The sequence below is a fragment of the Salmo trutta genome, chromosome 3 (genome assembly GCF_901001165.1).
Source record: "Salmo trutta chromosome 3, fSalTru1.1, whole genome shotgun sequence".
NCBI classification, from domain to species: domain Eukaryota; kingdom Metazoa; phylum Chordata; class Actinopteri; order Salmoniformes; family Salmonidae; genus Salmo; species Salmo trutta.
This window is the reverse complement of record NC_042959.1, coordinates 56,099,260-56,221,155: the sequence shown is the minus strand read 5'-3', so window position 1 is coordinate 56,221,155 and position 121,896 is coordinate 56,099,260. Positions and strand designations below refer to the sequence as shown.

The following is a 121,896-nucleotide window of genomic DNA, read 5'->3' as shown; positions in this document are numbered from 1 at the left end:
GTGGTATTTTTGGTTCTGAGTTCGGACATATAAAGTTTGTTTGTTAAAACTACTAAACGCATACATTCAGTTGTTCGGGAACTCACTTCAAAGAGGGAGGCTCTCTCAGCTAGTGCTAGCACATCCACAGAACAAATACACAGCTGGAACGCCGGTGATTAGGTCTACATAATTCGAAAGATTGCTGGTGTTTTAGTTGGCGTATGCTTACTTCGATTTTGACTTTACACCGATTAAGATAAACAGAGTAAGGTTTTTACACGACTATTGCATAATCTGCCTACTGCCATAATCAGTTTAATCTAGAATTATGACTGTGCATGTAAACGTGTGTGTGTAACCTGATATACATGTTCAACCCCCGATATTTTATGAGAAAGATGCATGCGCTCAACAACTGGTACAATTTCTCTCAACATAGATTTTTGGACATGCTTTTAAATACAGATCCTCTGTGGTAGAATGATGTACAACTGTGCTAATTGCTTGATAAGAAAAATGTGTATTATAGATCCACTCCTCCTCTCTCGCATTCTCTCTCTCCTCCCTCCCGCTCCAGTGGAAACGAAAGCCTACCCCTGTGCCCGAGTAAGACGGCGCCACGAGATGAACACACACACTTTCATACAAACACATACACACTGTTCCAGCGTCAGGCAGTCAGTCTCTACTCGGACTGGCCAAGGCTGCCTCAGGCTATCCAGCGCAACACTGAAATAGACAGACAGAGTACAAGGAATACTGTCATGAAACCAGACATACACACACAAACAACAGGGGGTCACAAACACAGGGATCTACAACTGTGTGAGGACCCGGACACACCCTCAGACCAGACGAAGGGAGGAAGTGTGTGTACGCGTGTTTCTTTGACCTGTGGTTGTAGAGGACTTTCCTGGTGTGTGACGGCACACTACTTTTGTCATCTCGTTTTCTCTACCTGATGCGGTGGGATTTCCTGACCCTGGAGTTCACAACAGCTGACCCATGCAGGCCTAGAATCAGCTTCCCTGAGTTGGGGACCTGCAACAGAGCTAAATGTGCTGAGCAGTGCTGGTACTTTGCTAGCCTTTCCCTGGACTATTCTCAAATTCAGGCAAAAATGTAAACCTTCTCATGCTACAACTATGAAACAACAGGCACATTTTCAGCAGAGATAGGCTACTTTGTCTGACACAGCTGGAGGACTGTCATGGCTTAGCCTAAAATAATTGAATCGGGAAAGCCAACGTCAACTTTGTCCAGTCTGTTTTCTTTGGTAATAAAAGGTGGGAGCTAGTACTTCTCAAATGACTGACTGTGATTTCGGTTGATTTTCCAATTTTATTTGTTTCTGGTTTCTTTGGGCGCAACTAAAAGGAACAACTTTATTTACGTTTTTTTGGTCGATATCCCCCGTTTTCGAACCACGCGTTGCCTTTTCGCGGGTTTCGCTTGCCCATCAGTACCTCTGCCCAGACACAGCTCGAGCCTCCCAGCTGATATTTCACCTCAGTCACTGACAGTCACACATGCCAAGACGTCGGCATAAACCAGTTTGACATGGAGGGAGAAAACTCAATTTAAGGTAATTGTATTGTATTTAGGCAGATGTCAAATATGTTTTTGTAGCTGCAACAAATTTGAATCCATGTTAAATTATATCGGCTACAGCCAGACAGTGCACCACGTTTTCCAAAATGACTTTTGAGTGTAGGCTATGATGTGAGAACAAATATTTAGGCTTAATATAAGGCGAATAGCTTTACAAAACCAGGCATACCGTCCTTATAACGTTTTAAGGTTTTGTTATGTATACATTTAGAAGTTTTAAATATGTGTTATCTACTAGAAAAAGCCTTTATCTGATTTCAGACATCAGTTTATCATAACCCTATGCGCCCTATTACTCAATTGTTTTTGTTTTTGATAAAATACTTTATAAACAAGATGTAGCCTATAGCTTCAAATGAATCAAAGTAATTGCCCTCAGATTGAACACTGTTCTATCTAGCCTACATATATGTGAAAATGGCATGCAAGGCAACTTCGATTATTGCTAAATTGTTTAGGTATTTGGTGGTGTACCAGGCTTTGATGCTAAACAAATCTCAACGAGTGCAGTTTAACAGTTAAATCAATGCATATCCTGTCAGGTATAAGCTTAATGGTCTACCAGTTTGATAGAGGCAATTAACAACCATGTAATTGTCTAAGAAAGTTCACCTTCACTATAACTTACTAAAGGAAGCTGTGACAAGTATTTTGTCACATATGTTGACATAACTCCAGTCTGGTATAAGGGAGTCACCCTCTCACAGATGTTCTATAACATGGTAGTGCAAAGGCCACTCAAACGTGACATGAAGAAAAATAGTTTGAGGGAATTCAGTTGTGACGAAGCAAAACAGCTCTTTGAACAGAGTTGAACAGACATGAAGAGACTCCAAACTGAGCCTTTTGTGTGTGTGTGTGTACAAATATCTCCCTATGTCCCCCTCTTTAGCTCGACAGGATAAATAATTCACAAGGACATTATTCAGCAGCCTAGCAGGATGAGGATGGAGGGAGTGAAACTGTTGCTGGTTCTTCTTCTGCTGCTGGGTGCCTGTCTCCAGTGGGTCCAGTCTGGCAAGTCCTCCCGGCACCGTGATTCACACCGACGTCCCAGAGAGCACCGGGACCATCGGCAGCACGGGAACATCACGCTGGCCATCATCCTACCACAGAGAAACACTGCCTACCCCTGGGCCTGGCCCCGTGTGGGTCCGGCTCTGGACCGAGCCATCAACATCATCAACGCTGACCCAGCGCTCCTCCGTGGCCACCACCTGGGTTACGTGTTTGAGAACAGCGAGAACGAAGAAGGCATCTGCTCTGAGTCCATCGCCCCACTCATGGCTGTTGACCTCAAGTTCGCCCACGACCCCTGGGCTTTCATTGGGCCGGGCTGTGACTACACCTCCTCCCCAGTGGGCCTCTTCACCACCCACTGGGACATCCCCATGGTAACGGCGGGCGCCCCAGCCGTTGGCTTCAACGGCATCAACATGTACCCGTCCATCACCAACACGGGCCCCACGCACAAAAAGCTGGGCAAGTTCGGCCTCCATATCTGCAAGCACTTTGAGTGGAAGGAGCAGGTGCTGCTCATGTTCAGTGACAACAAGAAGGATGACCGGCCGTGCTACTTCGCTGTGGAGGGCCTCTACACAGAGCTGCACTTGAACAACATCACCTCGGTGGACCTGGTGTTTGAGGAGAACACTGGACCAGTCAACTACTCTGACCTGCTCCACAACATCAAGCAAGATGGCCGAGGTGAGTCCCCTATATTCACTACACTTTATTCACAGCTTTGTATTCTACATATTGTGAGAGCAAATTCGTTAATGTTCAGTGGGTTGGCACAGTGGAACTTATTTCATTATGGTTAGGCTTGTCAGCCTAAGAACAGCCTAAAAAGAACCTTCTTGGAGCATGTTATTTATTCAGCCGAAGCCCTCATGACATAGATTTCTTTGAATTTGTTGACACAGCTGTACAAAAATAGTTAAACTGTATGTGCTTGTTTTCACATTTACGATTGCATGTGTGTCTCACTTATTACCTATGATATTTGTTGTCTCCTGCCCTCTGAATGATTCGTAGCAGCATGGCTTGTTAAGCGTGGATATTAGCTTTTGATCGTTGCTGCAGGGCATGGATGCGCCAGCAGCCTGAGCAAGAATTATGAGCTCAATCGATGCTGTGCAGATCAGACAACTCACTGCTGCAAATGGCCTGTCCCCAGGACAGACAGAGATAATACGATCGGCGTCATTAGATGATACAGCAGTTTTATGGACCCCCTCAAATTTTGTCCATCGATTAAAAAATTATATATATAAATATATATATATTATTTTTTTATAAAAAAAAAAATACACTGTATTTTGGTTCAGTTTACCCTTCTGCTGCCTTTGAGGAAATGGGCACAGTGAGTACTGTACAAAGCAAATATAATTCATTGCTACTCCAATCTATCACTTTCTTTGCAAAGTCAAGTGAGTCAACAAATAGATAGATAAGCCTCTCGATTGGTTCCCTATGAGCTTCCCTCTCCCGTTCCCACAGTCTCCAGAGAAGACATTTATTAACAGAGGTCAAGAGCCCTGCGACCTCATAAGGGAGCTGCAGTCAACATATCAGATCTGTAGGTATTTCCTGCTAAACAGACTCCGTCATTGGGCTAATTACCCTGGCCCTTTTCTTTTTGTTGGTCTGCAGTTCATCATATTTAACCAGAGGTGAGCAAATTATGGACTTAGTCAAATTAGGGATTTGTTCAAACAACTGGTAATCCATGTCCTGGAACAAATATTAAATATGAGTATTTCTGTTCAACAAGAAAGTATGTGTGACTTAACATGTTTCTTTTTGTTTTCACACTGTGAACTTTGTTGTTTTGGTTACATGGATCCAAATGTGTACTTATGGAGCGCCAGAAGACTGTTGTCTGTGGCTTATTCCAATTCACAGTCAACAGGGTGTGATTGATTAGGGCTTTTAGTTAAGGTTGTCTGACTGAGATCTGGTAGAATGGCCACACTAATTTGAAAAAGGACATGGGACCAGAGCTGATTGTAAAAGCCATGCATTTTGATGGAGTGCAGTTGACCTGTGTGCAGACCTTATGAGTTGTTTTATGTATTTAGGTTAAAGGGGCAATCTGCAGTTGCTACATCCATGTTTGGACTTATAAATTAATTCTATGTACTCATTGATTCTTGAAGAATATCACTTAGAAATGCCTCATTTATAAGCAAAGTAAATATAAACTATATAGCCTCAAAACATGGTTAAATCTATTATTTTGATATCATGGATGGTCAGTCCTTGCATCCATAGCTCTGTCTATGAATTTGAGAGTGGTTACATTTCTCCAGCCCCATCCCTCAGCTTTTTACCGAAACAGGGACCGGAGATGACTTTATTGTTTTAACTAATGATTGCCACTTTAAAGTGTCTGTTTAGCATTAACAGTCAGGAAATGTTTAACCCAAAGACCTTCGTAGACATATGTTTTTATTGCTCATACACCTGCCTGGGAAAAATTCATCATAGGGGATGCAATGGTTCATTAGATTGGGACCGGTGTAAAATATAATTAATATCTGAGTAAAAAGGCCGTTTCCTGAATATAACCTCCGCCATGGCCCAGTTAGGAATCAAAATAAACTAAACTCCCACGGTATTTATCAGAAAATCTCCTATGCTTGAAACAGCCATTTGTACAACTCCATTTAGAAGAATACCCATGGAAGAGTTATAGTGGAAATATGACTGACTCGAAGAAGAAAAGACTAAGTCATAAAGTAGCAAGTGGAACATTTGGGTTAGCCTACACAGTATATGAGAGTACAAAAATACTTCCTGATTGTAACTCTGTTCTGTCAGAGAACACAATCAGCAGCTGATTTACATGTTGTTGTGAGTTTGTTTCAGAACAGCAGATGGTTTGAGAATCAGACAGACCTGCTTTATATTCAGATTTCATGCATTGCTTTTCTCCGCGTGTGGAAAATCTTTTCACAGCTCAGAAACAAGTAATACCACAACAACACCAACACTCATCTCACGCTATGGTTGGAGAGAGTGAGGGGCAGGAGTGCTCAATGTGCAAAAAAATTATAATAATGTGTGTGTGGTGCGAAAAGATAATGTAACAACCTCCCCAGCTCACCATAACACATAGACACACATCTGTCACACTCACCAGCAGTAATGTGACCTTTTCCTCAGCACTCATCAAGAGAGAGGAAGCCTTTCACAATATGTCCCCCCACCTCACCACCCCCTGCCGCCATCCCCAGGGACCAATAAATAAATACCCACACCATTATGATGAGGAAATGACGCCAGAGACGGTTTGTGTGCTGCAGGGACCTCAGTCTGTTGTTTGGGTGCATTCATTGTCTCACCAACTGTTGCTTTGCTCAATCGCCCCTTTTACTGAAAAATAACATGGCTTGGATTGTTTTGGACTGGTTTCATTGTTGCTTCAGGGGCCTTAACAATAATCCAGGAGAAAAAGACTGAAAGTGTGGTCTCATATCTCTTTGTGTGTGTCTACACCCAAAAATGAAAATGTCTTAGATTTTCCACAGACCTCAAAAGTTGTCTCCTGATGTGGTTTAAGCATTGTTGTGGTTTTAGAACAGGGATGGGCAACTGGCAGCCGCATTTGAAGGCGATCGAATCAACTCCCCCTCAAAAAAGTATATATTTTTTGGAACTCAGTCGAGGTCTCAATTTACTTGAGTTATAATACTAGAATATACAATGTGCAATTTCAAAATATGGTTGCAGATCAGCCGTTTTTCTCTTGTTTTGTCAGTCACTGGTAGTCAGTCAATTAGCCCATGTCAGCTAAAATGATTTTAGATTGCTAAATTAGTTTATCTGACAGCTATGGCTTGTTACGCATGGATGTGGGTGTGCAGAACCGTGAGCAACCTGCGGCCCCCATGATGAGTTCAGATTTTTGTGGCCCCCACCCCTATCAAAGTTGCCCATCCCTGACTTAGAACATCCAGTTTTGTTGTTTTTGTGTAATAAAAAAACTGATTTTGAGAGCAAGACCTAAAAATAGGGAAAACAAAACTGAGAAAAAGACATTTGGGAAAACTAAACAGAATTAGGCAAGAAATTAAACAGATTTTATAGGAACACTACAAATGCCCTTTAGCTGATTGAGCACTTTGACCCCCTGTTCCAGCTCCTTTCAAAATAGGATCCTTACCAACCCACCACTGCTGCACTGCAGGGAGCAGGATGGAGATTGCGGTGTATTGAATATTGATCAAGTTTAGGGGTTTAAATAACTCAACGTTGGTAACTCATCATATAACTTGTAGAAGAGTTAAGCCCAGTGGACTGGGTGGGTGTACATGGTGTGTGAAATTTAATAAGGGGCCATTTGCTGAATTGTCAACAACAACAACAACAGAAAATCAGCCATATGTTTCCCCCAAGAGTCCTTTCATGAGCACAGTATTTATCAGATGCAATAATTATAACCATAAATATAATAATTTATCATTATGTTTTTATGAGAGAATCTTATACAGAAAGGAAGAGTTGAGTATTGTGAAGGATTTCCTCCAGTCCACTGGTTATGCATATTTTATGAGTGGATTTGCACAGTCGATTGTACTTCTTGTCAATTATTTTGGTGTTAATTCCTTAAAATTAACCTATTAATGTTTTTTCCTGTCAGAAATTGTGTTTCTGGGAGTAACAAAGCTCTGTCTCTGTGATGGTAGTGTAACAGTGTTGCTTCCGTCCCTCTTCTTACCCCAACCTGGGCTCGAACCAGGGACCCTATGAACACATCGACAACTGTCACCCAGGAGGCATTGTTACCTATTGCTCCACAAAAGCAGTAGGCTCTTGCAGGGCAAGCGAAACAACTACTTCAAAGTTTCAGAGCGTGTGACGTCACTAATTGAACGCCATTTCACATAGGCTCCAATAGGAGTAGTTCTCCTCTGAGGAGGTTGGCCTGCATAGACTAATCGATAAATGAATGCTGTGTGTGGAAGGAGCACAGTTTATTTCAGGACAGCTCTGTTTGGTTAGCTGTTTTTAACATCTGGAGTAGTAATCTTCCCCACAGTGTGTGTGTGTGTGTGTTTGTGTGTGTGTCTGCCATCTTTATCAACCAACCCAATTGACTACGCTAAAAAAGAGCAACAGCCAAAAACATTTAGCAAAGTCTGAATTTTTTATCTACTTTGCTGAAATGGTTGGACAGAACACAACAATACATTTATCAATGTCGTAACCTTTTTGCACAATATCTGGTATTATGAAAGACCAGATTGGTTCTTGTTTAATTACACAAGCCATGGAATCATGTGAATGGGGTGTTTATCAACACAGTCCTGACCTGAATTTAAAGTTTCTGAGGTGACATAGAAAAAGTGTGAAAGTGACTTTTCATTTGGACTTTGATATTAGCAAATATATTTGAGCAAAAGTGAAATGTATGACTAAATGATGGACCCATGTGGACACAGCTCTCCCCTTGCCACCCACTCTCTGCCCCACCTCCATCTTGCCCTTCTCTTTGCTCTCCTCACCCCACCCTCACCTTGGTATGCTAATCAGTTATATTTTGGAACAGGCTGTTTTAATCAAGGACGGTGTAGCTCCGCAGGTGGTTCAGTATCAGTCCCATTCATCTTATTGATGAGAAACTCTATCTTCTGTCAAAGCCATACAGTAAAGATAATCACTTCCAAAGAAAGACGATCAAAGAAAGGCTGAGTTATTTTCCTTTTCACTACACACACCCACATGCCCAGGGATTACATAACTTCTATAGGTTAGTGAGAGTACAGTATGCCAGTAGAAAAACTATGCACTGCGTAACCGAAAGCAACGCATGGCTTGTTAATCATTAGTTGAGGAATTATACAGCACCCAATTACTTGACGAGATAGGAGCACTCAATTAATCCCAATGGGATTTCCTGTCTATAAAGAAATGTATTTTACGCTACTGCTACTCTCTGTTCATCATATATGCATAGTCACTTTAACCATATCTACATGTACATGTACATACTACCTCAATCAGCCTGACTAACCGGTGTCTGTATGTAGCCTCGCTACTTCTATAGCCTCGCTACTGTATATAGCCTGTCTTTTTACTGTTGTTTTATTTCTTTACCTACCTATTGTTCACCTAATACCTTTTTTGCACTATTGGTTAGAGCCTGTAAGTAAGCATTTCACTGTAAGGTCTACTACACCTGTTGTATTCAGCGCACGTGACAAATACATTTCGATTTGATTTGAAATGTCTATACACAGTTCCAAGAACATCACACTACCTGCGAAAGGGAGGGGGTGATTTTTCAATTAACTTTCATGGTGGCAGATCTTTGTAGAAAGTGTTGATGAGCGAGAGAGTTTTGGCAGTTGAGCTTGTTAACACAGTGTTAAGGGGGTTGTTGACATCACCCTTGCCTCGACATGACTCCTTCACCCCATAGCTTGGACTTCCCAAAAGGGGTGACGCAAGACCCTGGAGCTTCCATCTCTTCTAGCTCACCTTCTCCTGTTGCTATGGTTGCCGAGGCAGAAGGGGGCCATGCTGAACTTAATTACCCACAAGGCCTTGCCTTTCCCTTTCCCCCCCCTCTCAGCCCCGTCGGCCCCGTCCATCTGGCTTTAGTTAAAAATGTATGTTCTGGAATCCTGGAGAGGCAAGGAGAAGGAGGGGAGCCAGACATGTAGGCCTATAGTTTGCCTTAGAGCCTGGGGGAGATGGTAGTGGTGATGGTTGTGGTTGGTTTTAGATTTGTTGGTTTGCATGAATACACACAGATGAGTCAACACACACATTTAGTTATCTTGGTGAGTTTAGGCCTGCTGTTCATCACAGGTGGAGTCTGGAGTCCTGGGAGGGACGGAGGCCGCTTCTGCCGTAATGGTTCAGCTTTGAACACACTCCTATCCCAGTTTAACATCTAACAAAGCTTTTTATAGTTAGACATTGTATAATTGGATGTTTTCTGTATGATGTTGGATATTCACTCTTAGAAAAAAAGGTGCTATCTAGAACCTAAAAGGGTTCTTCTGTTGTCCCCATAGAATAACCCTTTGAAGAACCCTTTTGGTTCCAGGTAGAATTTTTTTGAAACCAGAAAGGTTTCTTTATGGAACCAAGAAAAGGTTATTCTACAGGGACAGCCAAATAACCCCTTTGGAACCCTTTTTTCTAAGTGTTTAGATAAGAGAGCACAGCTCTAAACTAGACACTGAATTATAGTTTAGTCATGGCTGGTAATTCCATACTGGGGACAAATCCACAGACTTCTCTACCACGTGTGGGGACAATTAGCTTCCAGGGCATCTAGCATGAACACACACTGACACACACACACACACACACACACACACACACACACACACACACACACACACACACACACACACACACACACACACACACACACACACACACACACACACACACACACACACACACACACCACACACACACACTGATACACACACTGATACACACACTGATACACACACATACACACAGTCTCTCTGAGTGCATCTCCTGCTGAGGAAAATCATGATGTCAGAACCTGATGTGTCATAAAAAATAACACAACCTTCAACATTTGTTCTTAGAGAGAGATAGCACAGGACTAAATTCAAAATACTCTTGTATCTCTCAATAAGAGCATTTTACATTTTGAAAGCTGACCCTGTTAAGACTGTTTTCCACAATTTTCAGCATTCACAATTCATGAAAATAGTGAACTGAGGAAATGTTCCCCCACAGACAGAAATGAGCAAAATCATTATAAAAACAAAAGTCTGTGGGACTCAATGTTTCGAGTATCTTTTATTCAAACCTCTGGTGTGGCCTCTTGTACGATCTCATCTTTGATCTGAAAGTCAGTTCCACCGTTGAATCGACCATATCTTTTCTCCCTGGGGTGTTTTCCAAGGCTTCCCAACCTGTTTGTGTTGCGCGTTTGTATCAGTATATATCCATCTAAAGCTTGTGAAATTGTCTTTTGAGTCATCAGATAAACAATACCATATTTCTGGTCAGATCACTGCAGGCCTAAGCTGCGATACAAGAGGCTTTTGCTGATCTCATCCCACCTTTCAATAAGGCCCTATTGGGTTTGTTTTGTGTGCTGTGGATATGATGGCAAATGAAGCAAAACAGAAATTCAGTATGAATGGGTTGATAGTAGCGACAGTCTAAGAGAAGTTTAGTATCTCAATAGTGTTCACTTATAGATATCCCACTGGGCACAAATGTTGTTCAAAGTATTTTGATTTACATTTGATTGGATTGTCAACTAACGAGAAATGAACCAAAATTTGAACCATGTCATTGGATTTGGGTGAAAAATTGGGTGAAAAAAAGACAAACATTCCCAAAATACTTTTAAGTTGTTTGTTGAAATGACATGAAAACAACGTTGTTTCAACCATTTTTTTCCCAGTGAGATGGTGACTGCATGGACACATAGAGGGGTCGTTTGGAGTGAAGTACGCAGTGACATACTGTTACATCATTCTCATTTAATTTGCCAGCTTCAGGTCCCCATACACTAGTCTTCTTGCTTTCATCCAAAGATCCCAATAGGTATGCCTAGCAGCAATGTTTCTAAGTAATATCCCGCATAACAATATTAATTGGGATTCACTTCCACTGTCTGCATATCGCAATTTGTAATTGTAATGCAACTAGATAATGTAATGTTTAATCAAGAACCATGGAAGTCTGCTGTCTCTGTCACTTGACTGAGGAATTGTCTGTGTGTTCAGGAGGAAGTAATTCAAAGACTTAATCAAGTGTCTTTGTTTCTCTGGAATGTTTTGGGAGATTACACTGACACAGAGGGATTGATTATGTTATCACTCACCAATTTAAAGGAAAGGAAGAAGTTGTGTGGTGTTTGTAGAGACAGAGTAAAGAGGGCTACAAAATTCAATGTGGCGAACATACATACGTGACTCGATAACAGCCAATTAATTTAGTCAATAAAACATTTTTAAAAGTTTGTAAATAAAAAATAATGGTCCATCAGCCTGTCGCTACTCTGCGGTTGTGGACTCTGAATTAAGTTAAGAAAAATAAATGAAGGTGGAGGGAGAGAAGGAAATAGAAAAAGTAAGAAATGTTTTAATTCCTTCCTTGCATCACCCTCCCTCTCCTTCTACAGCAATGTTTCTAACCTTGTGTGAAGGTAAGAAAATCAGACAGTATGGTGTGGTGACGTGTGACAGACATTCTATTTGCTATCTCCGCCTCACTCTTGCTCTCTCACCCAGTCGTCATGGTATCAGCTGGGCTGTCCACAGTGAAACCACTACATCATCAGCTCTTCTGAGGTTGGAAGTTCAAAGGAAGTGTCAGACCGCCTGAAGATGATAGTGGAAGTGTGTGTGACTGTGCACTTATCAGGCATGAAAGGTATGTCTCCTGACCCCAGGGCGACCCGGAAGATCCCTTTTAGTCTCCTTAGGTTTGTTGGTTTGGTTCCACTGCTCACTTCCTGACCAGGGCCATTAAACCCCGAAACAATAGAGCCGCCAGGACAGGAAGTGCGTGCTACTGGAATGCCATCACGTCCCTGGAGACTTCCTGTGCCACTCTTCCACGCCACATGGTGCCAGACCAGACCACAATAAACTAGATAAGACCCTAAATAGACCATAACACAATAACCCATCAGACTAGACCAGCCCAGAACACAATACACTATGACATTGACACTTTAGAATAGACTAGACTAGATCAGCCTAGACCTACCTGTACTAGAACAGGCCACACAGGATCACAGCAGCACAACCTGCTTATGGGGTATAGGGCTTAAAGGTTGTTTTTGGACCAGGCAAAACTAACACAATGGCGCACAGAGAATGCTGAACACGGTTTGACATCCACAAACACTTAACGTGTGCTGCCGTGGCAGTGCCAGGTACTTGGCAGCCTGCAGTAATTACCCAGGCTAATGAAGGGTCTGACCGAGGTAGTTAGCCTCTGGCTGGGAGCAGAGCTGATCATAGAGCTAATAGAGCCCTGTTTCAGATCACTGTCTCTGACACACCGCCACAGACACTACTATACCCCAGCACAATTAGCCTGCGGGCTAACATTGAGTGTCCCCCCTCCTTTCTCTCAATAGCCCTATTTACAGTACCTTCAGAAAGTATTCATACACCTTGATTTATTCCACATTTTGTTGTGTTAAAGCCTGAATTTATAATGGCTAAATATATTTTTTCTCTCACCAATCTACACACAATACCCCATAATGACAAAGTGAACACATTTTTTGAAATCTAAGCAAACTTATTGAAGATTAAATACAAAAATATCTAATTTACATATAATATCTGTCAAAATTTTGGACACACCTACTCATTCAAGGGGTTTTCTTTCTTTATACTATTTTCTACATTGTATAATAATAGTAAAGACATCAAAACTATAAAATAACACGTTTAGTAACCAAAAAAGTAAAAACAAAAATATTTATTTCTTCAAAGATTCTTCAAAGTAGCCACCCTTTGCCTTGATGACAGCTTTGCACACTCTTGGAATTCTCTCAACCAGCTTCATGAGGTAGTCACCTGGAATACATTTACATTAACAGATGTGCCTTGGTAAAAGTTAATTTGTGGAATTTCTTTCCTTAATGTGTTTGAGCCAATCAGTTGTGTTGTGACAAGATTGGGGTGGTATACAGAAGATAGCCCTATTTGGTAAAAGACTAAGTCCATATTATGGCAAGAACAGCTCAAATAGGCAAAGAGAAACGACAGTCCATCATTACTTTAAGACATGAAGGTCAGTCAATCCAGAAAATGTCAAGAGCTTTGAAAGTTTCTTCAAATGCAGTCGCAAAAACCATCAAGCGCTATGATAAAACTGGCTCTCATGAGGACTGCCACAGGAAAAGAAGACCCAGAGTTACCTCTGCTGCAGAGGATAAGTTCATTAGAGTTAACTGCACCTCAGATATTGCAGCCCAAATAAATGCTTAACAAAGTTCAAGTAACAGACACATCTCAACATCAAATCAAATGTATTTATATAGCCCTTCTTACATCAGCTGATATCTCAATGTGCTGTACAGAAACCCAGCCTAAAACCCCAAACAGCAAGCAATGCAGGTGTAGAAGCATCAACTGTTCAGAGAAGACTGCGTGAATCAGGCCTTCATGGTCAAATTGCTGCAAAGAAACCACTACTAAAGGACACCAATGATAAGAAGAGACTTGCTTGGGCGAAATCTGTCCTTTGGTCTGATGAGTGGAAATTTGAGATTTTTCGTTCCAACCGCCACTTTGTGAGACGCAGAGTAGGTGAACGGATTATCTCTGCATGTGTGGTTCCCACCGTGAAGCATGGAGGAGGAGGTGTGATGGTGTGGGGGTGCTTTGCTGGTGACACTGTCTGTGATTTATTTAGTATTCAAGGCACACTTAATCAGCATGTTTACCACAGCATTCTGCAGCGATACACCATCCCATCAGGTTTGCTCTTAGTGGGACTATCATTTCTTTTTCAACAGTACAATGACCCAACACATCTCCAGGCTGTGTAAGGGCTATTTGACCAAGAAGGAGAGTGATGGAGTGCTGCATCAGATGACCTGGCCTCTACAATCACCCGACCTCAACCCAATTGAGATGGTTTGGGATGAGTTGCAGAGTGAAGGAAAAGCAGCCAACAAGTGCTCAGCATATGTGGGAACTCCTTCAAGACTGTTGGAAAAGCATTCCAGGTGAAACTGGTTCAGAGAATGCCAAGAGTGTGCAAAGCTGTCATCAAGGCAAAGGATGGCTACTTTGAAGAATCTCAAATATAAATATTTGTTTAACCCTTTTTTGGTTACTACATGATTGCATGTGTTATTTCATAGTTTTGATGTCTTCATTATTATTATACGATGTAGAAAATAGTAAAAATATAGAAAACCCTTGAATGAGTAGGTGTGCCCAAACTTTGGACTGGTATTGTAAGTATTGACACCCCTGAGTCAATACTTTGTTGAAGTCTTTTTGGGTAAGTCTCTAAGAGCTTTGCATACCTGGATTTTTCTTGAATTTTTTTTCAAGCTCTGTCAAGTTGATTGTGATCTTTGCTAGACAGCCATTTTCTTGCCATAGATTTTCCAGACAATTTAAGTCAAATCTGTAACTAGGCCACTCAGGAACATTCAATGTCACCTTGGTAAGCAACTCCAGTGTAGATTTGGCCTTGTGTTTTAGGTTTTTGTCCTGCTGAAAGGTGAATTTGTCTCCCAGTGTCTGTTGGTAAGCATCCTGAACCAGTTTTCCTCTAGGATTTTACCTGTGCTTATAGCTGTATTCCGTTTCTTTTTATCCTTAAAAATACTCCCTAGTCCTTGCCGATGACAAGCATACCCATAACATGCTTGAAAATATGAATAGGTTTTCGTCCTCTGAGTTAGGAAGGACGCCTGTATCTTTGTAATGACTGGGTGTATTGATACACCATTCAAAGCCTAAATAATAACTTAACCATGCTCAAAGGGATGTTCAGCGTCTGTTTTTTTCTTCTACCAATCGGTGCCCTTCTTTGCGAGGCATTGAAAAACCTCCCTGGTCTTTGTGGTTTAATCTCTGCTTGAAATTCATTACTCGATTGAAGGACCGTACAATTATCTGTATGTGTGGGGTATAGAGATGGGGTAGTTAAATCGTGTTAACCACTATTGAACAGAGTTCATGCAACTTATTATGCGGTTTGTTATTTTGACACCTGACCTTATTTAGGCTTGCCATACTTATTGACTCAAGACATTTGTTTTTTACAAACAAAATTCTACTTTGACATTATGTAGATCAGTGACACAAAATCAAAATTTAATAAATGTTAAATTCAGGCTGTAACACAACAGAATTTGGATAAAGTAAAGGGGTGTGAATACTTTCTGATGGTTCTGTATCTCCACACCGCAGTAAAGGCCTGGGGACTCATTATTATTGGTATAATATGACTTCCATGGTACATAAACCAAAAGTTTTTTTTTATGATGCTTTACTTGATGGACTTTACAAGCATGAAGTGGGTGCGTCTTTGAAGAAAGTATGATTTGAAGTGCCTATTAGGTGTTGGTTTGTCTGTTTGTCTGTTTGTTTGTCTGTTTGTCTAGACGTCATGTGTACTGTTGCACATTTTGGGGAAATTTCAGAGGTGGAAACTTTCCGTTGGAATTAACGGGAATATATGGGAATTAACGGAAATATATGCAAATTAATATTAATACCATTTAAATGTAGATGTTTTTTGCATTGGATATATTTACCATATATGGAGAAAGAAACATAAACCTTTTACCTTATCATAAGTAGACATAATTGCAAATGATTAAATCCTTCCAATAGAAATAAAAAAAACTATTTAGTTACGAATTCAACTTAATTTAAATGAGTTGACTCTTCACATGGGATGATTTCACTGAACAACAAAAGGGAATATTGAATGATCCCCAATGAGCCATCGCATCTCCCAAAAACGTTTGGGAGATGCATCTGTAAAATGATAGTCTAGAAGCTAAAGCTTTGGCTGTCTTCCTCTCAGGCTTCCAAGTCTTCTCCCTGGACCTCCTTAATATCCACCTCTTGAACATAGGACTCTGAGGCCTCATCTTCACTGTCACTTTCCAACCTTGTTGAGGATGGCTCAAAAAGCCTCAAACTTGCCCGGATGGCCACCGATTTTTCAACCCTTGTATTGGTCAGCCTGTTGCGTACTTTGGTGTGTGTGTTCCCAAACAAGGACCAGTTGGGCTCTGAGGTGGCTGATGTTAGTGTGATTTGGAGGATGATGGAAGCAACAGGGGAAAGATCCTCAGATCCATGAAGTCCCTTCCACCAGGTGGCTGTTGAGATATGTTGGCACTACTGCCATATTGCATCTCCATCCCAAAGCCCTTGCTTGGAAGTCTACTTCGCCAGACTGCCAAGAACCTTGCCCTCATCCATGCCAAGGTAGCGAGACACGGTATTGATGACACCATGTTCTTGCCAGCATACTGGGGTCCAACATGTATGCTGCGGCGTGTATGGGCTTCAGGCAGAAGTCTTCACGCTTTTTGATGTATTTCAGAACTGCAGTTTCCTCTGCTTGGAGCAACAGTGAAGTGGGCAGGGCAGTACGAATTTCTTCTCTTACATCTGCAAGCAGAGTCTGAACATCAGACAGGATGGTGTTGTCTCCCTCAATCCGTGCAATGGCTACTGCTATAGGTTTCAGGAGTTTCAGGCTGCTTACCACTCTCTCCCAAAATACATCATCCAGGAGGATCCTCTTGATGGGGCTGTCCATACTGGCAGACTGTGATTTGGCCATTTCTTGGAGAGACTCCTTCCCCTCCAGGAGACTGTCAAACATGATGACAACACCACCCCAATGGGTGTTGCGGGGCAGCTTCAATGTGGTGCTCTTATTCTTTTCACTTTGCTTGGTGAGGTAGATTGCTGCTATAACTTGATGACCCTTCACATACCTAACCATTTCCTTGGCTCTCTTGTAGAGTGTATCCATTGTTTTCAGTACCATGGTGTCCTTGAGGAGCAGATTCAATGCATGAGCAGCACAGCCAATGGGTGTAATGTGAGGGTAGGACTCCTCCACTTTAGACCAAGCAGCCTTCATGTTCGCAGCATTGTTTGTCACCAGTGAAAATACCTTCTGTGGTCCAAGGTCATTGATGACTGCCTTCAGCTCATCTGCAATGTAGAGACCGGTGTGTCTGTTGTCCCTTGTGTCTGTGCTCTTGTAGAATACTGGTTGAGGGGTGGAGATTATGTAGTTAATTATTCCTTGCCCACGAACATTCGACCACCCATCAGAGATGATTGCAATACAGTCTGATTTGTCTATGATTTGCTTGACTTTCACTTGAACTCTGTTGAACTCGGCATCCAGCAAATTAGTAGATAAAGCATGTTTGGGTGGAGGGGTGTATGCTGGGCGAAGAACATTCAGAAATCTCTTCCAATACACATTGCCTGTGAGCATCAGAGGTGAACCAGTTGCATACACAGCTCGAGCAAGACATTCATCAGCATTTCTCTAAGTTCCTCAATTGAGTCAAACAAACTTCTGATTCCAGGAGGACCATGAGCTGTTGCTATCGATAAGGTGTCTGATTCATCATTTTCACCTCAAATAGAAGTAGAGGGACTTTTGTCAGAGGTTGCTTGTTGTGAGCGCTGAGGAAACGTTATGCACTTGACCAGATGATTCTGCATCTTTGTTGCATTCTTCACATATGATTTGGCACAGTATGTGCAAGTGTACACAGCTTTTCCTTCTACATTAGCTGCAGTGAAATGTCTCCATACATCAGATAGTGCCTGTGGCATTTTCTTGTAAAGATTAGAATTAAAAAAAACAAACATACAATTCCATGTACAGATAAATAGTTAAGCATTTAGATTAAAACAACTCCTTTGTAAGATAAATGTTTTAAAATGAAACATGTATGGAAACAGGTGAATTAACACTCTTCAGTTAGCAGGCTCAAGCAAGCTAAAACCCACATGGTAGCAAAAACTAACTAGCAGAAATTGTTAACAAGTTTGAAATGATTTAAACACACTTTGCTGTAGGCTATTTACTAGTTAACAAAAAATCATGTATGTCATATAAAATATATTCACCCCTCCCAGTATTGTAATCAAAACTTACCAGAAAGCATGTTGTCCTTGGCTCAGACAGTGGAGTGGTGTGGTGTGGGCTCAATAGCATCTCATTAGTGTGCAAGATCTTGAGAATCAGCTGTTCATGTGATGGAAGAGTGCACTGCACATGTGATGGAAGAATGCACTGTGCATGCAGAGGGTTGAAATTCTATTGAATTGGGTATAGTTTAACCAAAATATGCCACAAGACCTAGAATTGCCTTATGTGTATCCCACAAAAAAGATTCACTGTTATAAGCCAACTTTTTTGACGAGTTTAAGCAAAAATCCCAAAATTCTCATGGAAAATGTCCGGAAAACTTCCGGAAAGATTCTGACCCTTTGCAACCCTAGTCATGTGGCCAGTGGTTGTTGTGTAAGGAAAATAAATAGATGGTCGTCTATGCTCTCATTGTACTGGGTTGGTATACTGAGTCACCAAGGTGTAGTAGGGTCAATCCGATTAGGATATTGATCACTTATGCATTGTAAATGGGTGGTTGACACAATAAGCCCTTGGACTAAGCGGTGCACAACTCCTGGTTCCAAGGATTGCAATGTTTGCTGGTTTAAAATTCACTTATAAAACATTTATTCAGATGTTTGAAGCATTTAGTGTGTCATTTCTCATCGTACAGATGTAAGATCTTAATTTGATCACCCTGTTGCAGGAAATGTTAAACTTGTAGTGTATTTGAGCATTAAAAAGGCTTCTAAAGTTTGTAATTTCCACTTCCAAATTTCAGACTTGATTTTCCCTTACGAAAAATGTATCAACGACTACAGAAATGTCCATTAATTATTATCCACATAATAATTAACATTTCCTGTTGCTGCCGGATTATTTTCCTGCTGTAGGAGACTGGCTAAAATTAGCTAAAATCCTACATCTGTATGATGATAAGTGTGACTAGACTAACCAGAGTGACTAGGCTAATAAAGCATTTCAAATACAATTAGGAGATTCTTAACCTGATCTATTTATTTACTACATTGAAGACCTGTCACATTGTTACAGATGTAGGATCTTAATTTGTTTGCTACAGCAGGAAAATGACACTGCAGCAGGAGAATAACACTGCAGCAACAGGAAATGTGAATTATTATGTGTATTATAATTAATGGATTTTTTTGTAGGGTTTGATACATTTTATTTTAGGGCAAATCAACTCTGAAATTTTGAAGTGAAAATTACAGACTTTAGAAGCCTTTTTAAACCTTGAATACACTATAAGTTTTCTGCTGTGCAGGAAAATTCTCATCAACAAAAGAGTGATCAAGTTAAGATCCTACATCTATATGCTCTGTTTAAAGGATGGTTTTTAAGATGCTTGTTGAATACACTTGAAAGAAAATTGACATATTACCTTACTTGCTTTTGCTTCAGAATTGGTTGAATTGCTCATTAATTTACAATATTGTTCTTATTCCTACATGTATTAGACAGGTATATAATTTAAAGTCGGGACCTTGGTTGTTGTGTATTTTGCTCGAAAAAACTATATTTAACCATATGTGCAATAATTATCATTACACTCCCATTGTCTTTACCCTCTTCTTTTTATACCCCTTTTTTAACCCTCTCTCTCTCTGCCCCCGTAGTGGTGTTTGTGTGTTGCTCTCCGGACACGTTCAGGCAGCTGATGGTTCACTTCCGGCGGGCAGGCCTTCCTCAGGAGGAGTTTGTTTTCTTCTACATTGACATGTTTGGACGCAGCCTGGACTCCCAGAATGCTCAACCCTGGGCCAGAGGGGACCAAGACGACCTTGTCGCCAAGGAGGCCTTCAAGGTAAGCCTTGGATCAGAGGCATTTCATTCCTCATCTCATTCCCATCATTACCTTGGAAACAGTTATGTGCTGTATTCTACGCTGACTTACACAGCAGGCCCTGAAGCAATCATATTTTGATATCCCTATGTTTTCCCATGGCTGTCATTGGTGTTAAGTGTGCTGCCAGGCAGATGAGATAATAAATCTAATCTTGTTAATTTTCCATTCTCTCACTGTGAAGTACTTTAATTTTCTTCTCAATTCCCTAGTGAGTTACAGACTCTCCAGCGAGGGGGAGAGAGGCAACATAACTATATGTTTTGTGACATCCCGTCAGTGTGTTGATATCAGTCTTATCTCACAAAGCCTGAAAGAGCAAAACAAATGGGCCAGAGGTTTGAAAATGTAACTGATGCATGTTCTGTACATCAGTAGTGCACAACATACGGCCCTACTGGTGGGTCGTGGTCATATTTCTTAGGTTGATACGGATTTTAAGTGGGTTCTAATGGTCTGGGAACCAATGCCATAACCCATACGTATGAACACTTCTCTCACTGCTGTGTTTTTACAAGTTATCCTTCTCAGACCTTAGTTTTCTGCTTGAATGAGGTTGGGCCTGTATCTACACAGACTGTAGGAATGGGAGGGAGGAGATGAGATGATTTGATGAAAGTTATTGGGTGTTTTGGAGGATGTGTTCTGGATGACTGGTCGTATTGACAACATATAATAGAGCAACTAGGCTCTAATAACAGTTGCCTGTTTATAAAAGGGACAGGCCTGGGAAAGAGGAACATACTGTTAATTTCTACCACAGAAGTGGTGTTTCTCACACCTGTGGGTCATTCATTCATTAGCATAAATCATCATGTGGTATGATTCTGTATAATTCAGTGAAACCTTTGTCTTATGAATCACAATCGTTTTTTTTCTTTGTGTCTGTCTCAGAGTGTGAAAATCCTGACCTATAGAGAACCACAGAACCCTGAATATAAAGATTTTGTGAGGGACCTGAAGACAGATGCCAAGAGAATGTTCAACTTTACGGTGGAGGACTCACTGGTAAGGGGCTGCACTGTGTGTGTGTGTGTGTGTGTGTGTGTGTGTGTGTGTGTGTGTGTGTGTGTGTGTGTGTGTGTGTGTGTGTGTGTGTGGGACGTGTGTGGGGTGGTGGGGCTCTCTTAGAGAGAGAGAGAGGAGAGAGAATTGAGATCAAAAGGAGTATTTATAAAAGCAGACAGGACTTGATCTCAATGTGGCACAGACTTGAGGCAATATGAAGGGTGCTAATTATGCTAAGGCATGAAGACTACTACACAGAATAAAGCTCTGTATAATAATCTGTACACTGAGAGTACAAAACATTATGAACTTGACATAGGCTTACCTGGTGAATCTAGGTAAAAGCTATGATCCCTTATTGATGTCGCTTGTTAAATTCACTTCAATCACTGTAGATGAAGGGGAGGAGACAGTTTAAAGAAGGATTCTTAAGCCTTGAGACATGTATTGTGTATGTGTGCCATTCAGAGGATGAATGGGCAAGACAAAATATTTAAGTGCCTTTGAATGGGGTATGGTATTTGGTGCCATGCGCACCGGTTTGAGTGTGTCAAGAACTGCAACGTTGCTGGGTTTTTCACATTCAACAGTTTCCCGTGTGTATCAAGAAAGGTTCACCACCCAAAGGACATCCAGCCAACTTGACACAACTGTGGGGAGCATTGGAGTCAACATGGGCCAGCACCCCTGTGGAACGCTTTCGACACCTTGTAGAGTTCATGCCACACATTGATGCTGTTCTGAGGGCAAAAGGTGGTGCAACTCAATATTAGGAAGGTGTTCCTAATGTTTTCTACACTCAGTGTAGGGCTATCATATTTTAGAGAACATCTCATTATGAAACATTTGATTGAGCCACATCTGACAGGCAAGCAACACATACAAAGAACTATCAGTAGTACTAGTTCATTTAGCAGAAGTACTCATTTATTTAGCAGCAGTACTAGTTTATTTAGCAATAGTACTAGTTTTTTGGGGTTTGCACATCTGAGAGTGTGTTTGTGCGTAGAAAGTGAAGATGGAGAGGCTGCAATAAGTAGGCTTATACGTAATTGGCTTGCGTGCAATACTTGGACAATTGATTCAATTTATTTTTGAAGAAAAAGCTGATTTAGTTAGTGGAGCTTATCTTCTTATTATGTTCCCTACAAAGGTGCACAATGACGATATTCTACACACTTCTACAGCTGAATCACTGGTGTCTTGTTTAGGAGATGAGAGAGACACACGTATGCACACACACACACACACACACACACACACACACACACACACACACACACACACACACACACACACACACACACACACACACAGATTGGCACGATACATCCACCTATCCTCAATATGGCAGATTGACTCCATTCAAGTCCAACTTTCGTCTCTGACTCCGGATGGAGGTGTGTGTCCTTGCATGCATGTGTGGGCTTTCGCGTCAGTGACAACTTAGGAAGCAAAATAAAACAAAGAGCTTGACAGGCCACGTCATCTAACTGCCCTCCCCGTTCGACACACACAAATCCAGAATTGTACGTCAGGGCTTCTATTCCATCCCCGGGATGAAGGAAGGCTCGGCATTGGTCCTGGTTTCAGACAGGGCTGTCTGGCACCCCTCACAAGCCGATGAATCACTTGTAGCAGACAGCTAAGTGCAGTCAATGTGATAAAAAGACAGGTCTGACTCTGGAGGATGAGAGAGAGGCACAGAGCATGAGAGCGCTGCCCTGGTCTACCTGGTCCTCATTCACCCTGTCTGGACATTGTGTCTGTACATTTCCAATTAATGCAACTGAACTGAGTGAATTGTCTGAGTGGGTTATTGTCCTCATATTCCATTTTGTGATTGACGTGGACAGTTCTTTTGGTTTGGCGCCATTGTTTGAAGAGATGATGAGATAGAAGAGGAAATTGTTTCTCAGGCAGAATTGTGAAATTAATAAAGGGGTAGAAATAGGTACGGAGATGATAGGAAATATTTATCGTTGGAAGAAATAGAAAGTGGTATTAACTTGAAATATATCAAACACTGTAGAGAAGCTTGTAGAAGAGACAAGTAGTTAGCAGAAGAAGTTCTGCTCTTCATGGCAGTGGCACAAATATACAGTTGAAGTCGGAAGTTTACATACACCTTAGCCAAATACATTTAAACTCAGTTTTTCACAATTCCTGACATTAGTTAGGATCACCACTTTATTTAAAAAATGTGAAATGTCCGAATAATAGTAGAGAGAATGATTTATTTCAGCTTTTATTTCTTTCATCACATTCCCAGTGGGTCAGAAGTTTACATACATTCAATTAGTATTTGGTAGCATTGCCTTTAAATTGTTTAACTCGGGTCAAACATTTCGGGTAGCCTTCCATAAACTTCCCACAATAAGTTGGGTGAATTTTAGCCCATTAGTCCTGACAGAGCTGGTGTAACTGAGTCAAGTTTGTAGGCCTCCTTGCTCGCACACGCTTTTTCAGTTCTGCTCACAAATGTTCTATAGGATTGAGGTTAGGGCTTTGTGATGGCCACTCCAATACCTTGACTTTGTTGTCCTTAAGCCATTTTGCCACAACTTTGGAAGTATGCTTGCGGTCGTTATCCATTTGGAAGACCCATTTGCGACCAAGCTTTAACTTCCTGACTGATGTCTTGAGATGTTGCTTCAATATATCCACATCATTTTCCTACCTCATGATGCCATCTATTTTGTGAGGTGCACCAGTCCCTCCTGCAGCAAAGCACCCCCAAAACATGATGCTGCCACCCCCGTGCTTCACGGTTGGGATGGTGTTCTTCGGCTTGCAAGCATCCCCCTTTTTCCTCCAAACTTAACGATGGTCATTATGACCAAACAGTTCTATTTTTATTTTATCAGACCATAGGACATTTCTCCTAAAAGTACGATCTTTGTCCCCATGTGCAGTTGCAAATCGTAGTCTGGCTTTTTTATGAAAGTTTTGGAGCAGTGGCTTCTTCCTTGCTGAGCAGCCTTTTAGATTTTGTCGACATAGGACTCATTTTACTGTGGATATAGATACTTTTGTACCTGTGTCCTCCAGCATCTTCACAAGGTCCTTTGCTGTTGTTCTGGGATTGATTTGCACTTTTCGCACCAAAGTACGTTCATCTCTAGGAGACAGAACGCGTCTCCTTCCTGAGCTGTATGACGTCTGCGTGGTCCCATGGTGTTTATACTTGCGTACTATTGTTTGTACAAATGGACGTGGTACCTTCAGGCATTTTATTTGTGGAGGTCAGAAGCTTCTTATGCCATGACATCATTTTCTGGAATTTTCCAAGCTGTTTAAAGGCACAGTCAACTTAGTGTATGTAAACTTCTGACCCACTGGAATTGTGATACTGTGAATTAAAAGTGAAATAATCTGTCTGTAAACAATTGTTGGAAACATTACTTGGGTCATGCATAAAGTAGATGTCCTAACTGACTTGGCAAAACTATAGTTTGTTAACAAGAAATGTGTGGAGTGGTTGAAAAACGAGTTTGAATGACTCCAACCTAAGTGTATGTAAACTTCCAACTTCAACTGTAGCTAGACATACGCAGTAGCTTTCTAATTATAGAAAATAATATCTATTGGATGAGGGTAATAGGTGTACTATTAGTACATGTGTGGTATGGTTGATCTAAGCGATCTCATAAAAAAATAGGTGATGATAGATTTAATAACTTTTCTACAATATCCTTTTGCTTCCCTGCAGATGAACATAATCTCCGGAGGGTTCTACGACGGGCTGATGCTGTACACCCACGCCCTGAACGAGACCATGACCTCGCCAGAGGACAGACCTGTGGGGAAAACCGTAACCAGGAGGATGTGGAACCGCACCTACAATGGTCAGTCCACTCCTCGCACCTCAGTTTATAACCTGGATCTTTATTCCATTGAATCAGGGGTCCGAAAGGTTAAAAAAAAAAATTGGAACATGTGTAAAACATGTTTTCAGTCTAGCACTAGCTCGGTGCTCTGTCTCTGGTAACTACAGTGGTCTGCGTTTTGTCACAGAGACAATTTCAAATTGATTAATTCTGAGTTCTGGCTTACGATCTTTTGTCAGTTTCCACCTTTGAGGAGGTAGTTCTGTAACAACAACACATTCAATGTCTTCCTTGCAATTTCTCTGTAGATACATTTTTGAGTGATTTGTGGCAGAATGAGAGAGAACCAGCACGATATAACAATACTCCCCATTGACAGCGGGTCGACGGGACAGTTCACTGCTGACTGACGGGGTTGACGGGACAGTTCACTGCTGACTGACTGGGGTTGACGGGACAGTTCACTGCTGACTGACGGGTTGACGGGACAGTTCACTGCTGACTGACGGGGTTGACGGGACAGGTCACTGCTGACTGACGGGTTGACGGGACAGTTCACTATTACTGACGGGTTGACGGGACAGTTCACTGCTGACTGACTGGCCGATTAATTAGGGCCGATTTTGAGTTTTCATAACAATCGGCATTTTTAGACGCCGATTATAGCCGATCACATTGCATTCCACAAGGAGAATGCGTAGCATGCTGACCACCTGTTACGCGAGTGCAGCAATGAGCCAAAAACAATCAATCTTAACATAATCACTAGTTAACTACACATGGTTGATGATATTACTAGGTTAACTAGCTTGTCCTGCGTTGCATATAATCAATGCGGTGCCTGTTAATTTATCATCGAATCACAGCCTACTTCGCCAAACGGGGGATGATTTAACAAAAGCGCATTCACGAAAAAATCACAATCAATGCACGAATGTACCTAACCATAAACATCAATGCCTCTCTTAAAATCAATACACAGTATATTATTATATATGTCACGTTCTGACCAGTATGAGGGTTATTTTGTTAGTGTAGGCTGGTCAGGACGTGGCAGAGGGTATTTGGTTTATGTGGTTCGGGGTATGTGTATTATGTAGAGGGTAGTTGATTTATGTATTCCGGGGTTTTTGTCACTGCTCTATGTTAGTCTTTTTCTATGTTCTTTCTAGTTAGTCTGTTTCTATGTTTAGTTAATTGGGGTGTGGACTCTCAATTGAAGGCAGGTGTTGTCTAGTTGCCTTTGATTGGGAGTCCTATATATTAGGGTGTGTTTGTAAATTGTGGGAGGTTGTCTCTTGAATTGCTGTCGTTTGCCTTCAAGACTGTATTCGTCGTTTTGTTTATTTTGTATACGTGTTTGTTTGGTTTTCCATCTTTCGCCTATTAAAAGAAGATGAGTATACAACCCGCTGCGTTTTGGTCCTCCTTTCCAGACGACAACCGTTACAATTATTTTAAACCTGCATATTAAACCTGCATTTAAAACCTGCATTTAAACCAGAAATTCATGTTAGCAGGCAATATTAACTAGGGAAATTGTGTTACTTCTCTTGCGTTCATTGCACGCAGAGTCAGGGTGTATGCAACAGTTTGGGCCGCCTGGCTCATTGCAAACTAATTTGCCAGAATTTTACATAATTATGACATAACATTGAAGGTTGTGCAATGTAACAGCAATATTTAGACTTAGGGTTTCCACCCGTTCAATAAAATACGGAACGGTTCCGTATTTCACTGAAAGAATAAACGTTTTGTTTTCGAAAATATAGTGTCCGGATTTGACCATATTAATGACCAACGGCTCGTATTTCTGTATTTATTATATTATAATTAAGTCTATGATTTGATAGAGCAGTCTGACTGAGTGGTGGTAAGCGGCAGCAGGCCCGTCAGCATTCATTCAAACTTTACTGCGTTTGCCAGCAGCTCTTCGCTGTGCTTCCAGCATTGCGCTGTTTATGACTTCAAGCCTATCAACTCACGAGATTAGGCTGGCAATACTAAAGTGCCTATTGGAACATCCAATAGTCAAAGGTATATGAAATACAAATGGTATAGAGAGAAATAGTCGACCCGTCATAATTCCTATAATTCCTATAATAACTACAACCTAAAACTTCTTAACTGGGAATATTGAAGAACTGGGAATATTGAACCACCATTTCATATGTTCTCATGTTCTGAGCAAGGAACTTAAACGTTAGCTTTTTTTACATGGCACATATTGCACTTTTACTTTCTTCTCCAACACTGTGTTTGTGTATTATTTAAACCAAATTGAGCATGTTTCATTATTTATTTGAGACTAAATAGATTTTATTTATGTATTATATTAAGTTAAAATAAGTGTTCATTGTTCATTCAGTATTGTTGTAATTGTCATTATTACAAATATATATAAAATAAAATAAATACATTTAAAAAATAAAATTTAAAAAATCGGCCAATTAATCGGTATCGGCTGTTGGGTCCTCCAATAATCGGTATCGGCGTTGAAAAGTCATAATCGGTCGACCTCTAGTTGAAAGCACAGAATCATCTAAAATGTCATTGTATGCTGTAGCGTTAATATTTCCCTTCATGGCCTCCTGAGTGGCGCAGTGGTCTAAGGCACTGCATCGCACTGCATGTGCCACTAGAGCTTCTGGGTTTGAGTCCAGGGTCTGTCACAGCTGGCCGTGACCTGGAGACCAATGGGGCGGTGCACAATTGGCCTAGTGTCATCGGGTTACGGGAGGGTTTGGCCAGCAGGGCCTTCCCCGAAGGCACTGCTGCCCGGTCCCGTTCTGTGTGCTTGTGTGGTCTACCACTTTGCAGCTGAGTTGTTGTTACTCCTAGAAGTATCCACTTCACAATAACATCACTTACAGTTGACTGGGGCAGCTTTAGCAGGGAACAAATTTGACGAACTGACTTGTTGAAAAGGTGGCATCCTTTACAACATGTTAGTTCGTCAAATTTCTTCTTGTTGGAAAGGTGGAATCCTTTTCAACAAGTTAGTTGTCCTTGTCCCATCGCGCACTAGCGACTCCTGTGGCGGGCCGGGCGCAGTACATGCTGGTGCGGCTGGCTTTTGGGTTAAGTGGGCATTGTGTCAAGAAGCAGTGCGGCTTGGTTGGGTTGTGCCTCTCCCGAGTCCTAGACTGTAACTACCAATTGGATACCACGAAATTGGGGAGAAAACAGGGGGTAAAAAATAACAAAAAATATACAGATTTCCCTTCACTGGAACTAAGGGGCCTAGCCCGAACCATGTAAAGCAGCCCCAGACCATTATTCCTCCTCCACCAAACTTTACCATTGGCACTATGCATTGGGGCAGGTAGCATTCTCCTGGCATCCGCCAAACCTAGCTTCGTCCGTCAGACTGCCAGACGGTGAAGCGTGATTCATCACTGCAGAGAACGTGTTTCCATTGCTCCAGAGTCTAATGGTGACGAGCTTTACACCACTCCAGCTGACACTTGGCATTGCGCGTGTTGATCTTAAGCTTGTGTGTGGCTCTCGGCCATGGAAACCCATTTCATTAAGCTCCCAACGAACAGTTCTTGTGCTGACATTGCTTCCAGAAGCAGTTTGGAACTTGGTCGTGAGTGTTGCAACCAAGGACAGATGATTTTTACGCGCTACGCACTTCAGCACTCAACGGTCTCAATAACAACACTTACAGTTGACTGGGGCAGCTCTAGCAAGGAAGAAATTTGACGAACTGACTTGTTGGAAAGGTGGCATCCTATGACAGTGCCACGTTGAAAGTCACTGAGCTCTTCAGTAAGGCCATTCTACTGCCAATGTTTGTCTATGGAGATTGCATGGCAGTGTGCTCGATTTTATACAGCTGTCAGCAACGGGTGTGGCTGAAATAGCCGAATCCACTACTATTGTATATACAGTATAGTGTAGGTTTACACCAGTGGCGGTCGGTGATTTTAACATGAGGGCGGACGATTCTTTTTTTTAATGAGCATGGCCGTATTTCTATTACAGCACATTAGATGACTGTCATTCATATTCCATACAACCAGCTCAATGTAACATTGATAGGTTTAGGCTACTACATGATACTCAAATTTTCCCTATACCCATCATGAGGTTGCTACATCCTAGCCTATGAATGAAAGTTTACAACTTAGGCGCACAGGTCGAGAGAAATGTTTGTAATCAATGTGACAGACAATTTGCCTGTCTAGCTGATCTAGGGTGTAATCATTAGTCCAACAGTTGCAAACGAGAGTTTCTGTTGGACAAATTCAGGTATGTTTATTCCTGTTTCGTTCCATTTGCTTACGTTTAAGAAGCATTTCACAACAAAATCGGCAGAATGAAAATACTCCTGATCACCACAAACACAATTCACTTTCATAGCAGCCACATACATACAGCATGATCCCTTTGATTGTTGGATTATTTCTTATCGCATCTATACGCTCTCCTCCTCTAAGCTTTTCCCTTCGATTCTGGACTTCAATGCACAACACATCAGCTGTCTGTGACCAGGCGAAAAAACTTTTCCAAGTCAAACTTTCATATCATAACTACTAACCGCTACACACAGCCTACATCATTGTCACCATATTAGCTAACGTCAAGACAACATAGCTACTAGAACTAACGCCTTAGTAAACCCGCTACAATCATGCGGTACAGTGTACAGTTAGCAATACATTATTAAAACCAAAATCTTACCTTGACTTGGAAGAGTTCCAGTGTGGGATAGCCATAGCCATTTAGATAACATAGAATCCCTCTCTGAGCCGGGTGTTTGAGTAGGCTAAACTAGCTAGCTGCATTGGCTAAGTAAGTGAAAGGTAAACAAATAAGAAATATAGCTAGCTCTCTCGCTCTCTCTCTTGCTTCTCCTTCATTCTTTAAGAAATGAATTTGTTCAAAACAGTTCAACTATTGTCTTTCTCTCTCTTTGAGTCAACTACTCACCACTTTTTATACACAGCAGTGCTAGCTAACTGTAGCTTATACTTTCAGTACTAGATTCATTATCTGATCCTTTGATTGAGTGGACAACATGTCAGTTTATGCTGCAAGAGCTCTGATAGGTTGGACGACGTCCTCCAGAAGTTGTCAAAATTTCTGTGTAAGTCTATGTAAGCGGGTGAGAACCACCAGCCTCCTAGGTTTTGTATTGAAGTCAATGTACCCAGAGGACGGAACTAGTTGTCCTCCAGCTACACCATGGTGCTTGTCACACCAGCCTTCACTTTGGCTTGCCCTCTTGTCCAGCTCAGGCGTTCGGCGTCGCCGGCCTTCTAGCTGCTGCCGAACCGACTGCTGGCAAACGCCCTTCACTCATCAACCCCGGACTTGTCTCGTCATCATTACACACCTGGTTCCAATCACCAGTCTATCACTGTATATATACACCCTCTGCCATTTGTCTTTATCTTTCATTGTAAATGTTACTTGTTTTCCTGAGAGGAATCTCTCCTACTATTTCCTGAGTACTTTATATTTTTGTTTGAGAAGATATATTTTGAGCACAACAGTGTTTGGGTTTTGTCCCGCTTTGATCTATGGTGCTTAAATAAATTCAATAGTTCTAAACCTGCGACAGCCTCCTGTCTACTCTTCTCTACACCAATGACATTGCTACCCTACAGAGTGATGTTGAGGCTACTGTAGACCTTCATTGCAAAACAGTGTATTTTTATCAATTGTTTGGTGACATGTGAATATATTTTGTCTAAAAAGGATAGCTTTTTTAATGTTTCACTATTTTTATTTTCATGAAATTCACTGAGGAGCATGGCCCTCCCATTCCTCCTCTGAGGAGCCTCCACTGGTTTACACTGTAGATACCATTTATGTTAGTGTCACGCCCTGACCTTAGAGAGACGTTTTATTTCCTCTAGTTTGGTTAGGTCAGGGTGTGATGTGGGGTGGGCAATCTAGTTTTTGTATTTCTTTGTGTTTGGCAGAGTATGGTTACTAATCAGAGGCAGCTGTCTATTGTTGTCACTGATTGGGAATCATACTTAGGCAGCCCTTTTTCCCTCCTTCAGTTGTGGGATCTTGTTTTTGTACAGCTCTGTGTAAGCCTGCAGAACGTACGTTCGTTTTTCCTTTTCGTTATTTTGTTTAGTGTTCTGAGTAAATTAAAAGTAAACATGAGCACTTACCACGCTGCACCTTGATCTCCTCCTTATGACGATCGTTACAGAAGATCCCACCACAAAAAGACCAAGCAGCGTGGTCCGGAGCAGTGGACCTGGGAAGACATCCTGGACGGCAAGGGATCCTGGATGTGGGAGGAGATCCAGGCCGGATAGGATCGCCTCCCATGGGAACAGGTGGAGGCAGCGAGAGCAGAGCGTCGACGAGACTAGGAACTAGCACGGCAACGACGGAAGCATGAGAGGCAGCCGGGGGCACACGGCTAGATTGGCAGAGTCAGGGTGGAGACCTGAGCCAACTCCCCGTGCTTACCGTGGGGATCAGGTGAACAGCCAGGCACTGTGTTATGCTGTGATGCACACTATATCTCCAGTGCGCATTCATAGCCCGGTGTGCACTGCCTGCGCCCCGCATTTGCTGTGCTAGAGTGGGCGTTCAGCCAGGACGGATTGTGCCGGCTCAGTGCTCCTGGTCTCCAGTGCGCCACCTCGGTCCAGGATATCCTGCGCCAGCTCTACGCACTGTGTCGCCAGTATGCCTTCACAGCCCAGTTCATCCTGTGCCAGCGCACCGCACTTGCCGGGCTAAAGTAAGCATCCAGCCAGGATGGGTTGTACTAGCTTTACGCTCCAGACCTCCAGTGCGCCTCCATGGCTCAGTATATCCTGTGCCTGCTCTGCGCACCCGGCCTCCAGTGCGTCTCCCCAGTCCGGTGAGACCTGTTCCGGCTCCACGTAAGAAGCCTCCAGTGATGATCCATGGTCCGAAGCCTCCAGTGATGATCCATGGCCCAGAGCCTGTAGTGATAATCCATGGCACGAAGCCTCCAGTGATAATCCATGGCCCGGAGCCTCCAGTGATAATCCATGGCAAGAAGCCTGTAGGGATGATTCATGGCCCGGAGCCTGTAGGGATGATCCATGGTACGCAGCCTCCAGTGATAATCCATGGCCCGGAGCCTCCAGTGATGATCCATTGCACAAAGCCTCCAGCGATGATCCATGGCACGGAGCCTGCAGCGACGGTCCCCTGTCCGGAACCTCCTGAGACGGCCTACAGTCCGGAACCTCCTGAGACGGCCAGCAGTCCGGAACCTCCTGAGACGGCCAGCAGTCCGGAACCTCCTGAGACGGCCTGCAGTCCGGAACCTCCTGAGACGGCCTGCAGTCCGGAACCTCCTGAGACGGCCTGCAGTCCGGAACCTCCTGAGACGGCCTGCAGTCCGGAACCTCCTGAGACGGCCTGCAGTCCGGAACCTCCTGAGACGGTCTGCAGTCCGGAGTCTCCTGAGACGGTCTGCAGTCCGGAGTCTCCTGAGACGGTCTGCAGTCCGGAGTCTCCTGAGACGGTCTGCAGTCCGGAGTCTCCTGAGACGGTCTGCAGTCCGGAGTCTCCTGAGACGGTCTGCAGTCCAGAGTCTCCTGAGACGGTCTGCAGTCCAGAGTCTCCTGAGACGGTCTGCAGTCCAGAGTCTCCTGAGACGGTCTGCAGTCCAGAGTCTCCTGAGACGGTCTGCAGTCCAGAGTCTCCTGAGACGGTCTGCAGTCCAGAGTCTCCAGCGACGGTCTGCAGTCCAGAGTCTCCAGCGGCGGTCTGCAGTCCAGAGTCTCCAGCGGCGGTCTGCAGTCCAGAGTCTCCAGCGGCGGTCTGCAGTCCAGAGTCTCCAGCGGCGGTCTGCAGTCCAGAATCTCCAGCGGCGGTCTGCAGTCCAGAATCTCCAGCGGCGGTCTGCAGTCCAGAGTCTCCAGTGGCAGTCTGCAGTCCAGAGTCTCCGGCGATGATTCACGGTCCGGTTCCTCCGGCGACGATCCATGGTCCGGTTAAACAAAAGCGGAGGGATCAGCGGGCGGAGCGGGGGCTACGCCCCGAACCGGAGCCGCCACCAAGGATAGATGCCCACCCGGACCTTCCCCTATAGGTTCAGGTTTGCGGCCGGTAGTCCGCACCTTTGGGGGGGGGGGGGTACTGTCACACCCTGACCTTAGAGAGACATTTTATTTCCTCTAGTTTGGTTAGGTCAGGGTGTGATGTGGGGTGGGCAATCTAGTTTTTGTATTTCGTTGTGTTTGGCCGAGTATGGTTCCTAATCAGAGGCAGCTGTCTATCGTTGTCTCTGATTGGGAATCATACTTAGGCAGCCCTTTTTCCCTCCTTCAGTTGTGGGATCTTGTTTTTGTACAGCTCAGTGAAAGCCTGCAGAACGTGACGTTCGTTTTCCTTTGTTTGTTATTTTGTTTAGTGTTCTGAGTATAAATAAAATTGAATCATGAGCACTTACCACGCTGCACCTTGGTCTCCTCCTTGCGACAATCGTTATAGTTAGATGTTATAAGGTGGGAATAGGCTTTATAACTTTGGACATGTCCTTTGTGGGGAAGTTTTGCCAAAAACAGAAATCTCCTCAAAGCAGGGAAAATATTAAATGGAAAGGATCAATTAGCGGGCCATGGTTGTGTCATTTGGCCTTTTGAAGACAGGCAGATGTTTCCTCTCCATGTTTCTGCAAGATCTTAGAAAAGAAAGAAAGAGCATCAAAAAGAAACAAAAAATGCCAACATTGTTATTGAACAGCCTTCTTCATTTCAGCTGGCAGCCGGTTTGTAGTCAAGCCATGGTCTGTAGCGGAAGAAAATTCATCTTCACTTTCGACTTTGAGCAAACACATTCCCGGACACTGCAAATGAATGTGTCCCTCAAATCCATTCAAATTAATTTAATTGTGTCCAGTTCAGTAAAAAAAAAGTAATTTATCACCGAGTCCTTGGTATCTCTTAATGGAATGTCACTAGCTGAGTCAATCTGGTGACATCATTGTCTTTTAAAAGCAAATTAATCCATAAAAGAACATCTTTATGACCACAAAACATCAAATTATGTTTGACTTTTTCCCCCGTGTTATGCATTCTGGAGGAGGTAGTCCCCTTGCTGAACATTTCTAAATTAAATCATTTAATCACCCTTTTACTTTCTGCCAGTACCCCCTCCCCCCAAACACATACACCTCCCTGACTAAGCCATACGGTTACGTGTGTTTACCCAGACTTGTGGGTTTGCACTAGTGTTTGACATTACTAATGACCGATATAGAAGATGGTGGTCTCAAAGCTTGTAGCAGGATGTCCTCACCCCTTCTGTCCCAGTCCCAGTCCTTTGTGAGGGACCTGAAGACAGATGCCAAGTCCTAGCAACCTCTGTTTATTGGGACTTGAGGGGAATTTGAAGGGTTGGGCTGTTGATCGGATGTTTGTTTGGTTGGTCACAGAGTCCAGGGGTCAGAGAGTCAGATTATGTGTGAGGTCACAGGAGACAGTGAAAGGTGCTTGACACCAAGTCAAAGGTAACAGCAAGAACAAATACGTTGAATCATTGGAAGAGTACACATACTTGAGGAGGTGACATAAGTCATCAGGGACATCTCATCAGGTAAGTACCCAGGTTGTTTGCTCTGCACTCCTCTATCCTTCCCTCTTTCACCCTGCTTCCCCATTTCCCTTTTATTCCCTCCATCTGTCCTCCATTACTGACTGCCTGCTCCCTCTTTTTCCTTTAATCTCCTTGGCTGACCTCTCTTTACAAACGGCCATCCTTCTCTCCTCAATCACTATGAGTTGGACCAGAGCACAGAAACAACAGAGATGAACACTTCAGACAGACAGTGGGAGGGCAGAGCGGGCAGCAGCCAAGAACAGATGAAGTCTCCTCACACTGATTCTGTTAGCCCAACCGAACATAGGCATTGAAAGGCTGAAGGGTTTGTTTGGTTGCATGCGAGGTCAATGCTTCTTTTATTATTTTTGCCAACACCGGTGCATACTGAAGCGTAAGCTGTTTGGTAGCTTTAGTTCATTGTTATGCTTCCGATTCAGTGCTTTTTAGTTATATTCTGTGTTATGTTTTGTTAGAAAGTGAAATAGAAAGTGAAATTGGTCTAGTGAAATACAAAACCTTCATCTGAAACTTGACTTCAGCATTTAAACTACAGTTTATGACTCATGAGTAATTGTACGTTGTAAACTTGTGAAAGTGTGTGAAAATAATATTTCAGTGTCAGAGGTGGATGTCCTGCTGTGTACGCCAGCTTGTTAATGCCAGTCTCCCTATCTTTTCTATCAGTCATTGTCCTTACTCATCGTTATTCTTTCACACCTTCTCATCTCATTATTTCCTGGTCTAGCGCTCCTCTCCTCTGCTCTCAATCCTCTCCTCTGTGAACAGTTCTCTAATTCCATCCCACGGGATCTGCCTTCCTCTTTTTCCTTCCTCCTCACTTCACCAATCTGTCCATATTTTCTCTGTCTTATCAAGGTGTTCCTCCTCACTTCACTGCTCTGTCATATTTTTCCTGTCTCAACGTGTCTTATCCTCCTTAACTCTTATTTTACCCTCTTCTCCTCTCCTACATGACCTCTCTGTCTCCTCTAAACTCTCTGTCCTTTGCCATGGAAAGATCTCATTTCTCTTTTGGCTGTCATGTAACAAAAAGTCCCCCTGGAAAAAAAAGGAAATCCCCAAAATAGGAGAGTAATCTGATCAGGCGAAACCAGAGCTCCCGTGGCCGTGTCAGCAGGAGCCATCTCCCTCAATCTCCCTCTGACGCCAGCCTCCACCCTCCGCTCATCCCTCTATCTCTCTCTGTCCATCTGTCTCCACCTCCTTCTCTTTTCCCTTTCTCTCCCCACCATCCATCACTCATTGTCCTTTTTCTCTGCCTCTGTCTTCTGTGCAGTGGCCCTGGTCACTTAGGCAGCTGGTATTTCCAACGGTAGGTCTGGCCTGGGTCGAGCTGATAATGAGCTGTGTGAATCTGAAGCCTTGTCATCCGAGCCACAGTGGAGCACAGGGCTGGAGTGTAGAGTGCACTGTAGAAAGGAGACAGGCAGACAAGTGGGCAGAGGGGGATAGGAACAGAGAGAAAGAATGAAGCACTGTTGTGCTTGTGCCCTTTTGTTCATCATGTGTACTGAAACTCTACAGCTACATGGTACATGGTAGGCCCCATTGTCCCAGAAGTCTTTGGTATCTGGAGAACCTTGTCAAGGCTATTAGTGGGCAACGGAGTGCCTGTAAAAAGGATTGACAGAGACCCTACTGATCTTAGTCTAATAGCATTTAGCGATAGAGACCCTTTCATTTTTATTTTATTTTTATTTCACCTTTATTTAACCAGGTATGTTATTTGAGAACAAGTTCTCATTTACAACTGCAACCTGGCCAAGATAAAGCAAAGCAGTGTGACACAGACAACAACACAGAGTTACACATGGAGTAAACAATAAACAAGCCAATAACACAATAGACAAGTCAATGACACAGTAGGAAAAAAAAGAAAGTCTATATACAGTGTGTGCAAAAGGCATGAGGAGGTAGGCAATAAATAGGCCATAGGAGCGAATAATTACAATTTAGCAGATTAACACTGGAGTGATAAATGAGCATATGATGATATGCAAGTAGAAATACTGGTGTGCAAAAGAGCAGAAAAGTAAATAAAATAAAAACAGTATGGGGATGAGGTAGGTAGATTGGGTGGGCAATTTACAGATGGACTATGTACAGATGCGGCGATCGGTTAGCAGCTCAGGTAGCTGATGTTTAAAGTTGGTGAGGGAAATAAGTCTCCAACTTCAGCGATTTTTGCAATTCGTTCCAGTCACTGGCAGCAGAGAACTGGAAGGAAAGGCGGCCAAAAGAGGTGTTGGCTTTGGGGATGATCAGTGAGATATACCTGATGGAACGTGTGCTACGGGTGGGTGTTGTTATCGTGACCAGTGAACTGAGATGTCATTCATTCATAACTAGAGGTCTTGCTTATTTCTTTCTCTCTCGCTCTCTTTCTTTCTCTCCCTCCCATACTCCCTATCTCTCCATCAGAGGCTAAGGAAAAATCCCATGATGAGTCCAGATGAATAATGAATACTATACATTATTCATAAGTAAGTCCTAGAATAGTACATTTTTCCATCCTTAGTTACCTATATATTTCATGAAACAACTATGTTTATTTATTGACTGTTGTTGACTGATGTGATAAGGTTCAAGGTAATCAAAGTAAACACAGATTGCTGTACATTTTTGGACATGACAACAGGTGTGTGCCATCCTTAGTTAGTTAGGCAGGGGTTGTTACAGTTGAAGTTGGAAGTTTACATACACCATAGGCAAATACATTTAAACTCAGTTTTTCACAATTCCTGACATTTAATCCTAGTAAAAAATGCCTGTTTTAGGTCAGTTAGAATCACCACTTCATTTTAAGAATGTGAAATGTCTGAATAATAGTAGTAGCTTTTATTTATTTTATCACATTCCCAGTGTGTCAGAAGTTTACATACACTCAATTAGTATTTGTTAGCATTGCCTTTAAATTGTGTAACTTGGGTCAAACGTTTCGGGTAGCCTTCCACAAGCTTCCCACAATAAGTTGGTTGAATTTTGGCCCATTCGTCCTGACAGAGCTGGTGTAACTGAGTCAGGTTTGTAGGCCTCCTTGCTCGCACACGCGTTTTCAGTTCTGCCCACAAATTTTCTATAGGATTGAGGTCAGTGCTTTGTGATGGCCACTCCAATACCTTGACTTTGCTGTCCTTAAGCCATTTTGCCACTACTTTGGAAGACCCATTTGCAACCAAGCTTTAACTTCCTGACTTATGTAATGAGATGTTGCTTCAATAAATCCACATCATTTTCCTCCTTCATGATGCCATCTATTTTGTGAAGTGCACCAGACCCTCCGGCAGCAAAGCACCCCCACAACATGATGCTGCCACCCCCGTGCTTCACGGTTGGGATGGTGTTCTTCGGCTTGCAAGCCTCCCCCTTTTCCTCCAAACATAACGATGGTCATTATGGTCAAACAGTTCTAATTTTGTTTCATCAGATCAGAGGACATTTCTCCAAAAAGTACAATCTTTGTCCCCATGTGCAGTTGCAAATCGTAGTCTGGCTTTTTTATGTCGGTTTTGGAGCAGTGGCTTCTTCCTTGCTGAGCGGCCTTTCAGGTTATGTCGATATAGGACTCGTTTTACTGTGGATATAGATACATTTGTACCTGTTTCCTCCAGCCTCTTCACAAGGTTCTTTGCTGTTGTTCTGGGATTGATTTGCACTTTTCGCACCAAAGTACATTCATCTCTAGGAGACAAAACGTGTCTCCTTCCTGAGCTGTATGACGGCTGCATGGTCCCATGGTGTTTATACTTGCGGCCTATTGTTTGTACAGATGAACGTGGTACCTTCAGGCGTTTGGAAATTGCTCCCAAGGATGAACCAGACTTGTGGAGGTCTACAATTTTCTTTCTGAGGAATTGGCTGATTTCTTTTGATTTTCACATGATGTCAAGCAAAGAGGCACTGAGTTTGAAGGTAGGCTTTGAAATACATCCACAGGAACACCTCCAATTGACTCAAATTATGTCAATTAACCTATCAGACGCTTCTAAAGCCATGACATAATTTTCTGGAATTTTCCAAGCTGTTTAAAGCACAGTCAACTTAGTGTATGTAAACTTCTGACTGGAATTGTGATACAGTGAATTATAAGTGAAATAATCTGTTTGTAAACAATTGTTGGAAAAATTACTTGTGTCATGCATAAAGTAAATGTCCTAACCGACTTGCCAAAACTATAGTTTGTTAACAAGACATTTGTGGAGTGGTTGAAAAAGGAGTTTTAATGACTCCAACCTAATTGTATGTAAACTTCCGACTTAAACTGTATGTATGCAGAACACACTTTGATCCAGGAACATAAGTTGCAGGTGGTTTGCAGACTGGAAAACTATTTCACGTCTGCCTGGGTAGAAGAATGCCATAGTTATTTCTCACAGTTAATGCAATTATTTCAAGGAGAGGTGCTTGTGGGGAGGCGTTAAAAGCATTCCAAAAAATAATTATAATTAACCGATTAATTTTTCGACAAAAGTAATCACATTCTTCTCCAATGCAAGGCCAAAATTCCAAGCCTGTGTTTTCAGACATCAGACAACTAAGTAGAGTGAACATAAAACAGCCTGTAAGTTAACCTCCTGGTCTAGCTGATGTAGAGCTGCAATATCATATCACACTACAGTGAGTGTACAATAAGGTCAATATTTGCATATACTGTATGTGACAGGAGTGCTCCCACGTTTAGCAGCAGTGATAATAAATACTCAAAATATCACCTATTCCCATGTGTTCACTCTGTAGATAAGAACAAAGGCTGTTTATGTGGCTCTAATGGAGCTCTATCAGCAGCTGCTCTCATGGCTTCACAGCAGCTAAGGATTGTAATCACCTGGTTGGCACCATACATATCCATAAACTACACTGTGACTTGGTGGAAAATCAAATGGTGCAGTGACACTTCCACTGTGCACTTTGTTAACGGTTGTTGTTATTCATAAGAGTGCTCTGTGCTTTCTCCAGATTTAAAGTCAAAGTACTTTCCAGTTATGCCCTGAATTAGAGAAGTGTTTGATTGTAGGTTTCATTAATGTCTAGGAACGCGCTGCGACCACCTGCATTGTGTTGCTAGTCCTCCCTCTGTGTGCCCTTTTCAAATGCCTTGACAGTTGCCTTGTGCATTTATCGACCAGAAGCCTAAAAACCACAACATGCCACTAATATGGACTCACCTCTGGCTTTTTCATGGACATTTTCTTTCAGACACTTGACCTTTTTTTCTACCTTGTCAATATGTTTCTGGAATCTTTTGTTTGACTGCGAGATCTTGTTATATATCTTGTTATACCCCAACAAAAAGAGGACCAGACTAAAACGATGTGCATTATGCAGTCTTGGATGGAGGGAGTTGACACCTGATTTAGGAATAGGCAGCCCAGGAGCATGTGCCTGGTGACATCTCCCCCAGGTTAGCCGTCAGTACGGAACGGGTCATGCAATGTTTTTTCAATCAGATGTTAACTTCCTCCATCAGGGACACACTGCTGTGCAAATCAAACATACTTGGAAAGGCGCAGAGGGCAAACTGATTCCTGTTTTAGTTTAGGTAATTACAAGGATTTGAACAGTGAGGGGAATAAGATGAGATATACAGGATGTTTTACTGTTGTTGATGATATATGAATTTACATAATGTACCAAGATATATACAGTACATAAAGGGAGGCAGCCAGTATAGACCTTATACATAGAGAGAGGGAGGATGTCAAGATGGAAGGATCAGGTTACAGCTGCTTTTCTCTCTGGCTTCTGTTCCATTAACTAATGGGCCTGGATGGGTGAGAGAGATTCAGACACTTTAGGAGGACAGTGGAAGATGTATAGAACTTGCTTCTTCATTATTGAAAACCACATGTGTTGGCAATACAGCCTTCATCTGATATACTGTACTTCCAATACGCATCACTCATGACTTTACATCACTGCAGTCCATTTGAACTTTTTAAGAAAGCATACAGGTAGTTATAATTCCCCAACTAACACACTTGCTGTCAAGCTACTGCGCTGTACCGTAGCTCACAATGTGCCACCTTTCTCCACACGCTCTGAACGCCTGCTCTGATTGCTAGCACATTGTGCAAATGCCCCCCCCGGCTCTGTTCTTTGCAGCACAATTAAAGTCTGTCAGCACTACCAGACTAATACAGCTCTGGTGGACTGAGCCTCCATCACTGCAGCCCACTAAATTCAGCCCTCCTCCCACCATTTCCATTCAAGGTCTAAGAATTATTAACGAGTTATTAATAAAGAGTAAGACAGCAGTAAGAGGTTTGTGAGGCTAAGAAAAATGGATGGGTGGATGATGGATACATGGACGGACAGAGGGATGGTTAAAGGACCCTGGGACGAAACAGCTCCCTCTGCAACTGGATCCTAGAGTTCCTGACGGCCCGCCCCCAGGTGGTAAGGGTAGGTAACAACACATCCGCCATGCTGATCTTTGACACGGGGGCCCCTCAGGGATGCGTGCTCAGTCCCCTCCTGTACTCCCTGTTCACTCATGACTGCATGGCCAGGCACTCCAACACCATCATTAAGTTTGCTGATGACACAACAGTGATAGGCCTGATCACTGACAACGATGAGACAGCCTATAGGGAGGAGGTCAGAAACCTGAACATGTGGTGCAAGGACAACAACCTCTCCCTCAACATGATCAAGACAAAGGCTTCTAAACAGCTTTCACCCCTAAGCCATAAGACTCCTGAACAGCTAATCAAATGGCTACCCAGACTTTTTGCATAGCCACTTTAACAACCCTACCTGCATGTACATAATTATCTCAATTACCTCGACACCAGTGCCCCCGCACATTGACTCTGTACCGGTACCCCCTGTATATAGCCCCGCTATTGTTATTCACTGCTGCTCTTTAATTATTTGTTTTTCTTATCTTTTTTTTGTTAATTTTAATTTTTTAGGTATTTTCTTAAAACTGCATCGTTGGTTAAGGGCTTGTAAGTAAGCATTTCACTGTAAGATCTACACCTGTTGTATTCGGCGCATGTGACAAATACAATTTGATTTGATTTAAAGGCTACATTTTTTACTGTAAATGTGTCTCCATTATTTTATATACTTCCCATACCTAGTTTTCTTAACACAGACAGACCAGCCAGGGACCATCCCCCAAAGAAGTGCTACTCCCAATTCCTGGAAGTCGTGATGACATCACCCACATGACTCATTGGTCAATGTTAAGTGTATAATGTTCTATTAAATAGGTACTAAATCATCCCCTTACTTCCACACCTTACCCTTTGACAACCAAACACCATGCAGCCCCCCATGCAGACGCTGGCCAAATGTAATTTTCCCAGACCAACCACAAGGTTAATCATTCTCTAACCACTGCCCGCCTGTGTGTGTGTGAGTAGGGCAATAGCATCTGTGGGAAAGTGTGTGTTCTTGAGTATGTGCGTTTGTGCACACGTGCCTGCTACCCTATCTTCTGCATGTCCCTCTAGCCGATAATCCGTCCCATATCATAGCACATCTCTCAGGCCCTCTCTCCTCTGATTAGAGGGATGACGCCTGTATATTTCTTTATTACTAGGATAACCCCATTTGGATTGGACATTTCCATGCCAGTAATGGCATCGTCTGTCATGTAATTTCTCCCTATAGACACCTCTTTCCATTCACACTCAATATGGAATGGCTCTCAGGCTATTATCTGCACCTCCAAACCAACCCTGGGCTGTTGTCTTAGCCGGAAATGAAAGTAATGTTATACAAGATGGCCATCTACTAGATTTATTAGCAAGATAGCCCAGCTATATTACTGTGATTATGGATGAATACTTTTGGGTGGACCTAGGGTGTACCAACTTATACTGTTTGTGTTTGCATCTGTGTATCTCCAACACCATCATTTGAAGGGAAATTGTTGTCATGATCAATGTTTGTTTTGATAGTTATGGCTGTTTATTTTTTACATTTGAGATGTTGTTATGGGTGTTCTAACTTGCACAATGGTTGAGATCTTTTTACGGTGTCAGCTAATAGGGACAACCTCAAATGTAAATCTGCTCTCGTTTCGTAACGACAGTAATAATTTGTAGTAATAACTGTTACCTGCTGAGTGCTTTGATGATTATTTTCATCCCTGAACTGGATATTAGTGTAAGATAACATTAATTTGGTCCCTTTAAATATTGTCTGACTCCTCTACCTCCCTTTGGCTCCTCTCTCCTTCTGGTCCTCTCAACAGGTGTAACAGGCCTGGTGCAGATAGATGAGAATGGGGACAGAGAGACAGACTTTGCTCTCTGGGACATGACTGACACCAACACCAGTGTTTTCCAGGTACTGAACACACACACATCTCTCTCTCTCTCTCTCTCTCTCTCTCTCTCTCTCTCTCTCTCTCACACACACACACTAAGGCTCCTCATCTCTCGTACACTAAGGTTCCTCATCTCTTTCATTCTGCCAGTGCTCATGAAGCTGCCTGCCTGTGTACACAGTCTCTGTGTGTTTTGAAGATGGGACAGTAAACTAGATGTACTCCAGAGGCATTAACATCTGGAAGAAAAGAGCTCAACAGTTCATAGAAAGACCTCCATGTCTCCATTACCACTACAATATACCATCTGCTCAGGTCTCTACAGTTCATAGAAAGACCTCCATGTCTCCATTACCACTACAATATACCATTGCATACAGTATTAACAAACCCTATTTCAGTTTACATATGATCATTTAATATGTAATTTCATCCACCCAGTGCCAATGTGTTTGTCTTATGTAATGACAGAATGATAAATATTAATTGGTGGCAAGCCACTGAGGTTAATGACCAACTGATCCAGCGAGATCTAGAGTATGTACATGTACAGTTGAAGTTGGAAGTTTACATACACTTAGGTTGGTGTCATTAAAACTAGTTTTTCAACCACTCCACAAATTTCTTGTTAACAAACTAGTTTTGGCAAGTCGGTTAGAACATCTACTTTGTGCATGACACAAGTAATTTTTCCAACAATTGTTTACAGACAGATTATTTCACTTATAATTCACTGTATCACAATTCCAGTGGATCAGAAGTTTACATGCACTAAGTTGACTGTGGATTTGGATAAAACACACTCTGAAGTTTCTAAAACTGTTTGAATGATGTCTGTGAGTATAACAGAACTCATATGGCAGGCAAAAACCTGAGAAAAAATCCAACCAGGAAGTGGGAAATCTGAGGTTTGTAGTTTTTCAAGTGATTGCCTATCCAATATACAGTGTCTGTGGAGACATATTGCACTTCCTAAGGCTTCCACTAGATGTCAACAGTCTTTAGAATGTTGTTTCATGTTTCTACTGTGAAGGGGGAGAGAATAAGAGCTGTTTGAATCAGGGGTCTGGCAGAATGCCATGAGCTAAATCATGCGCACGGCCGTGAGCATGAGCTGCGTTCCCTTTCATTTCTAAAGACAAAGGAATTGTCCGGTTGGAATATTGTTGAAGATTTATGATAAAAACATCCTAAAGATTGATTCTATACATAGTTTGACATGTTTCTACAAACTGTAATGGAACTTTTTTGGCTTTTCGTCTGGAATAGTGAACTGAATGCGCAAAGAAAAAGGAGGTATTTGGACATAAAGATGAACTTTATCAAACAAAACAAACATTTATTGTGGAACTGGGATTCCTGGGAGTGCATTCCGATGAAGATCATCAAAGGTAAGTGAATATTTATAACACTATTTCTGACTTTTCTTGACTCCACAACATGGCGGGTATCTGTATGGCTTGTTTTGGTGGCTGAGCGCTGTACTCAGATTATCGCAAGGTGTGCTTTCGCCGTGAAGCTTTTTTGAAATCTGACACAGCGGTTGCATTAAGGAGACATTTATGTATAATCCTATGCATAACACTTGTATCTTTCATCAAAGTTTATGATGAGTATTTCTGTAAATTGATGTGGCTCTCTGCAAAATCACCGGTTGTTTTGTAAGCAAAACATTACTGAACATAACGCACCAATGTAAAATGAGATTTATGGACATAAATATGAACTTTATCGAACAAAACATACATGTATTGTGTAATATGAAGTCCTATGAGTGCCACCTCAAAGGTTAGTGATTCATTTTATCTCTATTTCTGCTATTTGTGACTCCTCTCTTTGGCTGGAAAATGGCTGTATTTTTTTTTGTGACTAGGCGCTGACCTAATATAATCGTGTGGTGTGCTTTCACCGTAAAGCCTTTTTGAAATCAGACACTGTGGCTGGATTAACAAGAACTGTATCTTTAAAACGGTGTATAATACTTGTATGTTTGAGGAATTTGAATTATTAGATTTCTGTTATTTTGAATTTGGCGCCCTGCAATTTCACTGGATGTTGTCGAGGTGGGACGCTAGCGCTAGTGTCCCACATATCCCAGAGAGGTTAAACAGCTTGGAAAATTCCAGAAAATTATGTCATGGCTTTAGAAGCTTCTGATAGTCAATTGGAGGTGTACCTGTGGATGTATTTCAAGGCCTACCTTCAAACTCAGTGCCTCTTTGCTTGACATCATGGGAAAATCAAGAGAAATCAACCAAGACCTCAGAAAAAGAATTGTAGACCTCCACAAGTCTGGTTCATCCTTGGAAGCAATTTCCAAATGCCTGAAGGTACCACGTTCATCTGTACAAACAATAGTACGCAAGTATAAACACCATGGGACCATGCAGCAGTCATACCGCTCAAGAAGGAGACGCCTTCTGTCTCCTAGAGATGAACGTACTTTGGTGCGAAAAGTGCAAATCAATCCCAGAACAACAGCAAAGGACCTTGTGAAGATGCTGGAGGAAACAGGTACAAATGTATCTATATCCACAGTAAAACGAGTCCTATATCAACATAACCTGAAAGGCCACTCAGCAAGGAAGAAGCCACTGCTCCAAAACTGCCATAAAAAAGCCAGACTACGATTTGCAACTGCACATGGGGACAAAGATTGTACTTTTAGGAGAAATGTCCTCTGGTCTGATGAAATAAAAATAGAACTGTTTGACCATAATGACCATCGTTATGTTTGGAGGAAAAGGGGGAGGCCTGCAAGCCGAAGAACACCATCCCAACCGTGAAGCACGGGGGTGGCAGCATCATGTTGTGGGGGTGCTTTGCTGCAGGAGGGTCTGGTGCACTTCACAAAATAGATGGCATCATGAGGCAGGAAAATTATGTGGATATATTGAAGCAACATCTCATTACATAAGTCAGGAAGTTAAAGCTTGGTCGCAAATGGGTCTTCCAAATGGACAATGACCCCAAGCATACTTCCAAAGTAGTGGCAAAATGGCTTAAGGACAACAAAGTCAAGGTATGGCCATCACAAAGCACTGACCTCAGTCCCATAGAAAATGTGTGGGTAGAACTGAAAAAGTGTGTGCGAGCTAGGAGGCCTACAAACCTGACTCAGTTGCACCAGCTCTGTCAGGACGAATGGGCCAAAATTCACCCAACTTATTGTGGGAAGCTTGTGGAAGGCTACCCGAAATGTTTGACCCAAGTTAAACAATTTAAAGGCAATGCTATCAAATACTAATTGAGTGTATGTAAACTTCTTGTCAGGGGTGCGTAACTGGTGGCATGGAAGTCAAACGCAGGAGAGCAGAACTTGGTAAATAGCCGGAGCCGTTTAATGTACATAACTACCGGCATACAAAAATAACAAAACACATGGGCAACTAAACGCGTATCTCACCAGTCACATAAAGCACACGTACTTACATGGGGAACAGCCTACTGCTTTAAATGATCTAATACATTCAATCAATCAATGTGTGGTATGTTATTTGTCTATAACATTAGACATGCCCATTTTATGTTTAGGTTTTCAATATATCACAAACTGTTTCTGCATTTTACAGTAAGTTATACTGTGTTCCTTGCCAGATTGTGTCGGTGTACAACGGCTCTCAGAAAAAGCTGAGGGCCTTGCCTGGGATGGACATCCAGTGGCCAGGGGGCGCTGCTCCTTTAGATGTGCCCGTCTGTGGCTTCAAGAACGACAACCCAGCCTGCCTCGCACGTCAGTGGACTCCGTCTCTCTCACTCACTTTTGTATACACTGCCCCCCATAAAATGTCTTAGTTTGCATGACGTAGCAGAAGTTATAGTAGTCATAACCAGTCAAAACAGCTTACGATGACTGACTTTACACTGTCATGCAGTGGCTGTATTGAAGGAAACCAGGGGACCATAAAACATTTTCCCCTGTCTCTTTTTCCAGGAACCATCACAATCCACCAGATGGTAACAATTGTGGTGTTCTTCATCATTATCATCATCCTCACCATTACTGTCTTCATATACAGGTGAGTGTAGACAGGCCAGTTCATGCTCAATCAGCAAGTATGCACAGGGCCTAGAATCTACGGGAAGAGTTTTATGTTATTACATTTATAGCATTGTTCCCATATCTAAAAGATCAATCTATCATCTCTCTCTCTCTCTCTCTCTCTCTCTCTCTCTCTCTCTCTCTCTCTCTCTCTCTTTTGCACACACAGGAAGCTGAAGCTTGAAAATGAGCTGGTGGCTCAGCTGTGGAGGGTCTCCTGGGAGGATATTCAGATGAGCAACATGGAGAAAGTGCTGCGAAGCGCAGGCAGCAAGCTCACTCTGTCCCTGGTGAGTTCACACTCACATGCACGCTTGCAACAACACACACATTTCACAATACACACAGTCTTGCACAAAACTGATCCCATCCCACCTTTCACTTTATTTACAGAGGGGCTCCAACTACGGCTCCCTATTAACAGGAGATGGAAACTTTCAGGTGTTTGCCAAGACAGGCTACTACAAGGTAAGTAGGGTGTGTGTGTGTGTGTATGCGTGTGTGTGTGTGTGTGTGCGTGCGTGCGTGCATGAAAGAAAGTAACCTTTTAATGTCAACTGGATTGAATGCATAATGTTTTCTCTGTCTTTCAGGCGAATATTGTGGCCATCAAATACATCAACAGAAAACGCATTGAGCTCACCAGAAACGTGCTGTTTGAACTGAAACATGTGAGTCCTCATGAGGTTGTAGTGTGACGTGTGTATACTCCTCAATGCATATGTGCATCAGAGAATAGCGCTGTCCCTAAATGTGTAAGTTACATGGTGTCCTCCTTTCCGTCCCTCTCCAGATGCGTGATATTCAGAATGAGCACCTGACCCGCTTCATTGGAGCCTGCATCGACCCCCCCAACATCTGCATCATCACAGAGTACTGTCCTCGGGGTAGCCTACAGGTAGCCACCCCTCACTACTTCTCCACTATAAGATGGTCCACTGACCCATTACAAGTCTTTAGGAAACATTTTCCTTGTCTAAATGGTGTGTGTGTGTGTGCGTGCGTGCGTGCTTCATCCTTCAGGACATCATGGAAAACGAGAGCATCACACTGGATTGGATGTTCAGATACTCTTTAATCAATGACATTGTCAAGGTAACCACTGCTCTACACACTCTCCAGCTTATCTTTCCATATGTCAACTTCAATTGACTTCAGAAAACACATTTGCATCATTCAACAAGTGAACGTCCATATGCTTTGCCAAACATTTTTCGACTAAAGCTGAATATAAATAACTAATTTATATCTAATCTCTCCTTTTGACTACCCCTCTCTTCTCTTTCTACATTTTACCCTATCCCTACCTCCCTCCCCTTCTCCTTACCAGGGCATGGCTTTCCTCCACAACAGTGTCATTGTCTCCCACGGCAACCTGAAGTCGTCCAACTGCGTGGTGGATAACCGCTTTGTGCTGAAGATCACTGACTACGGCCTGTCCAGCTTCCGCACCGAGAGCAACACAGACGACGCCCATGCTTACTATGCCCGTTAGTCATCTGGCTCTGCAGGAAATTGCCCTTTAGACACAGATCTAGGATCAGCTTAACCTGATCAAATCCTTAAGAGAGTGAAATACAAAACTGACCTTAGAACAGTGTCTGTAGGCAAATTGATTATGCGTTTAGTCAATTTATCCATCTATGTGTGTAGGGAAGCTGTGGATGGCCCCAGAGCTGCTGAGGTTGGAGAGTCCCCCTCCATGTGGCACACAGAAGGGAGACGTCTACAGCTTTGGCATCATTCTCCAAGAGGTGGCACTACGCCACGGAGCCTTCTATCTGGAGGGAGAGCCGCTCAGCCCCAAAGGTAACACACACATACACACACACGCACTCTCTCTTTCTACATGACAGACATTTGGGACCAATTTGATCCTATGTAGCAAAATTTGAAAGTGTGTTTTTTACATTGGATAAAAGTAGAGATTCAGAGCGCGAAAGTTGTAGATAATACACTACAGTTGAGGAACAATGGGAAAGTAATTCTGCTTTGAAAGTTGATAAACTTGTAACCCCACTTTTGAGAAAATGGCTCTTGAATATTTTGGTACACCTACTTGAGAGCTCTTCTTTGTCTAAACCCATTCAGGATCGTTCTCAACCTCTTAAGCCTTAGCCCCACCCATCTCTTTAAGGATTCACATGTGAGTCCATGTGCTAAACAGAGTGAGTAAGTTCCCAGACAACTGAGAACTTGGAAAAATACGAGGTGAAATCATGACGTCAGTCATCTTCAGGTCGAAAAGTCAGGGCTCTAGAAAGAGGCCCGAGTTCCTGAGTTGGAATTCTGAGTTGGATGACAGTTCAAAACGATTTTTCCTAGTCGGAGCTTGTTTTTTTTCGAGTCTCAGGGTTGTCTTGAACAGACTGAAGTTGGAAGTCTGAGATTTCCGAGTCCCCAGTTTTTGAACGCAGCAATAATCCCAACCCATACTACTAGCAATACAAACTGATTGTCATAGCTAGCCACCATGCATGAATCTCCAGGTAGCTAAAGCTAACCAACTAGGTTCAATGTTAGCTAGCTAGCTAACATTAGGTTATAACTAGCAATGCAAATAGATTTCGGAGATACAAATAATATTATTACACAGATCATACACGTAACGTTAGCTAGTGAGCCAGCCAGCTAACGTTAGCTAGCTAGCTAACACTACGCTTTAACTTAAAATGAAAATGACATTCTGACTAAATTTGAAATGTATAATATCTGAAAATGTATCTAGCTAGTGTAACGAGGGTTGTATGAAGGGGACCAAGGCGCAGCGTGTAGAGTGCTCATCATTACTTTAATGATGACACCTAAACAGAAAACAACAAAACGACAGCCAACAGTTCCGTCAGGTACTACTTACAAAACGGATAACAACTACCCACACCAACACAAGAAAAACAGGCTGCCTAAGTATGGCTTCCAATCAGAGACAATGATAGACAGACAATGATAGAAACCATACCTGGCCAAACCATAGATAACAAAAACATAGAATTCCCACCCACCTATCACACCCTGACCTAACTAAACAGAGAAAACACAGCTCTCCTAGGTCAGAGCGTGACAGTACCCCCCCCAAAGGTGCGGCCTCCCGGCCGCAAACCTGAACCTATTGGGGAGGGTCCGGGTGGGCATCCATATTTGGCGGCGGCTCTGGTTCCGGGCGTAGAACCCCCTCCGCCCACTGATCCCCCCGCTTCTGTGTGTCCGGAGGAACCAGACCGTGGGTCATCGCCGGAGGCTCTGAAACGCCAACCACCGCTGAAGACTCTGAGCTGAAGGCCACCGCTGAAGACTCTGGGCTACAGACCGCCGCTGAAGACTCTGGGCTACAGACCGCCGCTGAAGACTCTGGGCTGCAGACCGCCGTTGAAGACTCCGTACTGAGGAGCGTCACTGGGGGCTCCGTACTGGGGAGCGTCGCTGGAGGCTCCGGACTGGGGAGCGTCGCTGGAGGCTCCGGACTGGGGAGCGTCGCTGGAGGCTCCGGACTGGGGAGCGTCGCTGGAGGCTCCGTACTGGTGAGCGTCGCTGGAGGCTCCGTACTGGTGAGCGTCGCTGGAGGCTCCGTACTGGTGAGCTTCGCTGGAGGCTCCGTACTGGTGAGCGTCGCTGGAGGCTCCGTACTGGTGAGCGTCACTGGAGGCTCTGGACTGAGGAGCGTCGTTGGAGGCTCCGTACTGGTGAACGTCGCTGGAGGCTCTGGACTGAGGAGTGTCGCTGGAGGCTCCGGACTGGGAAGCGTCATTATCGGTTCCGGACTAGTGACCGCTGCTGCTGGCTCCATGCCATGGATCATCTCTACAGGTTCCGCGCCATGGATCATCACAGGAGGCTTCATACCATGGATGATCTCTACAGGTGCCGGGCCATGGGTTATTCCTACAGGCTTCATGCCAGGGTTTATCCCTACAGGCTCCGGACCATTTATAATCCCTTCAGGCTTTTTGCCAAGGATTATTTCTACAGGCTCCGGGCCATGGATTACCTCTAGAGGCTTCGTGCCATGGAACATCCCTACAGGCTCCAGGCCATGGATCATCACTAGAGGCTTCGTGCCATGGATCATCTCTATAGACTTCGGCTCCATCGCTTATCACTGGAGGCTTAGATCGTGGAGCTGAAACAGGTCTCACCGGACTAGGAAGACGCACTGAGGACCGAGTGCTCAAAGCAGGCACCGGCCGCACTGGGCTATGGAGGCGAACTGGAGGGAGAGTGCGAGGAGCAGGTACAGGACGTACTGGATTATGGAGGCGCACTGTAGGGAGAGCGCGATGAGCAGGCACAGGGCGTACTGGGCTACGGAGGCGCACTGGAGAGAGAGCGCGAGAGGCAGGCACATGCTCACCACAATAAGCACGGGGAGTTGGCTCAGGTCTCAGTCCTGGCCCAGCCAAACTACCCGTGTGCCCCCCCCCCAAAAAAATAAAGATTTGGGGGTGCCTCCTGTTCTTCCCCGGTAGGCTCCGATATCTCTCTATTACTTGCCACCAAGTCCAGTTTCTCCTTTCTATCCACTCCTCACTTGACCAGGTGTCCATTTCTGCCCGGGCACGCCGCTTGATCCAATCATGGTGGGTAGTTCTGTAACGAGGGTCATATGAAGGGGACCAAGGCGCACCGTGTAGAGTGCTCATAATTACTTTAATGATGACACTTAAACAGAAAACAACAAAACGACAGCCAACAGTTCCGTCAGGTACTACTTACAAAACGGAAAACAACTACCCACACCAACACAGGAACAGGCTGCCTAAGTATGGCTTCCAATCAGAGACAACGATAGACAGCTGCCTCTGATTGGAAACCATACCTGGCCAAAACATAGAAAACAAAAACATAGAATGCCCACCCACCTATCACACCCTGACCTAACTAAACAGAGAAAACACAGCTCTCCTAGGTCAGAGCATGACAGCTAGACTTTCTTACCCGTATACATGGATGAACGCTTCTCCCTCTCTGTCACCATTGCCATGGTTGCCCTTAGTTTGAAGATGTAATCCGGAGACAGGTGTTTTATACAATAGCTTTCTGTGTTCTCTTTTCGACTCCCGCTGCATATTTGCAATCAAACACTAGAATTCTCTCCATCTCCATAGCAATCATACTCTGCTACCACCGGGCATTCAACTTCTTCCATGACAACAACAATGTTGATCATTGTTTCTGAAGACTCTACAATGTCTGGTTCAATTAAAACGTTTTTATCTAAATCAGGGATTTCCTCATCGTTTGATTCATTTTCAGAGTCAGAGAGTCAGCATGGCACGATCGTCCTCCAGACAGTGGAGAGCAGTAGCAATACTTCTGCAGTTCTTTATGATATCTTTAAAAAAAGCTGTGGTAGAAAGGATTACCTACACATACTGAACTGCTCATGTTATAGACAGAAGCATGCTACATGGCAGACCAATCCGAACTCATCTCTATATACAGTGAGGGGAAAAAGTATTTCATCCCCTGCTGATTTTGTACGTTTGCCCACTGACAAAGAAATGATCAGTCTATAATTTTAATGGTAGGTTTATTTGAACAGTGAGAGACAGAATAACAACAACAACAATCCAGAAAAACGCATGTCAAAAAATGTTATAAATTGATTTGCATTTAAATGAGGGAAATAAGTATTTGACCCCCTCTCAATCAGAAAGATTTCTGGCTCCCAGGCGTCTTTTATACAGGTAACAAGCTGAGATTAGGAGCACACTCTTAAAGGGAGTGCTCCTAATCTCAGCTTGTTACCTGTATAAAAGACATCTGTCCACAGAAGCAATCAATCAATCAGATTCTAAACTCTCCACCATGGCCAAGACCAAAGAGCTCTCCAAGGATGTCAGGGACAAGATTGTAGACCTACACAAGGTTGGAATGGGCTACAAGACCATCGCCAAGCAGCTTGGTGAGAAGGTGACAACAGTTGGTGCGATTATTCGCAAATGGAAGAAACACAAAAGAACTGTCAATCTCCCTCGGCTTGGGGCTCCATGCAAGATCTCTCCTCGTGGAGTTGCAATGATCATGAGAACAATGAGGAATCAGCCCAGAACTACACGGGAGGATCTTGTCAATGATCTCAAGGCAGCTGGGACCATAGTCACCAAGAAAACAATTGGTAACACACTACGCAGCGAAGGACTGAAATCCTGCAGCGCCCGCAAGGTCCCCCTGCTCAAGAAAGCACATATACATGCCCGTCTGAAGTTTGCCAATGAACATCTGAATCATTCAGAGGACAACTGGGTGAAAGTGTTATGGTCAGATGAGACCAAAATGGAGTTCTTTGGCATCAACTCAACTCGTCGTGTTTGAAGGAGGAGGAATGCTGCCTATGACCCCAAGAACACCATCCCCACCGTCAAACATGGAGGTGGAAAGATTATGCTTTGGTGGTGTTTTTCTGCTAAGGGGACAGGACAACTTCACCGCATTAAAGGGACGATGGACGGGGCCATGTACCGTCAAATCTTGGGTGAGAACCTCCTTATCTCAGCCAGGGCATTGAAAATGGGTTGTGGATGGGTATTCCAGCATGACAATGACCCAAAACACACACCCAAGGCAACAAAGGAGTGGCTCAAGAAGAAGCACATTAAGGTCCTGGAGTGGCCTAGCCAGTCTCCAGACCTTAATCCCATATAAAATCTGTGGAGGGAGCTGAAGGTTCGAGTTGCCAAACGTCAGCCTCGAAACCTTAATGACTTGGAGAAGATCTGGAAAGAGGAGTGGGACAAAATCCCTCCTGAGATGTGTGCAAACCTGGTGGCCAACTACAAGAAACGTCTGACCTCTGTGAATGCCAACAAGGGTTTTGCCACCAAGTACAAAGTCATGTTTTGCAGAGGGGTCAAATACTTATTTCCCTCATTAAAATGCAAATCAATTTATAATTTTTTTTACATGCATTTTTCTGGATTTCTTTTTTTGTTATTCTGTCTCTCACTGTTCAAATAAACCTACCATTAAATTTATAGACTGATCATTTCTCTGTCAGTGGGCACACGTACAAATTCAGCAGGGGATCAAATACTTCTTTCCCTCACTGTAAGAGCTCAGGGCCAGACCCAGATGCAGACACGGGAGGCAGATGGTTTGAGTGTTTGATATTTATTAGTTCCAAGAAGGGTAAGCAAGAGAATAGCCATGGACAGGCAAGGGTCAAAACCAGATCAGAGTCCAGAAGGTACAGAGTGGCAGGCAGGCTCGAGGTCAGGGCAGGCAGACTGGTCAGGCAGGCGGGTATAGAGTCCAGAAAACAGGCAAGGGTCAAAACCAGGAGGACTAGCAAAAGAGAGAATAGCAAAAGCAGGAGCACGGGGAAAAACACGCTGGTTGACTTGAAACAGACAAGACGAACTGGCACAGAGAGACAGGAAACACAGGGATAAATACACTGGGGAAAATAAGCTACACCTGGAGGGGTTGGAGACAATCACAAGGACAGGTGAAACAGATCAGGGCGTCACACTCTCGGCATGTCCAGCCCATGCATTATCTCAGCCAATCATGGCTAGTGGGAAGGTTCCTGTCTTTTCCCGTGGCTAAACCAACTAGGCTTGTAATTTATTCATATTTACAGATGGCAAACAAGTTTGTTATTAAGGCACATGAAAGTTCATTGTTCCAGAAGGCATTTCTGCCCAAAAATGCATTTTGATAAAAAATGTAAATGTTCATGTTCAAATGCCTCTCCTGTGAAGTAGTGACATGTGACATACTCCTAGTTTCCTGAAACTAGTCACATTTGTGCTCCCATACACTTTTGGTCATAAGCATGCTTATTTGCACATAAACACAGATGTATTATGAAAGAAAGAGAGAATACCATTGCTGCTGAGTAAATTATACCCCAGATTGTGTCCAAGATAAACAGTGTTTGTATGTTTCTACCATCAAAAGCATAACAAACAAACCTAACAAGCCTCCTTCTCGTCAAGGCTCTGTGGTCTTTTCTGACTGCATTATCGCCGAGTAGCGATAAGGCAATTAGAGCAACTCAAAACAAAAGCTGTTATTCTGCACATTGCACCCGCAAGTCTGTTTACTCAGGAAAAGCTCTGTAGAAAACACAAACCTATCAAAAAACACATAACAGCTCCAGTGACTCAACAAAGCTACAGTATGTCGTTACATTTTACTCCATGTGAACTGTATTCTTTATATTTCAAGGTTCCTTCTTGACTACTCACAAAAAAACATGACATCAAATTCAACATATGAAGTGTAGACCCCCAAATATTGACAACCCAATGTTCATTTAAAATGGAGACATGGAACAGTTTTGCAATTGCAACCATTTGGCAACTTAAACTAGGGAAAGTTCATGAATTTGTTGAACACGCTCCCAAAAGTGACATATTTTTTGCCTCCTTTTCTATTTTCTCACTCAGCCCCTCTTGCACCCCACTTACCCTGAAGAGCCTACTCTAATGATATGGAGGACGAGAGCTAATGTACCTCTCTGATTTGTACTAAGGATAGTTAAGCCCACGCAAACACTTGTAGGGACAAACACACAGTCACATGCTTTATATAACACAGAAACATTATATTTGTTTACCTTCCACTGTACTGTTTTCTGTGTCGGCTTAGAGTAAAGCAACACAGTTTTAATAAAATATCAGATTATAAGTACATAGCTGCAACCAAGATATTTATTTTTCATTTGAGCAGGGGTGTGTGACTCTTTAGAACGTTTTCTATTATCAGTCAAGATTTCAGATTAAATTGTAGTTAGTTTGGGAACAACAATCTGTCCTATCTTCCTTCTTTAGAAAACTGAAAAAGAAAGAGATTCGATTTCTTGCTATACAGATCAGCAATAACAGCTGTTGTTGTGTTCCAAGTTAAGTCCCCGTCACAACGTGTTGAGGAGAAAACCTTGCTGTCACCCATGTCTGCCAGCCACCACTGCTCAGTGAATTCGTTTTTTTTCAAAACCATAATTGCATGAAATTGTGCAAAGTTGTAGAAAATTTTACGTGATTGTGGTCGATTGCAAGAGTGGTGTACTGAGAGAGAAGCAAGTGTTTGCATTTGCTCATCAGAGTGTAACACTTTGTACTGGGAGACAGCAGCTGTTGTGTGACAGAAAGACAATGAACTGCCTTAGAACCAGAGCATGCCATTTATGCCACTGAAACCACTTTATGGTCTTAACTCAATTAGGCTGCATGGACTGCTGTTGGGTCTGTGTGTGCGTGTGCATGTGCGTGCGTGTGCGTGCGTGTGTGCTTAATTTTTTTAATGAATGAGGGCAGAAATAGGGGAATAGGGTGAGAAATGATGAAAGTGTGAACGAGAGGATAGAATACATTGGGAGGGAGAGATAATGGAAAGATTGTGAAAGCATATGAACACAATGGAAAGGAAATTGGACTAGAATCTCTGAGAAGATGAAAGCAGAAGGAATGACACTAGATAAAAAATATTACATTTCACCATCTATAGGAATGCTTTCTACTCTCAGTGTAGAAAACATTAAGAATACCTTCCTAATATTGAGTTGCACCCCCCCCCCCCCCACACACACACACACACACACACACACACACACACACACTTTTTCCCTCAGAACAGCCTCAATTTGTCGGGGTATGGACTCTAAAAGGTGTCGAAAGCATTCCACAGGGATGCTGGCCCATGTTGACTCCAATGCTTCCCACAGTTGTGTCAAATAGAGGTCTACCGATTAATCGGCATGGCCGATTAATTAGGGCCGATTTCGAGTTTTCATAACAATCGGTAATCAGCATTTTTGGACGCCGATGATGGCCGATTACATTGCACTCCACGAGGAGACTGCGTGCAGGCTGACCACCTGTTACGCGAGTGCAGCAAGGAGCCAAGGTAAGTTGCTGGCTAGCATGAAACTTATCTTATAAAAAACAATCAATCTTAACATAATCACTAGTTAACTACACATGGTTGATGATATTACTAGTTTAACTATCTTGTCCTGCATTGCAAATAATCAATGCCGTGCCTGTAAATTTTTCATCAAATCACAGCCTACTTCGCCAAACGGGTGACGATTTAACAAGCGCATTCGCAAAAAAAGCACTGTCGTTGCACCAATGTACCTAACCATAAACATCAATGCCTTTCTTAAAATCGATACACATGTATATTTTTTTTTACCTGCATATTTAGTAAAAAGAAATTCATGTTAGCAGGCAATATTAACTAGGGAAATTGTGTCTCTTCTCTTGCGTTCTGTGCAAGCAGAGTCAGGGTATATGCAGCAGTTTGGGCCACCTGGCTCGTTGCGAACTGTATGAAGACCATTTCTTCCTGACAAAGACCGTAATTCATTTACCAGAATTTCACATAATTATGACATAACATTGAAGGTTGTGCAATGTAACAGCAATATTTAGACTTATGGATGCCACCCATTCAATAAAATACGGATCGGTTCCGTATTTCACTGAAAGAATAAACGTTTTGTTTTCTAAATGATAGTTTCCAGATTTGACCATATTAATGACCTAAGGCTCGTATTTCTGTGTGTTTATTATATTATAATTAAGTCAATGATTTGATATTTGATAGAGCAGTCTGACTGAGTGGTGGTAGGCAGCAGCGGGCTCGTAAGCATTCATTCAAACAGCACTTTCCTGCGTTTGCCAGCAGCTCTTCGCAATGCTTGAAGCACAGCGCTGTTTCTGACTTCAAGCCTATCAACTCCCGAGATTAGACTGGCAATACTATAGTGCCTATAAGAACATCATATAGTCAATGGTATATGAAATACAAATGGTATAGAGCGAAATAGTCCTATAATTCCTATAATAACTACAACCTAAAACTTCTTAACTGGGAATATTGAAGACTCATGTTAAAAGGAACCACCAGCTTTCATATGTTCTCATGGTCTGAGCAAGGAACTTAAATGTTAGCTTTTTTACATGGCACATTTTGCACTTTTACTTTCTTCTCCAACACTGTGTTTTTGCATTATTTAAACCAAATTGAACATGTTTCATTATTTATTTGAGACTAAATAGATTTTTATTTATGTATAATGTTAAGTTAAAATAAAAGTGTTCATTCAGTATTGTTGTAATTGTCATTATTACAAATATATATATATATATATATAAAAATCGTACTATTAATCGGTATCGGCTATTTTTGGTCCTCCAATAATCGGTATCGGTATCGGTGTTGAAAAATCATAATCAGTTGACCTCTAGTGTCAAGTTGGCTGGATGTCTTTTGGGTGGTGTACCATTCTTGATACACATGGGAAACTGTTGAACGTGAAAAACCCAGCCACTGTTGCAGTTCTTGACACAAACCGGTGCTCCTGGCAACTACTACCATATCCCGTTCAAAGCCACTTAAATATTTTGTCTTGCCCATTCCCCCTCTGAATAGCACACATACACAATCCATGTCTCAATTGTTTCAAGTCTTACAAATAATTTTTTTACCTGTCTCCTCCTCTTCATCTACACTGATTGAAGTGGATTCAACTAGTGACATCAATAAGGGATTCACCTGGTCAGTCTATGTCATGGAAAGAGCGTAATGTTCTGTACACTCCCCCTTCTTTCTCTAGAAATCATGGACCGGGTGGCTCTGGGTGAGTGGCCGTGCCTGCGGCCTGCTGTCAACCCTCAGATCCACAGCCAGGAGCTGGGCCAACTCATGCAGCGCTGCTGGGCAGAAGAGCCCACTGAGAGGCCCGAGTTCAACCACATCAAACTGCTGCTACGCAAACAGAACAGGTGGGTGTAGGGGGGTGGAAGTGAGGAGAGTGTGTGTTCCATGATGCCATTAATGTCTGTGCGTTTCCACTCCAAAAAAAGAGTATGACTACAGTACCAGTCAAAAGTTTGGACGCACCTACTCATTCAAGGGTTTTTCTTTATTTTGACTATTTTCTTCATTGTAGAAGAATAGCGAAGACATCAAAACTATGAAATAACACATATGGAATCATGTAGTAACCAAAAAAGTGTTAAAGAAATCAAAATATATTTGAGATTCTTCAAAGTATCCACCCTTTGCCTTGATGACAGCTTTGCACACATTCGGCATTCTCTCAACCAGCTTTTCCAACAGTCTTGAAGGAGTTCCCACATATGCTGAGCACTTGTTGGCTGCTTTTCCTTCACTCTGCGGTCCAACTCATCCCAAACCATCTCAATTGGGTTGAGGTCAGGTGATTGTGGAGGTCAGGTCATCTGATGCAGCACTCCATCCCTCTCCTTCTTGGTAAAATAGCCCTTACACAGCCTGGAGGTGTTGGGTCATTGTACTGTTGAAAAACAAATGATAGTCCCACTAAGCGCAAACCAGATGGGATGGCATATCGCTGCAGAATGCTGTGGTAACCATGTTGGTTAAGTGTGCCTTGAATTCTAAATAAATCACTCACACTGTCACCAGCAAAGCACCCCCACACCAGCACACTTCCTCCTCCATGCTTCACGGTGGGAACCACACATGCGGAGATCATCCGTTCACCTACTCTGTGTCTCACAAAGACACTGTGGTTGGAACCAAAAATCTCAAATTTGGACTCATCAGACCAAAGGACAGATTTCCACCTGTCTAATGTCCATTGCTCGTGTTTGTTAGTCCAAACAAGTCTCTCCTTATTATTGGTGTCCTTTAGTAGTGGTTTCTTTGCAGCAATTCGACCATGAAGGCCTGATTCACGCAGTCTCCTCTGAACAGTTGATGTTGAGATGTGTCTGTTACCTGAACTCTGTGAAGCATTTATTTGGGAAGCAATATCTGAGGCTGGTAACTCTAATGAACTTATCCTCTACAGCAGAGGTAACTATGGGTGTTCTTTTCCTGTGGCGGTCCTCATGAGAGCCAGTTTCAATAATAGCGCTTGATGGTTTTTGCTACTGCACTTCAAGAAACTTTAAAAGTTCTTGAAATTTTCCTGATTGACTGGCCTTCATGTCTTAAAGTAATGATGAACTGTTGTTTCTCTTTGCCTATTTGAGCTGTTCTTGTCATAATATGGACTTGGTCTTTTACCAAATAGGGCTATGTTCTGTATACCACCCCTACCTTGTCACAACATAACTGATTGGCTCAAACGCATTAAGAAGGAAAGAAAGTCCACAAATTCCAAAACTTTTAACAAGGCACACCTGTTAATTGAAATGCATTTCAGGTGACTACCTCATGAAGCTGGTTGAGAGAATGCCAAGAGTGTGCAAAGCTGTCATTGAGGCAAAGGGTGGCTACTTTGAAGAATCTCAAATATCAAATATATTTTGATTTGTTTAACACCTTTTTGGTTACTAGATGATTCCATACGTGTTATTTCATAGTTTTGATGTCTTCACTATTATTCTACAATGTAGAAAATAGTAAAAATAAAGAAAAACCCTTGAATGAGTAGGTGTGTCCAAACTTTAGACTGGTATTGTATATGTGTGTGCGTGTGCGTGTGTATGTAGGGAGTGCAGCACTAACATCCTGGATAACCTGCTGTCCCGTATGGAGCAGTATGCTAACAACCTGGAGGAGCTGGTGGAGGAGAGAACCCAGGCCTACCACGAAGAGAAACGCAAGGCTGAGGCCCTGCTATACCAGATACTACCACAGTGAGTCTCTGCTATACACACACAAACACAAACACATACACAGTGAGTCAATGCGTTACACACACACTGTGAGTAATGTTACTGTCTGTACCTGCAGTTCAGTGGCGGAGCAGCTAAAGAGAGGGGAGACGGTACAGGCTGAGGCCTTTGATTCAGTCACCATCTACTTCAGTGACATTGTGGGCTTCACAGCCATATCAGCTGAGAGCACACCTATGCAGGTGAGAGAGCACGATCACATTGTGACACTACTCCCACAGGTGTGACAAGTTACAAAGATAGACTTTACAAGGGAGGCCATAGTCAAACCAAACAATTCCTATTCTGCTCTAAAAAATGTTTGCCTCTTTAGGTTGTGACCCTGCTCAATGACCTCTACACCTGTTTCGATGCCATCATTGACAACTTTGATGTTTACAAGGTAACATTATATTTCTCATCAATGTGCAGATGAAGGAAAGGAAAAGAGGAGATGAAGCCTCTATTGAGATCCTCCATTAGGACACACTGACCTCCCTGCCCCTGCTTTTTCTGTGGCGCCCCCAGGTGGAGACCATCGGCGATGCCTACATGGTGGTGTCCGGCTTGCCGGTGAGGAACGGGAAGCTACACGGCCGAGAGATCGCCCGCATGGCCCTGGCTCTGCTCAACGCCGTACGCACCTTCAAAATCCGACACCGGCCTGACCAGCAGCTCAAACTACGCATCGGCATCCACAGCGGTGAGCGGCACGCGATGGTCACATACTAGCAGACACAGTGATGATATACCAATTTCAGTTGTGTGATTGACCAATTCACTCCACTCTATATTCAGGCCCTGTGTGTGCAGGAGTGGTGGGGCTGAAGATGCCACGGTACTGTCTGTTTGGAGACACAGTCAACACCTCTTCACGACTGGAGTCCAATGGTGAAGGTAAGCCACAGAGTAGTCATACAACATGTGGGTTTTAAATCTGGGACTCAAGTTCCACAGATCTGCTGGTTTTCATATCTCTGTGGTAGTTAATTGACTAATTAATGATTGCTCTCCTCAACTTCTCCCGCACAGCGCTGAAGATCCATGTGTCTGCAGCCACACGTGACGTCCTGCAGGAGTTCAACTGCTTCCAGCTGGAGCTGAGAGGAGATGTGGAGATGAAGGGGAAGGGGAAAATGACCACCTACTGGCTACTGGGAGAGAGCAAGAGCAACGAGTCAACGAGCTAAGGGGACGAGCCAAGGGAAGGAGGGAGGAAGGTCATGAATGAAGAAGTGGTGGAGGCAAACGTGAGCAAATAATGGGAACCACTGATTTGAAGTGCTGGAGCAAGTAATCAAATGAAGAGGCCTGGTGAATGAATGAGGTGGGGAGGGGGGAGGTAGATTAGGAAGAGGACAAGGAAGGAGGAGGAGGATGTGGAGAACGTTCTTCACTTCAGCCCTCCTGCACTCGAACATCTAGATTCTAAGGACATATCGAAAGCTACATGCTCTGAGAGTGTGTGTGTGATGTTCTGTGTATACGTTTTTCCAGTTTTATTTCTATGTTGGAGGTTTTGGATGCAACACTGATGGTATTTTAGATCGGTAAAAAACATTTGGTTCACAAACAAACAGGAGGTTGTGGATATTGCTACCTGGTGGTCACATTATGTAACTGTTTTTTGAATTCGTCTTTTATGAGTACACAGTATCCCACTGGGCACAGACGTCAGTTCAATGTCTAGTTTTCATTTAAATTTGGTTGAGTTGTCAACTACTGTGAATTCAACGTGAAATAAACAACAAATATCACTGTCATTGGATTTAGGTTAAGAGTTGGAGTGAAAAAATACGAAATGCCCTTACGTTGATGACTTTTTTGCAAATCCAATTAGTTTTCCACGTTGACTCAACATCATCACATACATTTTCGGGGTTGAAATGACATAGAAATTACGTTCAAACTTCTTTTACCCAGTGGGATATATAATTTGATTAATTTCCACTGTAGTCTTTGTGATTATGTATCCCCAGACACCAACCACAATAACTGAGCCTACTCTGGAGTTAAAATTACTTGTTTGATGTGTGGGTGTGGGTGTGCGTGTGTCTAATGTCTCATCAGTGTATATGATTTGTCCGTTTACAGTCATATCGGTCTTATTATTTTGTATAATACAGATGTTGTTTATTTCTCAATAGATTACTTTTCTATTGCCTAAAGGGCAATTCACAGAAATGCACTTAAGATAAAGTCAAGCATCCCACTTCTTCGGCACCATATACAGTTTCATTACTTTCACTGAAGTGTACGATTGCCTATGAATCTGTTTAATAAGATTCAGTTTAATGCATTATTGTTGTTAGTGAAAACATACAGCTGAGCTTACATCATACACATCATACACATATGCCATGGCCGTCTCAGTCACCAGATCTCGACCCAATTTAATACTTATGGGATATTCTGGTGCGTTTTTCACCACCATCAACAAAATATCAAATGATGGATTTTCTCGTAGAAGAATGTTCTCGCACTTGTAGAATTTATGCTAAGGTATATTGAAGCTGTTCTGGCTCAACGCCCTATTAAGCAACTTTACGTTGGTGTTTCCTTTATTTTGTCAGTTACCTGTATTCAACAGTAATTGAAGACGGGTAACTGTTTTCTGCTGGAAAGACAGGCTCTTGACAGAGGATAGTTTTATGAAAATTGTGGATGGACAGCTGGACACACACTGGCTCCTAATTTCCTAAATGGATTTGTCTGAACTGCTACTCTGAAAACACCCTGGAATAAAAATTAAAAGGTCACCAGGGAACTTTTAGAAAGGGTTCACACTGAGAACCTCTATAACTTTGCAATAATTAACCGCGTCGAAAGGATTAAATTAATTCTGGGGTAGATGTGTATAAAGGACGAAATGAATTCTGGGGTAGATGTGTATAAAGGACTAAATGAATTCTGGGGTAGATGTGTATAAACGACTAAATGAATTCTGGGATAGATGTGTATAAAGGACTAAATTAATTCTGAGGTAGATGTGTATAAAGTTCAATATTTTGGTTTGGTGTTCACAGTAACCTTTGAGTTTGAGAGTCATGGAGAATGGTATTGTTTTTTGCGTCTCAAGCCAACAGTGTTCATCATCTGTTGAGAGGTATTGAACAGATCAATACTGTTTGTAAGACCTCATAAATCAGCCTGTCAACATGTATTTTCATCTTGTGTTTTCTGTTTGAATCAGTAAATATGGTATAAGTGTATTAGTGGCTGTTTTAGTTCTGTGTGTCCCTATCAGTGGTGGGGTGTATGTAAGTGTATTCACTATTCAGAGCATGTGAGTGACAGGAGGTGTAACGACTGCCGTGAGAGAGAGTGGACCAAAACGCAGCGGAGTTAGTGTTCATCATATTTAATTATTAAACGGAACACTATACAACTACAAAATAAGAAACTGACAGCCAAACAGTCCTGTCAGATGAAACACAATGACAGAAACAATTACCCACAAAACCCCAACGGAAAAACATGCACTTATGTGTGACTCCCAATCAACAACAACGAACTTCAGCTGTGCCTGATTGGGAGCCACACACGGCCCAAAACAAAGAAATACAAAAACATAGAAAAAGAACATAGAACGCCCACCCAATGTAACACCCTGGCCTAACCAAAATAAAGAACAAAAAACCCCTCTCTATGGCCAGGGCGTTACAGTACCCCCCCAAGGTGCGGACTCCGGCCGCAAAACCTGACACTGAAGGGGAGGGTCCGGGTGGGCCTTCTTACGGCGGAGGCTCAGGTGCGGGACGTGGCCTCTGCCCCACCCTTGGCGTCGCCCTCTTAGGTGGCGCACCTGGCCGCGCCGAAGGTCTGGTGGGCGACCCTGACTTCGCCCGGCTGGCGGGCGACCCTTGTTGCGCCCGGCTGGCGGGCGTCCCTTGCTGCGCCCGGCTGGCGGGCGGCGATGGCTGCGCCCGGCTGGCGGGCGGCGCTGGCTGCGCCCTACTGGCGGATGACCCTGGCTGCGCCCGGCTGGTGGGCGGCGATGGCTGCGCCCGGCTGGCGGGCGGCGATGGCTGCGCCCGGCTGGCGGATGACCCTGGCTGTGCCCGGCTGGCGGGCGGTGATGGCTGCGCCCGGCTGGCGGACGACCCTGGCTGCACCCGGCTGGCGGGCGGCGATGGCAGATCCGGACAGGCGGGCCGCTTTGGCGGCTCCGGACTGGCGGGCCGCTCTGGCGGCTCCGGACTGGCGGGCTGCTCTGGCGGCTCCGGACAGGCGGGCAGCTCTGGCGGCTCCTGACTGGCGGGCAGCTCTGGCGGCTCCTGACTGGCGGGCGGCTCTGGTGGCTCCTGACTGGCGGGCTGCTCTGGCGGCTCCTGACTGGCGGGCAGCTCTGGCGGCTCCGGACTGGCGGGCGGCTCTGGCGGCTCCGGACTGGCGGGCAGCTCTGGCGGATCCGGACAGGTGGGCCGCTCTGGCGGCTCCTGACTGGCGGGCGGCTCTGGCGGCTCCTGACTGGCGGGCGGCTCCTGAATGGCGGGCGGCTCCTGACTGGCGGGCGGCTCCTGACTGGCGGGCGGCTCTGGCGGCTCCTGACTGGCGGGCGGCTCTGGCGGCTCCTGACTGGCGGGCGGCTCTGGCGGCTCCTGACTGGCGGGCGGCTCCTGAATGGCGGGCAGCTCTGGCGGCTCCTGACTGGCGGGCGGCTCCTGACTGGCGGGCGGCTCTGGCGGCTCCTGACTGGCGGGCGGCTCTGGCGGCTCCGGACTGGCGGGCGGCTCTGGCGGCTCCGGACTGGCGGGCAGCTCTGGCGGCTCCGGACTGGCGAGACCCTCTGGAGGCCTGGTCCGTGGAGCAGGCACAGGACAGACCAGGATGGGGAGACCCACTGGAGGCCTGGTCCGATGAGGAGGCACAGGCTTAACCAGGATGGGGAGACCCACTGGAGGCCTGGTCCGTGGAGCAGGCACAGGACAGACCAGGATGGGGAGACCCACTGGTGGCCTGGTCCTAGGAGGAGGCACAGGACTGACCAGGATGGGGAGACCCACTGGAGGCCTGGTCCGTGGAAGCGGCACAGGAGAGACCAGGATGGGGAGATCCACTGGAGGCCTGGTCCGTGGAGCAGGCACAGGACAGACCAGGATGGGGAGACCCACTGGAGGCCTGGTCCGAGGAGGAGGCACAGGCTTAACCAAGATGGGGAAACCCACTGGAGGAATGGTCCGAGGAGGAGGCACGGGCTTGACCAGGATGGGAAGACATGCAGGAGGCCTGGTTCTGGGCGTAGGCACAGGACGTGCAGGGCTGGGAAGACATGCAGGAGGCCTGTTTCTGGGCGCAGGCACAGTCTTCAACAGACGGCCAGCACGCACCTCAGGACGAGTATGGAATACTGACTCAGGTGACATCAATTCACTGACACGCTCCGTAGGGCGAATGCCGTGCCTTATGCACCAAACCAGCAGCTCTCTCATCTCTCTCTCCTCCAATCTTCCCATCAACTCCTTCACTGTCTCTGCTTCGCACCCTTCGCTCACCTCCAACGTCAACCCGACTGGCTCTGGTTCCGACCTCGGCACCGCCGACTGTCCAGTGTGCCCCCCCCAAAAAAAATCTTTGGGCTGCCTCTCGTGCCTGTTGCGCTCTCTCTCCTCATACCATCGCCTCTCCGCTCTCGCCGCTTCGATCTCCCACTGCGGGAGGCGATACTCCCCAGCCTGAGTCCATGGTCCCTCTCCGTCCAGTATTTGTTCCCACGTCCATGAGTCCATCATGCTGCTCTCCTGGTGCTGCTCCTTCCTCCGCTGCTTGGTCCTTGTTTGGTGGGTAATTCTGTAACGGCTGTCTGAAGAGAGAGTGGACCAAAACGCAGCGGAGTTAGTGTTCATCATATTGAATTATTAAACGGAACACTATACAACTACAAAATAAGAAACTGACAGCCAAACAGTTCTGTCAGGTGAAACACAATGACAGAAACAATTACCCACAAAACCCCAACGGAAAAACATGCACTTATGTGTGACTCCACAGTATAAGTGGACAACGATCTCCAGCTGTGCCTGATTGGGAGCCACACACGGCCCAAAACAAAGAAATACAAAAACATAGAAAAAGAACATAGAACGCCCACCCAATGTAACACCCTGGCCTAACCAAAATAAAGAACAAAAAACCCCTCTCTATGGCCAGGGCGTTACAGGAGGGTAAAAAAAAGCAGCCACTTACTTGTCTTTTACAGGTACGTTTTTCTCCACCAAACCCTTTCATCACTTATCGAATCTCATTTAAACTATATCTGATCCCCACTTCACTATTATCAAATATCTTTAAATTACTTAATTAAACCCTCTTCTAATCCAGGGCAGCCTAGACAAAATGAGCAATACTGTAGTTTAGGGTTCTTTCTCCCTGTCTCTCTCCCTCTTCTCTTTCTCAGTCAATCATCTCTGACTAATCTCTCTCTCTCTCCCCAAGGATCAAATGTAACCCTTTCCCTTAGATCAGAGCCCAAAGGTGGGTATTAGGATAAGTCTTAAACTGTAACCTGTCATCCATCATAAGGTAATGTAGTCATTATCTAATGTGTCTTGAAGCCTGTGAAGTATGTGTTTGATCTCTGTAACATCAAGTGCTTGAGTGAAGTAGACAATATATATAACTGTTTCTATTGTAGCTTTGAAATGTGGTACTAAACTTTATTTTACTCTTTAATTTATCTTCCTTGTTAGTTGATTCATTTCAACTGTCATATTTATTGTGGTAAAAACTGAAATAGACAAGGTACATTTTTATTTTTAATGCATTCATTTCTTCACGTCAAGGGCATGGATAAGTTTGCACAGAAGGAAAATAGGCTATATAGTAGGACAGTATACTGAACATTGTGTTCAAATGTTTGTGAAATTTATATGGGAAACCTGGACAATGTTGTGGATTGAAAGATCAGCAATGTTATTTAATTTGACCTTAATATCTCATATGGCACATCAAGGGAGACTTTTTAAAACTCTTCCTGCTATTCTACAAAGTTTGACTACTTATTACGCCTCTCTTGAGAGGTATTTTGAGGGGTATATGGGTGTATTTTGAAAACACAGTATAAGTGGAAGCACCCCCCCCCCCCAAAAAAACTACATTTTCCCCTGGATTTCAACACATTTTGCCATGGGGCAGAGTGTTGAAAAATGTGCCGTTTTATCATGCTAAACTATATGTTTTGTCATGAGTCTGAGAGAAAATGTTGCAGTTTTATAGCAAATGTTCAACTATTCTACACATTTTGCCAAGGAGCAGAGAAAACGATTTTCTGTTTTATAGCTAATCTCGTGCAATTCTTCACATTTTGCCACGAAGACGAATCGACCTGTACTGAATATTGGGGGCATCCCCGTGCCAATTTCCATGTGGCACATCAAGAGTCTGATGCCTGGATCCCTGTTCCCAAAATGTTGTCGCTCTGCACAAATGGAGCGTCTCTTTTCGCCGACCGGTACATTGCCCGAACTGAAGCCAGGCGCTTCTCGAATAGTCGCTTTATTTGTCCATTCCCCGGGGAACACAGTGACAGAGGTCCGGGATGATCAGTGTCCAGATAGAGATACTCAGAATGTCGATAGTTTTCTGACTGACGTGAGGCGCAACTGAGTTGACGCCGCGTTGTACGAAAAGGAGTGCGCTATCCTCCTAGAGCCAGGGATCGTTTAAAAATCTGACAGAGGGCGTCTGATCTTTAGTCGTCTGATCTTTAGATTACTTTTGTCACAATATAAGTCGTGCAGGAGAGAGAAGGACCAAGGCGCAGCGGAAGTGTGGATACTCATATTTATTACTGCAAAAAACATGTAAGGTATCCACTTGAGAAAACAAAACAATAAACAAAACAATGGACGGTACTCACAATGTGACGGTGTGGCAGGCTCAACCAAACAAAGCAGTGCTCACAACAATTCCCCAAAGACAAACACACACCTATATAGGACTTCCAATCAAAGGCAACTATACACACCTGCCTTCAATTGGAAGTCCCAATCATCCAACCAACATATACAAACACAAACCTGCCACATCCTGACCCCAAAACTAAAACACTAGCTCCATCTGCTGGTCAGGACGTGACAGTACCCCCCCCTCAAGGTGCAGTCCCCGGAATGCACCTAAAAAGAAAAACACAAGAAAAACACAAGAAAATCCCCAATACCCCAACAAAAACCAACAAACAATAACCCCTAAACCATAAGGGAGGGAAGGGAGGGTGGCTGCCGTCACCGACGGCACTGTGCTACACCCTCCCTCCCCAACCCACCTATCCTGGAGGTGGCTCCGGTTCTGGCCGTTCCAGGCAGTCGGGCCACTTTGGCAGTTCGGGGCAGTCGGGGCAGTCTGGCAGCTCGGGGCAGTCTGGCAACTCGGGGCAGTCTGGGCAGTCTGGCAACTCGGGGCAGTCTGGGCAGTCTGGCAACTCGGGACAGTCTGGGCAGTCTGGCAACTCGGGACAGTCTGGGCAGTCTGGCAACTCGGGACAGTCTGGGCAGTCTGGCCACTCCGGCAGTTCAGGGCAGTCTGGCCACTCCGGCAGTTCAGCTCAGTCTGGCCACTCCGGCAGTTCAGCGCAGTCTGACCACTCCGGCAGTTCAGCGCAGTCTGACCACTCCGGCAGTTCAGCGCAGTCTGACCACTCCGGCGACTGTTGACTGGCGGGCAGCTCCGACGACTGTTGACTGGCGGGCAGCTCCGACGACTGTTGACTGGCGGGAAGCTCCGACGACTATTGACTGGCGAGGCTGGGTTTACGCACTTGCAGGCTAGTGCGGGGAGCGGGAACAGGACGAGTCGGACTGGATTGACGCACTTCCGGGTCCGCACGAGAGACAGGAGCTGGAAACCCAGGGCTATGGAGGCGCACATCCGGTCTAGATCTTACCTCCTGCACAACCCGCCTTGGCTGGATGGAACTAGTAGCCCTGCACGAGCGGAGTGCTCGTACAGGGCAGACTGGGCTGTGCAGGGGCCTGATGGTAGCCGTGCGTAGAGCGGGAGTTGGGTAGCCTGGTCCTCGGAGGCGTACCGGCGACCAGATGCGCTGCGCAGGCCTCCTCCTACCAGGCTGGATGCCCGCTCTAGCACGGCACCTGCGAGGGGCTGGAATAACTCGCACCGGACTGTGCGTGCGAATGGGTGAGATAGTGCGCTTCTCAGCGAAACATAGCGCTCTCCACCCCATACGCTCCTCCATATAACCACTGGTAGCTGGCTTCCGGCTCTTCCTTCGCCTAGCCAAACTACCCGTGTGCCCCCCCAAAATAATTTCTTGGGGGTGCCTCTCGTGCTTCTCCCTCAGCGCGTCTCTGGCCTCGTACCACCGCCTCTCTGCCTTGGCTGCCTCAATTTCCCACTGCGGGCGGCGATACTCCCCAGCCTGGTGCCAAGGTCCGGCCCCGTCCAGAACTTCCTCCCAAGTCCACTTCTCCCGCCAGTCCAACTCGAACGCTGTCTGCTCCATCCTCTGCTGCTTGGTCCTTGAGTGGTGGGTGATTCTGTCACGGTTGTCGTCGGTGAAGGAGGACCAATACGCAGCAGGTACGTGTATGCTCATCTTGAGAATTTATTAACTTAAAAAATTAACATACAAAAATAACAAAGAAACGAACGAACGAACAACTACAAACAGTCTGGCCAAGCAAAGCTCAACACAGAACAATCACCCACAAATAACAACCACAAACACACCCTAATATATGGGACTCTCAATCAAAGGCAGATAGACAACACCTGCCTTCAACTGAGAGTCCCAACCCCAATCAACACAACATAGAAACACACTCACCAGACTAGACATAGAAATACATAAACATAGACTATAAACCAAAACCCCGGAAATACTAAATCAAACACCCTTTAACCAAACACACCACCCTGAACCACATAAAACAAATACCCTCTGTCACGTCCTGACCAAACTACAATACTAATGAACCCTTATACTGGCCAGGACGTGACAACTTTTACGCAAATCAACTTTTACGCACATCCACTTTTACGCACATCTAGACGGCGTTAACGAACTCAGTAGACCTCACTGTTGGCCTGCTGTAGCTTATTGTTTTACATTTGCTAATCTTTTTCTGTTGATTTAGTGTAAGACTTTAGGACCATATTCGACTGCAGACTAGATATGGAATGAAGGAGTGTCCAATTTCTCGGAGATATGCTTCTGAAGTGACAGATAAAGCTGTGCCCATATATTTAAATTACAGTTATATCACATGCCTCATTGGTTCTCAGGTACTATCACCTACTTATTGACGTCAATAAGTGGTGTCTTTTTCAGTCAACAGCTGAACTGAACTCCTCCCACGGGTTTGGCTAACAGATGCCCTTGCCATACTGAAGTTAACTTTATAAGCACCTCTGTGCATTCAAATCATCAATGACACTGTCATAAACCATTATTTTACAAGTGCTAAAAGCAGTGGCGGTCAGTGTCGTTTAAGATGAGGGAGGAGGATTATATTATTAATGAGCATGGCCTTATTTCTATTACAACATATTGGATGACTCTCATTCATATGTTATTCACCCAGTTCAATGTAAGAGCGATAGGTTTAGGCTACTACATGATACTCAAATTTTCACTATACCCATCGTGAGGTTGCTACAAGGTCGAGAGACAAATTTGAGGTAACAGACAGTGACATTCAATACCGCCTTGCACACTCTTGCCTGATATAGGGTGTAATCATTAGTCCAACAGCTGCAAACAATGTTTATGTTTATCCCTGTTTTGTTCCGTTTGCTTCTGCTTAAAAGTTTTTCAACAGAATTGGCGGAATGGATACACCCCTGATCACGTGTAAACACAGTTCACTCTCATAACAGCCATGTTGTATTCCTTCTCTTCCCTTCACTTGTGGACTTCAACGTACAACACATCAGCTGTATGTGCCCGTGTGAAAAAAACTTTCCCAGGCAAACCGCTACACAAAGCCTACATCATTGTCACAATATTAGCTAAAGTAACATCATAGTCAGCATAGCTAATAGAACTAACGCGTTAGTAAACCCGCTACAATCATGCAGTAACATTAGTGTACAGTCAGTAAGCAGTTACACCGGTGGGCCCTGGTGGCAATACACTTGCAATGCCAAAAGCTTACCTTGACTTGGAAGAGTTCCAGTGTTGTGTTGGAAAGTCATAGCCAGCTAGCTAACATAGCATCCCTCTGTTTGAGCAGGGTGTTTCCGTAGGCTAAACTAGCTTGCTACATTTGCTAGCTAATTCAGTAAAACTGAAAGGGGGAGAAAAAAAATACTATTTCTCTCTTGCTTCTCCTTCACTTTGGAATAAATTAATTTAACTGTTCAACTATAGTCTTTCTCTGTCTTTGAGTCAACTACTCACCACATTTTATACACTGCAGTGCTAGCTAGCTTGAGTTTATGCTTTCAGTACTAGATTAATTCTCTGATCCTTTGATTGGGTGGACAACATGTCAGTTCATGCTGCAAGAGCTCTGATAGGCTGCAGGACGTCCTCCGGAAGTTGTCATAATTACTGTGTAAGTCTATGGAACTGGGTGAGAACCATGAGCCTCATAGGTTTTGTATTGAAGTCAATGTACCCAGAGGAAGACGGAAGCTGGCTACACCATGGTGCTACCCTCAGAGTGCTGTTGAGGCTACTGTAGACCTTCTTTGCAAAATAGTATGTTTTAATAAGTTATTTGATGATGTGATTATATTTAGTATAGTCTTATCTAAAAAGGATTACTTTTGAAATGTTTTACAATTTAAATGTTTATGAAATTCACTCAGGAGGACGGTCCTCCCCTTCCTCCTCTGGTGAGCCTCCACTGGCTAAAAGATTACCAAAACGTTCAACCATTAATCGTGTTGATTAATGGTTTATAGAGCACAAAAACAACTAAGTTATATCTATTTTGTAGTCTCGGAAATCCCAGACCGAGCTAGGGCACCAGCACTGTGCTGGAACATTGTAAGATTGTGGGAGGCAACCCATCTGTCTAGAGACTCTAGTGAGACTAGCTACAGTATTTAGTATTAAGTTTAGTATTAAGAAATTATATATAGATTTTTTTTTAAAGCTTTCAGTCAAGTCAAGCGTTGAAGATTTTATCAGCAGTACAGCTCTAGGATGGTTACATTACATGTCCATTGGGCAGCTCTCTCTGGCTGTTGTTGCTAAGAATAGTGATTCTAAACACACTGACTGATGACTGTTATGTCACATTTTTTTTACCAACTTTATATTGTTGCAATCTTTAAGTTAAGAACTATTCTTGCGTGCATATGTGTGATCGGCAATGTGGCTGGGTGCAAATACATATGAGTAAATATCAATGACTCTCAACTTCTTCTGGCTGGGAGGTATATTGAAGAAGCGTTTGGATGAGTTGAGTTCTACTTGTTCCATCTGGCTGGCTGCTCTTTTCTGTCCCCTTCCAGATGCCTCTAAGGTACAGCTGCTTTCTCCTTCCATCTGGCTGGCTGTTCTCTTTTGCCCCTTGTTGCTAGCCGCCTTATCTGATGTACGGGCAGAGCCCCCTTCACTCTGGCTGGCTGTTGTCTTCAGTCCGCTGCTGCCATGGATGGGTTTGGTCCCCTGTCGCAGCTTGATGAGCTTGAGGATCCATTTAGGCCTCTGCAGCTGGCTCCATTTCTTTTCCAGCTCCTTTCTTTTAATTTCTTTCTTTTTGATATCTTCCAATCTTTTAATTTCTTTATTTTTTATGTTGTTCAGCTGCTTCTCTGTCAGGGGGAAGCCAATCGTCCTCAGGATCATCCTGATTTCATTGGGGTTGATGGGGTCAACAAGCAGGATGGACTCATATAGGACTTTAGTCTTTTGGGGCTTTGGGAGGTGGTACAGGTCAGCAGTAGCCCTGTGAGCAGCTTTGCCCTTTGAGCCAAAAGATGGAGGTGTTGCTTCGCTGTTACCCATGGACACCAGAGACTTGACCTCTAGGCCTCTGTCACTTTGGAGCCTGGGGTTCCCTGACTTGTATGCTATGGATATCTGTAAATTGGAGATAGAGAATATTCTGAGTTTACAAACAAGTTGAATTTACAATAAATACATGAATATCTTGATTTGGAAGGCTGAGGGTGAACCTTGACCAGTACTGAACATTTTAAAGCACTTTCTTAGCATTTTAAAGCACTTTTTTGGGACTGGCAAAACCAGTCCACTCTGACCAAATTTTTTGGATAAAAGTAGCTTAAACTTGTTTATTGTAAAGAATACAAATAATAATAATACTCACAGTTTCCATTTCAGGCATTCATATGTAGAAGATTGTATTTAAAAAATAACTTTAAATGGAAGTTTGTTGATAAACCAGTTATTTTAGGTTTGATCCGTAGCTGTGTTTATTCCATATTCATATTCTGTTGGTGCTTTTCCAAATATTCTGGAACGATGCATCATAATGGAGGTGCGTATATCACATGCTTTGCTGTCATATGGTTTGTTTCAGGTATCAAGGTGCAAGATTATCCAGATCCCTCCAAATAAATAATATAAATGGAGTCATTTTTGTGGGTGTTATTTTTTTTATTTTTACAAAAACAACCACGACAAATAATCGAATAAATAATCTAAGTGCGTGTGTGTGCATGTGCGCACGTGCAATTGTCAACGTTTCCTCCATCCATTAAAACCACTGTAAGAAAAGATGACCCGGTGAATCAACTTGAAATAATGTGTGTGGTTAATAACACAAACATTTACTGTAGGCTGCTGAAACAACGTGAATTGAATAGTCTAACCTTTCACTGCTGATAGCAGGCCCACTGTACTTGAGGTAGGATCTCTAATGCTATGGGGAAATGAATTGGGGATGGATTTATCTGTAACACGCGGGAAAGGGCGCTGTAAATTATTTTGAGATTTGCTTAGTTCGTTAGCTTCTCATGGCACCAAATGCCTATTTGCGGGTAAGTGACATTAAGAAAGTTACTAAATTTGAAAGGTCAATGTACTGTCAACCTATAAAAGTCGGGCGTCCAGTTCCGAGACACACAAACACACAAGGTTAGTTGTTGACAAATATACGTCGTTAGCCAGCAAGCTAATAACAACAACACTAGCTAGCTAGCTACCCGAACAACTACCTCAGGGTCATTAGCGTGAGTAACGTGACTTGTATCATACGATTATTTTAGCTAGTAAGAAATTGTTTCTATAGCTGTGTTGACTTGGTTGTGCTTTTTGTACTGCAACTGAGACAGCGGCACCACTATCTTGCTAACTTGGCTAGATAATAACAGCTAGCTAGATAGTAGCTTGGATTGCACACAAATGGGACACATTCGTTAGCTGTTTTACTCGGTTATACACATTTTGTCTATCTAGTAACAACTACAAATATTGAATCATATTGTCATATTCTATGACAAAGTATATTTTACTGTCTGCTAACGTTAGTCCCCCCCCCCCCCCCCCTTTCATGTAACTGTAACGTAAAACTGTGTTCTTTCAGGCCTCGAAGCATGAAAGCCCAGAAACGCAAATCGAGCAACCCAGAACCACGGCCCATGCGTTCTAAAGTCTTAAAGAGGGATGAGACAACCTGTGCCCCCCAGATCTCCAAAGGTGGTCCACTCTGCACTCTCTCTGTTAACAGACATATCTCCATTTCCACCCCAGCTAAGGGAAAGGGCTCTGGGATGACGGTCCCAGATGGGCTGTCACCAATGAGACACTCTCCCAGGTTCAAGCAGAGGACCATTGCTTCAGGTACGGAGGGATGAGAAAAGGAAGGGGGAATGGAGAACTAGAGAGAGTAACGCATAGTGTGTTGCTGAGATATGAAGGGATGTGGGAGTTTATGTGCAAGGGCATTTCATTGGTTTTACATTTATTGGTTTTACATGCTTCAGTGATGGGAATGTGATCAACTCCTATCTTATTGTGAAATCTTTGTTTTGTGTTTGCTGCAGGCCAGCTTAAGAATGGGGAGGATTGCCAGCTATCTCCCAGCCCCTCTGAGGCAGAGGAGGAGGACACAGAACTGGGCCTGGTAATCACCTTAGGTGAGCTTCTCAACTCTGCTTCTTGTGACACTCTGAATAAACAAGAACAATTTCGAAAAACAACCCCCCCCCCTCCCCTCAGACAACCCTCAGATATCATATTCAAAACTGCAATAATTTCTCTCCACCTTATGGCAAAATTAGTCGAATTGCAGGAAATTAGCTTTCCAAACCCATTGGCAAAATGTGTGGAATTGAAGGAAATTAGCTCTCTCCACTGTCGAGGCGGGGCGCTAAAATGTTTTGCTCCCAACAATTTCACTTAGGTCCCCCAAAAGTCTAGGGCCTGCTCTGACTGCATGTGTGGGTATGTATGGATGTTGATATGCAGACCCGCGAGCCACTGCAGCCCCTCATGATGAATTCAGATTTATTGTGGCCCTCACCCCCATCAAAGTTGCTTATCCCTGCACTATAGGAAGTGGACATACCCACCAATTTGGAAACACTGAATCAGATTTCTAGTGTATGAGAATTGGGTTTCTGTTTTGATGTGCACAAATTCATTACTTCTGTCTGAAGATGGAGAGGATTGTGGGGGCCAGAGGCTGTCAACGAGGAAGAGCAGCTCGAAAATGAAGAGCACTTTAGACAATGGGCAGGAAGAGGGACACTCCGTGGCTGGAAAAAAGTCGGCGGAAGATTCATCCAGTGACAGTGAGGAGGATGAGTTTGAGCAGCTGGATATGGATCTGGAGAGGAAGTCACAGCAACACAACTTGACCTCCGTCAACGTACGGACCATCCTCCATGTGAGTTACCTGGGGTAGTCTTCCCTGTGGCTCAGTTGGTAGAGCATGGTGTTTGCAACGCCAGCATGGTGTGTGCAACGCTAGGGTTGTGGGTTCGATTGCCACGGGGGGCCAGTACAAAAAAAATGCATGAAATGTATGCATTCACTACTGTAAGTCGCTCTGGATAAGAGCGTCTGCTAAATGACTAAAATGTAAATGGGTCTCAATCCGGGCAAAAGAGGGGTTAATGCTAACTGCTAAGTACTAATGTTAGTGTTGAAAATTTTTCACTGACACCTGTGAATGTTGCCCTCAGGAGGTGATAACCAACGAGCACGTAGTGGCCATGATGAAAGCAGCCATCCAGGAGACGCAGGACCTACCCCTATTTGTGAGCGTCAACATACAGCAAGTTATACTGACAGTACAACTCAGAAATTGGTTGCTGATATCACTTGCAAGTTTTTAATAATTTCTCTCTCCTCTGCCTGAATTCAATGTTTTTATCTTCTATTTGCATCCCTCAGGAGCCCAAAATGACCCGCTCCAGACTGAAGGAGGTGGTAGAAAAGGGGGTGGTGGGTTTCCAGTAACACAACTTGCAGCTAGCTACCTTTTAATATTCTGTCCTGGATTCATCTCAATAGTCTAAAGCCGCTTCCTCTTCTCTTGCAGGGCATCCCCACTTGGAATATTTCTCCTATCAAAAGGGCCCTTGAAGTGAAGGTACGTCCCTGTCTCACACAGTGCTAGTGTCATGTCAAATAATTTATTACTCCTCACTGTTGTTTCATCTCTGTTGCTTTCTTTCTCTATTTCGCTCTTTCCCTCTCATCTCACTCCCTGCTTCCTCTCCCCAGCCCCCCCAGTTTGTTGACATCCCTCTGGAGGAGGAGGAGGACTCCTCTGATGAAGAGTACTGCCCTGATGAGGATGAGGAGGATGAGACTACAGAGGAGGTGAGGAAGAGCATTTTCAATCAGTCAAAAGTGTGTGCTATGTGACTACGATGTCATGCCTGTGACATTGTCGTTTCAGACGTTTTGGAGTGATGTGGACAGCACAGCCTCGTCCCCACGGTGTGCCCGAGGGACGCGGCCCAGGACCCCTGGACACTCTGAGTGTGAAGAGGACAGATTTGACAGTCCCAGACAGGTAACACACTCTGCGTTTGGCCTTTGATTGAAAGTTATTGAAATAATTGGGGGGGAAAGAATGCAATTATTATTTTATATTTTTTTTGTCACAAGTACAGTGAAATGCCTTTCTTGACACCTCTAAACCTAACAATGCAGTAATCAATACAAAAATAATACTGAAGATAACATAGGATAAATAAGAATACAAGAAAGTATGTTAACACACATACACAGGGTCAGAGTTAACTGACTGAGTTAATATTTACAATGTACACTGGATGAGTATGAGTTTACTGTAATGTTGGTCTTGGTTTATGTTTAGAAGCCAAGGCAGCCCAGACATCTGAGGGTGGAGACTGTTCCTATGGGGCCCCCTCCGCCCCCGTCCTCCACTGGCCCCTCCCGGCCCCTCAGGGCCCAAGACTGCACATTCCTGGAGAAGCTTCACGCAGTGGAGGAAGAGCTGGAGCTCAGCCCCATCTGCACCGAACCCTTCCAGGTACTGAAACTGTTAAGCTATTAATAGGTTGCACTTCCATCACTTAGTCGCATCGTTGCCATTATTATGAACTTTCTACAGACCCCACAGCCATATTGGTCCCCGACAGATGCCAAGTCATTTTGGACGGGGGCTAATGCCTATTTAGTCTAAATTACACTACAGTGGCTTGGAAATAGGATGACAGTGCTAAAGTAGGAAAATAATCAGTCGAAAACACATTTTCCATCATTATGTGGTCGAACTTACTTTGGAGAGAGGGCAAAGTTTCTATTAGCTAGCAAAGTTTGTCAAAAATAGCTATCAATGCTAGCGCAAGCTAGCTAAAATTCAGTGCTGTCCCCTCAATCTTGGCTAGCTAGCTAAAGTTATACTGCATCTAAAGTCAATCTGGCGACATCACAATTATGACAAAATAGGGTTTTCAAGCAACTGTAATGTTCTTTTGATGAAGTCTTCATCACCGCCATTGACAATGCATTGAGTAGAACGTTCATTCGGTCATCAGTCCTCAAGAGAACGTTCAAAACAATACTGTGACGAAACGTGCAACCCATGAATACTAGCAGACTATTCAGCTATACCAGGAAATCATCTGACTCTTATCAGGACTCTATTCAGCCATATCAGGACCAATGTGAATCTCTTCCTTCATTGGTTCCATCTCTCTGTTTCCAGCCTCTGACTGGAGGTGCCGGGTCTAGCCTGGTGGCGTGTCGTACCCGCTCCAAACGGACCCTGAGGAACGTGCCCCTGGGCAAGCTGGAGGCGGAGCTACATGCCCCTGACATCACGCCTGACATGTACGACTACAGCTTGGCCTTGGAGGACCGCGACTGGAGCGAGTGGCTGCAGGGCCTCATGACATCCGACATGGAGAATGAAGGTTAGGATTCAAAGAAAGGGATGATGAGGGAGGGTTGAAGGATGGGCAGTGTACTATTGAAATGGAATGGTCTGACCATGTACAAACCGATGCAACAGGATTTTACATCATTCTCAAAAATGGGCCATGAATTCAGTTTTTCCTGGTGCAAATACATTTATTAGTGAAATACACAGTTGGCACTCCTCCAAACACTGAAAAGTGTGAAGCAGGTAGACTGAGACAGATGGAGCTGCATTTAACCTGTGTGTGTGTATACACGTTTTACGGGAGATGTGTGTGTTGCTGGTTTAATTGCTCTCTCTGCTCTGTCATGTATTGCTCATTTTGACTTTTTCCCCCACTGCTCTGCTCCTGTTAGTCTCCCCCACTCTGCCTCATCTTTCCCGTTTCGTCTTCACTGATTATGGTTGTGTGTGTTGACAGCCCTTTTACCCTTAGGCCATATACCTTCACTTTTAAACAGTTTAAAATAACTGTTTTTCTGTCTCTCTCGCTACCTCCGCCTTCTCTTTTCTCTCTCAGAAGAGGGTGATGATGATGACGACCCAGAGTATAATTTCCTGGAGGATCTGGATGAGCCTGACCGAGAGGACTACAGGAACGACCGGGCCGTACGCATCACCAGTGAGTCTCTGTAATAATGTTTCCATACATCAACCTTAACCACAGACATATAAGGGCCTGGTAAATTCCAATTCAACCAAACTATTTCCTTTCTCCCTCTCTTTCAGAAAAGGAAGTGAACGAGCTATTGGAGGAGCTTTTCGAGACGGTGAGGAGGATTATGGGATCATATCTGCAAGTCTCTTTCTTTAAAAAAAAATATCTTTCTGAATCTCACACTTTTTACCCCTTCAGTTCCAGGATGATGAGCTAATAGTGAATGGGCAGGATGACGATGGGCACGAAGAAGATGAAGAGAGGGAGGAAGCTGCTCCACCCCCGAGTGCTCCACAATTCAATGTTCCACAAGCCATTCGGTATGATTCCACCCTGACCCTCTCACTATTTCTCTCAGGGAAAGAAAGGGCTTTCAAAAAGTATACAGCCAACCCAGTAAGTAAGTAGCCTTGAGCTGGAACAGCTAGTAGGAGCAGATCTCCTGTTTCTATAGCATGAGGCAGCTTGATGTACAAGTAGACCCCCTGGACAGGATGCTAGTCTATCGCAGGGCCTTACTCCCAATCTATCTCCTTCATGCTGAGTGCCAAGCAGAGGCGCATTGGTTCCCATTTTTACAGTCTTGACTTGGCCGGGGATCGAACTCCCAACATTCCGATCTCAGAGTGGACACTAACCACAAGGTCACTGAGTTGGTCCACCAACCCAGTACCTCATATTAACCTCCCTGGGCAACAGACAGTGGAATTGCGTGGCGCGAAATACAAATACCTCAAAAATGCTATAACTTCAATTTCTCAAACATATTACTATTTTACACCATTTTAAAGACAAGACTCTCGTTAATCTAACCACATTGTCCGATTTCAAAAAGGCTTTACAGCGAAAGCAAAACATTAGATTATGTCAGGAGAGTACCCTGCCAAAAATAATCACACAGCCATTTTCAAAGCAAGCATATATGTCACAAAAACCAAAACCACAGCTAAATGCAGCACTAACCTTTGATCTTCATCAGATGACACTCCTAGGACATTATGTTATACAATACATGCATGTTTTGTTCAATCAAGTTCATATTTATATCAAAAAACAGCTTTTTACATTAGCATGTGATGTTCAGAACTAGCATACCCACCTCAAACTTCCGGTAAATTTACTAAATTACTCACGATTAACGTTCACAAAATACATAACAATTATTTTAAGAATTATAGATACAGAACTCCTTTATGCAATCGCGGTGTCCGATTTTAAAATAGCTTTTCGGCGAAAGCACATTTTGCAATATTCTGAGTACATAGCCCGGCCATCACGGCTAGCTAATTTGACACCCACCAAGTTTGGCCCTCACCAAACTCAGATTTACTATAAGAAAAATTGGATTACCTTTGCTGTTCTTCGTCAGAATGCACTCCCAGGACTTCTACTTCAACAACAAATGTTGTTTTGGTTCCAAATAATCCATAGTTATATTCAAATACCTCCGTTTTGTTCGTGCGTTCAGGTCAGTATCCGAAGGGTGACGCGCAAGCGCATTTCGTGACAAAAAATGTCAAAATATTCCATGACTGTACTTCGAAGCATGTCAAACGCTGTTCACGCTTTTCGGTGAAAGCCCATTTTACAATATTCTCAGTAGATAGCCCGGCATCACAGGGCTAGCTATTTAGACACCCACCAAGTTTAGCACTCACCAAAATCAGATTTACTATTAGAAAAGTTTGATTACCTTTGATGTTCTTCGTCAGAATGTACTCCCAGGACTTCTACTTCAATAACAAATGTAGGTTTGGTCCAAAATAATCCATAGTTATGTTCCATCAGCAACGTTTTGTTCGTGCGTTCTAGACACTATCCGAATGGTAAATAAGGGTCGTGCGCATGGCGCATTTCGTGACAAAAGATTTCTAAATATTTCATTACCGTACTTCGAAGCATGTCAACCGCTGTTTAAAATCAATTTTTATGCCATTTTTCTCGTAAAAAAGCGATAATATTCCAACCGGGAATCTGCAATTGGGTAAACAGCCGAAAGAAAATAAATCACGGGGTCGACACGGGCACGAGCATGAAGCCCTTTGTCCTCTGATAGACCACTTAGCAAAAGCGCTCGTGTGTTTCAGCCAGGGCTTTGAATTATGTCGATATAGGACTCGTTTTACTCTGGCTATAGATACTTTTGTACCTGTTTTCTCCAGCATCTTCACAAGGTCCTTTGCTGTTGTTCTGGGATTGATTTGCACTTTTCGCACCATCTCTAGTAGACAGAACGCGTCTCCTTCCTGAGCGGTATGACGGCTGCCTGGTCCCATGGTGTTTATACTTGTGTACTATTGTTTGTACAGATGAACATGGTACCTTCAGGTGTTTGGAAATTGCTCCCAAGGATGAACCAGACTTGTGGAGGTCTACAATGTGTTTTTTTAGGTCTTGGCTGATTTCTTTGGATTTTCCTATGATATCAAGCAAAGAGGCACTGAGTTTGAAGGTAGACCTTGAAATACATCCACAGGTACACTTCCAATTGACTCAAATGATGTCAATTAGTCTATCAGAAGCTTCTAAAGCCATGTCATCATTTTCTGGAATTTTCCAAGCTGGTTAAAGGCACAGTCAACTTAGTGTATGTAAAGTTCTGACCCACTGGAATTGTGATTCAGTGAATTTTAAGTGATATAATCTGTCTGTAAACAATTGTTGGAAAAATTACTTGTGTCATGCACAAAGTAGATGTCTTAACCGACTTGCCAAAACGATAGTTTTTTAACAAGAAATGTATGGAGTGGTTGAAAAACGAGTTTTAATGACTCCAACCTAAGTCTATGTAAACTTCCGACTTCACCTGTATGTGCAGATGAGGATGTACAAGTAGAAATACTGGTGTGCAAAAGAGCAGAAAAACAAATATGGGGATGAGGTAGGTAGTTGGTTGGTTGGATGGGCTATTTACAGGTGGGCTGTGTACAGCTGCAGCGATCGGTAAGCTGCTCTGACATCTGACGCTTAAAGTTAGCAAGGGAGATATGTCTCCAACAAGTGATTTTGCAATTCGATCCAGTCATTGGCAGCAGAGAACTGGAAGGAAAGGCGGCCAAAGGAGGTGTTGGCTTTGGGACGACCAGTGAAATATACCTGCTTGAGCGCGTGCTACGGGTGGGTGTTGCTATGGTGACCAGTGAGCTGCGATAAGGCGGAGCTATACCTATTAACGACTTATAGATGACCTGAAGCCAGTGGGTTTGGCAGCGAATATGTAGCGAGGACCAGCCAACGAGAGCATACAGGTCACAGTGGTGGGTAGTATATGGGACTTTGGTGACAAAACGGATGGCACTGTGATGGACTGCATCCAATTTGCTGAGTGTTGGAGGCTAATTTGTAAATGACATGGCTAAAGTCAAGGATCGGTAGGATGGTAAGTTCGGCAGCATGAGTGAAGGACGCATTGTTGCGAAATAGGAAGCCGACTCTAGATTTTACTTTGGATTGGAGATGCTTAATTAGTCTGGAAGGAGAGTTTACAGTCTAGCCAGACACCTAGGTATTTATAGTTGTCCACATATTCTAAGTCAGAACCGTCTAGAGTAGTGATGCTAGTCGGGCGGGTGGGTGCGGGCAGCGATCAGTTGAAGTGTATGCATTTCGTTTTACTAGCATTTAAGAGGAGTTGGAGGCCATGGAATGAGTGTTATATGGCGTTGAAGCTCATTTGGAGGTTTGTTAACACAGTGTCCAAAGAAGGGCCAGATGTATACAGAATATTGTCGTCTGCGTAGAGGTGGATCAGAGAATCACCCGCAGCAAGAGCGACCTCATTGATAAAAACAGAGAAAAGAGTCGGTCCGAGAATTGAACCCTGTGGCACCGCCATAGAGACTGCCAGAGGTCCCGACAACAGGCCCTCCGATTTGACACACTGAACTCTATCTGAGAAGTAGTTAGTGAACCAGGCGAGGCAGTCATTAGAGAAACCAAGGCTGTTGAGTCTGCCGATAAGAATATGGTGATTGACAGAGTCGTAAGCCTTGGCCAGGTCGATGAAGACGGCCGCACAGTACTGTCTTTTAACGATGGCGGTTATATCATTTAGGACCTTGAGCGTGGCTGAGGTTCACCCGTGATCAGCTCGGAAACCAGATTGCATAGCAGAGAAGATACGGTGGGATTAAAAATGGTCGGTGATCTGTTTGTTCACTTGGCTTTCGAAGACTTTAGAATGGCAGGGCAGGATGGATATAGGTCTGTAACAGTTTGGGTCTAGAGCGTCTCTAGACTGCGGCCGCTTTCCAATCTTTAGGAATCTCAGACGTTACGAAAGAGAGGTTGAACAGACTAGTAATAGGGTTGCAACAATGGCAGTGGATAATTTTAGGAAGAGAGGGTCCAGATTGTCTAGCCCAGCTGATTTTGCAGCTCTTTCAGAACATCAGCTGTCTGCATTTGGGTGATGGCGAATCAGGGGGGGGCTTGGGCCAGTTGCTACGGGGGATGCAGAGCTGTTGGCCGGGGTTGGGGTAGCCAGGTGGAAAGCATGGCCAGCCATAGAGAAATGCTTCTTGAAGTTCTCGATTATTGTGGATTTATCAGCGGTGACAGTGTTTCTTAGTCTCAGTGCAGTGGGCAGTTGGGAGGAGTTACTCTTATTCTCCATGGACTTTAGTGTCCCAAAAACTTTGAGAATTAGTGCTGCAGGATGCAAATTTCTGTTTGAAAAAGCTAGCCTTTGCTTTCCTAACTGACTGTGTGTATTGATTCCTGACTTCCCTGAAAAGTTGCATATCGCGGAGACTATTCGATACTAGTGCAGTACGCCACAGGGTGTTTTTGTGCTGGTCAAGGGCAGTCAAGTCTGGAGTGAACCAAGGGCTATATCTGTTCTTAGTTCTACATTTTTTGAACGGGGCATGCTTATTTAAGATGGTGAGGAAAGCACTTTTTAAAGAGCAACCAGGCATCCTCTACTGACGGGATGAGGTCAATATCCTTCCAGGATACCCGGGCCATGTTGATTAGAAAGGACTGCTCGCAGAAGCGTTTTAGGGAGCATTTGGCAGTGATGAGGGGTGGTCGTTTGACCGCGGACCCATAATGTATGCAGGTAATGAGGCAGTGATCGCTGAGATCCTGGTTGAAAACAGCAGAGGTGTATTTGGAGGGCAAGTTGGTAAGGATGATATCTATGAGGGTGCCCATGTTTATGGATTTGGGGTTGTACCTGGAAGGTTCTTTGATAATTTGTGTGATCTTAGATTGTAGGACGGCCGGGGTGTTAAGTATATCCCAATTTAGGTCACCTAGCAGTACGAACTCTGAAGATAGATGGGGGGCAATCAATTCACATATGGTGTCCAGGGCACAGCTGGGAGCTGAGGGGGGGTCTATAACAAGCGGCAACAGTGAGGGACTTATTTCTGGAGAGATGGATCTTTAGAAGTTAAAGCTTGAACTGTTTGGTCATATACCTGGATAGTATGACAGAACTCTGCAGGCTATCTCTACAGTAGATTGCAAATCCGCCCCCTTCAGTAGTTCTGTCTTGACGGAAAATGTTGTAATTGGGGATGGAAATTTCAGAATTTTTGGTGGCCTTCCTAAGCCATGATTCAGACATTGCTAGAACATCAGGGTTGGCAGAGTGTGCTAAAGCAGTGAATAAAGCAAACTTAGGGAGGAGGCTACTGATGTTAACATGCATGAACCCAAGGCTTTTACGGTTGCAGAAGTCAGCAAATGAGACCACCTGGGGACACACAGGGCCTGGGTTAACCTTTACATCACCAGAGGAGGAGTAGGATGAGGGTACGGCTAAAGGCTATAGGAACTGGTCGTCTAGTGCTTTGGGAACAGAGAATAAAAGGAGCAGATTTCTGGGCGTGGTAAGATAGATTCAGGGCATAGTGTACAGACAAGGGTATGGTAGGGTGCGAGTACAGTGGGGTTAAACCTAGGCATTGAGTGACGATGAGAGAGATTGCATCTCTGGCGCCCATTAAGCTAGGTGCGGTCTCCGCATGTGTGGGGGGGTGGGACAAGGGGGCTATCTGAGGCATGTTGAGCAGGACTAGGGGCTCCACAGTAAAATAAAACAATGACAGCTACCCTAAACAATAGTATACAAGGCATATTGACATTAGAGAGAGGCATAAAGCAATCACAGGTGTTGATTGGGAGAGCTAAGACAACAGGTGAGACAACGGGTAAACAGCTAAGACGACAACAACGGGTAAATGCCGATAAATGGGCAGAGAGCTACACACAGGGCCTGAGTTCGAGGCTGGGGCTGACAGATAAACAAAATGAAGTCCTGTGTTAATGAACAGTCCAGCAGGCATCAGCTGTGTAGCCGAGTGAGCCTATCCATCCATGCCATTCTAGGAATTACTTGAAATGACGTACACACACACACCGAGGCCTCCCTTCGGGACAGAGCAGCATAGGTGTGCTGTATCTGCTTGGGTAGGGAGGCAGAGAAATGCTCTGGTGTTTTCTCTTCCTCTGAAGTGTCAGGAGGTGGACAGAACTCACAGTAGAGCTACAATCCACACTAACACACAGAACTCACAGTAGAGCTACAATCCACACTATCACACAGGACTCACATTTGAGCTACAGCTAACACACCACTAACAAACTCACTTTGTGTGTCACACACACATACATTTACATTTAAGTCATTTAGCAGACGCTCTTACACTCCCAGTGCGCCAGGTTTTCAGTAGCTGGTTGGCACATGTGCCTACTTTGATGTTTGAACTGTGACGTCTGTTGAGAGGTCTCTGTGTGTGCGACGTGCCGTTTTCAGGCCACTTCTCTGAGCTGATGGGAGCAGAGAGCGTTTTACTTCCTTCCAGCAACCCTCCACGCATGCACGCGCACACGTTTGCGTCACTGTGTCCCGGTCCTGGCTGTAATGGGTGTTTCTAAATGTTAACGAGGCGGTATGACGTGCGGAGAGACAGACAGGTTTTTCCACACTGTGGAGTAAGGGCTCTGTGACAGTGCTACTACCACTTAGGACTCAGCAACGTTAGGGAAAGTAGAGGAGGATAATAGAGGTGGGTAGAGAGGGTTAAGTCTCACCACTGATGTCAGTCTGCACAAGCGGAGCTACGCTTTCGTCACATTCCAAAAGTTCAGTGCACAAAAGTACGTAGAGCTACGCAAACGAACCTCCATCAGATCCCCTTGTATTATTATTATGTCATCAATATGATTATTATTCCCTTTCCTGAACCCTGCCCTCTGATCTCTGCAGGTTTCAGGAGCCACTGGCTAACATGCTAACAGAGCGGCGGCGTACTGTGAGGGAGCAGATGGAGGCTCTGCAGCAGAGGAGAGCCCTCCAGGAGACCCCTGGCCGTTCCACCCCCATCGTCACGGTATCACCCCCCATGGTGCTGCTGCCACCTCTGCCCTGCCCTGTCCTCACGCTCGACCACACCCAGAAACTCCAGCTCCAGCAGCAAGTCCAACAGGTAGGTTGGCCCGCTCGTAAAACCAAACTGAGGGACTGAAGTTGGTGGAATATAACATTTCTGTTTTCAAAGTTGCCTTATTATTGACACCATTCATTTGAATTAGTTTCTAATTGTTGAAATATTGACACATGACACTGGTAGACTCACTGACACCCCCCCACCCCTGCCTGTTTTGTCTGTCTCTGTTCAGCACATACAGCTGCTGACCCAGGTGCACCTGCTGTGCAGCCCTGTGGAGGCCTTGCACCACAAGGCCCTCACCACCAAACAATACCTGGTGAGTTACTGAGTCTCTCTCTTTCTCGCCTTCTCTCTTTCTCTATATATATCAAAAAAATAAAGGGAACACTTAAACAACACAATGTAACTCCAAGTCAATCACACTTCTGTGAAATCAAACTGTCCACTTAGGAAGCAACACTGATTGACAATACATTTCACATGCTGTTGTGCAAATGGAATAGACAACAGGTGGAAATTATAGGCAATTAGCAAGACACCCCCAATAAAGGAGGGGTTCTGCAGGTGGTGACCACAGACCACTTCTCAGTTCCTATGCTTCCTGGCTGATGTTTTGGTCACTTTTGAATGCTGGCGGTGCTTTCACTCTAGTGGTAGCATGAGACGGAGTCTACAACCCACACAAGTGGCTCAGGTAGTGCAGCTCATCCAGGATGGCACATCAATGCGAGCTGTGGCAAGAAGGTTTGCTGTGTCTGTCAGCGTAGTGTCCAGAGCATGGAGGCGCTACCAGGAGACAGGCCAGTACATCAGGAGACGTGGAGGAGGCCGTAGGAGGGCAACAACCCAGCAGCAGGACCGCTACCTCCGCCTTTGTGCAAGGAGGAGCACTGCCAGAGCCCTGCAAAATGACCTCCAGCAGGCCACAAATGTGCATGTGTCTGCTCAAACGGTCAGAAACAGACTCCATGAGGGTGGTATGAGGGCCCGACGTCCACAGGTGGGGGTTGTGCTAACAGCCCAACACCGTGCAGGACGTTTGGCATTTGCCAGAGAACACCAAGATTGGCAAATTCTCCACTGGCGCCCTGTGCTCTTCACAGATGAAAGCAGGTTCACACTGAGCACATGTGACAGACGTGACAGAGTCTGAAGGTGCCGTGGAGAACGTTCTGCTGCCTGCAACATCCTCCAGCATGACCGGTTTGGCGGTGGGTCAGTCATAGTGTAGGGTGGCATTTCTTTAGGGGGCCGCACAGCCCTCCATGTACTCGCCAGAGGTAGCCTGACTGCCATTAGGTCCCGAGATGAGATCCTCAGACCCCTTGTGAGACCATATGCTGGTGCGGTTGGCCCTGGGTTCCTCCTAATGTAAGACAATGCTAGACATCATGTGGCTGGAGTGTGTCAGCAGTTCCTGCAAGAGGAAGGCATTGATGCTATGGACTGGCCCGCCTGTTCCCCAGACCTGAATCCAATTGAGCACATCTGGGACATCATGTCTTGCTCCATCCACCAATGCCACGTTGCACCACAGACTGTCCAGGAGTTGGCGGATGCTTTAGTCCAGGTCTGGGAGGAGATCCCTCAGGAGACCATCCGCCACCTCATCAGGAGCATGCCCAGGCGTTGTAGGGAGGTCATACAGGCACGTGGAGGCCACACACACGACTGAGCCTCATTTTGACTTGTTTTAAGGACATTACATCAAAGTTGGATCAGCCTGTAGTGTGGTTTTCAACTTTAATTTTGAGTGTGACTACAAATCCAGACCTCCATGGGTTGATAAATTGGATTTCCATTGATTTTTTTTCGTGTGATTTTGTTGTCAGCACATTCAACTATGTAAAGAAAGAAGTATTTAATAAGATTATTTCATTCAGTCAGATCTAGGATGTGTTATTTTAGTGTTCCCTTTATTTTTTGAGCAGTGTATATACATATATACACATAATAAATAAATAAATATATATATATATATCACACACTATGTATGTGTGTGTGTGTGTGTGTGTGTGTATATATATGTGTATATAAATATATGTATGTATGTACCGTAATTTCCGGACTGTTAAGCGCACCTGAATATAAGCCGACCCACTGAATTAAAAAAAATATATATATTATTTTGAACATAAATAAGCCGCACATGTCTATAAGCCGCAGGTGCCTACCAGTACATGGAAACAAATTAGGCACAGGCTTTAACGAAACACGGCTTGTAACAAAAATAAATAGGCTTTAACGAAACACAGCTTGTAACAAAAATAAATAGGTTTTTACGAAACACGGCTTGTAACAAAAATAAATAGGTTTTAACGAAACACGGCTTGTAACAAAAAAAAAAAGCTTTAATTGTCTTTTTGAGTCAATTCCTCACGCTGCTGTTTCCAACGTCTTATCATCGACTCATTAAGACCAAGCTCCCGTGCAGCAGCTCTATTTCCTTTTCCAGCCAGATCAATCGCCTTCAACTTGAAAGCTGCATCATATGCATTTCTCCGTGTCTTTGCCATGATGAGGGTGACAAAATGACTACCGTAATCAGAAAGATGGGAAGTTTGAGAGCGCTCGATTTAATCTAAACAGTAAACAAAAAAGTTGTTTGACCTTAACCCGTACGGCAATTTCATTGGTCTAATGAAAGCTTCATGCCGCCAAAAAACTGAGCACGTCACAGAATCAGTTTTTTTGGAGAGAAAAAATTTGAAAGCGGGAAAAATCCATATATTAGCCACATCATTGTTTAAGCCGTGAGGTTCAAAGCGTGGGAAAAAAGTTGAGGCTTATAGTCCGGAATTTACTGTATGTATGTATGTATGTATGTATATGTGTGTGTGTGTGTGTGTGTGTGTGTGTGTATCTATATATGTATGTATGTATGTATGTATGTATGTATGTGTGTGTGTGTGTGTGTGTGTGTGTGTGTGTGTGTGTGTGTGTGTGTGTGTGTGTGTGTGTGTGTGTATATGTATGTGTGTGTGTATATGTATATATATGTGTATACATGTATGTGTATATATATATATGTATATATATGTGTATACATGTATGTGTATATATATATATATATATATATGTATATATATGTGTATACATGTATGTGTATATATATATATATATATATGTATATATATGTGTATACATGTATGTGTGTGTGTGTATATATATATATATATATATATGTGTGTGTGTGTGTGTGTGTGTGTGTGTGTGTGTGTATATATATGTGTGTATATGTATATGTATGTATGTATGTATACATGTATGTGTGTATATATATATATGTGTGTGTGTGTGTGTGTGTGTGTGTGTGTGTGTGTGTGTGTGTGTGTATATATATGTGTGTATATGTATATGTATGTATGTATGTATGTATGTATACATGTATGTGTGTATATATATATATATATATATATGTGTGTGTGTGTGTGTGTGTGTGTGTGTGTGTGTGTGTGTGTATATGTATATATGTGTGTGTGTGTGTGTGTGTGTGTGTGTATATGTATATATGTGTGTGTGTGTGTGTGTGTGTATATGTATATATGTGTGTATGTATGTATGTATGTATGTATGTATGTATGTATGTGTGTATGTATGTATGTATGTAACTATCTGTTATATATATATATATATATATATCACACACACACACACACACACACACACACACCCCTCTCTGTGCCTCCCACCCAGGAGGAGCTCCAGACGTTTGCCCAGCGTGCGGAGGCGATCAGGTCAGTCCGGGACCCAGGCTTCAGCAGCATCTTCAGGGCCTGTAACCTCCAGGGGGCACTGTCTCTGGTCCAGGAGCAGGAGAGCTCTGTCTCGCCATCCGCTCCTTCTCCAACCCCCCCTGCCAGGCCTCAAACACGCTCTAACAATGGTAATGAACAGGGAGGTCTGGTGTGTGTGTGTGTGTGGTTCATATGTAATGTAAATATGTGAGAGTCTGAATTGTATGTACTAAAGATGGTATTTATAGCTTGTGTGTGTAGCTGTTTTGTGTTATCTATGTGTGTCAGAGGGTGGGTTTTGTGAATTGCGTGTAAGTGTTTGGTTGTCCCTGCAGTGCGTACATACCCTCTGCTGCATGCTGAGACGGCCTGGCTGCTCGCCACCCGCTCCGTCTTCCTCTACCCAGAGCTCCTGCCCCACTGCAGCCTGGACCCCGCACTGCACCCTCCACGCACCAAGAACAACTTCTACACACGCGGAGAGGACAGGTACATGTGCACACACACACACATTTACACATGCTGCACGTCTTGTATGGGGACACAAACTCCACAGGAGCTCATGTTCACAAACAACCCGTTAAAAAACAATCCTCATTTTACACACAGTCCCTGGTCAAAAATAGCCATGCCAAACGTGAATATTTTGTGAGTGCCTGCTCAGTATTGAGCTGAATATTAACACTTGAAGGTGTGTTACCCTTAGCTAGAGAGAGACCCTCTTTTCAGCAATCTCCAAACCCATTCAATGATCGTTCACCGACATAGTTGGAACTATGTCATCTTTACTGCTACAACCAAGCATCAAATTCCTCCTCGCATGTTTGAATGTTAGACTTAAGACTAGATATTTACTCGCAATGTGGATTTTTGTTCCAGGCTCATTGTACTTGGGCTGAAGCACTTCAGCCAGACAGAGCTACCCTACCAGCTCATGTGTCGCTACCTCATCCGTACCAAGAAGCAGGACCAGCTACGCTCCCGTGTCAAGGAGCTGTGTGGCCACAAGGCATCTGACAACGCTATCAAGGTGTGGACCTCACAACTCATTGATGCTTATCACAGTCTTTCTCAATGTTTTGATCATGCCTTGATGTTATCACCTATTTCCATTTGGGCTTTATCTGTTATGTTCTTCTCCCTTAGTTGTACTGTCAGCACAACATAGTTCCTGCCATGCAGGAGACCTGTGGCAGGGTGATGCCAGGGGAGGAGCGCCCCCCAGTGGAGAGAGAGATGTCCGTCATGCCCAACTGGCTACGGGTACAAACTCACTTACCACCACTCTCAGTATTTACTTATCAGAGAAAATGTGTCATTCTCCATTTTACTTCCCTATTACTACTAATAGGTACTAATGCCTATGTAAATTGTTTCTCCTCTACAGAAGAGTCTACCATTCATCCACAGGGCGGTGATGGAGTACAATAAACCAAATGGAAAATCCCCATCCAGAATACCTCCACCTCCTCCAGCACCTCCTTACACGTTCGCCAATGGGACGCGATATCCCCCATCTCTCCCTAGAAATGTCATCCTACGCCTACACCCCTGCATGAACTACAAAGGCGAGCGCCCACCCATCGCCCCTAAACCTCGTCCCTTCTATGCTTTCACCCATTCTGCCCCGCTTACGCCCCTAGCCAAAGCCCTGCCAGATACACTCAGCTTTCTGGCCCATGTTCCTGGACCTATCCCCTCACAAGGGGTTATCCTATTGGCCAAGGCCCCCAGCACTCCAATCCGAAGGGCCCTGCCATTGTCCCAGGCTCCTGTCACTCCTGCCCATGGAGCAGTGCCATTGGTTCAGGTCTTACCCTCCATTCCGGTGGGAGCCCCCCTCTTTGTGATGCAAACGAGTCCCAATCAAATAGAGAAAAAAACACCCTACCGGGCACCGTTTCGCAAACTGCTGCCCATCCAGCCGGCTACCCCAAAGCCATCACCCCCACCCCCCTTGTTTGCTCTTCCAGCAGAGAATGGTGGTATTCCCTCATTGGTCACTAACTCAGCCCCTCGTGCCTGTGCTGCTCCAAGATTGGCCAAGCGACCCTCACGCTCCACCCCTTCCCACCAGGACACTCAGGCTAAGACCAGAGCAGCTCTCGCCCGTACTCTGCCCAGGCCCCTCCTGCCTGCCCCACCCAGCTTGGAAGTTTCCCTGAACTATCCCCCCACACCCCCTGATAGCAGGCTCCAGCTCAAGTCTAGCCCTGTGTTCTTCTCTGACACGCCCTCCCCTCCCCTTAGCATCAAAACCAGCCCTATGAACCCCTCCCTCGACAATCAGAACAGCACCTGGGGGCAACCAATCCATGCAGAGGTCAAAGATGAAGTTGGGTTTGACTCATCCTTAACCTACTCCCAAAACCTTTCTGGATACACCCCGAACATTACTAATACAGACACTTTCACACTCCAGTCTAGCAGCTCCCATGCTATTATGTCTCCGTCAATCATCCAGAGCCTCTCAGCCCCTAAGAATGACCAGTATGCACTTGTACAAACTGCGACCCATGGTTCTATGCAAATGCTATGGGTGCCCAAAAACTGCCTGGTCTCAAACGGGTCCGTGTCATCCAATGCTTCAGAGAATGGGTTTCACCAGTCTGAAAGCCTCCCGTTTAGTCTGTCGCCTGCACCCCAACACAATATTACTGTGTTAACGAATGGCATACCTTCCTGCCTCTGGCCACTCACCACTTTACCTAATGGCACAATAGGCTACCAGCAGGCATTGAGTGTCCGGTTGCCCAGCAACAGTGTTCTGACCAGCGGAGATGCTTCCGGGTCGAGTTTAGAGGAGCAGCTGCACCGATTGGTGGAGGGATTACGGGAAGAGGGGGAGCTGGAAGAGAAGGAGGGATGGGGGGATGTGGAGGGTCCTCTCCTGACACTTTCTGAGTCACCCTCTGGGAGCCCCTGCTCCAGCCTGGAAAGCCATGCTGACGCCCTGGAGAGAATGATGGTTGGTGAAATGGAGGGAGGGGAGGATGGGGTGGAGAATAACAGGATAGAGGGAGAAGAAGAGAGGAGAGAGGTGGGGCTAGAGAGGTGGTGCATGGCAGCTACATCAACACACATACCTGACATACCACCTGAGGGAAATCGCGGTGAAGAGGATGAGAGAAGGGAAGAAGAGGAGGGAGATTGTGGTGTGCATGGCATGGGCATGCTGAGTGGAAGGACTGTAGCACAGGAACAAACTGGAGGAGGAGGAGAGAAGAATGGTGGAGAAGAGGGTGACCAAAGAGAAGGAGACAGTGGAAGAGGGGGAGAGGAGGAGAAAAACAGAGAGCAGGGTGAAGATGGAAAGGGAAGTGGAGAGGGGGAAGAAGAGGGAGAAAGAGATGGAGGACAGAATGGAGGAGGAGAGAAGGATGGAGAGAAAGATGGGGATGGAGAACAGGAGAGGCAAGGGGAGGAGGAGGAAGAGGAAGACTTTGATGACCTTACTCAGGATGAAGATGAAGAGGAAGTGATGTCATCAGCCTCAGAGGAGTCTGTTCTCTCAGTGCCCGAGCTGCAGGTACGTAACTTAAAAGTTTAAGTCTGACTTTTTTGGCTTGAAAGTAGCATAAGTTTACTGTTCAGACAGCTAGCAAATGTTTCTATTTTTACAACATTCTACCTTAATATATCTAGAAAGTTAAGAATATTCTCTTCATTAGTTCTCCATAAGCTTGCTAACGGTCGCCCACCATCCATCCCACAGGAGACCATGAAGAAGCTGACATGGCTGGCCTCAGAGGGGAGGCTGTGTGACTCTGAGGAGGACAACTCTCCAAACTCCCCCACCTCACCCAACTCCCCCGTCTCCCAGAACTCCCAGGAGGAGAACTCTGAGGAGGAGGAGGGGCCCACCAAGGGGGAGGGGCTGGAGTCTGGGGACGGCGGGGTCAGTAAGGTCCCTGGAGAGGAGGACGTGCCCCCTGGGGAGGGAACCCCCAGAGCCAGTGGGAAGGGAGCTGGACGCGGCAGAGGTCTGTCTCAGGACTAGGGGTGATGGAGACCCACTACAAAATGTTTTCATGTTCTCAGAAATGGTCTACTAAGTATTCACTTCCATATAAGTACTAATTTTAATCCTTGTTTTGTATCTTCTCTCTTTTCCTGTGGTTGGGTACCCTCAGGGCGAGGCAGGCCTCCTCGCAGTCTGAGGCGTAGTCGTCGTCCGGAGAGGGACAGTAAGGACACGTCCAAGCTGTTACTGCTCTATGACGACCACATTCTAGACAATGACCCCCTCAGAGAGAGCAAGGACATCGCCTTTGCACAGGCCTACCTCAACAGGGTAAGGAACAAAAATGGATTGTGTTTTTTGTGAAGTGGATTTTGGATCTCGGGTAGCATACTCTAAATGACATGCTTCACAACAAGTTGCAAAGCATTAGTAGCAGTTATCCAATAAAAATAAAAGGTTAACTTTAACTCTGGAACCCGTCTTCCTTCCTCAGGTGCGGGAAGCCCTTCAGGGCGTACCTGGTAAGGTGGAGGAGTTCTTGGGGCTGCTATATGAGTTTGAGCAGGAGGGTGAGGGGCGCAGCGCAGTGGAGCTCTTCTCCCAGCTTCGTCCTGTCCTGGGGGAATGGCCAGACCTCCTCAGAGACTTTGCGGCCTTCCTCCTCCCGGAGCAGGCTTTGGAGTGTGGCCTGGTGAGGATGACATCACAGCCGCTTATCACTTCGTATTGGATATTTTCATAGAGGCTTATTAAGGATCAGGCCCAATGTAACAGAGTGTACATTAGAGGTCGGCCGATGATGATTTTGCAACGCCGATACCGATTATTGGATGACCTAAAAAGCCGATACCGATTAATCGGCCGATTTTTATATATTTTTGTAATAATGACAATTACAACAATACTGAATGAACACTTTTATTTGAACTTAATATAATACATAAATAAAATCTATTTAGTGTCAAATAAATAATGAAACATGCTCAATTTGATTTAAATAATGCAAAAACACGGTGTTGGAGAAGAAAGTAAAAGTGCAATATGTGCCATGTAAAAAAGCTAACGTTTAAGTTCCTTGCTCAGAACATATGAAAGCTGGTGGTTCAATATTCCCAGTTCTTCAATATTCCCAGTTAAGAAGTTTTAGGTTGTAGTTATTATAGGAATTATGACGCGTCGACTTTCTCTATACCATTTGTATTTCATATACCTTTGACTATTGGATGTTCTAATAGGCACTTTAGTATTGCCAGCCTAATCTCAGTAGTTGATAGGCTTGAAGTCATAAACAGCGGTGTGAATCAAGCATTTCTAAGAGCTGCTGGCAAACGCAGTAAAGTTTGAATAAATGCTTACAAGCCTGCTGCCGCCTACCACTGCTCAGACAATCAAATATCAAATCATAGACTTAATTATAATATAATAAACACAGAAATATGAGCCTTTGGTCATTAATATGGTCAAATCCGGAAACTATAATTTCGAAAACAAAACGTTTATTCTTTCAGTGAAATACGGAACCGTTCCGTATTTTATCGAATCGAAGTCTAAATATTGCTGTTACATTGCACAACCTTCAATGTTATGTCATAATTATGTAAAATTCTGGCAAATTACTTTCAACGAGCCAGACGGCCCAAACTGTTGCATATACTCTGACTCTGTGTGCAATGAACGCAAGAGAAGTGACACAGTTTTCCTAGTTAATATTGCCTGCTAACATGAATTTCTTTTAACTAAATATGCAGGTTTAAAAAAATACTTCTGTGTATTGATTTTAAGAAAGGCATTGATGTTTATGGTTAGGTACATTCGTGGAACGATTGTGCTTTTTTCGCAAATGCGCATTTGTTAAATCATCCCCCGTTTGGCGAAGTAAACTGTGATTCGATGATAAATAAACAGGCATTGATTATATGGAACGCAGGACAAACTAGTTAACCTAGTAACATCATCAACCATGTGTAGTTAACTAGTGATTATGTGAAGATTGATTGTTTTTTATAAGATAAGTTTAATTCTAGCTAGAAACTTACCTTGGCTCCTTGCTGCACTCACGTAACAGGTGGTCAGCCTGCCACGCAGTTTCCTCGTGGAATGCAATGTAATCGGCCATGATCGGCATCCAAAAATACTGATTGTTATGAAAACTTGAAATCGGCCCAAATTAATCGGTCGACCTCTAGTGTTCATATATAATTATGTTGAACAAAAATGATATGTCTTGTAGCCTAACACATTGTAGTGAATCTGCAAAGTTCTCACTGCTGAAAAAGCCATTAATACTCTTCGACTATGTGATGTTTTATGTCCTGTCCAGTTTGAGGAGCAGCAGGCATTTGAGCGGAGTCGACGCTTCCTGAGGCAGCTGGAGATTAGTTTTGGGGAAAACCTGTCTCACTACCAGAAAATTGTACGTGCTCTGCAGGGGGGACCTGGCCTCAGTCCTGCCAGCATAGAGGAGGTATGTCACTATTCTACACAATTCACATTAGTTGTCAGCACATTAAACCAATGTTAAATCACCAGTGTAATCCACCTCTGTTTTCTACAGCTTAAAGCACAGATGTCCTCCCTCCTGAAAGGCCACACCCACTTGCAAGGGGAATTCTGGGTATTCTTTGACGAGCTCCGCCCACCCTCAGCCCGTCCAGGGCAGTTTGAGGAGGCTTGTTGGCCAGAGGAGGCAGGGGGCGGAATAGACGGAGGCGAGGGTGTTGGCTTGGGGTCAGGGGGAGGGGCAAGTGGTGGTTTTGAAGAAGTGACCCTCCCTGATCTAGAGGAAGAAGAGATTCCACCAATGACAGGTCGCAGCCGGAGGAGAAAGATGGGTTCTCATGGCATCTACAAGGTTTGAGGAAATGTGGACTGTGTCGTTTATTGATTTCTAATTGCATTTGCAATTCTGATTCTGATTTGGCTGGTTATCTTTCTTCACAGGAGTGTGATTGGCCAGAAAAGGACTGCTTCTGCCTCTGTCATGGTGCCAGCCATGATGCCAAGCTTCGCAGACACAAGAGGAAAGGATGCTCTCGCTGCCATGGCAACAAGGTAGCCTCGTAGTCTAGTGTTTTGTTGTTCTAAACTGTCTGTGAATAAAACGAGTTATGGAGATGACAGAATGTGACATGCGGTCTTCACTCAGGCTTCCGATGGCATCCCCAGGGCGATGAAGAGCCTTGACCCCTTGTACCCCACGGCAACCAGCCCCACAGCCAACCTCCACACTGAGACAGGCGGGGAGGAGAGGGAGGAAGAGAGGGAAGACGAGAAAGAGGAAAGGGAGGACGATAAAGAGGAAGAGAGGGAGGAAGAGCAAGAGGTGGACGCTGAAGTTAAAGATGAAGTCGACAGTGGGGCCAACAGTCCACATCCTGGTAAGAGTTGCACTACCTATGCTGTATGAATTAAGGTTGTTGTCATTATTTGGTCAAAAACAACTAAAGTAAAACCGATCTACATAAGTAATATGGCTGAAAATACATTGTATGTTGTCCTATAGAATGCAAAACTTTAATGTGTGACTGCCCCTAAAAAGCTATTTCTCATTTTGAAAACGGCATTGTGGCATCGATAAGAGTCATAAAGTCAGTCTTGTCCAAAACTGAGATTTGCGAGATGATAGGAAAAATGGTATGTCACGGAATGAAGGGTACTGTTTTCCTTTTGGGTTTATTTCAATCCTGCCCACAGCTGTCAGCACCCAAGTAATCATCAATTCGGAGCGCAGGTACATGCGACCTGATTTTAATGCCTATGGTCAATTTGGTTTGACTTTCAATATCCCTATGGGGCTAGTTGGGGACCATCAGTAAATGACAATGTACACCGACAAAATGTTTGTCAATGCTGCCAAATTTCTATGACTTATTCCTCAAACCAACTATACATTTTAGAATTGCATATGCAAATATTGGAAGCATTTAATGAGACAAAAGATAATTGTCCCATTTCCATTGTGTAATTCATTGACTGTCCCTAACTAGCTCCAGAGAGGCTATTCAATGTCAAACCAATTTTGCCACGGTCGCGAAATAAGTAGGCTAGCACTATCTAGCCTAGACGACTTCAAGACCTGGCCAAGTTATCTATACTGAACCAAAATATAAACGCAACATGCAACAATTTCAAAGATTTTACTGAGTTACAGTTCATATAAGGAAATCAGTCAGTTGAAATAAATTCATTAGGCCCTAATCTATGGATTTCACATGACTGGGAATACAGATGTGCATCTGGTGGTCACAGATACCTTAAAAAAAGTAAGTGCGTGGATAAGAAAACCAGTCAGTATCTGGTGTGACCACCATTTGCCTCATGCAGCGCCACACATCTCCTTCACATAGAGTTGATCAGGCTGTTGACTGTGGCCTGTGGAATGTTGTCCCACTCTTCAATGGCTGTACGAAGTTGCTTGATATTGGTGGCAACTGAACACGCTGTTGTACACGTCGATCCAGAGCATCCCAAATATGCTCAATGGGTGACATGTCTGGTGAGTATGCAGGACATGGAAGAACTGGGACATTTTCAGCTGCCAGGAATTGTGTACAGATCCTTACAACATGGGCCTGTGCATTATCATGCTGAAACATGAGGTGATTGGGGCGGATGAATGACACGACAATGGGCCTCAGGATCTCGTCACGGTATCTCTGTGCATTCAAATTGCCATCGATAAAATGCAATCGTTGCCCGTAGCTTATGCCTGCCAATACCATAAACCACAGCCACCGTGGAGCACTCTGTTCACAACGTTGACATCGGCAAACCGCTCGCCCACACAACGCCATACACGTGGTCTGTGGTGGTGAAGGCCGGTTAAACAACTCTCGTTTGGCTTCAGTCATGGCTGCTGCATTTCTGAATGAGCCAAAAAACTAGTCAAATCAGGAAGTTCAGCCCCCCTTTAAACTCTTTCACACGTTGCAGATAAACAACCATTATGCTTTTCAGAAAAGCAAGGAGCCCCTTCATGGGAGGGTCCTGAGGAAGGCTCACTCCCCCTCACTGAGAAGGATGATGAGGAGGAGGATGAGGGAGAGTGGAAGGATGGGGAGAGAGAACACAGCCCCTCGCCAAAGAGGAGTAAGGGGGATGGAGAAAGCTTGGGGGTGTCTGAAGGCCCCACAACAACCTTTAGCGGGGAGATGGAGAACCCCCTGACCCCCCTGCAGCCTTGTCCCAGCCCCTCTTCCGATCCCCCGGTGTGTGCCAAAAACATCTCCCTCACTGCCAGTGGGGAGAAGGTCATACTCTGGACAAGGTGAGAGAGACGAGCCTGAAAATGTTTGTTTGGTCTTTGTTTAATGTTTTAAAAAGTTTTTGTTAAAGAGTGATAGTCCTCTCTGGGTTACAGGGAGGCTGACCGTGTCATTCTAACCACCTGTCAGCAGCAAGGTGCCAATCAGAGTACTTTCCAGGCAATTTCCACCCAACTTGGCAATAAGACACTCAATGAGGTGAAGGTTGTTTTTTTTGTAACCGAACTATAACAAATCCAACAGGAATGCACTTGTTGAGAAGTCTTGGCTTGTGAAATGAACCCTCGTCCACTGACTCCTATCTCTCTTGTCCAGGTGTCTCGGCGTTTTCGGGACTTGATGCGCCTGTTCCACACTGCTGCCCGCCAGGTCAACTTAGAGGACGAAGCTGTGACCACTGAACAGCAGACAGTCACAGATGAGGAGCAGGACTGAACTTGACAGAACCAACCCAAAAAGGACAGAACTAAGTTCAGACACTTCAAAGGAGAGGAGCAGAGAAGATACTTGACTGCAGTATATTCATACTAACCAGTTCAAGGCTGGTGAAATCTGGAAGCAACATTGAGGGCATATGAACGCTTTTAACAAACTCCTATCAGAATCATCCGAGTCTTCACTGAGCTGAAGCAACACCAGCAGCTCGAAAGATGGCAGCTTTTCAATTTTACCATAACCAATTTTGACAGTGAACACTGTGTAACTGTACATCACTAATTTATTGAAAGAAATACACCCTTTGTCTAAAAGTTATCACTCAAATACACAACTGAGGGACGAGGGAACATAGTCTCTTAGTGTGGCAAAAGTTGTATAAATACTATAAATAGACAATTGGTGTTTAGTCCAATAATGTACATGTTTTTTTTTTTTATACTTTTTTTAATTCCCTGAGTTGTGCATGTATGGCACAATATGGGAATTTTGCACGGTAATACTACCTGCACAAGAGTTATATATTTTATACAAAATAAATGTAATTTATCTGTTTGCCTTTTTTGATGAATTCCTTTCGTTGATGACTGAGATGTTATAAGAGTGTAATCTCCAAGGCGCCCCACTAGACATCTACTAGACCCACACAGATGTTCTTGGTAAAGGCTCTACTACACTCACGCCCAGGGGCGGAAATCCCGGGGGGGACGTGGGGACACGACCCCCCCCCCCCCATCCTGGGAAAAATGATTTGTCCCCCCCAATATATCACTGTAAACATAACTATGTAATTTAAATAATAATAATACGCAATGAAAGTAATTGTGCTGATTATAGACACTTAATAGCTCGTTTTTAAGTTTCAAAAGATTGCGACCCCCCCCCCACCCTTTGCCTCACAATGGTTTGATCCACTGCCAGTTCCTTAGTTGGCAAGGTAACAGAGGGGTCGTGTCTACTGTCTGAAAGGCACTCAATGCACGTAACTGACGTGAGGTTCATCCAGTCAATCGCGCCATAGCAATGTTTTGTTTTATGTTGGCAGGGTTCACACACACTAGCTGAATTTGCAGAGCTAGCGCGCAAATATGAACTATTAAGCTAGCTAGTACCTATTCCATTTATGTGGTGTCGTCAAAGATGGAATCTTTGCTATCGTCAATTTATTCCAAGATCAGCATGCAGATGATGTAAATTAGTGCTTCAAAGTCCCTGTGATAAGGTTAGCGATAAACTGAAGTCCAAACGGAACAGAACTACACTCTCTTCTACCATTGTCTTAAATATATTTAATGGTCTTGTGACAATTTAGCTTTTGCAACAAGGGAACTTTTATTTATTTTATTTCACCTTTATTTAACCCAGGTAGCAAAGATTATAGCAAACACCACTGAAACGGAATTGGTGCTCGCTAGCTTTGCAAATTCAGCTATTGTTGGAAGCCAGCCAATATGAAACAAACTATTAAAATTACAAAAGGTTGCAGCATATGTTGTGTAAATGGTGAACTCATACAGCTGTCAACTCTTGTCACTGCAATCCGTTTCACATTTGCTAGCTACCTTTTAGATCGAAGCCCAAATAGAATGATAGAAGCCCATCTCCTACTGTAAATAACCTACACACTGTGTGTGTGTGTGTGTGTGTGTGTAGCCAGCCAGCCAGGTAGAAAAATGGCAGAAAAAAGACGGACATCAGAGTATTTTTCAGTACACCAAACGCATAGTAAGAACCCTAGTAGCCTAATATCTCAAAGACTAGTTGATAAAATGTTCATAAGAAAGAAATTTAATGGAAATGTTTCACAATGATGTCATTAGGCAGAGCAGGCAACAGATGGCACAGACAGCAAAGTTGGGGACAGATATGCAGGGACAGACTGGCAGAGACAGGGAGTCTCAGGTAAGTTTGTTGAGTCTTTGTTTGGCAACATTATGAAAGGTTCTCCATTTTTTTTACTTGTAAAATAGGAACATAATTGGAAAATGCCATGGATACCCCCACTCTCAACTTAAACTGGTGACTGAACTAAGATTTGTTAAAGGCAATGGTATTGCTGTTGTGTAGTTTTTGGTACCGGTAGTTAGGAGTACGGCAAACACCTTATTTCTTTGGTTCCTCAATATACATTTACCATATTACAATGTAGGCTATGTGTTACAGCACTACTTTTGGTGTCCCCCTCAGGAATTGCTCTTGAGAAAATTTCATGTAATTGTCCCCTCCAAAGTTGATATCAGATTTTCGCACCTGCTCACGCCCACCTGGCAGTGAACTTGAATGGACAGCAGTGAGAGGTAGTGAAAAGCAGAGGATATCAGCTACACTATATCGCTATTGGGAGCAATTAATTCTGCTGAGATGGGTACCTTGGGTCCATTTCGCCTGTTCTTGCTTTTTGCAGAACGTCTTTGTAGCCGCCAGCGACGTGCTCGAGCTCGGGGATTCTGATTTCGTTTAAACGGTAGCAGAGTACGAGACTGTGCTGGTAGAGTTCTTCGTGCCTTGGTAAGCAATGTTATAGCTAGCGTTGTAGCTAATTCATTAGCATGCACGAACGACAGCCATCTAAACATGTTTAGTAAATATAAATGCATTCCTGATTTTAATATCGATTATACCGCACAATGCTGTAGATAGTTTAACTATTTACATTTAGAACTGTGCAGTTAACGTTAGCCGTTAAAACGGTCTTACTCTAGATCGCTATATTGACTCAATGCGTCTGCTCAATTCAAACTAACAGTGTTACGTTATTTTTTGTGCATTCTGCGCTGACATATTTGAGTAGTGGATTATGACTAGTCTAGGTCTCTCTTTGACACTTATAAGTCACCTGATATCTCAGTTGTCACACTTGCCTCTAGCATTTGTGACATTTTATCATTCTCTTCCTTTTCTTTTTATGGCGCCTCCCTTCATCTCTCTATCAGGTGTGGTCACTGCCAGCAACTAGCCCCAGAATATGAAACTGCAGCAACAAAACTAAAAGGGACAGTGTCATTAGCTAAAGTGAGTATACTAGTTTGTCCACACACGATACCCCAGAGGATGCATTGTATTTCCTTGCATCCAGATTAGTTACAATCCAGTTTTGTTCCACAGGATGGGCATTGCTTTACAATATGGGGGTCAAGTGTCCATGATAGCTCTGTCGCTTCTGTTTTATCTTTATTGGTGAATTGAGATCAGTTCCCACAGTAGCTTTAATGATCAGGGCTGCTTCTGTATACCACCAATCTGAATGCACTGCTATTAAACAGTCTTGCTAAATTGGTTTCTGTCATTTTCCCCAGGTAGACTGCACAGTGAACTCTGAGACGTGTGGACGTTTTGGGGTCAATGGGTACCCCACACTCAAAATCTTCCACAATGGAGAGGACTTTGCTGCTTATGATGGACCCAGGAGTGCAGGTGGCTACTTTAAAATCATTGCTGTTCTGGTTTGTGTCTTATGTGTTTTAGAGTATGACTCATCTAATGTTGTCCAATGTTCCCATAGATGGCATTGTGAGCTTCATGAAAAAACAGGCAGGTCCCAGTTCCATTCCTCTGCACAATGAGAGAGACCTGGATGCATTCATCAACAATTTAGAAGCCAGTGTGGTTGGTGAGTTCACTTTATCAATCACAGCAAAGTAGAGATCCTTTAGTCTGTTGAAATAAAACAATTGCATGTATATTTTTAGTGAACTATATGAGTGACTTATATTCTCCCTCCCTGCTGTCAGGTTTTTTTCTCAGGTGCTGACAGCTCTCAGATGGCTGAGTTTCTGAAGGCGTCTAGTGCAATGAGAGACAGCCACCGCTTTGCCCACACTGCAGACCTGAGCCTGGGCCTCAAACACGGCGTGGAATCAGAGTATGTGTTGTAGCTCCCCTTGCATATAATCCCACCTGGGTTCTGAACCTTCAACCCTCTGGCCACTAGACTATGAGGGCACATTAGTTGGATATTACATCATAGATTATTGCCAAGTAGTAGTATATGATGATGTCACTCTCCTCTTGTGTCTCTCTTAACCAGAACGGTGGTGCTCTTCCGGCCCCCACGACTCAACAGCAAGTTTGAGGACAGCGTGGTCAAGTCTGATGAGTTTGTCTCGACCACCTCTCTCCGTCAATTCATCAGAGATAATGTGTTTGGGCTGTGCCCCCATCTGACTGCTGAGAACATGAGGGGACGGGACTTGCTGGTGGCCTACTACGACGTGGATTACCTCCGCAACATCAAGGGCACCAACTACTGGAGGAACAGGTGAGAGCTGCTCTCAGAATCACCTTTATTCTCCAATTACATGGTGCTGCCATCTATAGACAATGCACAGAATACAGACAGAGGAATTTGCACAAAGTCTACTTATAATATAAATATAGTAAGCATAGAACTCTACAGTATAAGCTGATTTACAGTGAGGATATACAATTTACAGTAGGAATGTATCAATATATGCACAGGGAAGGATGCTACCGTGACGTGTGTGTGTGTGTGTGTGTGTGTGTGTTACAATTGCAGTATAGCACGGTTTTAGTTTTTACAGAATGATGATGGCATGGTGCAAAGTCACTTAGTCCCTATAAACCTGATGGCCAGCTGGTGAGGGCCACAGCATGGGGAAAGAAACTGCTCTTACCTGATACCCACCTCTCTTTTTCTCCATCACTTTCACTACCCCTTCTCTCCCAAGGGTGATGAAAGTGGTCACTCAGTTCCAGTCTCAGGGGCTGAGCTACGCTGTGGCCAACAGGGCAGAGTTCCACGATGAGCTGGAGGAGGAGTTTGGCCTGGGGCCGTCCGACGGGGGAGAGCTACCTCTCATCACCATCAGGAACAGGGAGGGCAACAAGTACAGCATGCAGGAGGAGTTCACGTGATTTACTAAAACACATGACCATCACAGACCCTTCCTTATGCAATCTGGCCAGCTGTCACACTGCTAATCTGTCTGTCCGTTGCAGACGGGACAGGAAATCCCTGGGGAGGTTCTTGGAGGACTACTTTGCTGGTAAACTGAAGAGGCAGGTCAAGTCAGAGGCTGCCCCCGAAAACAACGACGGACCAGTCAAGGTGTGCGGAATAGAGCCAGCAAACGTTTGCCGCTTTCAAAGGTGGTAGGAAGGCATTTAAACAAAACCCTTTTGCCTCTGTAGGTGGTGGTGGCAGACAACTTTGAGGAGATGGTGAACAACCCTTACAAGGACATGCTGTTGGAGTTTTATGCACCCTGGTGTGGACACTGCAAAGGCCTGGAGCCCAAATACACAGAGCTTGGGGAACAGGTGAGGTTCACATCTGCAAGTGTTGCTTACCTGGTTTTGAAAGTTGCAAACCATCATTGACGCTCATTATTTTGAATTGAATTTTTCTCGATTACAGTTGTCCGCCGACGCCAACATTGTTATAGCAAAGATGGATGCCACTGCTAACGATGTTCCTCCAACCTACGATGTCCAGGGGTGAGCCTCTACTTCTTATGTAGTTTGATTTTGTCTATTTCAAGTCACTACCCTGTAATCTGCTATTTTAATCTCATCTGTTGTTGTCCTTCTTCCCAGTTTCCCCACTATTTTCTTCGTCCCAACAGGACAGAAGGACCAACCTCGGAAATACTCGGTTAGGTTACAACACCACTTTTCCTCTTCCAAAGGACATGGATTAAATAACACTTAATGCTCTGTAATCAATATTCTGATACATTCCTTCACGGTTTTAACCATCCGTATCTGTCAATAGGGTGGCAGTGAGGTGAATGATTTCCTCAACTATCTGAAGGAGGAGACCACACGTCCCCTTGTCCTGGGCACTGCCAGAGAAGACTTGTGAAAACAAGGGATGAGTGGGTGGACTGGCAAAGAAGCAGAAGACATGAACTATAAGGGGAAAAAAGGAGCCATCCATTGCAATACACAGTTTCCGACCAGAAGATCTCCTTTGGGTTTCTGTGCCTTACCAGCAACACTGAGTACTCATAACATAGAGGACTTCTAAATTAAACAATCAGCAGTTTTTTCATGGGGCTTCAAAAGAGGAATGTTCTCAATGTGAGAGTTTGGAGCATCTGCAAGTACAGTAATAGACAACACGTGCAGATTGGTTTTGCAGTTAAACTGGTGACTTGGTGGTTGCTATTAATATTCCAAAGAAAGGCATACTAGTGTAGCGTCCTTGACTCTGAGTAAGGTACCTCAGGCAGACTATAGATAAATGTAGAAAAGGAAAAATTATGTGCAACAGTTTTTGCAAAGTTGCTTATGGGTACAAAGAAAAAAGTGTCTGTGTAACTGATGTGAAATGGCTAGTTAGTTAGCGGTGGTGCACACTAATAGCGTTTCAATCGGTGACGTCACTCGCTCTGCGACCTTAAGTAGTTGTTCCCCTTGCGCTGCAAGGGCCGCGGCTTTTGTGGCGCGATGGGTAACGGTGCTTTGTGGGGTGTCAGTTGTTGATGTGCGCAGAGGGTCCCTGGTTCGAGCCCAGGTTGGGGCGAGGAGAGGGATGGAAGCTATACTGTTACACCTGCTAAGCAAATAGATAAAAATGGAATCAAATGTCTGATAGAGGGGCCTCCCGAGTGGTGCAGCGGTCTAAGGCACTGAGGCGTCACTACAGACCCGGGTTTGATCCTGGGCTGTATCACAACCGGCTGTTATCGGGAGTCCCATAGGGCAGTGCACAATTGTCCCAGCGTTGTCCGAGTAAGGGGAGGGTTTGGCCGGGGGGGCTTTACTTGGCTCATCATGCTCAGTGACTCCTTGTGGCTGGCCGGGTGCCTGCAGGCTGACCTCTGTTGTCAGTTGTGTTTCCAACGGTGTTTCCTCCGACACGTTGGTGCAGCTGGCTTCTGGGTTAAGTGGGCGGGTGTTAAGAAGCGAGGTTGGTGGGTCATGTTTGGGAGGATACATGACTCGACCTTCAGGGAGTTGCAGCAATGAGGGAGAAAATTGTGGAGAAAAGGGGGTACAAATACAAAAAATTACAAAATATCTGATACAAAAAGATTTAAACAACAAAATACATTTGACATTACATTTTGGTCATTTAGCATGTGGTTTCCCAAACTCGGTACTGGGGCCCCATTTTGTGTAAACATGTCGTTTTTTTCCTAGTTCTACACAGTTGTTTAAAATAGTCAAAGCTTGATGATGAGTTGGTTATTTGAATCAGCTGTGTAGTGCTACGGGGGAAAAACGATGTGCACCCAGGGGGCCCAGGACTGAGTTTGGGAAACTCTGTGTCTTAGCCATTTTTGGGTGAAGACTACTGAAGCACTATGGACAGGCTTAGATTTCAGTTTGACTTTTATGCCAAGCACCTCATCTGGGTATGTCTAACTTTTTGACATTTGCACACTTTTGTGCAACTTCCATAAATGCTCTTCTTGAGGAGAGGCAACCTAGTTGGGCCAGTAACCGAAAGGTTGCTGGATTCAATCTCCAGAGTTGACAAGGTAAAAATCTGTCGTTCTGCCCCTGAACAAGGCAGTTAACCCACTGTTCCCCGGTAGGCCGTCATTGTAAATAAGAATTTGTTTTGTTCTTAACTGACTTGCCTAGTTAAATAAAATAAATAAAAAAAGAAAGTTTGAAATGCCTCATTGTACCGAATTTATCAAATTGAACTCCATTTGATTTTTACATAGTTAAATACACTCAATATCACTATTTTGTTTCGTGTTACATACACAATATAGCACATAATCCACATATTAGTAATTTTTGTTAGAGAGATCTGTTTTATTTGTTGTCAGAAATTACACAGTGATATTTATTGGAATTATTTATTTTCATAGAATGTATAGTTACGTCAGCTAACCCCTCTTCTGAGATTTGTTTTACATAGCAGTCAAATGTTACGTCTCGTTTAGCTTTTTTTTGCATTTGTGTAACTACTGAAATAATTTGAGGTTTCTTACATGAAAAACGAGTTATTAACATCAAGGTCGGGCAATGTCCAATGCATGGGTATTATTTGATAAATAACAAAGACGTTACAGAATGGGCTTGTTTCTGTCTGGACTACATATTCCAAAATGCAATACCTGTGCGTGTAACAGTGATGAAGGTTGTACGGAATACAGTTCGTACAGTGCACCAAATGGTAAGCCTAGTAAATGTAGCTAAACGGTTGAAGATACAGGTAGCTTTATGCCGTCATGTACATAATTGATACCACAGAGCTGGTCATTGGGGTTCTATAGAATGTCCATATATGTACTGCGACATAGGATTTGATTTGCTAGGGTAATCACACGAGGAAAACAATATCAACTTCAAGATAGCGCCCCCTGGCGACTTTCTATTTCGTAGTCACGCAGATTGGGTTGTACGGCTGTTCATCAAAATTTCCTCGTGCTTAATTGGTTATTTTTTGCCCAACCCGCCCAGCCACAATCAAATCAGCCTTTCCTGTGCTGCGTTTGAGAACTTGGTAGCCGGTTGATCTACGCACGCTGCCAAAATGATGGGAAGACCAATCGTCGTGTTGAGTGAGTGATAAACAAAGTTACAACATTTATCAATGAATTAAATACATTAGTGTTTCAAGTGTATTTTATATCTTGCTATTGTGAGCTTTTTCATTCACGCGATGTGATGCCCGGCGTTCGGGCCTAGCTAGTGATGTCTCGAGTTGTGACAGTCATGCTGCGTAGTTAGCGGAACAATCGGCTATAAACTTTTATCAAATATGGGGAATAAACAGGGATACTGTTCTGATAGCGTTCTATGTGGTAATGTTATGCACAGCATCTAACGTAGTTAACAAACCCTTTGGGTAATTTTAATGGATAATAATTTGCTAGCTGCCATACTAGCTAAGTTACATTTTAAGGTGAGCTATTTCCCTGGTGTCTCCCCGTTTTTGGGGTTGGTCTCGGTCTCAGTGTCTGGTTCGGGCAGTGGCAACACGGTAGCTAACGATGGTGCAGACAATCTTGCAAATGTCATTTCAGAAATTAAATGTACTTATAACTACACACTTGTTGGCCTACCATGTTGTCCGTCAAGTTGCCAAATACTGTACAAACCGCAGCATCATGGTCAGTCATTTTGAGCATAGGCCTAGTTAAGAGCCTCCTCTCTCTGTCGCCACCTCAATGGTCTTCTCTCTTTAGGCCAGAATATGAAAAGAGAGTCTGGACGCAAGGTTCAGAAAGGGAACATCAGTGCAGCAAAGGTAAAGATGACACACCACTCTGACTTCCCCTTCCCATTACCCAATAATTTTATTTCTGACTGACATTTAATTGCACTAATGAAACATGAGAAATTCCTGCAGCCTTACTTAGTCTACTTTTACAGGCAATAGCAGATGTCATCAGAACATGCCTGGGACCAAGAGCCATGATGAAGGTTTATACCAAGACACAATTCCTGGCCCTTTAGATGCTTAAATCCCAAAGTGACACCAAAATACAACTGTCTTAACCTTTCCCCATCTATTAACAGATGCTGCTAGACCCCATGGGCGGCATTGTCATGACCAATGATGGCAACGCCATCCTCCGAGAGGTGAGATTTCTGCACTGCATTTCCCATGAGCACCAGTACACTGCTTTAGAAGTTGGTGAATGTAAACAAATTCAGGTCTGTTAAAGTTACCTGTCCTGTAAACAAACACAGATCCAAGTGCAGCACCCGGCAGCCAAGTCCATGATTGAGATCAGCCGCACCCAGGATGAGGAGGTGGGAGACGGCACCACGTCAGTCATCATCCTCGGTAAGTGGCCTGGTAGTGGAAGTATTTCAATTCACTCCATTGACATGGAATTGACTGAGATCCAGTCAACCTCTTCAACACAGTGAATGTACCCTTTTGAGCTTAAGGCTATTTAGGATTGGATGTTGTGGCACTCCTACTCCGAGAGGGCCACGTTGATGATGCGTAAGAATCAATCATCCTCTAAGCCATCGTACTGAGTGTGCACATTTTAAAACAGCTCTTGGTTAACATATTTTTTCAATCTTTTGTCTGTCTCTAGCCGGGGAGATGCTGTCTGTAGCAGAGCAGTTCCTGGAGCAGCAGATGCACCCCACAGTCATCATCAGTGCCTACAGACACGCCCTGGACGACATGCTCGACATGCTCAAAGACATTAGGTATAGATTGCACACACTTACTGATGAACACTCGATTGCATTCACTTACACACACAATCCTCCCTCGCACACTTTTACACTCCGTTCTATTGACCGACTGTCTCTGTTCCCTCCCAGCACCCCGGTGGACGTGAATGACAGGGCGCAGATGCTGAAGATCATCAACTCCGCCATCTGCACCAAGGCCTTGAGCCGTTGGTCTACCATGGCGTGTAATATTGCCCTGGATGCCGTGCGCACTGTGGAGTTGGAGGAGCACGGACGCAAGGAGATCAACATTAAGCTGTACGCCAAAGTGGAGAAGGTAAGTGGTAAAGGTCTTGCAGTTACAAGATTGACATCAATAAGTATGACAGAGGTGTGGTCATTGGGAAAATGACACCAGGTTGATTGATTCCTCGTGGTTTTGCTATGGTTATAGGTGCCTGGTGGCTTCATTGAGGACTCATGTGTGCTAAAAGGCGTGATGGTCAACAAGGACGTCACTCACCCCCGCATGCGCAGAATGATCAAGAACCCCCGCATCATCCTGCTGGACTGCTCCCTGGAGTACAAGAAGGGCGAGAGTCAGGTACTGAAAACACGTGTACAGTGTCATTCACACATGCACACAAATGCATTACCAGCACACACATGCAGTATACAAATAACAGTAGTAGGTACTAGCCAATAAATGTGTTCCTATGCAGACTGACATTGAGATCACACGAGAGGAGGATTTTTCCAGGATCCTTCAGATGGAGGAAGAGTACATCCAGACGATCTGTGAAGACCTCATCCGCCTCAAGCCAGACCTCATCTTCACCGAGAAGGGCATCTCAGGTACTTCACATACAAAATCTGTATGTACAATTTTAGAAACCGCTCTTAATCCACCAAAGCTCCCCCTGCACTGACCAGAGAAACTCATCTCTCCACTCATCTCCCCAGACCTGGCACAGCACTATCTGATGAAGGCCAACATCACAGCCATCCGCCGCGTCAGAAAGACTGACAACAACCGCATTTCAAGGTAAGGTCCATTCCACACAGTATAGTATTCTGAAGATGTGCTTACTATTAATCCTTTTAAATTGTTAATTTACTATTAACGCTGATATCATTATATTCTCAGGGCATGTGGGGCTCGCATCGCCAGCCGTACCGATGAGCTGCGTGAGGAGGACGTGGGAACCGGCGCCGGCCTGTTTGAGATCAAGAAGATTGGAGACGAGTACTTCACCTTCGTCACAGAGTGCAAAGACCCCAAAGCCTGCACCATCCTGCTGAGAGGAGCCAGCAAAGAGATCCTGGCTGTACGTGACAAGTTACCCCTCATGCACAAAGAAAATGGCAAGACGTCTCTGTTATGGCAGAAGCGGCTCATTTTCAGGCAGTCCGTAACCAGACAGGATGATTTGATCCTCATGGTATCCTGTTATGCTCAATGCTTCATTGTGGAACCAAACAGTGTTGATGTGCGTCTTTCTCTGTCCCTCAGGAGGTGGAGCGTAACTTGCAGGATGCAATGCAGGTGTGTCGTAACGTGCTATTGGACCCATCTCTACTCCCTGGAGGCGGGGCGGTGGAGATGGCCGTGTCCAAGAGGCTGATGGAGCGTTCCAAGACCCTGACCGGGGTGGAGCAGTGGCCCTACCGTGCCGTGGCCCAGGCCCTGGAGGTTATCCCCCGTACACTCATCCAAAACTGTGGAGCCTCCACCATCCGCGTGCTCACCTCTCTCAGGGTACATGTGGTTTCTACTCTAAAATATGCACCTTTGTCATTTTGTTGGGCATAGCTGAATAGTTTTATCTTACACCCCCCCCCCCCCCCCCCCCCCCTCTCCTTAGGCCAAGCACACCCTGGAGGCCTGTGCATCATGGGGTGTGAACGGAGAGACTGGCACCTTGGCAGACATGATGGAGCTTGGCATCTGTGAGCCGCTGGCTGTTAAGGCCCAGACTTACAAGACTGCTGTGGAGGTAAGAGGGGCCAATTCTGTTGAAAGTGAGATTCACCTCAAATGTGAATGCAGCAAATGCTTGAGACTTACTGTTTTTTAAAACATACTGTACAAGGCATGGACGAATTCTGTTTTACTTTGTCAGTAGTGAATGCAGTCAGACACCATGCAAAAAACATTTTCACTCCTAGTACTCTAAAGGATGAGTGCTTCCCAGTGCCTTATCTCCTTCACATCATAGTGAATACAATGAAACTCGGGGCACATTTAGTGTCTATTTTCATTTGAAACAGTCACTGGTTTCAGTGAACCCCACTAATGTAATTTTGATCTCTTGCCTTTCAGACGGCCATCTTGCTGCTCCGCATTGATGACATCGTGTCTGGAATGAAGAAGAAAGGCGATGACCAGGCTGGGGGAGGACAGGGAGCAGAGTGAAGATAAAGGAGGGAAGGAATGGGTTGGTAGACCAGTGGGAAAACAGACTGCTAGTGCACATAGTACAGCCTACTGTTCTCTTTGCTATTTTGCAAAAATACAAAATGTTTAGCCTGGATTGTCTGTTCTCAACCAAGTATGTGTGTCGATAATGAAGCATCACAGTAGCCATGTATGTTTGATTTGCTATAAAATTCAAATCGAATACGGTCTGACTCACTCACAGTTCATTGTATATCTTTAGTCGTGGCAGATTAAAGAAGTATCTTCCATGAGTATTGTTTATAGCACTGTAGTACCCAGTTAAAGTGAAAACAGGTTATACTGTTTTGAGCCTTTTTAAGAAGGTTCGTTTTCTCAGCAACAGACATAAAAATATCCTCTTCAGCTTTATTAAAGTTAAATGCATGGAAGAAAAAAATTGCAATTCACCCAGCATATTGAAATAAACAAGATCTGAGTACACAACAGTTAATAAAATATTACTTCCGGGTACATCAAGGTTCTATTTTTGTCTGGGCCATAACTCCCATCCCTGAATGTGTTGGATAGGCATATTAGGAAGTCCTAAAATCATGCAATAGGTCATGGTTTACGTTTTTTTTACTTGTATGTTTGCAACTTTACACAAACAGTACCAGTCTGGACACACCTACTCATTCCAAGGTTTTTCTTCATTTCATGGTAGAATAATAGTGAAGACAACTATGAAATGACACATGGAATCATGTAGTAACCAAAAAAAGTGTTTAACAAATCAAAATATAGCTGCCCTTTGCCTTGACAGATTTGCACACTTAGCATTCTCTCAACCAGCTTCATGAGGTAGTCCCCTGGAATTAATTTCAATTAACAGGTTTGCCTTGTTAACAGTACATTTTTATGGAATTTCTTTAAATGCGTTTGAGCCAATCAGTTGTTGTGACAAGGTAGCCCTATTTTGTAAAATACCTTATGGCAAGAACAGTTCAAAGAAGCAAAGAGAAACAACAGTCCATTACTTTAAGACATGGTCAGTCAATCCGGAAAATGTCAAGAACTTGAAAGTTTCTAGAAGTGCAGTAGCAAAAACCATCAAGCGCTATGAAACTGGCTCTCATGAGGACTGCCACAGGAAAGGAAGACCCAGAGTTACCTCTGCTGCAGAGGATAAGTTCATTAGTTACCAGCCTCAGATTGCAGCCCAAATAAATGCTTCAGAGTTCAAGTAACAGACACATCTCAACATCAACTGTTCAGAGGAGACTGCGTGAATCAGGCCTTCATGGTCGAATTGCTGCGAAGAAACCACTAAAGGACAATCAGACTGGCTTGTGGCAAAAAACACAAGCTATGGACATTAGACCAGTGGAAATCTGTCCTTTTGGTCTGCGTCCAAATATGAGATTTTTGGTTCCAACCGCCGTGTCTTTCTGAGAGACAGTGTAGATGAACGGATCTCTGCATGTGTGGTTCCCACCGTGAAGCATGTGTGTTAGAGGTGTGAGGGTGCTTTGTTGGTGACACTTTCAGTGACTTATTTAGAATTCAAGGCACACTTAACCAGCATGGCTACCACAGCATTCTGCAGCGATATGCCATCACATCTGGTTTGCGCTTAGTGGGACTATCATTTGTTTTTCAACAGGGCAATGACCCAACACACCTCCAGACTGTGTAAGGGCTATTTGACCAAGGAGAGTGATGAAGTGCTGCATCAGATGACCTGGCCTCCACAATCACCCAACTCAACCCAATTGAGATGGCTTGGGAAGAGTTAGACCGCAGAGTGAAGGAAAAGCAGCCAACAAGTGCTCAGCATATGTGAGAACTCCTTCAAGACTGTTGGAAAAGCATTCCAGGTGAAGCTGGTTGAGAGAATGTCAAGAGTGCAAAGCTGTCAAGGCAAAGGGTGGCTACTTTGAAGAATCTAAATATTAAATATATTGTGATTTATTTAACACTTTTGGTTACTACATGATTCCATATGTGTTATTTCATAGTTTTGATGTCATCACTATTATTCTACAATGTAGAAAAAAGGAAAAACCCTTGAATGAGTAGGTGTGTCCAAACTTTTGACTGGTACTGTACATGTCAACAGACCGTGCAAGTACATGGATTCCTGGGCTTCGTCTCTATACGCTGACCTGAGAAGACCATTCAAAGCTAAATGAAGGGAACCTTCTTTGTTGTCTCATCTGGCCAGTGGCTCAGAATATGAGAAAAGGGAGCAATGAAATGCCATTAAAGTATTTAAAGGTTTGCCTTTCCCTGCCCTGTACAGAAGCAGATGGCAGTGTACCAAAAGCCTCAATACACCCGAATAAAAAAAACTTCCCCTCATATTCCTTGATGGATACTTTTTAAAGCTTGTTCACCTCCCAATGTAAAGAAGATGAGAAAAGTATTTCACAACATTGGGATAGTCTGTACAGCCAGGTTCCAAACCACTTGACCTGTTCTAGACATATCTGCAACACTGAATATATCTGACCCAGATCTCTAGGATCAGGCCAGTAGAAACAGCGGAAGAGTGGTGTTGTCATCTCTGGGCTCTCTCTCCAGTCTCTGGGTCGACACCGCTGTCCAGCTCTGGAGAGGAAATCGGCACGTTAGTCATCGTTACAAAGCAATGAAGGTATTAGCATCTGAATTTTTCCAAACTCTTCAACAGTGTGTGAGTATTTATCCTTTGATTTAGCTTTTTGAGCATGATATGACTTTTTAAAACCTACGTATCTGTGTCTGACACGGTTTAATTAAGGGGGGGAAAAATTACAGATGGCACCCGCTGTTAAGTGTGTTGACTCACCCATGCTGGCCTCACTGGGTGCTGCGGAGGGGAGGCGTCTGTGCTGGCAGGCAGGCTGGAGGTTGGGAACCAGAGGCCCTGGAGTCAGTACAGAGGATGGGGGGAGACTCATAACCCCCGTAATAGCAGCTTGGGGTCGGACCACCTCCATATCCACGGCTGCTCTCAGCGGAGGGCCAGAAAAAGGGAAGTGATCAGTGAGCAGTAAAGTATAAACTGAGCATACCAAACATTAGAAACACCTTCCTTGGACTCTATAAGGTGTCGCGTTCCACAGGGATGCTGGCCCATGCCCGATCCAATGCTTCCAAAAGTTGTCAAGCTGGCTGGATGTCCTATGGGTACTGGACTATTCTTGATAAACATGGGAAAGTGTTGAGCATGAAAAACCCAGCAGCATTGCAGTTCTTGACACAAACCGGTGCGCCTGGGACATACTACCATAACCCGTTCAAAGGCACTTAAATCTGTTGTCTTGCCCATTCACCCTCTGAAAGGCACATATACACAATCCATGTCTCAAGGCTTAAAAATAATCCTCCCCTTCATCAACACTGATTGAAGTGGATTTAAGGGATCATAGCTTTCACATGGATTCACCTGGAGTCTCATAACCGTTTGTGTAAATTTCACACAAAAAATCTGTATGCGGCATTTCTGAAAAGACTGAGCACATACAAAAATAGAGATTTATAAACTTGGTGCTGGTTTCCATTATAAATCAGACCCGTTCTGAAACTGCGCGCGTGAACAAGCATTACAATTCTGCCTGAAAGGCCTCCCACGTGGTGCAGTGGTCCAAGGCACTGCATCGCAGTGCTTGAGGCGTCACTATAGACCCGGATTCGATCCCAGACTGTTTCACATCAGGCCGTGACCGAGAGACCCATGAGGCGGGGCAGCGTCGTCCAGGTTAGGGGAGGGTTTGGCCGGCCGGGATTTCCTTGTCGCATCGCGTTCCAGCGACTCCTTGTGGTGGGCCGGGTGCCTGCAAGCTGACTTCGGGCGCCTGCCAGCTGGACAGTGTTTCCTCTGGCAGAGTCGTATTTCGGAGGACGCATGGCTCTCGACCTTTGCTTCTCCCGAGTCCGTAAGGGAGTAGCAGCGATGGGACAAGACTGTAACTACCAATTGGGGAGGAAAAGGGGTAAAAAATACAACAAAAACATTATACAAAAAATTTTGCCGCCCCTCTTAGTTACTGTTGCAACCTCGGGCATAATTTTCCCAGGAAGCCCAATTCCACTCATTACTGGCAAAATCCCCTCACAATGATCTCAAACTGTGTATTTAATACACAATGAAATTAAACACAGAGTACCCCTTGCTAATCAGGAGACTCTCTGGTTTGTTGTAGTGGACTGCCATTATTCTCCTGAAGTTGCCGGTAATAGGCTACACGAGGAGTCGGCAACCTTTCTCACGTGGAATGCTAATACCGATCTGTGTGCCAGTTATGGTTTTCATATGCACATTTTCGTGGAACAGTTTCATTTCATTTATATTCGTATCTCAAAATCATTGTCATGTGGTTAATCAAAATGATATCTAAATGAAAATTATACAAATCTAAAAGGTAACATATTGCCATTGCCAACTATATAAAAATAGACTACATAAAGCCAACAAATAAAAACATTGCACCCTGCAATTAGAAAATATCCTGATAAAAATAAATATCTTATAAATCACATTGGCTACATACAGTTGAAGTCCACAAGTCTGGTTCATCCTTGGGAGCAATTTCCAAATGCCTGAAGGTACCACGTTCATCTGTACAAACAATAGTACGCAAGTCTAAACACCATGGGACCACGCAGCCTTCATAGCGCTCAGGAAGGAGACGCGTTCTGTCTCCTAGAGATTAACATACTTTGGTGCGAAAAGTGCAAATCAATCCCAGAACAACAGCAAAGGATCTTATCAAGATGCTGGAGGAAACGGGTACAAAAGTATCTATATCCACAGTACAACGAGTCCTATATTGACATAACCTGAAAGGCCGCTCAGCAAGGAAGAAACCACTGCTCCAAAACCACTATAAAAAAAGCCAGACTACGGTTTGCAACTGCACATGGGGACAAAGATCGTACTTTTTGGAGAAATGTCCTCTGGTCTGATGAAACAAAAATAGAACTGTTTGGCCATAATGACCAACGTTATGTTTGGAGGAAAAAGGGGGATACTTGCAAGCCAAAGAACACCATCCCAACCATGAAGCACGGGGTGGCAGCATCATGTTGTGGGGGTGCTTTGCTGCAGGAGGGACTGGTGCACTTCACAAAAATAGATGGCTTCATGAGGAAGGAAAATAATGTGGATATATTGAAGCAACATCTCAAGACATCAGTCAGGAAGTTAAAGCTTGGTGGCAAATGGGTCTTCCATATGGACATTGACCGCAAGCATACTTCCAAAGTTGTGTCAAAATGGCTTAAGGACAACAAAGTCAAGATATTGGAGTGGCCATCACAAAGCCCAGACCTCAATCCTATAGAAAATGTGTGGGCAGAACTGAAAAAGCGTGTGTGAGCAAGGAGGCCTACAAATTGGTGATCCTAACTGACCTAAGACAGGGAATTTTTACTAGGATTAAATGTCAGGAATTTTGAAAAGCTGAGTTTAATTGTATTTGGCCAAGGTATATGTAAACTTCCGATTTCAACTGTATGTCCTCACTTTGCTGTGCACCTCTCAAATTTTTTAACAATGCGCAGGGCTCCATAAAGCTCCACATTGACATGATTGGTTGACGATAGGTGGGGACGGTACGTCTTGTATAAACACAAACTCACTTCCTTGACAACTTCCTTCACAATAGCTCTGCTCCGCTAAGCACATGTAGTATGAAAGCCTTGATGTCTGCAGAGGCTGCATCACAGTAAATGCTGTAAGACCACTTCAGATGTCGGATTGACCATAGAGTCAATCCGACAATCCATTGCGGAGGCAGAGCCTTTGAGTCTCAGCCTCCACAATGGATTGGTTCACTGAGATGGGAGCGAATAATACAGGAGTCTCGTGTGCCATAAAAAAAATATATATATATATATTTTCTGCGGCTCTAATAAAAAAAGACTTTAAAAAATGATGATCAAATCAAATAGTTTTGGTCACATACACGTGTTGTTATTGCGGGTGTAGCGAAATGCTTGTTTCTTGCTCCAACAGTGCAGTAATATCTAAAAAGTTATATCTAACAATTTCACAATAATACACACAAATCTAAGTAAAGGAATGGAATTAAGAATATATAAATATATGGATGAGCAGTAGAATAGAATACATTATATACATGAGATGAGTAATGCAAAATATGTAAACATTATTAAAGTGACTAGTGATCCATTTATTAAAGTGGCCAGTGATTTCAAGTCTATGTATATAGGCAGCAGCCTCTAATGTGCTAGTGATGGCTATTTAACAGTCTGATGGCCTTGAGATAGAAGCTGTTTTTCAGTCTCTCGGTCCCAGCTTTGATGCACCTGTACTGACCTCGCCTTCTGGATGTTCCCGGGGTGATCAGGCAGTGGCTCGGGTAGTTGTTGTCCTTGATGATCTTTTTGGCCTTCCTGTGACATCGGGTGCTGTAGGTATCCTGGAGTGTAGGCCGTTTGCCCAAATTTCTTCAGCCTGTTGCGCCTTCTTCACCACACTGTCTGTGTGGTTGGACCATTTCAGTTTGTCAGTGATGTGTACGCTGAGGAACTTGAAGCTTTCCCTCTTTTCCGCTGCAGTCCCATCGATGTGGATGGGGCGGTGCTCCCTCTGCTGTTTCCTGAAGTCCACAATCAGCTCCTTTGTTTCGTTGATGTTAAGTGAGAGGTTATTTTCCTGGCACCACACTCCAGAGCCCTCACCTCCTCCCTGTAGGCTGTCTCGTCATTGTTGGTAATCAAGCCTACTACTGTTGTGTTGTCTGCAAACTTGATGATTGAGTTGGAGGCGTGCGTGGCCACGCAGTCATGGGTGAACAGTGAATACAGGAGGAGGCTGAGCACGCACCCTTGTGAGGCCCCAGTGTTAAGGATCAGCGATGTGGGGGTGTTGTTTCCTACCTTCACCACCTGGGGGTGGCCTGTCAGGAAGTCCAGGACCCAGTTGCACAGGGCGGGGCTCAGACCCAGGACCTTGAGCTTAATGATAAGCTTGGAGGGTACTATGGTGTTGAATGCTGAACTATAGTCAATGAACAGCATTCTTATATAGGTATTCCTCTTGTCCAGATGGGATGAGGCAGTGTGCAGTGCAATGGTGATTGCATCATCAGAGGATCTAGATAGGCGGTAAGCAAATTGAAGAGGGTCTAGTGTGACAGGTAAGGTGGAGGTGATATGATCCTTGACTGGTCTCTCAAAGCACTTCATGATGACAGAAGTGAGTACTACGGGGCGATAATCATTTAGTTCAGTTACATTTTCTTTCTTGGATTCCAATTGGTCAGACCAGTGTTGAATAGTCCTTAGCACAGGTACTTAAAGTTTGAGTTTCTGCCTATAGGAAGGGAGGAGAAAAAATGAGTCGTGCTCAGATTTGCCGAAGGGAGGGCGGGAGAGAGCTTTGTCAACTTTATTATCCTGAGACTGAACATTAGCGAGTAATATACTCAGAAGCAGTGGGTGGTGTGTGCGCCTCCTGAGTCGGACTAGAAGTCCACTCCGAGTAACTCTTCTCCCCTAGCGATGTTTTGGACCAGCTTCTGAAATCAGTTCCAATTGCCCTGGGTGGTACGAACAAAGGATCCGATTCAGGAAAGTCGTATTCCTGGTCGTAATGCTGGTGAGTTACCGCCGCTCTGATATCCAAAGGTTCTTCCCGGCTGTATGTAATAACACACAAAATGTTCTGGTCTAATAATGTAAGAAATAACACATACAAAAAAATGAAATACTGCAAAGTTGCCTAGGGGCTAGAAGCACGGCTGCCCTCTCTATCGGCGCCATTTTATATATTTGCTACGGCTCGATTAAGAAAACAACAACAATTGACCAGTCAACTAATTGGGGTCAGCCCTATAGGAATCACTGTAGCAAGTACCCCTGGTGCACTGTCAAATTATTTATCCATTTAAACAATGTTTTTGTAAAGCCCTAAATGGCTTTGATGCGTTTCAAACGTGAGCTTGTCCAAGGTGTTGGACTCGACGACAGTTGCTATCCATTGGAGCACTGCGATTGGTTGCCCAAAATTCTGGGGCGGGGCTTAGTGAAGGGTCAATTAAATGAGAGATGCGCATGGTAATTTGTTGTAGGCTATGGCTACTTCGGGAATATGAACCCATCATGGCCAGAAAAAGTGACACATTTATTCTGCAATGGTTCTGAAAATATGGATTGTGTATAAATGCAATATTGTCTCCTCGAGTAATGTGAAAGTACAGTATTCAGACATAAGCTACAGAAGTAACCTCCTGTTCCACCGTTAATAAACTTCGCTTCGGATCAGATGGCATAGAGCAAAATACTTCAAATGGCTTATCTATTTACTACTATGAAGTGGGTCCAATTAAACCAGAGATGGGACAAATGGTATCCTTGTTGTAGGCCTACGCTACCTCGTGAGTATGAAAACATCACAGAGAAGGTGAGGAATTTATTATGCAATGATCATGGAAATTAAATAAATAATAGGCTAGGAAATAAATGCCTATTTCTAATTATTTTCAAATGCAAAGACAAACTAAATAGATTGTCTCTCTTCTCACTAATGGCAAATGATTGCATCTTGTTATTAACCTGTTTAACCTGTTCATTTTCTCCATTTGCAGAAAATACTAATCTACTTGCCTGCTTGCAATGCAATACTTCAACTACTATAAACTGTGTTTACGCATGGTCTAAGGTTTGTGGGAAGGTGAGCACATTTTCATGTCAAGTTCAGTTTTTATAAATGCCAACTTTTGTGTGAAACCTGGCACACTCGTTTAATTTCCATGATCATTGCATAATAAATTCCTCACCTCTCTGATGGTTTCATACTCATGAGGTAACATCGGCCTTTTATTTAGTATTTTTTTACTTCAGTTTATTTTAGTAAATACTTTAACACTTTTTTTCTCAAAACTGCATTGTTGATTAAGGGCTTGTAAGTAAGCATTTCACTGTTGGCCATCTTTCCAAGACATTTGGAAAGATGGCCATGCGAGTGTTTTGATGGTCTTACCAATGGGGTCCTGTGATTGATGGGGATGGTAAATAGACTGATAGGAGGGAGGGAGGGGCTCTACATAGATGGTGCTGATAGGTCTGGTTTTGGATGCAGAAATGGGGTGCTTACTGAAGTCTCCCCAACACACCCCACCACCAGCCGAAGATACATCTGCCAAAGGGAAAATGTAAACAAAACAGTTAGGCCTAAGTATCAATACTCTGAATTGATTTCCTCTCCTTATCTAATTTCCTTCATCTGCACTGATGTGAAATAATTTGACTGGTGAAAGCAATTTTCAGAATGTTAGCTTAAACGATTTTACTTAAAATTAT

The 121,896-nt window shown here is 44.1% G+C and overlaps 3 protein-coding genes, 1 non-coding gene and 1 pseudogene across 11 annotated transcripts; all 5 read left to right on the top strand.

The window, feature by feature from the left end:
* The first annotated feature begins 542 nt into the window (after positions 1 to 542).
* On the top strand, positions 543 to 63,615 carry LOC115179822 (atrial natriuretic peptide receptor 1). Of its 2 annotated transcripts, none has more exons than XM_029741646.1 (22): positions 543 to 1,567; positions 2,526 to 3,300; positions 19,836 to 20,023; positions 20,957 to 21,070; positions 24,783 to 24,918; positions 42,689 to 42,783; positions 46,361 to 46,496; positions 46,698 to 46,782; positions 46,975 to 47,095; positions 47,199 to 47,273; positions 47,399 to 47,476; positions 47,599 to 47,703; positions 47,829 to 47,900; positions 48,136 to 48,295; positions 48,459 to 48,614; positions 58,372 to 58,540; positions 60,239 to 60,385; positions 60,483 to 60,606; positions 60,738 to 60,806; positions 60,932 to 61,106; positions 61,202 to 61,300; positions 61,436 to 63,615. In XM_029741646.1, the coding sequence occupies exons 2-22, from the start codon at positions 2,535 to 2,537 to the stop codon at positions 61,591 to 61,593; spliced, it is 3,228 nt and encodes a 1,075-aa protein (XP_029597506.1). In that variant the 5' UTR covers positions 543 to 1,567; positions 2,526 to 2,534; the 3' UTR covers positions 61,594 to 63,615. The 2 variants fall into 2 exon arrangements, with proteins under 2 accessions (XP_029597506.1, XP_029597497.1); XM_029741637.1 differs by having other exon boundaries at positions 2,486 to 3,300.
* Positions 63,616 to 74,209: 10,594 nt separating this feature from the next.
* Positions 74,210 to 100,694, top strand: gon4lb (gon-4 like b). Of its 7 annotated transcripts, none has more exons than XM_029741582.1 (31): positions 74,210 to 74,317; positions 74,863 to 75,119; positions 75,323 to 75,415; positions 75,938 to 76,167; positions 76,466 to 76,540; positions 76,677 to 76,727; positions 76,825 to 76,875; positions 77,010 to 77,108; positions 77,188 to 77,304; positions 77,614 to 77,787; positions 78,466 to 78,673; positions 79,199 to 79,300; positions 79,408 to 79,448; positions 79,535 to 79,656; positions 86,556 to 86,775; positions 86,969 to 87,055; positions 90,436 to 90,625; positions 90,812 to 90,965; positions 91,356 to 91,506; positions 91,623 to 91,739; positions 91,864 to 94,005; positions 94,192 to 94,459; positions 94,610 to 94,770; positions 94,934 to 95,131; positions 96,761 to 96,904; positions 96,995 to 97,291; positions 97,381 to 97,491; positions 97,586 to 97,817; positions 99,373 to 99,706; positions 99,800 to 99,902; positions 100,020 to 100,694. In XM_029741582.1, exons 1-31 carry the CDS (start codon positions 74,304 to 74,306, stop codon positions 100,137 to 100,139), a joined length of 6,663 nt encoding a protein of 2,220 aa, XP_029597442.1. In that variant the 5' UTR covers positions 74,210 to 74,303; the 3' UTR covers positions 100,140 to 100,694. The 7 variants fall into 7 exon arrangements, with proteins under 7 accessions (XP_029597442.1, XP_029597451.1, XP_029597459.1 ...); XM_029741591.1 differs by having other exon boundaries at positions 77,611 to 77,787; positions 79,202 to 79,300; XM_029741599.1 differs by having other exon boundaries at positions 77,611 to 77,787; positions 99,397 to 99,706.
* Positions 100,695 to 102,186: 1,492 nt separating this feature from the next.
* Positions 102,187 to 106,345, top strand: LOC115165619 (protein disulfide-isomerase A3-like; annotated as a pseudogene).
* A 2,172-nt stretch (positions 106,346 to 108,517) lies between these two features.
* Positions 108,518 to 113,113, top strand: LOC115179789 (T-complex protein 1 subunit gamma). The gene is made up of 14 exons (XM_029741556.1): positions 108,518 to 108,625; positions 109,253 to 109,314; positions 109,440 to 109,490; positions 109,587 to 109,649; positions 109,761 to 109,857; positions 110,120 to 110,237; positions 110,355 to 110,541; positions 110,659 to 110,808; positions 110,927 to 111,059; positions 111,168 to 111,249; positions 111,352 to 111,532; positions 111,718 to 111,963; positions 112,070 to 112,201; positions 112,528 to 113,113. Exons 1-14 carry the CDS (start codon positions 108,598 to 108,600, stop codon positions 112,618 to 112,620), a joined length of 1,623 nt encoding a protein of 540 aa, XP_029597416.1. The 5' UTR covers positions 108,518 to 108,597; the 3' UTR covers positions 112,621 to 113,113.
* On the top strand, positions 112,298 to 112,434 carry LOC115189587 (small nucleolar RNA SNORA15). Its single transcript, XR_003876956.1, has one exon. It is a non-coding gene; the product is annotated as a small nucleolar RNA SNORA15 (small nucleolar RNA).
* Positions 113,114 to 121,896: the final 8,783 nt, after the last annotated feature.

What these genes read in the sequence shown, in the direction of transcription:
- LOC115179789 (XM_029741556.1), top strand. Translation starts at nt 108,598, where the DNA reads ATGATGGGAAGACCAATCGTCGTGTTGA. An exon ending in CCAGCAAAGAGATCCTGGCT is followed by an intron (nt 111,533 to 111,717) that starts GTACGTGACAAG and finishes TCTGTCCCTCAG; the next exon opens with GAGGTGGAGCGTAACTTGCA. An exon ending in CTTACAAGACTGCTGTGGAG is followed by an intron (nt 112,202 to 112,527) that starts GTAAGAGGGGCC and finishes CTTGCCTTTCAG; the next exon opens with ACGGCCATCTTGCTGCTCCG.
- LOC115179822 (XM_029741646.1), top strand. Translation starts at nt 2,535, where the DNA reads ATGAGGATGGAGGGAGTGAAACTGTTGCTGGTTCTTCTTCTGCTGCTG. An exon ending in TGCTGTTTGAACTGAAACAT is followed by an intron (nt 47,477 to 47,598) that starts GTGAGTCCTCAT and finishes GTCCCTCTCCAG; the next exon opens with ATGCGTGATATTCAGAATGA. An exon ending in ACGCATCGGCATCCACAGCG is followed by an intron (nt 61,107 to 61,201) that starts GTGAGCGGCACG and finishes CTCTATATTCAG; the next exon opens with GCCCTGTGTGTGCAGGAGTG.
- gon4lb (XM_029741571.1), top strand. An exon ending in ACGTACGGACCATCCTCCAT is followed by an intron (nt 76,168 to 76,465) that starts GTGAGTTACCTG and finishes TGTTGCCCTCAG; the next exon opens with GAGGTGATAACCAACGAGCA. An exon ending in GTCCTGCCAGCATAGAGGAG is followed by an intron (nt 96,905 to 96,994) that starts GTATGTCACTAT and finishes TGTTTTCTACAG; the next exon opens with CTTAAAGCACAGATGTCCTC.